At 44.2% G+C, this 143,226-nt stretch overlaps 8 protein-coding genes across 8 annotated transcripts; 3 read left to right on the forward strand and 5 right to left on the reverse strand.

Annotated features, from left to right (window-relative positions):
• The first annotated feature begins 701 nt into the window (after window positions 1–701).
• Window positions 702–31,135, forward strand: ablim3 (actin binding LIM protein family, member 3). The gene is made up of 22 exons (XM_076103803.1): window positions 702–861; window positions 11,176–11,359; window positions 14,695–14,810; window positions 17,519–17,645; window positions 17,834–17,927; window positions 20,696–20,783; window positions 20,910–20,968; window positions 21,062–21,133; window positions 22,638–22,799; window positions 23,745–23,774; window positions 23,923–24,049; window positions 25,032–25,127; window positions 25,414–25,464; window positions 27,814–27,948; window positions 28,157–28,227; window positions 28,469–28,637; window positions 29,725–29,754; window positions 30,120–30,175; window positions 30,376–30,442; window positions 30,549–30,559; window positions 30,680–30,760; window positions 31,022–31,135. The coding sequence occupies exons 1-22, from the start codon at window positions 702–704 to the stop codon at window positions 31,133–31,135; spliced, it is 2,100 nt and encodes a 699-aa protein (XP_075959918.1).
• A 15,237-nt stretch (window positions 31,136–46,372) lies between these two features.
• afap1l1a (actin filament associated protein 1-like 1a) lies at window positions 46,373–54,595 on the forward strand. The gene is made up of 18 exons (XM_076103476.1): window positions 46,373–46,496; window positions 46,673–46,756; window positions 46,867–46,943; window positions 47,368–47,506; window positions 47,667–47,762; window positions 47,873–48,087; window positions 48,192–48,371; window positions 48,553–48,636; window positions 49,267–49,342; window positions 49,564–49,683; window positions 49,801–50,012; window positions 50,210–50,355; window positions 50,494–50,566; window positions 51,109–51,223; window positions 52,641–52,808; window positions 53,557–53,732; window positions 53,831–53,953; window positions 54,569–54,595. The coding sequence occupies exons 1-18, from the start codon at window positions 46,373–46,375 to the stop codon at window positions 54,593–54,595; spliced, it is 2,235 nt and encodes a 744-aa protein (XP_075959591.1).
• A 1,400-nt stretch (window positions 54,596–55,995) lies between these two features.
• gabrp (gamma-aminobutyric acid type A receptor subunit pi) lies at window positions 55,996–59,137 on the reverse strand. Its single transcript, XM_076103352.1, has 9 exons — window positions 59,085–59,137; window positions 58,841–58,953; window positions 58,618–58,685; window positions 58,294–58,511; window positions 57,626–57,708; window positions 57,296–57,433; window positions 57,041–57,193; window positions 56,408–56,601; window positions 55,996–56,316 (listed from the first exon to the last, which is right to left on the reverse strand). The coding sequence occupies exons 1-9, from the start codon at window positions 59,135–59,137 to the stop codon at window positions 55,996–55,998; spliced, it is 1,341 nt and encodes a 446-aa protein (XP_075959467.1).
• An 18,239-nt stretch (window positions 59,138–77,376) lies between these two features.
• foxi3b (forkhead box I3b) lies at window positions 77,377–78,658 on the reverse strand. The gene is made up of 2 exons (XM_076103953.1): window positions 78,058–78,658; window positions 77,377–77,948 (listed from the first exon to the last, which is right to left on the reverse strand). The coding sequence occupies exons 1-2, from the start codon at window positions 78,656–78,658 to the stop codon at window positions 77,377–77,379; spliced, it is 1,173 nt and encodes a 390-aa protein (XP_075960068.1).
• Window positions 78,659–80,051: 1,393 nt separating this feature from the next.
• On the forward strand, window positions 80,052–80,547 carry syce3 (synaptonemal complex central element protein 3). Its single transcript, XM_076103126.1, has 2 exons — window positions 80,052–80,160; window positions 80,298–80,547. The coding sequence occupies exons 1-2, from the start codon at window positions 80,052–80,054 to the stop codon at window positions 80,444–80,446; spliced, it is 258 nt and encodes an 85-aa protein (XP_075959241.1). The 3' UTR covers window positions 80,447–80,547.
• A 7,543-nt stretch (window positions 80,548–88,090) lies between these two features.
• LOC142962784 (protein Wnt-8a-like) lies at window positions 88,091–89,799 on the reverse strand. Its single transcript, XM_076103430.1, has 6 exons — window positions 89,738–89,799; window positions 89,615–89,648; window positions 89,398–89,527; window positions 89,006–89,131; window positions 88,737–88,879; window positions 88,091–88,648 (listed from the first exon to the last, which is right to left on the reverse strand). The coding sequence occupies exons 1-6, from the start codon at window positions 89,797–89,799 to the stop codon at window positions 88,091–88,093; spliced, it is 1,053 nt and encodes a 350-aa protein (XP_075959545.1).
• A 581-nt stretch (window positions 89,800–90,380) lies between these two features.
• On the reverse strand, window positions 90,381–92,384 carry LOC142962755 (protein Wnt-8a-like). Its single transcript, XM_076103385.1, has 6 exons — window positions 92,314–92,384; window positions 92,182–92,215; window positions 91,917–92,055; window positions 91,414–91,539; window positions 91,156–91,298; window positions 90,381–90,947 (listed from the first exon to the last, which is right to left on the reverse strand). Exons 1-6 carry the CDS (start codon window positions 92,382–92,384, stop codon window positions 90,381–90,383), a joined length of 1,080 nt encoding a protein of 359 aa, XP_075959500.1.
• Window positions 92,385–95,862: 3,478 nt separating this feature from the next.
• tmsb2 (thymosin beta 2) lies at window positions 95,863–96,437 on the reverse strand. The gene is made up of 2 exons (XM_076103591.1): window positions 96,330–96,437; window positions 95,863–96,085 (listed from the first exon to the last, which is right to left on the reverse strand). The coding sequence occupies exons 1-2, from the start codon at window positions 96,427–96,429 to the stop codon at window positions 96,048–96,050; spliced, it is 138 nt and encodes a 45-aa protein (XP_075959706.1). The 5' UTR covers window positions 96,430–96,437; the 3' UTR covers window positions 95,863–96,047.
• Window positions 96,438–143,226: the final 46,789 nt, after the last annotated feature.

Genomic DNA, 143,226 nt, shown 5'->3' on the forward strand with positions numbered 1-143,226 from the left:
TAGTAAGCAATACTCCACGTATAGAGTTTGGATAGTGGGTTTTTTGTCGTCTTTTTTTTGTAAACTTTATACAAACCCCAAAAATACAAGAGCAAACGTGTAAGGAATGGATAAGAGTGTGTTTGTCTGCTCTAACGCAAGCTGCAAACGTTAGCATGTCCAGCTAACAAGCCTACTACCTACAGTAGTAACCCAGCATTAGCCTAGTAAATCAGCTGTATCTTGAATTATTGGATTAGCACACAAGCAATCCCAGCGAAACTCTTTATCTGAAATAGATTTACTCCAACAAACTTGGTTAGTCCTCATCCTAAAAGCCATGAAATATACAGACAGACCTTACATGTTCTCTTATCATACTTAAATACAAGAACAATACTGTTTATTTGCTGTTAGGGTGCTGACATTTTGACGGGGACAGGTTATCTTTAATGTTGATAAAGTCTTCCACCAACAGTTGGCAAATTTGACTGTTGCTGGTTAGAAATGGCAAGCTTGCTTTTGTCTACCACTGTCAGAAAGAGCCTATTGCTTTGAAAATGACTTTCGGATTTCATGCGGTAATCTACCAGCATTATCATTGTGAACTGTGCTTTGCAACAGGAGAAAGCTTGACAGGGCGTAGCACTATGGGCGGCTTGGCCAACAAGTCAATTCATCTTGCAAAAAAAGTTATGTCAAACACATAAATAGAATAATAAATGTGTGTTTTTTTGTCTTCTGCAGCTTATCACCAAGGCTCTGCGGCAAGTGAACGAAGTTCTGGACTAATCCGCTGCCAGCGATGTCGGGAGGTATGCAAAGGAGAGGTGGTACGAGTACAAGAAACCCACTTCCACGTGAAGTGTTTCACCTGCACCGGTAAGACATGGGAACCTGATCCAAAACAACACAACACAGCACGTGGTAGAGTAGACAAACAGCTGTAGTGATCACAGAAACCTTTGTTGTCTTACAAAGTCTCCAGGCGTGGGTGGTCCCGGTCATAAATGTTGTCAAAGTTAAATAAGAGGGGACTCAGGTACTGGTAGTACACTAGATTACATCTATCTTGTGTCACATCCTTACTTTCCACACACACACACCCACACACACACATTGACACATATACACTCACTCCTCATCCATCTCCTGGTGGGCATGCTGAGTGCGAGTAGTAGTAGTAGCCCATGGTGGGAATTGGATCAGATCGGAGGTGCCTTGCAGGGGACTTAGGCTCCTGCTAAGGAAGCTATTATTGCGCTGCCAACCTGGAGAGGATTTCCTTTATAGGAACACTTGTTTCTATTTTGTAATGTATTAAAACAAAATATATATATATATATGTTTAAATTAATAGTTTGATATTTTGGAAAATACACGCCCAGCCAAGAATTATTCAAATTATTGCTTTAAGAATGTAGGTAATATAGTAGAAATACTTTTTTAAATCCCTATTTTTTTTCACATGTTGTCGACTGTGCAGACAAAACATTTTGATGCTGCAAGCAGTTGGCATGACTGAAACTGACATTTAGGAAACTGTTGATCAGATAAATAGGGTGATTATTTTTCTTTGGCTCAGCAAGATTGCAAAAACCACTTCTCTGAGGGGGTTTATGACAGTCAAGTATTTTGTGCATGTGCAAATTTGAAATCAAAGAACCGAGGAATTGTATTTTGTCATGCTGCTGTACAGCCTGCAGCAAGTGTACTCAGTTGTATGTTAATAACATTTCTAAAGCAGTAAAGCCAGGCATGGTTACGTTCAGTCATTTGCAGATTGATTTAAAACAAACAAGCAGATAGATTATCATCTAATCTATCATTTCTGCATAGTCTGGCATAATTAACACCTGACACAAATACCTCCCCACTTTGTTCACCACCTTATGTTGACATTATCTCACACTGGCTTAGTTGAATAGGGCCGAAGCATTCTATTTCTCTGATTTACGATAAATAAGTATGTTGTGAGAAAGGCATCAGTATACGACTGGACCACTACTAAAAATAGACCAGATCTATATCTACGATTTATTTACTAAACTTCAATAACAAGCAGGCTTAAAATTTGGAATTCTAAAGCTTGAATCTTTTATTTTGATCGAATTGTCACTGACAATGGAAAATAATTGCAATACTTTACCTCAAGAGGCACCATTTCTAATGTATCTTGTCCTATTCCATATTCAGATAAATCTGTGTGAGAAATGTGTTTCTACAGATGTATTCCCTATTATTCCTGTCTGTACGGTAGATCTTTTGAGCATTTTCTGTGTCACCTTTTCAGAGACTTCCTTTTTATTTTTAGACTATTTTTACACATTTCATTCAAATCATTCAATCCCATTTTCATAGTTACAAAAGTGAAGTGAAATATGTCCACAAGACCGGCAGTTTTTCTGACTTTTCAGCTGTTGTTGAAGCAGCTGAGTAAGTTTGGTTTATTACTATATGAGCTGCACTATACTGTTGTTGCAGTAGATGAACTCACTGCAGGCTGTTCATTGGAGGGCTGTTGGTACATGTTCACTGTGTGTAGCCATCACACACACACACACACACACACACACACACACACACACGCACACAAAAAAACACATGAGTGGGAACTATACACCATACAGTGCACACATACACACTCAACAATACGTGTGCACATCCATACATGCACGCTCGCGATGGTTGTGAGGGGTTGCTGTGGTAACGGTGTGAAGGGGCACCCGGGCCCTGGTTGGTGGATATTCTCAGCATCTCTATGGTGCTATTAACCAATCAGAAGGCTCCACTCTGTGCCCCAGAGAACAAGGGGGGTGAACACAGGAAGCGAGCAGAAAAAAAAAAGAGAGAGAAAGAGGGGGGATGGGGGTGCTGTTTGTGTCACCTAAACATTACATCATCACTTGAGTGTAATACCAGTCTGATTCGCTTCTTCCTTTTCACTCCCCTCTCACTCGCAGCAGCGGTACAGTAATGGAAAACTGTCATTGATGAGCATCATGTTAAATGCACACACCAGAAGGCCCTCCCCTCTCATGTTCCAGAGAGCTCTCCACATCCCATGAGGCAATGGGGCACTATTGTGCGCCCAGACTCCGCCACATCCCCGTCTATAATATGCTCTCCTGTATGGGCCTCTGCGGAGCCAGCAGTTTTCTAAAGCTGTTGTTGTTCAGTGTCGGACCCCACTCACACGCAAACATGTTGCATTTTCTTTTGAACTTCATAAACTCAATCCATTCCCTATTGTTTGTGCTTCTGCTCTCTGCTTGCCATTAGTTCCGCCGTCTATTGTCCGAGGCCGAATGAGTGTGAATGCGGGATTTCTATATTTTCATCCATCTCTCAGTTGCCTTTTCTCTCAGTTTTTCTCCTTCTTGTTTCTTTCTCTTGCTTTCTCCCTGTCTTTCCTGATGACAGTCACCCAAGCATGAAATCAATTTCTCATCTTGGGATAGGATGACATTGGCATGCGGGGCATAGCGATTTGGAGGCTAATGGCTAAACTGTATTAGACCATTGTGCCGGAGTGACAATCCGATGTCAGCTGCCAATTGCCTGATCTGTCGGACGTGTTCATGAACTCTGTGACTGGGGTGTGTTTCAACGTTTGATTTCATTCTTTGCTGGGCATTTCTTCCCCCAGAGAAGATTGTGTACTTAGGTTATTGACCTTGACCGATGATATTGTATGTGCCTCAGTCCGTTCAGTTACACTGGAAAACCACTTTGTGAGCACACACATCCGTCCATCCCGTCTATCATTTTATCCCCCCCCCCCCCCACATGTCATCAAGCCACATTACCTTCCTTATGACACATCATCATGATTCCTCACTCATGCATTAGTCAGAAGAACAGATCACTAATCATGTGCGTTCATCCTCTCATATGAAGCCATTATACAGCAGTTGATTATAGGACGAAGAAGCAGCCATGCAATCAGCTCAAGAAAAAAAGTCTGTGGAAAATGCTGAAGACAGCTCACAGATTGATGCATCAACTCCAGACATCGAGAAGGCAGTTTGTGTGTGTGTGTGTGTGTGTGTGTGTGTGTGTGTGTGTGTGTGTGTGTGTGTGTGTGTCTGTGGCACTTCTCAGTGTAGCAGCGGGCTGTACAGTATGGATAATGTGGTGTTGCATTACAGGCAGACGGGCTGACTCGTGCATACTGGCCTAATGACATAGTGACCACATTTATCCTGCCTCTGAAGCATAATCGGCACTCTTGGATTCCAACAGTAACAACTGGGCCCGTCAGTGGCCACGGGCGCAAAGCTAACAGACACATAAATCACACAAGCAAAGGCAAGATGTGCGCCTGTTTTCCTGTGTGCAGCCAACTCACATGCTAACAGAAAACACAGAAGCACAGAAACAAATATACAACTACGGACAGAGACAGACGCAAACACAGACACATTCGCACATAAACCGCCGGGCTGCTCCCAGTAGTACTTTATTTTCAGAGACAAAACTGATTGTTCTCATAAAACAGCGCCAAAGGGAATAGCAGATTCACACAGACAGGTCAGATAAATGCTTGACTGTTTTGCTAATGCTCTTGTGAAATTGCAGCATCTTTGTCTTTTTTCTCTGCAGACCTTTTTTTTCCAGTCAGTTCGGCTTTGGATGCCATTAGCCCCCATCACTCAACCTGCGTGTTAATAACGTCGACCTACTGTACTCTACCTCTGTCCTGCTCTCTGAAGGCGAGGGACAGACTGAGATAGAGAGAAATACAGCGGAGGGCGAGGAGGGAGAGGAAAAGACAAATAGCAAAGAGAAATAGAAAGAGAGGTTATAGATAAAGAGACACACAGCACAGGGGGAAAAAAAGAAAAAAAGTGGGGGTTTACAGGGAAGGGGAGCTTCCTGTAGCTATAGCAACCGCTGGTACGCTGGTCCAATCACCACGCCAATGCCTGGTTGCTAGGCAGAGATTCCGGCGGAGAGAGTCGGGAGCGCGGCAGGCAGCGGCGCTTTTCCCGTACGACTCTCCAGGATCCGGAATAGATGACGTGGGATCATTCCTACGCTTGTCTCTCTCAAGCGTTACCGTCCTGAGGGGGTTTTAACACACAACGCCTATTGTCTTCAAGTGTCTGGCTCAGTGAAGGTGGGATTTCTGAAAGATAAAGAGGATCATTAAGCGACAAAACCCTGGTGTGTTGGACAAACACCCACATACACACACTAAACCAGTACATAGGTACACAGAGCTGGAGCTGTGGAGCATTTGTATTGCTTATCACAAGCCCCCATCCCTGTGCTTGTGTGTGTGTGTGTGAGAGATGTCATTCACGCCTATTTTCCCCTCCACTGAGTGTCTTATCAGCCCTCAGAGGGTTAAAAGCTGAAGGCCTCGGCAGCGGGGCTGGTCTGCTGGTATGAAGGGACTCCACTGGGCAACCATCTGTCTCCATCAACTATACCGCAGCCAATTGCTAGGAAAACCCTGTCACTCATGCACGATTTCTTTCTGCTTTAGCCTTAAGCTGCCTCTCCCTCTCTCTCCTCTCGCCCTCCTCTACGACCACATCTCCGTCTGTTTTCTGTTACCGGTTTTCTTTTTTATAGCCACGCTAGCGGCATGGCTCTAGGGATAGCAACGTCAGTCTGCCAGTCTGCCACTTTGGTCCAGCTTGAGATATCTCAGCAACTATTGGATGGATTGCCGTTACATTTTGTAGAGACACTCATGGTCCCTAGAGGATGACTCCCGCTGACTTTGGCGATAGCCTCACTTTTCCTCTAGCGCCATCATGAGCTTGACATTTTCGGTTATGAGTTAAATATCCTAAAAGTGAGGTGGGCTGCCATGAAATCTGGTCCAGACACTCAAGGTCCCCAGAGGATCCTTTCCTTTAGCGCCACAAGCAGCTATACGTTTTCACTTATTCAGTCAAATATAAACTTGATGGATTGACACATTCTTTTGTACAGACTTTCATTGTTCCCAGATGATGAATCCTAATGACTTTAGTGGTCCCTGACCTTTTTTCTAGTACCATCAGCAAGTTGACATTTGTCACGGAGTAAAATGTCTTAAAACAACTATTGGATGGCTTGTCATGAAATTTTGTACAGACATTCATGTGCCCCAGAGGATAAAATATAATAACTTTGGTCATCTGCTAGCATGCTAATATAAAATAGGGACATGGTAAACATACCTTCTAAACTTCAGGATGTTAACATCATCGTTGTGGGCATTGCGCTGAAAGCCCCACGCCAGAGCGCAGCCTCACAAAGCTGCTAGTGTGTTTGTAGACTTTTGTTTCCCTCCTCTTCCTGTCTGTCAGATCTCCTCCTCTCACACCCTGTGACTTGGCACGACTTGAGAAAAAACGCGTTATTTACTCTTGAAGTGTTTCCTCCTGTCAGAAGGGCTCAGATCCAGGGGACGGAGGGAGGGCAGTGGAGCCCGGGGCCCACGTTGTTTAGCACAGATGTGGGGGTGAATAGGTGAGTACCTCCCCTGCTGAAACGTGTCACTGCCCCCACTGCATACATGCCTCTCTGCTTCACTGTGGCTGGCCCTATTATTTTGAAGAAGAAAAAAAACAATTCGATTGTGCAGCGGGTCTACTTTGAAGTACTGTGCAAAGCATGTCCATTTACTTTAATAGCACATTATGAAGACCTATCAGTAGCATAATGAGCTCAGGGAAGAGTCGCAGTGAGATCATTTGGGGGGAGTGGGGAACAAAGGGAGACTCTGTGAAAGAAAGGGAAGGTTGCATGTAGGTGCAGTTCTGTAGCGAGGAAAGAGGGTGCAAATTGAGATAAAGTGGAGACCTTGTGCTCAGAGCCACAAAGCTTTGGAAGCAGTCTTTAAACAGAAAGACAGAGAAAGAGGAGGGGAGGAGGCAGGGCTGTCAGCACTATTTTGGGGTTCCGGCCCAGGCCGACTTTGAGAAGGGAATTTTAATTGCGTCTGTTGGCTGGAGATAAATACCCAATCACGTGGACCCCCTGTGGGTGCCTAATCAGCGCGGTTCTAATGACCACAGCTGCAGACACCGGCCTACATGCTAACCTCTAATCACTAGACTTATGATCTAGATGCTACCTTCCTGCCTTGCCAAAAAAGAGAAATATGGAGAGAAGCAGCGTCTTTTAGTTTTCCTCATTAGAGCGCCATTCGGGGAAAGATCATAAAATGGGCAACTAGATGAAATTAAGTCTTTGATGTCGTCTTGCAAAGCTGATTATGTTTGGGTTAGGAAGCTATTTGATGAGAGACCTGACTATTTCAAATAATAATACAACATTTCTCATATAAACAAATAGTTTTATTAACTTGGGAATTCTACTTGATGATGATTTTCCACTCAAACTGTGCGTGCTTTCCCACGAGCAGTACCAGTATAAATTACCAGACGGCCATTCGTAGGACGGTGAGACAGACCAGGGTGGTTCTGCGTCGGTTGTGTCGGGCTGTTGTTTTTATGGGTTGGTGTCCACACCATGTGGAGAGCTGGTTGTGCGGCTGTAACCAAAAGCCTTTCTTCTCGGAGCCAAGCTAAGCCACGTCTCTGCGGCAGCAGAGACAACCAAGCTGGCAACTACAACAAGTTTGAAACTTCTGCTTAATGGTTACGGATAAAATGAGAGAGCTTGAAAAGTAAAGGGACTGCCTGCAAGTGGGCCGTCAACATGGAGGCTCTAATCGGGAGGTTTGAAGAATTGTCCAAGTCTATAAGTCTATAAGTCTATGAATATCTTGTTGTACTTAAAGATGGTCTTATTATTTACGTATGGTGCCTTTAATCATTTAGTTTTTGTCAGTTTTAGGGGAAAACTTGTTTATAATGTGTCAATTAAATATTTTTCACCACCACGGGAGGTTTCAAACTGATTTAAGGGTTATCATCCCTGAAAACGTTTGGCATTCACAGCCACCAGGTCAACCCCATCAAAACAAAATGTGCCACCACCAGCACCGCATCATTCAGACTCAGGGACCTAGCTGTCTCTAGGGCAACTGTGGAAGGTTTACGTCTCCTATGGCAACTGAGGAAGGGGGACGTCCTTTGTAAGGCATCCAGCCAATCGTCCAGTCAGAAGACACCAATATGATTAGCCAGAACAGGTGAACCATCCAATCCAGTCGGAGCAGATCCCGTCTGCCGGCTCAGGCGTCCATATGCTAATGAAGTGCATTAGGCTAATTGAGCCAATTCCAGTCGTTTGAAAATCAATCCGGGTGCAGATTGAAAAGCAAATCATTCCGACAGAGTGCCAGAGGGAGAAAAAAAAAGAAAAGAGAAAATGGTGGCACTCAATATAACTACAATTTCGTTTTAGAAGATTAACATTTTTTTTATGAAATGAATGCAGTGGACCATTTCGAGACACAATGATATGTCTTCCATGATGAAGAGTTTAGTAGATGTGGAAATATTTTCTCCCCCCCATTCCCCCTTTTCCACGAAGGCATCAGATAGCCTGTGATTTGGGTTTCTGGTCAGAGCCTTAGCAAGTCTAGTTTAAAATGCAGCAGGGACACTTTTTCGAAGGCCTGTGCCATTGTTCAGTGGTTCTGGAAATGTGGTTTGCACATGCAAAACACACACACACACACACACACACACACACATACACATTTTTAGAAACTGGCTATTCTAAATCTTAGCTCTGGTCTGCCTCATGCATCCCCTTCATTCTTGGCTTCCCTCCCTTCCTCTGCACTTCTGCAGCCGCCTTGCCTTCATGCCAATGACCTGTCGCAATGATAAAGATCCATCATCATATCTCACCAATACACACTGTCCCATTTCATCATCCTATCACGGCATACGCACAGTGCCATCTCATCGGGGATGGATTTACGTGTTTCCATCCTCCTGTGGGAGCCGAGATTGTTTTGTTTTTAAGTGAGGGCCCATTGATCTTTTATTACACCATTAAGTCAATACGCTCCACTCATAAACAGCTTGAGATTAAATGAGCCCCTTTGAAGGGTTTATGTGCACGTGTGTGTGTGTCCGTCTGTGTCTGTGTGTCTGTGAATTCTCAGCCTGCCAGCACACACTGACAACTGGTGGCTATATGGAGCCCAGTTTAGCCTGTTGCAGCAACTCTAGTCTCTCTGGCATGGCTAGGATTAAGCCATTTATTAGCCGCATGTTGTTGGTATTCAAGGCGCTTCATTCCGCCACAAGCAGGGTGATGCTTTGTTGAGTTTACAACAACGGTAAGTGCTGTATTTTACTGCGGCACAGTCCACCTTCATTCACTGGCATTGTGGTGCAAGCAGTTTTTCAGCATCGTCTGCTGGTCCTAATATTGTGACATCATGATTTGCAGGTTTTCCACATGGATTCATTTTCCATTTTTTCATGCCGTGATAATGGTCAGTGGTTTGGCTTTTGTGTAGAAACAGTATATGACTTCATGGGTAATGAATGGGATTTCTTAAAAAATAAATAAAAAATAGCCCAGTACAGTCAGATAGAGTACACATTTCAGGAAATAATTTGATTAAAGCATTTGAGATATTTTTTGAAACGCATACAGTTTTGGTCAAATACAAAAAAGAACTCCTTCAGGTTCTTTATAGTTTTGGTGTTACAGTAAACGTGCTCCACTGCTGCCGGGTATACGAGGGTTTCCTGCAGTCGAGAGTGTGTTCAGGTTTCTTCGTCTCTCTCTCTGCTGTCTGGTTCTAATGTCTTGAGCGTCTTAGCTGGTGTTTTAAAGCCTCTGATCTTGTTTCCAAGTCATGACCCGACTCCCATGAGCTGCAGACTTATCAGGAGGACCTGAGGGTTTCTTCACTTAGAATTTGTTCTTTGTGTCTGCGAAAGTCCACTCATCTAGAAATCATTCAGGTGAGGTGTTTAGTACAGAGTATTGCATTTGACCTCCTTCTGGTGGGAATAAAGCTTTTTTTTTTTACCGTCCTGTCACAGATCTTCTGTTTTTTGGGGCTTCTTGCCTTTAATTAAAGTGTAGGACAGAGTGATAGACAGGAAAGGGGGAGAGAGGAGGGGCGGGACTCAGCCTTGGTGCATGGGGCGCCCAGATAGCTCACCAGCTAGAGCGGGCTGTAGCAGATCTTGACGCAGCAAGAGGTATTAAAGTTAAAGTTTTTGGATATATACGCTTACAGCAGTTAGATGAGATGACGCCGCTCTCACGTCACACCTGGTTGATTACCAGCTGACCCATAAGTTGTGTTACATTGTAACTGTAGTTGGATAATTATAGAGCAGGGGACTAATCATAGGTTCAAGGCAATAATGCACAAATAGAGTGTGAGGTTCAACAGTGGCGAAGGTTTACGTTCTCTTAATGCAAGTTTCAGGTAATTTTCACTAATACAATTTTTGAAAATGGTGATTTTTTAATATATATATCGTTTTATGTACATCACACATGGGGAAATCTGGATTTGTTTAACACAGCATATGACCTTGATCAGGACCATGTCTGTCAGGTCATAGTATTTTTTCCAGCTGAAGGTTACAATAACTGGCAACTCTTCCTGTTGGTGAACCGCACAGACTGGGAGAAACCAGAGACGAGCAACCACAGCCACTGATCCGTGAAAACGCCTCTTAGCTATATACTATTACACCCGCTGGAATTTACTCTCAGTTACATGGCAGCTTACATTGTCCGCTTAGGATGCACAATATAGAGACACACGTACACAAACTGAGCACTCACCTTGTGCACACACAGCAAATGGTTTTGATGCCTTCCCCATTGGAATTTAATGAGCCTGCAGTGGAGGTTCTGGTGATGCTCGGAACTTGCGGCCTGTTGTTTTGTCTCCGTCTTCACATTGTTTAGCACAAAATGACTTTTCCCCTGATTATATCATTATATTCCCATCAGAGCAAATTGGCTGACCACTGTCTGGAGCGGAATAACTTCCCGAGCAGTCATGTGTGAAGACAAACACACACACACACACACACACACACACACACACCACAAACGAGCACAGATGCTCACACAAACAGGTAGAAAGGAGGGCGCTCAGAGTAAAGAAATGCTCAATGTGTCAAGTCTAATGCAAGAAACACGGAAACACATAGACAAATAGCACTTGTAAATCTTTTGTTTGAAAGTTTGATGTCATTTGATGTTAGGAGCACACAACATCCACACGTTATGCTATAGTGTTTTGAGTGTGTTGATGATTTTTCCCCTTCCTGTCTCCTGTTCTCTCCACAGTGTGTAACTGTGATCTGGCACGATCCGGCTTCTTCCAGAAGAAGGGCGAGTACATCTGCACGGCGGACTATCAGCGTCTGTACGGTACACGCTGCGACCGCTGCGACAGCTTCATCACGGGAGAGGTGGTCTCCGCTCTGGGACGCACGTACCACCCCAAGTGCTTTGTCTGCAGTGTCTGCAGGTACATGCACATACACCCACGTGCTGTATATACACGGCTACAGTAGTACTTAGTGCAGCAACATTATTGCTTTGGAGTCGTGTTTCTGGCAAATGTAAGCCCAATATTCACTCTACTTTTAGCTTCGTTTTGGTCTCCACCAACAAAAGTATTTGTCTCTTTAGCAGCTGAATGTTCCACTATGTTTAGCAGCTATTTGTTAACTTAGTCTGTCTGCAGTTTGGCGCCTGGCAGTTAGCATAATCAGAAGTTTATGCTTAAAACATAGTGAGAGAGTGAGCCAAACAGTAAAATTACAGACCGTACATCCAAAATAATGAGCTGGAAAATGCTTTAAAAAAAACAAACTCCACTGAGCTGAGAGGAAGTGCAGTTGAGTGATAATTCTCCGTTTGTTTTGTTACGACAGGCAACATATTATACACAGTCATTTCATCCATCATTATTATATAATTATTCATTAGTGTAGCTTTAGGATGCAGGATTATAAAAACAAACATCTGGTTATTTCATCCATTAACAGACACAGTGATATTTTTCAAAAGAATGATTACATCACAATATGTATTGATATAACAATGTACACATTTACCCATGTTACTTAAGCATAACACTCTACATTGTATTGTATACTGTACACATTACTTACTCACATCTCTGATTCATTTGTGAAAGCAGCCGATAGAGGACAAAGAACAGCAGATCAATTATGGAGCTACTGAATAGGAAAATAGTCTTTTCTGCCTTATGACCATGCAATCCTTCCACAACTAATGCTACACAAGTTGCATCTTTCGCAGTACGAAATGACAAGGTGACTCATTTCTTTACAGGGGCTTTGATAATGCCACTCAGCTCATGATTCAGTCTTATCTTGGCTCCTGAATGTCAATAAATGTCTGATTGGAAAGCTCAAGCGGTCTGGCGTTTTGCTTAGTCGAGACACGATTCCAAAAAGAGAGCTGACCCGGTGTTTCATGCTGTTAGCTGAAGTAAAAGTAGGCCATCTCTCATCTGACCTCCATCAGTGGTTGTGTTAAGCTCCTCCAGAACAAAGTAACTTTCCTTTTTTTCACCATTTCACCATTTCACTCTCCTTGTCCCCCTCGCCTTCCTCTTGCTCTTTCATGCCCCATTCTTAAAAAAAGTCCCTTCTCATGGTTTGTTGTGGTCTATTTTGCTCTGTTACAAGGCTTACATAAGAGTGATCTTCCTTTACCTCCCTCCAGGAGAGTAGTGTTTGCCAGTTGTTTGTGTATCTGCTTGACATTGGCTGATAAACAAGCGGTCATAAAAGAAACTGAGCTGACACCAACTGGCCGGAGACAGTCAGTGGAGCAGTCCTGGCAGTGACGGGTGTGTGTGTGTGTGTGTGTGTGTGTGTGTGTGTGTGTGTGTGTGTGTGTGTGTGTGTGTGTGTGTGAGGAGTAAACTGGAAGAGACAGCGAGAAGCCAAAGGGCGAATCTCTTCTTTCCTGCTCCGTCTGCCCTCTGTCACATTGCTCACAATTCTTTCTTGTACCTTCTCTCCCGCCCCCCTCCCCACATCTTGTCGTCCTCCTCCACCCCCTCTTCTGTCTTCTCCTCATCCTCATCAATACCGTCGTCATCTTCCTGCTCTAAATCACCGTCCTTATCCCATCGTCTTCCTTTATGTCATCATCATCCCTCTCTTTTATCTTTGTCATCCCCCGGCCTCGGCTCTAACGAAAGCAGATTGCAAGATTCCCCGTTCCGGCGGTGATCAAAGCCAGAGGGCATATCGCTGAAGCCAGAAATAGCTTTACTTCTGTGGCCAGTTTAGGAAAAAAAAAAAAAAAAACATGCATTAAATATGTAAACAGAGTAAATTTTTAAAGCGCCGAGAAAGGCTGACAAGGCAAGAGTGTCTTGGGGGAGTGAGAGCAACACACAGGTAAAGACAAGGTCAACTGCAGAGTAACACACTCTTCTGCACAATCGCAGCATTTCTTTGACTATAGACTGGGATATCTGAGGGTGGGTGCTCGCACATGCACGATTCAGCCTGTCATGTTTAAAAGTGGATACAGACACAAACCTGGAAAACAGGCTTCCTGTGTAAAATACAGACTTCTCCGTTTAGCTCGAACAGATGGTTAACCTCGACATCAACTGGAGGGTGAAATTAAAATGAACCCTAAGTGAACTGTACCCTTCATCGGTTTTCATAGACTTGTATCCCTTTAAGTATTTACCAGGGCCTTTGTTGTGTAGTTCGGGGGATGAAACGTCTCTGCTGGCTCATCTGTTCTGCTCACGTGTCCGTCCTTTCTGTTTTATGTGTGGATGTTGGCCTGCTTTGAATAATATAAAAGCACAAAGGAGCAAACCTTGACTACTGTACGTGTCAGTCCCCCCCCCCCTCTCACACACACACACACACACAAACACATATTTAGACAGCCACAATTGTAAAATAGCTCCCTAGAAACACACTTTCTGGGGCAACTAGGCCTTTACACTTGCTTGCCTCTGGACATCTCTAAGTGCGTACATGGATGTACACTACGCTCGTGTGTGCAGACTTTGAGCTCCGCTGGAGACTCCAGCCTCCCTCTGGGTCCTGGCCCCGGCTCCCAGGCTTCGGCGGGGGAGTAAAAGGATTACTGCCGTCTATGTCTTTTAAACAGCCTTCCCTAAGCCTTTTAGCCCCCCCATTCATTCTCCACATCCTCCCCAGTCATAAAGAAATCAATCTGTCTCCACAAAAAAAAATGCCACAGAAGAGGAAAGAGAGACAAAACGGCGCATCACGATGCTGTAAATTAAATTTCACAGCCGCTTGTTTGCTCGTGCGTGTGTTCACTCTTCCTAATCTTCAGAAACTGTGGAGACTGTGACCTGGTGGAACCAGCTGTGTTGGGAGGGAGTGAGGGCAGAGCGAACTGGGCGGACAATTTGAGAGGGAAAGAGGCGGTTGAGATCAGTATGCACTCCGCACAGTCCCCCTAATAAGTTTTCATTCTCCCTGACGGAGCCAGTTTCCCCTTTTAGAAGCCCGTGGCAGCATCACATTATCGCCTCTTTAATCACAGAGCACCCAGGTGCTCACGCAACAATCAACGTCCTATTAACCCGTCGCCTCAACTGTTTGGAAATGTATTTTCAGGTTCATAGAGGATGTCGGACTGTATTTAGCTTGGTCTGTCACCCAATCATGTTTCTGCCAACACCCATTTGTTATTTCCCCTGCGTGCACTCGGGGTGTAATGTAAAACACACAGAATCACTTTTTTTTTTATCTCCTATTGTGTATGCTTGTTTTCTAATTCTCTCTCTCTCTCTCTCTCTTTCCATTATCTTGTCCTCTTCAGTAAACCCTTCCCCATCGGAGACAGAGTGACGTTCAGCGGAAAGGACTGCGTGTGCCAGCAGTGCTCCCGCACACTCGTCAAGCCAAATGAACCGATCAAGATCCACGGGCCCAGCCGTAAGTCCAGCGGCCGCCTCGCTCTGTCCTCTCTGTTTAGGGGCCACCAGGCGCTACAGCGAGCCGAGTCTAATGCGATGTGTCCACGAGGCCCATTTAGCTCATTTAGCTAATCGAGTGTCTGTCAAATCAGTGGTCCGACCTGTCGCGCTGATCCGCCAGCTGAGAATTATGCCACGCAAACAGACACATCATTCATTCATTACTGTCAACACTGAACATGCAGAGAATAGAGGATTTTATGTTGGTCACTGTACACCTGGCACACATTCCTACATAAGTACAGTATATGCGTATATAATGTGTGTTGTCAGACAGGTATATGTGGGAAGAGTGCCCGCCCCTAACCCTTTCAGAATAAAGCAGGTAAAGGATAAATTAGGATGCCACATCAGAGCAATAGTGATTGATAGTGAATCATTTGTTAAGTGTGGCACACAGACAGCAGGCTGCCGCTCACTGGCTGTGCAGCAATAACAGATGGCGGAGCGGCAGTGAATAACTGTCCTCCCCAGATCGCTCCATTCAGGAGAATGAAATCCAAACGGCTCCCCAGGTACGTGTTCATCACTCCGTCTTATGAGGAGGCAGTGTATGAGACGGGACACAGAGTGCAGACACTAAATGTAATGCACTGTCTTTTACAGCCTGTTCCTCTATCATCTAAGAATGCAAATATTTGCTCCGTGTGCAACCATTTAGCCAGGACAAAATGATTATTTTTAGGAGAAAAGGCTCAGAAAGCAATAACTGACCACACGATAAATCCGCAGCCTCTGAGAACTGCCGCGTCAGGGCACGGTGCTGTTATGCACGGCCGTTCACTGTGTTTAACGTCATTAAAAATCCTAAAAACGATTTCAGGCTGCTACAGTATAACCATACAGACCTCTACTCATGTCATACTGGTCGGTTATAACTCAATATTCTGCTTTTTTTGTGATGGAAACATTGGGTTACCAGGACTCATCATAGCCTCAGTTCCAACTGTACTTTTTAGCCTTTTTAACATTAATTACTTACCTATGTGACCATGTATAAAGTCAGACATATTAGATCATTATTGCTAAAATAGTGTTGATCAGAATCTTCCTGTAATAGTTTCACCAAATCAATGTCTTTATTTTCGGTAACTACCTGATGAAAAAGAAAACTCCACCCGTCTTTGTGTGCAGATTTGTGCCGACAGCTGTTTCAGAGCCATTAGACCAGTGATGTGACTGAGAGAGAGTACTTAGGTGTGCAGTATTTCAGTAGAGGGGAAAAGGGAGAGGAACATGCCACCCAAAATGCTTAATAGCTATTTACAGACTGTTTGAGCTAAAAGGCAGCAGAAGCCTAAATCTCCTTCACAATAATCGGGAAGGCAAACTCATTTAAATATAGTAGTAGTTGAGATCAGTGTATATGATGGAAGAGTGGCATTAAAATGGGCCAGAGTCCAAATTTAGACTTTTATAGCCAACATTCTTCTCAAAGAGGGTATGGACCCCCCTAGCTGGCTACTTTTTACTTCTGGCTCCTTATTCTCGTGGAAAGCCCTGATTACTGTACACAGCCTGTACTCGTTAGGAGACAGCTTAAGATAAAATCATAAAACATCTAAAAGATAAACACACTCATATCAAAACTAGTCATTACTGATTAACCAACTATCCAAAGCAGTCTGGAACCGGGCCTGGGCCACATGGAAAGTAAGAAATGTTGTTTTCTGATGAAAACAGAGGCAGAGGCAGTTTTCTTTTTTCTGTCACTTAGTGTGAATTTCTTCGTCTATAACAATTTCATGTCACAAGCTCTGGTACCCACATTTTTAGATGTTCGATACCACTTTAATTCGTTGGCTATAGAAAGGAAACTGTACCGTGACTCAGAGGAACATCAGCTGTGCGCGGCCACTGTCTGGGGCTGGAATCCCGGGCCCTGTATAGACTCAGCACTATCGCCCACCAAGTGACAGTTGAGATTTATTTGGACTGCAGAAACCCAACTCAATACACTGCAGTCTCTTTGACTGTGAAACGCAGTTTGCCTTGGCCGACAGGGCGGAGTGGAGCAGTCCCCTGTGACTCCAGGCGTCTCTCAGGGGGCAGTAGACCAGGTCAGAAAAGGTTAACCCTCGGCCAAACGTCTTCCAAATGGAAACAAATGGAGCTTTTTTTTTTTTAGCTTTTTGTCCCTCTGCAGCCATGCATCATTTATAGTCTCTGCGCTGTCCTGCTTCTCTCTTTCCCTGGTAGTAGTGGTCAATAACACTTGCTGTGGCGTCCTAACCGGAATTATTACAGTCTGCTTGTATACAGCGTGCTGGTTTTAGCGTGAGAGAGAGAAACAGGCAGAGTCTCATACATGTCTCATGTGAGAGGGGGGGTTTATGCACCTGTTTTGGCCCTGAGGCTATTTCAGTGATTCTTGCTTCCTGCCGGCTTTTAATCATGTTTAACAGTGCTTACAGTTGAGAGAACAAGCCTCACAGCTCTGCAATATCCCGCATTAGTACGGCTATTGATTAAGAAGGTGGCTGTGCCAAATGGGTAGAAAACTACACTCACGAGCACAGTGGGTGTTTAAAGATGCACAATTAAACCCTGACTCACTTTGTCTCTTCCTTTAATTCTCTCCTCTCTCCACTTCTTTTCTCCCATCCTTCCCTCTTCCTCCTTTCCCCTCCTCCTTTCTCTCCTCTCTCGCCGCTAACCTTTCCACAGACTGTGCTGGGTGTAGAGCCGAGATCAAGCAGGGTCAGTCCCTCCTGGCTTTGGAGAAGCAGTGGCACGTCAGCTGCTTCAGATGTCGGACCTGCAACATGGTCCTCACGGGAGAGTACATCAGCAAGTGAGTGTGTAGGAAGAAACCTCAACATTTCAGAGTATGTGATTCTCACGTCTCGCTCAGATGAGACGTACAAGTGGACACACTGGATTCTTTTTTATATCCAGTTGCTCCCCAGCTCTCGAGGCTACGCTGTGTGCATTTAACACGCTACAGCGTTTTCTTCCTTTTTTTATTCTCCCATGTTGCAGGGATGGAGTGCCATACTGTGAGGCAGATTACCACGCCCAGTACGGGGTGAAATGTGAGACCTGCAGCAGATACATCAGTGGAAGGGTTCTGGAGGTGAGAACGGGACCAGGTTTCAACGCAAGACGTCGCTAACAGAGATTTTCAGCCGGGCAGAATTCTGCAGCGACACAGAAATCCAAATTGGGAGTGCAATCGGCGTTATCGCAGTTGAGCAGTTGCGTTTTATCCTCGTCTCCGTTTAAGCCCCGCTGTGCTTTAGGGAGTGAGCGACTTAAGATTGGCGGCTGATAAAAATGTTGTGCTACTCTACTCAACCAAAACAATTTCAGCTGCAGTGCCCGGTCATACATTAGTGCACATCCACTTTCTCACATTTACTTTTGGAAGCCTATAACCTGCGCTAACAGGAGGCAAAAAGCTAGATTGAATCATAACTTCGTCTAAGGGGTTGAGAGAGAAAGGGAGTTATAAAAAGATCAGAGGGTAAAGAGCAAAGGGAAAAGAGGGAAGGAGGAAAGACCCAGACGGCAAATTCGGCAGTGACAGAAATGTGTGCTTTGCGTGCTCTTACGCTGAAGCACTTTTACAAAGAGATGGAGGAGTGGAGTCAACAGTGGCGAGAGGTGAGCAGAGGAGAAGGAGCTGAGGCGGACAGAGGAAGACAGAGGTGAAGGGGAAATAATGAAAGTGATCATGTGCACATGCTAATTAAATGTTTTGGAGTCTCTGGAGGGTGGCTCTTGTCTGTCGGGGCCTAAGGAAAGGGAACACAACTTTGTCGGACACATGCACAGACACAGACACACACACACACACGCACACGCACAGGGCCTTGTTGTCCCTGTGCTCATTTGCTTGTCAGTTTCGCTGGTGTAAAGTGTTTTGTTCCTGACTGTCAGCCTCTCTGGGCTATTTATAGGTATGGGGACATGTCAGCCTTTATCTATGAGTCTCTCTCTCTCTCTCTCTCTCTCTCTCTCTCTCTCTCTCTCTCTCTCTCTCTCTCGCTCTCTGATCATTTCTGTGTGCACATTTGTTTCTCTCTCCTGTCAAATTTTAAATTTCATAATGATTTGCATCTTTAAGGACTGATTTGACTACGGTTCCAAGAAATACCTCCCCAAACATACAGTTGTCATTTAGGATATGTATAACAGATGCTTTCCATCTGGGTGTTTGTCAATGTGGCCCCTGATTTAAATTTTGTTTTAGTTTTTGTAAAGAAATGTTAGTTAAATGACAAAGAAATGTCAACAAAAACTTAAAGGAAAATGAGGGTATATCAACCTGTTATAGTTCCAAAAAATGTGTCCATTGTGACTCTATTGGTCAAGCTAACTTTGCACTCACCACCTCAATTATAGAGATTCTGGGAAATGAGGACTCTTGCTAAACAAAGTATATCGGAGCAAGCTGTGCAAGCAACGTAACATGTTTTTTACATGACTTAAATCAAAAGCTTGTCTCTGAATCCAACTGACAGAAAAGCCAGAAAGTAGCACCATGGTTTCTGTTGTAAAACAAAAAGTCAACACATTTTAATTATAGTTAATTATAATAAATTATCTACTTACCTGTAAGTAAAATAGCATTTCATTTTGATGTTGGTGGAGTCTCCTTCATTGAAAACCCAGACTGATCTGTGTTTGTGGTCCACAGAGCCCCTCTTCAGTCCAACTTCCCAGAGCCAGTGGTTGTTAGTTTTAATGAATAGTTTAGAATGGATGGAGAAGGGGAGAAATAAAGACAGGAAGCGGAAGAAAGAGGAACATAAAGCCTCCTTTCTTTGGTTTCACTTCTCTCCGTTTCCTTCCTTCCTCTGTGTTTCAGCTCGCCAATAAATATAGTAGCCTATAAATGCCACCGGAGAGAATGGGGGCCTCATTAGAAATGGAAACAGCAGTTTCTGAACTGATACCGTACGACCAGAGACGGTAAGCGCCCCGTTGCTCGGAAAGCTCGGGGCCTAAATGCTGCATCGTCTCCTGGCTTTCCTTTCAGAGTAACCTGAGACAGACAAGGAGAGCAGGGATCGGTTCAAATGCCTCTTAGATACAATCAGTTTAATAAAAAGGGGGGAACGGTCAATGCAGCACAAAATGACATAATACCCCACCACACACACACACACACACACACACACACTCAAACACACAAGCTATAGGCGTGTTCGGATGAAACAGTTCAGGTCTCCTCGACACCGGCCACATGTCAGTGGTGCTTCTATAAATATAAATTCTCTTAATGGCGTGTCAGAGGGGACGGGACGGGGCCACACCTCAGCCGCCGGCCCACATGGAGACACATTTGGGGAACATCGGGGGACCGTGAACTGGACTGCATTAATGGACGGAGCCGGCACGGTGACATCGCACTGCATCATTTAATTTGTCCATTTCGCCTGTTCGGATGTTTCCCCCCGGGACGCTTTGTACGTCCAAGGACATGTATCCCACTCTTGTGTCCTTCACTTACATGGCCACCTACTTCCCTCTGTCTCTCTATCTCGTGCACACACACACACACACACACACACACACACACACACACACACACACACACTCCAACACTTCATGTGACTTACCTACAGGGATCTTTGCTCTAATTATGATATGGAGGATAATGGGTGGTGGATATCATGAGATATCTGTATGCTGATGATGAACTACAGGCCATGCAACAATGTCTCAGCACATTATGATGGTGGCATATTGGTGGTCAGGTGATGTACAGGAGAAAACATGGCGATAATGACCTGCTCATTTGTAGATTAGCCCCTCACTCTGAGACACTCTTTATGATCATTTATGTTCAGTCACACCTCTTCTGCTTCTTCCCTCCTCTTCCTCTCCTCCTCACAGGCGGGAGGGAAACACTACCATCCGACCTGCGCTCGATGCTCCCGCTGTAACACGATGTTCAAAGAGGGAGAGGAAATGTACCTGACAGGTGAAACTCGACACCGACACATTGCGCACACACACACACACACAGAGCACTTGCCCAGACGGTCGCGTGGAATGTGCGAGCACCCAGCGCCAATCTGTCTTCTCTTCTTCTCTCGCTCTTCTTCAGGATGTGAGGTGTGGCACCCATTATGCAAGCAGGCAGCGAGGGCAGAGAGGAGACTCAGGGTGAGAGATGAAAATGGAAATGGAAAGATAAAAGGAAAATTGTCATTTCCTCACCCTCTCCTTTTTTTTCCTTTGTCTGTTTGTACCTCACAGCATAGACGTCTGTCGGAGGCCTCCATCTCTCCACCGGGCTCCTCCATAGGCTCTCCCAGTAGGGTTATATGCGTAAGTAGCCTATAACTTTGAAGCTTTAAGTCATTTACAGCTGCCAAAGCCCCCGAGCTTACCCTAAAAGCACAATTTCCACACCAGAAACACAAGCACTATACCCACAGGCTTGAATGGTAAAGCGTCGACCTCACTCACTCGGCCTGTTCGCTTGTCTGTGTCCTAGTGATGTGGCAGGAGTTACAAAGTGAGGAAATTATCTTGGTAGTTTAAAACGAGGATGAATTTGGAAGCAAAACTAAAACATATTAGCCTTGTGGCTACGGGGATGGCCATGTTAGGCGATCCGCCGCTTTGGTCCAGAATCAAATTCTCAACAGCTATTTGATGGATGGCATAGAATGTTCCCCAGGCATTCATGGTCCCCAGAGGATGAACCCTTGAGTTTCCAATAAGCGCCACCAGCAGGTCAGAGTTATCAAACATCAACTTTCTATATATTAATTAGACAGATTGGGGCAATGTTTTATAAAGACATTCATGGGCCCAAGGTAATGTATCCTACCACCTTTCGTGATCCCCTGACTTTTCTGTAGAGCCTCCAGGAGGTTGACAGGTTTCATCTTGAGTGAAATGTCAAAAACATTATTCGATAAATGGCCATGAAACTTTACCTCACAGTACCGCTGTACCTACAGTACATACCTCACAGAGCCACTAGCATGCGTGTGAACTCTCTAGGTTACAAAGCAGGTATTCCCAAAAGTCAAGCCACATTACAGTGAGATTAAATTTGAAAGAAACTGTTAAATGTAACCGAGACATTTCAAAGAATTTCATATTTCAAGTAAATTCATCCCAGTTTCTTAACTAGACACCTAAACAGGTTTTAATGTGCGAGTCACCAAATCAGTCCTCTATATTGTATATAGAGAGAGAGGCGAGTTGGTGAACCTACCAGGTTTATGTGAAGGTTGTCACTTTGTGCTTTGCAGAGTTGGATCAGTTCCATTTGAAAACGAGCCTTCAGCCATATGGAACGGTGTCCAACTGTGCTGCTTGGCAGTCTGCTGAGTGCTGCTGCATGTCGGCAGTATTTGCTCGTCAAGGGATGTCTGCATGCAAGCAAGAGTCACCGCTCTCTGCTCAGCCCTGCCCCAAACTGCACTCGTCTCACAATCAATGACCTTTCTGTTTAAGGTGATGGATGAGGGAGTGGTGCAGTGTAAGCACGCTTGTCGTCCATACTGTCTCCTCTCTCTCTCTCTTTCTTACACATGCTGAGCACCCGAAGTTCAACACCTTACACTGCTGTCAGGTTCTGCAGTGTACATGTGTACTTTTGATGAGCACGCACACACATGTATGTGCATGCGCAAGCTTGCGTGTGCTTCATCAGCTGTTTTTCACCCCTCTCACCCCTGCATGATCGGCTCACCGGTGCGTCACTGGTGCAGTTTCCATTCTACTGTGTTACTGTGCATTGTCCATGTGGTTGATGTTGGGTCTTGTTGCTGTTGTCTCTGTCTTTGGTGGGTGTATGTGTGTGTCCTCTCTCCAGGCCAGAGTGAAGACTCAGTTCCTAGATTATAAGGACCTAGCTGCCCTGCCAAAGGTCAAGGCCATATACGAGGTCCAACAGCCAGACCTCATATCCTCCTCATACCAGCCGTACCACAGATACACCTCTGATGACAGGCTAGAAACTTACAGCTATGGGGAGGTACTACTGCCACACACTCCAGGCCAAACTTAGCTTTGGTCTCATCGTCGGTCTGTATTCAGGAGAAACACTTTGTTTGGTTTTTAAATTGAGTGTTACTGATAAGAAGTGTGTGTCTTCATTACAACTCATATATTATTTATAGGGATCATTATTTACTTCTGTTTTTTTTCAAAAAAAATTTAAATGGATTTTGTGTGATTCAGAAATTGGAAATTCGATTTTTTTTTTTTACTTACAAGAAGGATTTTTTTTTTTTTGACATAAAGATAAGAACTATTTTTGGACCAAACTTATTTTTAAAATCCTGGGAACTTTCAGTGAAACGTATTGGTTTATTTTACAACCTACAGTCGTATCAGTTTCTGGTAAATGTCTTTCCACAAAGGAATAGTTTGACATTTTGGGAAATACACTCAGTTAGATGAGAAAACAGGCAATTAGCTAAGATTAGCATAAAGCCTATAGAAACAGCTAGCCTGGCTCTGTCCAAAGTTTAATACATCTACCTAACAGCACCTCTAAAGCTCACAAACCAAGCCAAACCAAGAATTAGTTCAAACCAACCACAGCTTGACATTTTTACATCTCGGCTTTTGTATGAATAAAACAAGAGAGATATGAATAGTTAATTAGAGTGGTATCCATCTTCTCATCTAACTTCGCAGGAATACCAATATGCTCAGATCCTAAAAATGCCAAACTATTCCTTTAACTGACATTTAATTATATTAAACAAACACGATGTGGCTTATAGTCATCACTTTGTCCCGTGCAGAAAACCCCACCAGTCACCCATGTGGGATAAAGCAAAGCATACAGATTGAATTTGAAAAGACTGTCTGGTCTCTCCTTGTGGTCCTGTAAATACATGATATATTGTTTTGGTTTCAGCATGTTGCTACATTATAAATGCTCACTCTTCTCTCTCCACTGATTCTCCAGTCACTCGGGACACTCTCTCCCTATTCTCAGGTAAGCATTCTTCCTAGCAGAGCACATGAGACGAGTTTAAACAAGTGAACTGTTCTCACTTTGATCTGTCAGTAAGTTATTTGTCTCCTCGTTGCCCCCTTGCTCTTTTTTTTTTCACCTCGACCTCGTCTCCTCTCTCTCTCGTCAGGACTACGACAGCCTGGATATAAAGCAGAGGCGGTGCTCCAGTCCAGGTTATATTGACTCGCCGACGTACAGTCGTCAAGGCATGTCACCCATCATGCCTCGCTCTCCGCAGCACTATGCCTACCCTGGTGAGTCAGATGGTATTCACTCCCCAGTTGTCTGCTGATAATCTCAGAGTTTGATATCAGCATGCAGATTTTTTTGTCATGAAGTCAATCATGCAGAACTTAATGAACTTAGTTTTGGGAATGATTCTACTAAAGTTGACTCGTTTAAAGGAGTCGTTCAACATTTTTGGGGAGTATGCCTATTTGCTCTCTTGCTCATGTTGAGATATGAGGGTCGATACCGCTTATATGTGTCGGTTCAGTGTGCAGATACAGCCAACGGTCAGTTAGCTTAGCTTAGCTTTGCATAAAGAGTGGAGCTTCGGGGAGTTACTGCTTCATGGCCAATAATTCATCCCCCACCAAACACCTTGTAAAACGGCAAATTAACGTTTTTACTTACTTCGGTTTTTGAACGAATTGTGGAAAGGTTAGCTATTTCCCAGTTTCCAGTCTTTATGCTAAGTTAAGCTAACTGACTTCTGGTAAACTTCACATTCAGCGTACAGACATGAGAGTGTCTTCTCATCTAACTCTCAGCAAGGAAACAAATAAACGTTTTTTCCCCGAAAATGTTGAATTATTCCTTTAAGAGAGATCAAATTGCCTGTCATTCCCATTTGCATGTCATCACCACTCTTATATATTAACAAATAAGCCAACATGGAATTTCTGTGGTGACAAAAGATAAACAGATTCGCCGCCTTCGGGCAGAATCTCTTTCACTGCACTCCAAAATAGTTGTCTGACTATCTCATATGCTGCAGTTGCTCCTTGGCTGTCATTTCATTCGACTCTTACACCTGTGCATTGACACTGCAATTACTGTCACAGGAAGACAAGTCAACAACCTCTGTCACTACACAAGTGGAATAGTTATCCAGTGTCCCTTTGTAATTTGAATGAACGCTGTTTGGTTTTCATCTGCATGGATGAGACTTGCGTTGAGGCCTTCCTTCATTCTCATGTTTCCTTTGCTGTGATTGGCTGTGGCTGGCTGCAGGCTCTGAGAGTGGCAGGAGTTCACCTTGTTACGGCCAAGAGGGGCGGTCAAGCACACCCACCACAAACCAGCCCCCTAAACATTTTCATGTACCAGGTAGGATTCCCCATCTCCTCATCGCACTACTCACAATCTCATAGATGTTTTACCCCGTGGGGAAGATTTCATCAGCCGTCATTCCCTGGTGCAAATCCTTCATTTTAAGTTCGGGAACCAGAGTTTGTGGAAAATGTGACCAAGTCGTATTTTGAACTAATTTTAACCACCATCCCCCTCGTACCTCCACCTCGTCCCCCTTTCCGATCACCCCGACAGAAACTCACATCCTCGCCTCCTTCACTCCTCCACGTTTCACCTCTCCATCTCCTCTTTCTCTCCTCAGCCACAGGGGACCCCAACATCTACAAGAAGCCTCCCATCTATACGAGAACGGGTACAGTGCAGTTAGCCACACCTTAGACTGCCTGTCCTGCTGTCAGTTTAGTTATGCTGTGTTTGAGTACTCGGTGGAGATGTTTTTGCTGACCTATTGATGTTATTAATGAGTGATTAATATTGATGCTCCGGTCGTCGTCGAGAATGAAGCCACCAATAACCAAAAGATTGACTCTGCGCTTCAAAATGCACAAAGGAAATGGAGTTTGACTTGTATCGCTCTTTTCAAAATTGAAGATAAAGATCAATTAGACGCATTGCATTTATAATTGGCTGAATGCCTAAGAGCAACGCTTTAATGTGCATGCCACTAACACGTGCCTGCTCCTGCGTGCAGCTCCCCGCACGCAGCACGACAGGTTCTTGTCTGCAAATGGGGCTGGAAGAGACCCTGAATGAAGGGAAGGTTGCTCAGGCGTGACAAGTGTTGAGACTCTGAGGACACACAAGTCACCGGAATAGAACAGAACAGTGGAACAAAGCACAGTGGGGGGGGGGGGGGGGGGGGAAAGAAACGTATTATAACTGGAATTTATGTTTGTTTGGAGACTCAGTATCGCCTAGTTAACCAGTGGTCAGTGTGTGATTTAAGGAAGGGTTGCTGTAACTGTAACGGTTTGAATGCAGGGACAGCTGTTTTTTGGAGGAAAACACATGCGAGTATGTGAGAGGGAAGTCTTATTTCTTAATTGTGCAGATCTATGCTGTCAAGTAACACAGCAACGCGGTTAACTCAAGATGCTATCTTTTCGCCTTTATTACAAGTCATTAAACTGAAAAGCTCTTCCGCCATCCTTGACACATCGCGACCATCACAAGACTTAAGACCTCTTCTTGATAGTGGAGAGGTTATCTTCGTCGTCCTGCATGTTCTTCTGTACTGTATGTGGTGGTATTCGTGGGGTAAACTGTGTCGACCCGTGTATAGACACTTCCACCCCTCTATGTTTCCTCAGTTATAATTAGTACATCGCAGGCCATGATGTTCCCACAACACATGTTTGCCTATGAAGAAAAAAGAAAACGGCAATTTAAAATAATCTTTAAGCTTGTTAGAATACGGAAAATCTGCACACACTTCAGTCGCATTGATCCTTCTCATACTTTATGTCTTCCTTAACAGCTATTGATTCTTATTCTCTCTTGTTTCAGCACTTAACAGGATTGACATATATCCAGAGCCTCAACAGACACACGTGATGTTGCTGTGTGCATTGAAGGCCTGTTATGTACTACTCAGTTAACCAGTTTGCTACCTATATAAAAAAAAAAGATCAGATCCCTGTTTGTTGGCCTTTTCCCTGTTCTCCGTATTGCTAGCAAAGCTCTCACACTGTCACATCTCCGATGGGGACGCTCAAATAATGTGTCCCTTTTCCTTTCACCTCTTTTTTTTATTGCATCCAATCGCTTTTATTCACTTCCCTCCACCCTCTGCTTCACTTTCTCCGGTGACCTGGCCACTGTAAGTACCTCTCTCCTCTCCCTGTTTCACTCGCAGTCGGTAGATAGATATTGCATATGTCTGTCGTGTGTGCGTGGGTCTGTTTCTCTCTTTCTGTATTTGCCCTCCCATGTAGTACATGTTCCAAGTCAACAGCAGTTCCGTACAGCCATACTTCCTCTGACAGAAGGTCCAATCTGTGTGTGTGTGTGTGTGTGTGTGTGTGTGTGTGTGTGTGTGTGTGTGTGTGTGTGTGTGTGTGTGTGTGTGTGTGTGTGTGTGTCGTCGAGCTGAAACTGTGTGTGTCCCAAAGATGAGAATGTCTGCCATCGGTGTCATGCATCATGTGTATAGGAATTCAATGGATCATGGATCTGGGCCGGCATGGCTAATGGCAAACTGAGTGAAGAGCGATCTATCTGACATTGCACTGCATTGTCACATCCATTGACTCCCATTGACATTGGCATCAATATCATCGCCTCACGCCACTCATGGAACGGCTGTGTGCCGCAGGCTGAGCAGTAACTGAACTCTCTTGAATGCTGGTGATTTTTCATGCTGTTGGCTGAGATATGGATCTCCTCTGACAGGAAAGCAGGATATAATGACTGTGAATATGAAGCGTAAATGTACTCTGGCTGTAAATCGTTGTGATATTCATGTACACGTTTCCCTCCTTAAAGGGATGGTTTAACATTTTGGGAAATAGTTTATTCACATTCTCTCATGTCTGTATTCAGTTTGAAGCCGGACCCGGGAGCCGGTTGACTCAGCTGAGCTTAGCATTAAAAAGTCATAGACATATTTCCCGAAATGTCAAACTATTTCTTTGACATAATTACCACTTGCTGTGGTTCGGTCTGTTTTTTTTTCTCCCCTAACCTATCCATCTTTTCACAGACAATCATGTGGACGCAGCCACCAAAAGCAGGACCAGCGAGGACATCCTCAGATCCTCCAGAATGTCCACCTACTCTCCTGAGCCATACACCCAGTCAGAGTCTGACTACTACCCTTACACCAGCTCCCCCAGGGGTACGAAACAGGGTCATTTCACTGAGTTTAGACTGGCAAGCTGCGTAGTAAGCTGCATTGTTTTGATTTTCCGCTGGACTGAACACAGACATAGCAGTACAGTTCCTTTTGTAACTGTGTTGTCGTATTTATTCACTCACCCACCGCGTTCCACAATGAGCTCTATGGACACGTGAGGGGAATCTCTTTTATCTGTTTTGTCTCTCAGCCTACCGGGTGCCGAGAAGACGCTTCTCGACGGGAGGAGATGAAGAGACTTGGAGTCACAGTCTTCAAAGAGTAAGAGCTTCGTTATTTTCTTTCTCTCTTTCTTCAACATTTGGTTGAAGAAAAGTCACCTCCTTAAGAAACACCCATAAATAATGCACTTCTTATGGTATGGTGCCTGTTAACCGTCCTCCTTGCTTCTCTCTCCATCTTGCATCCACTGTACATTAAATTAGCAGTTTTCTCTTACGCCTCTTTCCTTTTTTTTTTTTTTTCTTCTCCCTCTTCTGACTCTTTCGTCGCTCCCCCTCAGATCGGGAGTGGCATCGGGAGGTTGATCCTAAAGGAGGAGATGAAAGCAAGATCTGGTTCCTATGACAACGACCCCTGGGGCAGTGCGAGGAATTCTCGTAGTGGGAGCAAGGAAACACTCAACACTACAGGCTACGGCACCACGGCGTACAACAACACTGTCAACGGGTGTAAGGATCCACCCCGCCACCCCCCTCCCTATGCATCCCCCTCTTTGTCTCTTCTTCTTTCTGTTCCTGCAAGTTCATGCCTGTGCTGCCATGTCTTTGTACCTCCCTGTGTGGTCATATGTGCTGCTGCCGCGACGGCTTTTTATAAGCCTCAATATCTGCTGTCATCGGGGTTTGGAGTGACGGCAGTGAGGTTGTGGCTGCAGGTCAGAGAGGGTCACGGCTGCTGCAGGCATTATAGAGATGGAAAGACAGCTGAACAGCTGCTGCTGCTGCTGCTGGCCTACCACAGGTTCAGCAGATGTGGCCTATCATTGTTGTGGGGACATCTGATCGCACTGAGTCTGAACATTTCAAGGAGAGAATAGTGTTCAACCAGGTGTGCCAGATGTGATGATCTGAAGCTACCAGAATAGTTAGTGTTTGGAAGGACCAAGCTTTACTGGTCGCGCAGCGTATTGGGACACTCAGACATCAGTCTGTCTCCATCACCATCCTAATAGATCCCCTCCTTCTTTTCAGTTCCTTGCTCTGTCTCTGCCTTGCTTATCTTGCCTCTCTCTCTCTCTCTCTCTATCATCAGGATAACTCTCCATCCCTCTGTCTATCCATCCACCTATCTGTGTGTCTATCTCACCCTCCCGCTCTCACAGCTGGTGTCCCATATCCTGGTTTATTTATGAGCAGTAAAATCTCTCATTAAAGCTGTTTCTCAGATGGGAGGGGACACAACTGAACGGGACTCTGTTGGCTCCGGTTGAAAGACAACAAAAGGCTTGTCACCATACAAGCTGTGTTTTGCGATTAGACGGTGGAGCGTGCAGTGTGTCTTTGTGCTCGTATGTTGTTTTTACATTTTTTGTTTACCCCTTCTTCAGTCCTGCCTGGCCTATTTCTGCCTTATTGCCCCTTTGATGTTTTGTGTTCCTTCCAAGGCTTGATGGGTACCCACCAACTTGCTCCTTTTTTCTTTTTTGATAAAGTATGATACACATTTAGAGCAGGGCGGATTACAATTGCTGCAGCATTTGTGTTTTTGTGCAATAAGTGAGATGTCATGTGACTATGTGATCTCTTTATTCCTCAGCTCCAAGATCTCAGTGCAGCGCTGATAGTGGTGAGTTTGCCCATAATATTTCATAATTGTTCCAACATGATGTCGGCTTCATGCAGACCACCTCAGTTCTGGGTTTTTAAAGGGGTATTTAAATAGTAGCTGTTTTTACGTGTAGATTTTGAATTAAGATTTGCATTGGATCATAAATGAGGTGCTTGCGCTGCATTCAGTGACCTTACATCAACAAAGCTCCAGTATTATGTGCACACATCTGGAACTTTAGGATTTATTTGGGTTAGTTGGGAGCGCCCTCTTCTGGCACTGACCTGGCACTGATTTCCAAAGTTCGAAATTACATGAAAATAACAGGAAATTTAAGAAACTGTTGGCTTGACTGACTGATTTTACTACTGCTTTCTTTTTAGATTTTGTTTGCAAGTCCGCCTCGCTGCCAGGATACGGACGCAACGGCATCCAGAGGGTGAGGCCACAGTAAACGAGACACAACACCGTGATTAGCTGTATTAATTGGCTTGATGGGTCTGACATCTTTAATACGGCAGCTGTATTGCTAGGGCTGTTGTTATTCCCTTATCTTATTGTATATGTTTACATATCTCAGGCTAAAACTATGCCAGTATGTCTATATGTTTAAGTCGCTGTTCCTCTCTACACCTGCAGCCTCAGAGTGCTGATTGCTACCAGTACCAGTATGACAGTGGCAGCGAGGTCAATTGGGGAAGCAGAGGTAATTTAACATGGATTTAAAACACCCACCACTTATTAGAGTGAAGCAATTAATTTAATGTGTTTTTTTCTACTGTACTGACTTCATTTTATTTCTTCCCTCCCAGCAGAATACAAGGTAAGGTTTTAAATGAATCACTTGAATAATTCATTCCATGTGGGTTGTTGAATATTCCCAGTGTTGTTGTAACTAAGTGTCCAACGTTTGACGACACACGCTGCCTCTTCCTCTCTGCAGATTTACCCCTATGAGGCGCTCATTGTCACCACTAGGGGCCGCAACAGGCTGCCCAAAGATGCAGACAGAGCCAGGCTGGAGGTGTGTTATGAATGGGCCCTCAGGCTAACTGTGCTGGGAATATGTTGCCGCTGGTCTAGTTAAAAACAAGCGGTGTAGCCAGGATTTTAGAAGAGACTCTGTAAAACCCAACCAAACTCTGTCAAATATTCTGAGGTTTTAAAACAATATATTCATTGAAATATTCACTTATTATTTACTTAATAGTACGTAGGAATGTGTTGTTTGGGTACAGGTATGAAGTGATAACTGTGTGTCGTCTCTATATCTTTGTGTTCTCAGCGTCACTTGTCCCCAGAGGAGTTCCTGCAAGTGTTTGGCATGACTGTGGAGGATTTTGACCGGCTGGCTCTGTGGAAGAGGAACGAGATGAAGAAACAGGCCCGACTGTTTTAACATGTTATGGACGTCCGTCGAACACTGCCATAACCAGAGCGAGAGACTTCGCGGACTGTCGGAGGTGAAGAAAGAGATATTAAGACTTCTGCTCAGTTTCACTGCCATCGCTGAGAACCTGTTCTAGATCTCCTCGTATGACCAACCAAACTCTGGTCCCGCCAGAGATACAGAGGGGAGGCCACAGAGACATCATGCACAGATGGACTGATAAACTGTTACATGGCTGTCAGTGCAACTGTGGCAGTTTGCTGGAGTGATGTGTAAGCAATAGAGAGTGTAGTACATTAGTGATGTGCTTTTATTAAGCCTGAAGGGACAGGGGGAAGGCATCACTGTGCCGCCGCTATAAGGCCACATGTGTGGGATGTCCGTGACCAGAGCCGCAGTACTAAAACATAAAGAGGAGAATTTCGGCTTTGCCTTATTTGTTATGCTCTCTTAGTTACGAGTGTGCAGCACCAGCAATCTTAATGAGTAGAATGTAGATACTGTATATCGTTTATGACACTTTATCAGTGAGAATGATTAGATGAGAAGAAGGAGTGAGTGATCATACAGCATCACTTTGCTTTGGTTTATAAGAATGCATTTTGTTTACCTGTTCTCTGTTTTGGCTCTGTCACCTGAAATACTGTGTCCCTCTGGTTTACACTCGTATAGAATGAAACATGTAACAATCGGAGGTGGGCAAAACCTTTGTTTTTTTTTTCAATTGTATGCGTGACCCGTGTTGATTTGTGTGCAAATTAAAACCAAAGTGAGAATGCAGATATACAGGTTAGCAGATCACTTCCATGTAATGTTCCGGTTAAATAGTTAAAGGTCACCAGTAGATGCAGTTCACTGTGCAGCTGTATCGTTACCTAAAATAATGTGCAATTCAGTAGATTGAATAGGTAAAGGAAACACAGATGCAGTCCTCCTGCTCCATGTTTTCCAGCTCATTGCAATAGAATGATGACTAAATGTTTTGGGATGAGCACTAGTCATCCGTACATTTACACTCACAATTATTGATACTCTTTTAGAATGATAATCCAATAATTTTGTAGCTACAGAGATTATATTCACTCACAATGAAACACTCTGCAAGGTATTTCACATACTGACAAAGAGCCAGGGTTGTTGAAGACTTTACTTCCTTTGAATACTGTTAATTTTGTCACTAAAAATTAAACTTGAAACTAATTCAGTCTCTTTCTTTTATTATTTGGAGTTAGGAACCATCCACTTGTAAATCTTTTTTAAAGGAATTGTTTGACATTTTTTTTTACGAATTACAAGACGTATTCGCTATGATGTATGTTTTTATGTTTGTATGCTATAAATTAAGCTATACATTAGTGAGCTTTATGAATGCTGCTAGGTGTATATTTCGTTTTGTTTGGACATAGCCTTGTCTCATTGTTTCCAGTATTTCTTTAAGCTAACCTGGCTACAGCTTGCTAATTTGCACATTTACTGTACAGACTTGTATTACGCTTCCCACCGACATTAAAGCGAATAAGCACACTCCTAATTAACTTAAGGAACCATTTCACCTGTTTAGCTCTGAGCTGTACAAGGCAGCTCATTGCATAGCGGGCGCTAGGACCCAGCGGAGAAACCACCTCTGGGTTCCCGACCAGCGGATCGGTAGAGTGCCGACTGTATCTGTCAGCGGTGGCTCCACACACACACACACACACACATTCACTCCCTCATGGGCCCGCATTCAAATTTCAACAACTCACTCTAACATGGACAGCGTCAAAAGAGGAATGGAAGCAAACGGCACCAAATGTAAGTCTACTTCCTCGAAGTGCTGAATACTTTTGAGTGAGTGTTTTGCGTTACTTTGTGCGGTTTTGCAAAGGTGCATTTCACACGTGCATGTTTGTGTTATGTCTTAATTGGTCATTTTTTTGCGGCTGTCAAAACGGTATGTTCGTCCTACACACCTACCACCTCTGTATGTCTCCTTCTTCCTCACACCTATGACTGCTGCACCCTCACTGAGGCTCCCTAACACTTGAGACATATGAGACAATTGCTGGAAAAATGTTCATCTAATCGTTACATTTGTATTTAAATATCTGCAACATTTGCACTGAATTTGTTGTCATAGTGCATTTCCATTCTTTCTGTGTGACTCTTAGAATCATCAATCAGATTGTCTGAGACGTTTCCTTTTCCCTGTGACCCCCCCCCCCCCCCCCCTCCTCCTGTTATACATCTAACACACAATGGTGGTGCACTTTAAACATATAAATAACGATGCTTTGTTCTGCTTGGAGAGGCAGAGAACCAAGTGCTCATCCAAAGTTTGATTGTTGATGTAGAGAGTGAAGCTCACTCATCCTGAGTCAAGTCAAATATCTGGCTGTGGAGATGAGAGACATTTGGAGATGAGGTGGTCATGGCTGTCATTGTTTGATATTGGACACCGCCAGCAGGGAATTCTCCATAGAAATCTCTGCTTTTGTGTTGAGTAGCAAGAAATACAACATGTGTTTCCACCCCATGTGTGTTTTTCTTCTTCTGGGAGGGGTGCAGTTGCCCCCCCCCCTGCACAGTACAACATTTTTCCACATTGTGACTAATAACAAATACACTTGCCCCCCTTGTGTTATGTTAGAAGTAACAGCATTACCAGGGCAGGGTGACCCAACCCAGCATTTCAAACATGAAGTTATGATTTCAGTTCATAGTTGCTTTAAGTTAGTTTGATGTGTTTTTACAATTCAGCTGATGTGGCCGTATCGTGTTACCGCTTTTAGAGCTGTAGAGGCTTGAGAGTGCTTTTCACAGACTTGTTGACAGCCGCCAGGCAGGTAAACATGTGAGAGTGATTATAACATCCAACTTAATGGAGGTGAAAGGAAATGGGACAAACCGCATACATGGTGCTTTATTATTTTTCTTTCCAGTACCTTTTAACAGCCGCTTTGCCTTCAAGAAAAACATTTTTTTTTATGTCACTTCTGCCTGCCCATGATTGACTAATTTGCCATCCGTCCTCACCTTGTCAGTGTATGTGGATGTTACCAGTGTGTTTGGTGTGTAGCGTGTGTGTGTGTGTGTGTGTGTGTGTGTGTGTGTGTGTGTGTGTGTGTGTGTGTGTGTGTGTGTGTGTGTGTGTGTGTGTGTGTGTGTGTGTGTGTGTGTGTGTGTGTGTGTGTGTGTGTGTACACACAGTATACAAACACACAGGAATTTTGCTCGACTGACTTCCTATCTGAGCTTTGTGTTTGTGTAAGCGCCACAGGAGAAAGCACGCGGTGACGGCTGGTGATCCCTGGGGTCCACACTGCTGTTTACATGAATCCCCTGACTGGCTGCTGCTAAATCACTTTTCCGTCAATTGTCCTGAATAAGGCTACAGGTGTTAAAACTCTCCCAATTGATTGATCAGTCTATAAATGCGTATAAATGAGTCATTTGACCCACTGTTGGTGTAAAAACATCGATTAGTGCAGCTTTTAATTCATCGGTTTTGTTTTAGTCCCTTTTTTTTTTTTTCAATCCTTCAAAGCCTGCTGTGCGGAGTTACATGAATTCAGAAATGAAGCTCGGTGAGATTGATGAGAGGCAGGTATGAGCTTGAATAGTTTGGAGCTTCTATCCCAGCCAGCTGGAGCAGCAGTGTAATAAAGGTTTTGTTTCCACGGCCGCCTCGGCGGAGCACCGGGTGGGTGTGAAGAGGGGAGAGGCCGTCCCCACAGAGATGCATTGCGGTGGCGGCGGGATCGTCTGTGATTTAGCCCGGCAGTCGTGATGAATCGTCTCTATTGTCGGGTTGTTTTCGGAGCATGTGGAAGAACTTGTGGACAGAACCGCGATCTGCTGTGGCCCCCGCAACGATGGATGTAAATGTAACACTGCTCATGCGAGCACAGGTCTTATGCATGTGCATGAAGTCCCTATACTCCATCCATGTCATTCCTCTAATGAGATGGTTTGCTACGCATATCCACATTCCACTCAGAAATCTATGAAAAGAGAACCAGTGTGTTGTGTCAATGTGCTTTCGCTCGTGTGTGTGTGTGTGTGTGTGTGTGTGTGTGTGCGTGCCAGTCAACAGAATTCACAAAAGCAACCAGCTCTGAGTAACAATTCCTTTTTTCATGATACAAATCTTAGTCCTCGAGCTCGTGGAGAATGCGTTTGAGAGTAAACAGGGATTTGAATTGTTACAAGTTGAATTAAAACATGGTGTCAGTGGTTCCAGGTTAGCAGGGTCAAAGGGCTACAACTTAAAATGCAGTCTGCTGTCGTCATCTAGCCGGGGGTCGGCGACCTCACTGTGTCTGCATTCGTGTTACTCATTACTGTGTGTATGCTGTGATCTGCGTTTTCACAGAGCGAGAGCAGAGTCTGTGGAAGTAACTTTACTCTGAAGTTTGTATCATTCTTAAAAGACTACGTCAGTGTTTTACAACCTGGGTCTTAACTGTGTTCTAGCGAATGTAACTAAACTAGAACGCTATCAAATGCTCCGTTGGAAACAGCTTTCTGATGGAGACCAAGCAAGCAGTAGCCTTCACAACAACAGAAGCTCAGCCTGTGGTCCAGTTTGATTGCATCGCTACTTTTAGTTAATCACAGATTGTTTGGGCATCGACTTTCAATCTTCAACTTCATTTAAATATCCAAAATGACATCTTTTGATTGGACTTTCCAATAGCTGTCTGTGGATTCCTTGGCCCCACTAGACTGTTGTAATGCTGTTTCCAGTGGAGCTCCTGTCTACTCTCCCTGCAGCGCTTGGTAAATGCTGTGTTATTCCATCCAATTGAAGCACCAGCTATAATAAGAAGGAGATATAAAGAGAGGGAATCTCCCTTTATGTTTTTAATTATACATGTAAGGTTCATAAGTTCCCCTGTTTTGTTTGCCCTATCAGACTTTATCAAGAGTTTTTAGCCGTACATTTAGTGTGCAGACATGTCGACGCTCATACATGCATTATATTGCATGGAGTATATGATATGCCCCATCATGCATGAGCTGTAAATCATGGATGATTTTGGACCAGCCCTATAAGAAGTGGAATTCCCCTCTTTCTCCCTTGGGTGATGAGGAGATCACGATGATTCATATGTCTGAGAGATGTGCAGGGTATATATGTGTGTGTGTGTGGGTGTGCACAAGTGCATTGTGCATAGGCAGTGGTCATTCTCTGCACAGCTGTTTGTATAGGGTTTCCATGGAGATATGCTGCACAACATTATAGCAGTGTGTGACACTGTGAAATATGGTGTTTCCTCTGCTGCACAGGGTGAAAAGTGACTCTGCATACAGGTACAAGCTAGATATACTCACAGGGAGAGACTTGGCAGAGAGAGTCTTAGTTAGCATAAAAGTTACCTTACCGGTTGTCAGTTAGGTTTACTAAATGTTACTTGACGTCAGCCATAATTTAGCACTGAAATATGATTGATAAACATGTATATAATTGTAAATTGTTTGGCCTTAGGGATGCATCCAGCTCAGCAGTTCTAACAGTACAGATAGCACTGAGAGTGAGGCGAAGGGACTCCGGGATGCGCTAGCTAGCTAATTCTTGTCTCGTGTTTAAACAATGACTTCCTCAAAGTCAGTGCCCTGTATCACTGTTTTCCAATGCTGCCATATTTTTCAGGACCCGCATGAGTGCGGTTTGCGTGGGAACACGGATGCCGGCGCTGCGTTGAAGCTTTTGTCAAACAGAAGTGAACGTGATTTCATCTACAGTGGGATGGAACATGATAAGACGCCCCCCTGTCGCCGGGGTTTGCCCTGGCTGAACTCAACTGAAGGTCCGTCTCCAGAAGTAAAAAAAATAAATAAAAAATACATCAAAACTTTTTTTTTCTGAATTCCAAGATAATAATCGCTTAAATTCCTAAATACAGGGCAAATGTTTTCTCAAGTGAATGCATTCAGTTTTTAAAATAAAATTCAGTCAAGAAAACACAGAGTGTGTCCTAGTTTTCTGGTGAACAACTGAAGGCAGCACTGCACTCCGGTCAAAATCCCATTAACACAAAAAATTCCAAATCTAGACAAAGCAGCTCCTTTTCCCCTTTTTGTGTAAGTGTGACTGCGATTCTGTGTCTGTGTGTGTGTGTGTGTGTTCTGTGTATATTACCCTTGTCTGTGCAGCATCAGTAAAGCAGTGCTTCCACTCGCCGAACAGCATCTTTCTCAGTGTGTGAATACTTTTGTCTGAGGCAGACATAGCAGTGTGGTGATCTCATAGGACTCGGGGCAGATCTGGGACCTGAATAATACTGACTGCACTGTGGGGCCTTTGTCTGGCAGCAGGCTGAGTCAAGCCCTCTGTGCCATCTCAGACCTGAATAAATCAGAGAGCACAAGATGGAAAGAGGGGGAAGGAGGTTGAGCAGACGGACATCCCCTACATCATGGTCAGCTCTGTGACCTTTGACCTGAGTCCATATTGAGAAACACCCATGATGCAACTGTTGCCACCTGGCCAGTGCTACTATTGTATGACTTCTAACCATCTGTCCACTTTCTATACCTGCATTTTTTTTCTGTTTATGGTCACCGGAGAGATTAGCCTATTCCATAATGCATTGGGAAAAAGACAAGGGAAATCCCCTTCTGTCTATAACCGTGCTAGAAAAGCACATTTGATGATGCAATAGACACTGTCACATGACGACTAACAATGTGTCCGGACATCATGAGCTGTAAAAGATTCCTCAACGCTTGTTTTTCTCCATGTCACAAAAAACGCAATGGAATTATTTCTGTGGTTCGCGATGCCCCACATCTGTCAGATTCATTGATCTGATCCCAGTTTAAAGCCTCACAGTGAATACACGTAGTGGATGCTGGATGGGAAAACGGGCAGTGTTGCTTCACTAACCTGACCTGTAACTCGGGGGGGCCTTGACTCTCTCGCTGCTCTCCCCATTGTGTGTCTGAACATCAAAAGCTTCTGTGCTCCACTGCTGCCCTTCAAAACCAAGTTAATGCTTAAACAGGTGAGTGGGAGTGCACAAACCCCATAATTCTCCCCCTCCATCACCATGGAGACGCCCCAGCCGCTTAAGAGGCCTAATGACTTTGAGGACATTTCTCTCTCTGTGCTCATTAGAGCGGCCTAATTAGAACGAGTGAGGATGCACGTTCAAGCTCGAAATGTGTTGTGGACATTGGATACGAACACACAGCCCCATTTAAATGATCACTGATTCACTTTAGGGAGACTTAAACAAGGTGTCAGGCTGGAAGTGATTGTGCTGTGGAATGCCTGCTCCAAATGCTTTAGGTCTTTGCCCAATTTAAGATTATGAAGTGTTGTTTTCAAGTAAGCAGTCAGCTTACTCGAGTCAGTCTGTAAGTCAATGTACCAGCCAATTCTTTCTGAAGTAAAACGAACAAACTAGGACAGACTACTGCCTAACGTGTCAACAAAGAAATTCAAAACGCCTCTTCCCCTAGACTGTTTCCATCTCTAGTGTATTTATTGTATTTGTGCGTACACTAGTGTATCGTGGGGTGTGGGATGGGATTCCTGCTGTGTTTTATGATAACCTGCAGCATCTTCCCGTGCGCCATAAAAACAGCGGGGAGAACATGTTTTCTCTCCCCGTAATTTGTACATCTTTACGACTCCTCCGAACCAAATAAGTTTTTCCACATGCTCGCCTTGACTTCAGCGGGTTCTGCATCGTGCGTTTGGTATGTTTGTCATTGTGTGTTTGCCTAAAATGTCCACCCACATGATAAATGTGCATGGCAAAGCCATGAGAAAGGAATTCTCCCATAGGGGGCTACCTGCAGCCGCTAAATAAAGGTTTGTAATAATGGCACATTCAAAAGGCTCCATTATATTGTCAACCCTTTGAAACTCAGTTGTAGAAGTTCAATTCTATCTGGCCTCGGATCTAGACGGTGCATTGAGAGTGGGGTCACCAGAGACGGTACAGTAAAAGTGGGAGCGGGTCAGCCGACGGGAAGAGGAAACAGAAGGCCGGAGGTGATAAGTGATGTCATCGGGGAAGGGAGGAAGTGCATCTCTATAGGGAGCATATGGGGCATCCCCATGCAGCTGGTCAGCCCATTAACTGACGTAGGACAGGAAGAGTGTTTTGTTGGCATCATGCGGAAGAAGATCCGAATCGCTCTCTAGGGGTCTTCGATAAAACTTGCCAGCAAACAGTCGCCTAGCTACACATCCAGCAGATCCAGAACAACGTTGGCATTTATTCGGAGCGGTCCACGTGACGATGGCGACTTCAAGAAATCTGCGCCATTCAGAAATATGAACTCAGATTTGAACCATGGCTGCGCTCATCCACCCCAAAATCCTCCTCGAAATGCCGAATGCAAAAAGACAGCCAGGTCACATCTTGCTGATTTCTTTTCCGATAAACCGATATCATCTCTGTTTACCTGTAGCGGGCTCCGGTGAGATCAGCTTGAAAATGCCCAGGCTTGTTTTGTTTGCGCTGGGGAGAGGAGAAGCGTCAGACTTTGGAAATGCCTGGAATCTGAGGTAGTAGTTGTGTGAGCAGATTTCTTCGTGATGGGGCACAGGCCCGCGAGAGACGACACTGTTGGCACAGCTCGTGATGTAATTAAAAACCTCAAGCACATCTGGGCATCTGGCTTACCTCATGTTAGCATGTGATGTCTACACACACCTCAGTGATTTATGTAGAGCTTATGATAAGACAGATGTGACATCCATTTTTTTTTTCATCTGTCTTAATGTTGTGCTTCGGATGCACGTCCCAGCTTTGATGAGTAGGATGGTGGTATTTAGATAACCCTCGCATGCCATGAAGATAGCATTCGAACCGTGCTGTCTCTTAACTTAAAAGCCTCTTTGACTCACTTAACATGAGATAAGATTCTGCTCTTTCTCACACACACACACACACACACACACACACACAAAAAAAAAGGTTTTCATTTCCTTGCAAAAGTTGCTGGGTCATATTGTTCTGCTTGCCTTAAGAAAGACTCCCACTGTGTGTGTGTGTGTGTGTGTGTGTGTGTGTGTGTGTGTGTGTGTGTGTGTGTGTGTGTGTGTGTGTGTGTGTGTGTGTGTGTGTGTGTGTGTGTGTGTGTGTGTGTGTGTGTGTGTGTGTGTGTGTGTGTGTGTGTGTGTGTGGACACCTCAAAGTCCTCAACCTGCAGGTCTCTTTCATGTCGGATTAGGTTGGGAGATGGCTGTATATCCAACATGTCCAAAGACAACAAGGAAGGGGAGACTTCCAAGAAGAGCCCAGCAGTTTTCATAAGATACTGATCTCTTGTGGAGTTGCAGATGATACAGTCGTTTTGAGTTCCTCACAGCAGCTTTGTCTAGCAGGCATTACCCCACTTTGTGCTTTTACCTATGTTTTGTGTTGTTGGACTTGATTAGCGCAACTCACTGTAAATCTGTAAAAAAAAAAGCATCTATTTTCGAGAGTAATAGTCCATCGTGTTTTAGCCGTTACCCGATACGTCTGTCCTGAACGCATCACACATGAGCGCGGTTGTACCCAGTCATCAGGTGAAGAAATAGGGATGTTTCTTACAACACGGTGTGCTTTCCCCAGTCCCTCCTCTGGCATCCGTGGTCTGCTAGTGTGAGTTCACAGCTTTACTAAAGAGGTCAGAGGTTGCATTTTAGTCACAGTGAGTTGGAGTTGTTTGTCAGGCCATAACCAAGTCGAGCACGGTGTGTCTGTGGCATTTGTCGCAGCAAGAGAGGATTTTGGGAAAAGTTGGGAAACACTAGAAATGCCTCAGGGAATGTGCATCAAGTTAGATGGTCGGGGGACTTCCTGTCTGCACTTTTAAGAAATTACTTCTCCATTTTTCTACACGGACATCCTTGGAATTTTGTTTTGAAATCCTCTGTATATGTGCAGCGTATGACTCGTTCATCAGTCATTGTCTACTGGTATTTCTGCAGTGTCCCTCGTCGAGATCACCGTTAACTCTATTGTTATCTTTTTTTATTTTTTATTTTATCACCGTCTTTTTTTCTACACATTTTTGAAGGTTTTGTGGCAGTGGGGTCTCTAACCTCAACAACTTTTTGCCAGTGAACAAAATGCATCTGTTGCATCAAGTATGGAACACTTTAAGTACCAAAAATGAATCTCATAGTCATATTTGTCGTCTTGTTTTCTTTTTCTTTGATCTGATTTCAATCAAAATCTTGCTAGTTGGACAATTTTTTAAGTTCTTCGCTTGTGTTCTGACAACATTTATCATTTGAGAATGTTTGCTTCTTGTGTCAAATTGGAGAAAAAAAATGAAAAAAAGGGGTTGTGGAAATACATGTTTATGTTTATCTATAAATAAGTACAGTAATTAGTATTAGTACGTCAGACAGTAGATTGATACCACTGTCTCGTGTGTTTGCTGAATATAAAGTCAGTTTAGCTTAGCATAACTAGCATTACCACGTCATATCCCTGCTTCCAGTCTTTGTGCTAAGCTAAGCTAACCATTTTCCTGTTGACCATAACTGATCTTCTCACCCAACGCTCGGCAAGAAAAGTGAACACGCATATTTCCCCAAATTCTGTTAACTAAAGAGTGTTCAATAGGCGAGAGCAAAAAGGGGTCCAACTGGGATTCAAAACAACGGGTGGTCTTATATTTTACATTTTCTGTATTCATCTGATGGTTGTGCACCAGGCAGCCCTGCAGCCAGCTGACACTGTTTTCATTCTACAGCTGACATACAGTGAAAGCCTGCACTCAGAGTCAGCAGTGTGTTTTGTCTGTGCGTGTGCGGTCCTGCGTTGCCGTGCGTATACGCTTGCGTACCTGTCTGAGTGCGCTCATGGGTTTGTTTGTGCAGCGTTGGTGCCCCGTGTGATCCAAAGGCAGCGTGTCGCATCATGTTGGGGCACATGAGTCCGCCTCGCGGCAACAAGTCATCCACGTGTAACTCCCAAAAGTCTCAACTTGCCTCACCTCCACGCCAAAGCCTTGACTCAATCTCTCCTGTGTTTTTCACTTTATATTTATATCTTTTTTTTTTTTTAAATGCATTTCAAATATAGAGCTTACCGCTTGCAGCATCGGCTCCACTGGGGACATTCTCCCGGTATCTTCATCAGAAAGCAACCCTGTTAAAGATGCTCTGATGTAAAGTAGAGGTACAATGCCTTGCTGTGTCTGGCATGTCGCTGGCATCATCTCGATGGCAGCCTTTATGTGCAACTAGTTAAAGGTTAATAATGTAGTGAGGGAAAGAATATGAAAGAGTAAAGAATGCAGGTTAGCCATTAGTCGGCATGTGTGTGTTTACACAGCCAGCCTTTTTCCCAGGTGCTACTCTATCCCCAGGATTACAGCGGAGGGGGCTTTACACACACACACACACACACACACACACACACACACACACACACACCACCACAGTCTGCCTACCCCCCCCCCCCCCCCAAAAAAAGTGGGAGGGAGGTTTAGGGAGATAACAGATCAGAGGGAGGAAGGGAGAGGTAAAAGAAGTGTGAATTCAGCAGTGGGCAGGCTACAGCTCACCTCCAACACAAAGACTTCCCAGGACCAAGCACATGGAGAGGCTCTGACTCTGGAATATCTCCGGCACTATCTGCTCGTGTATGAATGAGCCGGTTTGTCTCCTTCGTAACCTTGGAAGATGGTGGGACTCTCATCCACCGCTGTCGAGGGTAAGCGTTGAGGGGAAGCCTTTGTAGCTTGTCAGGATATTACAACAGCAGGTATCTTAGGCAAAAAAGAGGTGCGAGGATTTGCAAAGATATGTAAATATACGGACCGATGTGAAGACACATGCGCGTGTTGAAGGTGTTGTGAACATCAGACTGAACGCCACACATCAGGTGATGTTCGCTTCGTACCTGAAGCATCGTGCCAGCTTGCTGGAATTCCAAGAAAGGCAGCAATGTTGAAGTGTTGAGAAAGAGTCTGCCACCCAGACTCGATAGTGCAACTTTGCGTTTTTCTGAGCCACTTGAGACTCTTTGTGGGATGCAAATTCTTGCGCGATAAGCTGGAATGTCTGCCTGCAACAATATTGTGAAACAAAGTTACTGCCGAATGAGTAATTTTGTCTCTTTTTTTTTCGACATACTGTGAAGTTATTTGTGTGTGTGTGTGTGTGTGTGTGTGTGTGCGATGTGAGGCAAGATAAGTAGGCTCAGCGTGAAGAAAGCCTTTGGCATTAAAAGGAGGGAGGAGAACAAACCTGTGCACCCGATCGAGGTCACATCATTCTTTAAATCACGGTTTGTTGGACGTGTTAGCACAGGTGCTCAACTTGCTGACATTACTCACCCCAACCCCCTCCCCTTCTCCCTCTCTCTCTCTCTCTCAATCAGATTGTACAGAAGGTCTGCTAACGCAAGCCTCTTTTAAAGGTCTGAGTCTGCACTGGTAAACAAACTTCTGTCTCGGCCTCACTACTATTTGCAGACTGACACAAAGACATTTTTTTGCAGAGTCTTGCACTATTAACAAGGTGAGGAATGTGCTTGATGTTTAACGGCAATTGTCAGACGAGTGTGAGGAGGTAAATGTTTGAGCTTTGAATGGCCCGCCGCATTCCTGCATGGTGCACTAAATGCACCCATCTTCTGTTGAATTAAGTTTTCTCTGATGGATGTAAAAGTAAAGTAATCAGCACATTCTTGTAGCTGCAAATATTCCAATTCCAAAGCATAAACCCATTTTCATGCAGCGTTACTATCTTATTCAAGCTTGTGTGTAGTTTCCCTCAGGTGCTTGGCTCACAATCTGTTTTATCTGACTTCTAAAGACATCAAAGACACACATCCCACACACACACAGAGTTGCTGCGGAGATTTAAAGGGTCATGTGCTGTTTTAGATGTGCGAGAACTCTTTTGAGTAGTGTGGTGTCGATTACCGAGGCAAGGCCGAGGATTTAAGGGTGGTCTTACGGGCCTCACATCCCAAACACTCTGCAGTAATTCCTCTTTGCTCATTCTGGCACAAGCGGAATTACGCTGTAGTCGTCAAATTGGATAATAAGCTTTTTTTTAGAGCGCTAAATCCAAGTGAAACGGTGAAATGGCTTTATGAGCGTTGCGATCCGCTTCAACTCCTTGAAAGCAACACCTCGATTTCTGAGTTAGATTTGATTTAATGCTGACCGGTGTGAATTTCAGTTTTCTCCCTGCCGTCGATGAGTCATGCTGTGGATAAGGTTCTGTCTCCTACTAGGTCAGGGGAAGCCCAGCGGTGCGCTGCAGCCAGATTCTAAACAGCTGGAACCTCTGGCGGAGAGACAACACTCGCCGGGCCAAAACATCCCACTCATAAGTTTCCTCTCCGTCCCCGACGCCCACTTCCTCATTTCCCTTGGGTGAATCGGAGCTTAATGAGGAGACATTCCAGGTCCCTGTGCCAATTAATTCCTCATGCCCACTTCTCGGAGCGCGAGCGGGCTTTTTCTAACAATAGAAGGAAACCGCACTAGTGAAGCGGCGGTGGAGCGGACGCAGGCGAACACACACCGAGTGTAGCTCTATTTACTCTCGACTGTAACCTTGGCAGAGCATTGTGGAGCCCATAGGAAGACCCACCTCAGGAAAGTATGTCTGTCTTTAGGGATGGGAGCAGTCTGAAAATGTAGAACGAAACACCGGTTACAAACACATACATCTTCCAGATTATCAAGACCTCTGCCTGTCAGTGGTGATTACATACGAGCTCGCTGTGTCAGAGTGATGCATCTATAAGATTCCAACGTTCTGCCTCAACTCATCTGGGTGCTGCTCAAACTGGCACATTCACACAACGGGCTGGCTTGTTGTCAGGTGCACCAAAAGTTCACCTTTAACACGCCCCACTAAATGCACATCGTGTGTGTGTGTGTGTGTGTGTGTGTGTGTGTGTGTGTGTGTGTGTGTGTGTGTGTGTGTGTGTGTGTGTGTGTGTGTGTGTGTGTGTGTGTGTGTGTGTGTGTGTGTGTGTGTGTGTGTGTGTGTGTGTGTGTGTGTGTGTGTGTGTGTGTGTTTGTTTGTTTACTTGTTGCCATATGACCGCGCCCCGAACAAAAGACTTTTCTGGCTCAGCAGCTGTCCCGTTGATGACCCGAGCAAGATGCACGGTTCAGCAGGTCTAAAGCGGCTGGACCGTGAAAATGTGGCGGGGGGGGGGAGATGGAGGGGGATGGGAAGCGGGGGGAGAGGCAGACGAGTGTGACAGCAGTGACTCAGCCAGTCGTCAGTTTGTTTTGCTGGGGATTTTCAGGATTATAGAGGTGCATTAGGATAAGACAATGCAGAGGGAAAGAATAGAGAAGAAGCTATGAAAACGGTAGAAAGAAGGGAGAATCAATTTTGTCCGATAAAGGAGGAATCCAAATATATAGACACACACACACACATCAGCAGCAGGTTGCAGACCTGTTCCCAGGACATCCAGCAGCCGGGGGAGTGAGACGGTTTATTTAACTTCTGTTCTGAAAACAGGGAGTGGACCAGATCAACATGCGATGTGGAGGATCATATATTCCGATATGCCTGAGTCCTCAAAGTGTTACAGAACCTGGAGATCCCCGGGAAGAATGCGTATTGCAGGAGGTCTGCCTGCCTGAGCCAGCTTTTGGGCTTTTGTGAGGCCTGGACTTTAAATCTCTCCACTGTCAGATAAAGATCAGGTGCCTGTGAGACTCTGCCTGCTGGTACATTTGGCCTGCTCCGGGCTCTGTAAAGTGGTGCTTTGGTTATTCTGGTCAGAATCTCACATTTCTGCCAACATCTGTACGGTCTTGGCAGCACGCTTAATTTACCTTCTTAGCATTGAGAGCGACAGTTGATTGAAGTTTGGGCTCGTGCCAAATCGTGCCTGAGCCAGCAACATTTCAGAGCTGCTGCAGAAAGGCAACACTGGTTTTCTTTGCTCCTTGTGCGGGATATTGTTATTCTGTGTACGATTTGCTATTTTGGGAAGCTTCATTTCCGTTTTCTGGGTTAATGAGCAATTAGCAAACATGTTTCCTGTCACACCAGCCTATTGCTCTTGTTTAGTCTGGCTTGTAACTGAGCGAGGAGGAGAGGAGGGAGACTGAGGAGGGAGACTGTGTCGTAAGGTGGCAGATTGATATTGACAAACTGTGACAGAAAATGAAAGAAAGACACAGAGAAAGAGGCTCTAGTCTATGACATACACCCCTTTGGTTTATTTAGACTTGTCCGTCTGCCCTCTGCCCTCGACTGATAAACTGAAGCCGTGCACCCCCCACCCCCTGACCTTTGCCCCGCTCTGTGCAGCGATGGAGGTGTTGGTGAGTGAGCTGGGCGTCCTGCTGCAGATGCTGGACCAGGAGAGCCTCAGCTCCTCCACGCAGGAGAAGAAGACCTCCGTGTGGAACCTCCTGCAACAGATACAGCCATCAGGTCAGTGAGGAGGAGGAGGAGGAAAGATTGATGAAGTGACTGTCTGTCGGTGACTTTCTTTATTTTTCGTTCTCTTGTTTTGTCCGGGTTTTATGTAGACTCTCCGAGGGGTTATACACATAATAAAAATGTGCAAAGCACTCGACATCTGAAAATCTCTCTTTCCTTTCCTCCAGTTTCAGGAACAGACTACATCTACATGAACTCAGCAGTGTACAGAAATGGCACCAGCTTCGTAGAGTCCCTCTTCGAGACATTTGGTGAGTGTTGAGCTCCAACGCGTAGCTGTAAAATGTTCGCCGCTCCATATAAATGAGCTACAAATATCATGTTCTCTTTGTATGCAAGTCTCAGTTGTTGTCTCTTATAGACTGCGAGCTTGGAGACCTAAAGGATGTTACAGATGTGAAAGAAGACAAGAACACGCAGACGGACACTTCAAATCAGGCAAGTTGCCGAGATGTAGTCAGTTCCTAACTCACTCAGTTGCATTTGACACAGTGTGTGTGTGTGTGTGTGTGTGGGATGTATGCTGTTTGCTGTGCATCCTTTCAGCTCTCACCATCCAAATCCAACTTTGCACCAGACTAATACACATCCTAATGACTTGTGTCGAGAAAGCAAAGAGAAAACAGAGATCGTGTTCCATGTTGTGGGGGTTTCCCACGCACACATGCTCATCAGTCTGCAAGCTGTTGGAAGAGTTAAGATGCAGGGGCCCACCCAGAGACCATGTGTCTAATTTATGGATATCATTTCGAGGGTTTTACTCTGTCTCTCTTTGATGATGTAGTTCATAGGCTGTGGGAAAACAATTCTATTTCATGGTTATGAGGGAAATTTGAGAGCTGTGTTTGTGTGTTTCTCTTAGCAGAACTGTGCAGGCTCGCCAGCCCCGCGCTCCGCGAACTTTCCTCCCCCTCTGCCCACAACACCTCCTCCTGAGGAGTATTATGAGGAGGCAGTGCCCCTCAGTCCCGGCAAGTTGCCCGAGTACATCATCACACGAGGTCAGCATCTTCCCGCCCCTGCTGAACTCGGGGTCCTTAGTGTAACTTAGCTGTAAAAGAAAAAACTCCCAAGTCTGTAATTACGAAGCACAAGTTGCATTAAAGTGCACGATGGAACATAAGGAGTAATTCGGGATTTTTTTTTCTCTTTAATTTTCAGTCAGGCCTAGCCCTCCCAACTCTATAGAGGATGGGTATGAAGATGCTGAAAACAACTACCCCACTACCTGCATAAACACGCACCGCAAGAACTCTTGTGAGTTGAGAACAATGTCACCCCCTAAAATCAATAATATTACAGAATAAAACCTGCCTTTTATTTACAACAAATAACTCACTTTGTCTTCTCTGTCGTTGTCCTAGCAGACAACGACTCCGATGCTCTGAGCAGTTCCTACGAGTCCTACGAGGAGGACGAGGAAGAGAGGAGCCCCGGCGTCGGACTCACTCATCAGTGGCCCTCGGATGAGAGCTCCATGCCTCCTGCCAGGGACTGTCGCATCTGCGCCTTCCTGCTGCGGAAGAAACGTTTCGGCCAGTGGGCGAAACAGCTCACCGTCATACGGGAGAAAAGACTACAGGTGGGAGGCTGTACATTCGATTAAACCCTCGGGGAAAGCACGAATCATGCATTTCTTCTTCTCTTCTTTAACGTACAGTATCCTATGTGTCCTCCTTTCTGCAGTGCTATAAGAGCTCTAAGGACACAAACCCCTATGTGGACCTGCTCCTGCCCCAATGCACCGTGGTCTACGCACCCAAAGACAGCAAGAGGAAGCACCATGAACTCCGTTTCACCTTACCCAATGGAGATGCACTGGTGCTGGCTGTGCAAAGCAAGGAGCAGGCCCACAGATGGCTCAGGGTGAGCTTACACTTTGAAATGACATGTTTGCATGCAGGGACACAGACCGGCAACACAGCCATCAACCTTGTCGACAATCGCCGGAAGCAGTTTTCGACGATGTGGACACACACAAAAACCTCAAAAGAAAGTGTACTGTCTACCCCCCCCCCCCCCCACCCACCCCCACACACACACACAGGTTGTTAGAGAGGTGAGCGGTCAGAGCGCCGGGCCTGAGGAATCTGCGTCTCCCATCATTCCAAGAAAAACTGAACTTGACAAGGTAAGTGCAGGAGGAGAGGATGTTTGCGTTGGAACGCTCCTGTCGTTTTTTTTAATTTTTTTTATCCCCGAGACATAATTCATCTTTGCAGCCGAGGTGAGGAAAAGTCGGTGGCATGCAGCAATTGTGTTGTCACCATAAATTTCTCCTAAACAATTGCTTGGGCGAGACACAGTAAACAGTGATACCTGTGTTTGGCTTGCAGAACAAAGAGGACATATGCCGTGTAATTGGGTGTTAAGGCAGCAATGATAGGGGTGGTGGTGAGTCAGTGTTGGAGCAGGCACATCCTTTCTGTAAAGCTTACCAACCTGTCGGAACATAAAGTGCAAAAGGCCCTTACGTGAATGAAAGCACAGGAGGAAGAGAAAGGAGCCGTTATAGAGTTGTTAGGAGAAAAAGGCAAGAGGATAAGTCTGTTTGTCTAATTCCACCTTGATGTGAAAGAATGAAATAATCCAGAGGCAGATACATGTAAGCTTGATAACAAATTCTCTCTATTCTAGTCATTTAGCTTTTAATTAAGACATGTTTGCTGTGGTTTGATCCTGGCAGACAGACAGATCCTGTGTGGGGACTTAGATTCCACTGTTGAAAGTCTAAACCTGCGTTTGTGTGCTTCTTCCTCAGAGGCTGTCTGCAGACAGGAACACATCAGACTCGGACAGTGTGGGTGTGTCGACTGTTGAGAACTGCAGAGAGAATGGTGAGACAGGAAACAGGCTCAAATCAACACAGCAGCTTGTTAAAAAAAAGATATTCTGTAACTTTAGCTTTTTTTCCCCCCATTTGCTATCCATCTCAAGTCATCAGAAAATAAGTTTGTCCTGTTGTCATCACGTAACTTACTTACTAATTACAGTTTCCACATGCCAAAGATACATCGGGACAAAAAGCAACTGTTTAATCTTTTCATTTTTGATGCAGGCAAGGTGAAGCGGGGGGCTTTCGCTGCGGGCCGCAAAATCACTCGTATCATCAGCTTCTCCAAGAAGAAGCCCCCTCGGCCAGGAGATCCCCGGACCTCCTACACCGACCCTCGACGAGGTCAGACCCCAACTCACTGACACTCTTGAGATCTCCTTAGGTCCCTAGACCTCTTAAATCTCCAGGCGCGTCACTTTTCTTCATTCTTCGCTCATTATTTCCCTCCTCACCGTGCAGGCTATGTGGCGGTGCTGGTGAATCAGGTGTGGCGGGAGCAGTGGTGCTGTGTGTGCAGAGGCTCCCTGCACTTCTACAACGACAAAGGAGACGCTCGGACCTTCCTGCCTTCACTTCCTCTCCACGGCTGCGAGGTGGTCCCGGGGCTGGGACCCAAACATCCCTTTGCCTTCCGAATCCTACGGAACTGCGCGGAGGTGGCTGCTCTGGAGGTGAAATACCGAGCATTCGTTGCTTCGTTAAAGCCGCACTAATCATTGTTTTTATTTCGACAATAGGTCGAATGACTTGGGGGTCGCTTTTATTGACGAACCCACAGAGACTTACCACGGCACCCTGCAGTTTGTCTCAACTTTACAGAGAATTTTAGTGTGGAAACTCAAAGCTGACGTGTCCCTTCTCTTTTTAGGCGAGCAGCTCTGAGGAACTCGGGAGGTGGCTCGGCGTCCTCTTGGCAGAGACGGGCTCCGCGACAGATCCAGAGTCACTGCACTACGACTACGTTGACGTGGAAACCATCGCTAACATCCGCAACGCTGCGCGGCATTCCTTCCTGTGAGTGAGACAGAAGGGAGGGCGGGGGGGGGGGGGGGGAGTCAGAATACGTACATGAGGTCAAAGCAAGGCCTCTGACCAATGCCATGATGTTTAGTCCCCGTGCAGATTTCATTTCTCCTTCTTCTCTGGTCCTAGGTGGGCCACATCCTCCAGCAGCACCTACACAGACTCCAGAACATATGACGAGGTCCCTAATGAGGACATGCAGGTGGGACACATGTGCTCACACACGCTTTTTTTTAAAATTCAGTTAAACCTTATGACTTATGCCTTACGTTGATGCGACAAGATTAGAAGCTGCATGTCTGTGTGTGTGCAGCTGTTGGAGACTGTCGCTGTCTGAAAATGACACTCCGTCTCAGTCACCCGAACAGACAGACGGTGCTCTGTTACATGCCCATCAATGATGGCTTTTTGTAGGCCAGAGAAAAAGCAGTGTGTGGGCATGGGAGAGAGAAAAAAAGAGACTGATCAAACTGGTGACAGGAAGGCAAGAGGTCATGGCAGGTTTACAGCCCGTAAACTCCTTTCTTAACCCCACTGACATGCACTTAAACACATGCCTCTCACCACCTAGAGCCACAAACATCTCACACCTCAGACGTCTCAAACCAATACATTTGAAGATAAGTATATTGCTTAGCCTAATATACAAACTTTGCTTTCTTTTTTTCCCCTCCGTCGTCATCCTTCTCTTTGCATCCTCCCACATCTGTCATGTCCCCTCTAACCCCTCTCTACTCCACCCAGTCAGGGGAGGACCGCAGGCAGCAGTCTGGGAATCAAGGGAAACGGCGCTCAAGTTTCTCCAGCAGCGACTCTGACCGAACCAAGCCTTTGGTCTCCCTCAAACGAACGGGCTCCAGTAAGTATGTTTAGTCGGTCCACCAAAGTAGCATTGCCGTTCCTCCCGTGGTGCTGAGCCTATTCTCATGAAATATACTGATAGATTGATTGACATTTTTATTTATGCAGTGGAAACTGAGTGATGGAGACAGTGTTTCTCATTTCTATGGGTTAGAGATGCTGACTCAAGTGACGTCACTTGAGTCAGCAGTGGAACATATTTCTGGGTGCGGCGTTGGAAAGAAGTGAGCTCGCCAGAAATCTGCAGCCCGCTCCTCATCTCTGCTTGAGCATTACACACCCAAATCTCCAACAGTTACATTAACAGTCATGCCCAGGTTATTAGTATAGTTTGTGCAAAAGAGAACCAAAAAGTGATCCTTGTAGAACCCCTTTGATAATGGTGAGGAATGTTGATTGCGCACCGTCAGCCACAACACACTGAGCCAATAGCTGTGAGGCACTTCAATGACCCGGACTGTATCAAAGGCATTATGATGGATCCACAATCAGAGTTTCACATGTACATGTTTATCTTAAATATTCACAATATCATGCACAACCAACCAGACAGCTGAGATGTATGTGTATACAGTCGGGCCAAGTATCTTTTCAGCCTCCCACCCCTCTCTGCTTTCCATCTGTATCTCTCAATAAAAAGAAGGGGAGCAGCCTGCTGCCCTTCGAGGGAAATAAGAATAATACAGATGGCACCTCTTAATATAGTTGTGTGTCACACAGGAGTTAGATTGCAAAGCTGTACTCCTGCTGTAGCTTACACTCGTCATACAATCCTTTCAGTGGTGCACCAATTCACAGACACTCCTAAACTTTGAGCTTTTATCCGGCTCAATATTTCCCTTTTTTTTTCCTCTTCTCCCTTTCCGTCCATAATCTCTTCACTCGCTTCTCCCCCATTTGCTCCGTTGTGTCAGTTGGCCCAAAAAAAAAAAATGAGATGAGCGTCCTGAGTTTCGGAACGTGATATCGGCGTGGTCGGCTGTCTCAGTGCTGCTCTCTCGGTGCCGTTTCACGGGCCTTCGCTGTGACGTTCTGACACATCAAAGAGCCGGCGCTCTCCATGGCTGAAAGCTTCAGGATGTAACCTGAGATTTAGTGGACACTCGCATTAGATCTGCTTTTCTTGCCTCCTGACCTCTCCCTCAGCAGGAGGGTGTGTGTTTTATTTTCTATTCATGCATCGTATCTGTGTTTCCTCCCATAATTCTTTGTCTGAATTATGAAAGATAGGTTTGAAACTGTGTGCTACGCTTTCATGTAAGTGGTGGAAGTGGCGTCACGCCTCCTCAAGCGAGGAGCGTGACATTAATTAAGGACAGACTGAAAGACGGCTGTGAGATGTTTTGTCTCCTTCCCATAACCCCTGCACATTTGGCCCCTGCTCACCTTTGCTCCCTTCTGACATCTCTACCCAGACTCCAACCAATATGGAAGGTATGGGAAAACGCGAGCGGAAGAGGATGCCAAGCGCTACTTGCAGGAGAAAGAGGAGCTGGAAAGAGCGAGGGATGGGATACGGAATGCACTCGTGACCCTGCGGAAGGAGAAGAGAGAGCTGAAGGAGGAGCTGAAGACGGCCTCCGGTAAGGAGACACAAAGCCAAACAAAATAAACAGCATAGCTAGAACATACTACTGTATGTACCTTGGTTAACGATCATGTTGATTAACTTCCTAAGCAAAAGTATGAGTTAGAAAACCAGCTTGATGGTTGAGTATTTGTCTGCACCTTAATCAGAAGGCTTGAACATAAAGTGCACGTTCTGTATTCCTGCTCTGTGTCTGACCTCCATTATTAGAGGGCCGTGTGAGAAGACAACATCCCTGCAGGCATAAATAAAACATCTTAATTGCTTTTATTATTAAAAACCAAAAAACGTGGTTCTGAAAATTCCTTCTAAATAGGATTTATTTCCTTCAGTGTCACATAGTATGCTGCCAGAAGTGGTGGAAGAGTAAAAGTAGCATACCAGATTGTAAACACAAGTAAAAGTACAAAAGTAGAAGCAGAAAAATGAATCGCAAGTGCTCATTAGGCATCACAATGTAGCATGTAGCATATTATTGGATTATCTTTCACTACTTTCATGTAGTTTAATCTATAACAATACATCAGAATTTATAAACTCATCACAGGTTTGTTATGTTAAGTTTTTAATTTGAGTAAGTAGTATCTATAGCTGTAGGAGAGTAAAAAGTTGAAGAGTCTTTCTGAAGTAGTCAAGTCTTCATACCATCTAGAAAAATCTTCAAAACACAAAATCGACCTTTCAGTCCCTCGTGTGTCTCATTGTGTTGTGTGTGTGTGTGTCGCTGTGTTTCTGTGGAGCAGACAGGAGGACGTTCTCCCTGAACAAGCGCGTGTCCCAGCTGGAGGAGGCCTGTCGAGCTAAAGAGGCGGAGAGGGTGGACCAGGAGCTCCGGCTGTCTCATGTCCAAGAAAACCTCAAGAAGAGTCTGGCCGGCGGAGCTCTGGGCGCACCTGTTGAGGCTAAACCCCCAATTAAGGTGCGTTCGTTGCTCTATGCGTAAAGACGCAGTTCTTTATCTTTACATGCACACCTACTCTCATACACGTCGCTGTTTTACTTTTTATTTTTGGGTAGGCCTCCGGCAAAAAGACGCAGAATATCTACAGTGATTCTTTGCCAGTGAACTGCGCAGCGGAGATGCGTCGGAGACCTCTTTCTGTTTACGCTTCTTCAGGAACTGTCATGCGGAAGGCAAAGGTAACGCTCACAGACACTTCCTGAACAGTTCCTCAGCCCGTCATTACGGACAGCTTTCTCTCTCGGGCTTCCCAGGGAGTTGATAGGATCACAGCAGCATGTGTCATCATCTAACGGGGTTTTCACAGTTCACACGCAAATAGAGAGACGGTCTGCGTGTGTCCACACAGTCACTTTGGACATTCACAATTAAGTGCCTGGTACGTGTGAGCGTATGTTGGGTGATTATGATCAAACGGGATTCTGTCACGACACACGGATGTTTGGTATCACTTTCAGCCATGACCTAAATATTGTATAGTTTATTTCTGTTTTATTTTTTCTTAAAACAATTTATAAGAAACACATTGAATCACTGATCGCTGTATCGAAAATATTTGTCATTATTGCCATTTCTGTAAGTCTGATAAATATTAATATATAATGTTTGCGTGCACATTTCTTAATTACATTGCAGTGGCATAACTAACATTGTTTTATTCTGTACTATATGTTTGTTTTTTGTGCAGCTTATTACTCATCACTGCAATCATTTCCAATTAATTTCTTGGAATGATGACCTTATTTCCACCTTGTTACCTTTTAAATCACCTACATATGTTCCATCCTTCACAGGAATGGGAGTCAAAGAAAGAGACCTAAGAGCCGCATCATGAAGAGGACTGGAGGAAGAATAAATGGATTTCTTTGTGACATTCAGTCCTACCAAGGATAACGTCACATCCCAGAGCACAGAAAAACTGTAATGAAAGATATCAGCCACTAGGTGGAGGTACATCTCACTGAATATTTACTCTTCTGTCTTCCTAAAAGGACTTCTCCAAATGTGAGAAAAAGGACTTCTCACTGTCTGTGTAGCCAAGTACTTCCATTGCCTCTGCCGACGCTTATTCAAATGTGGCAAACAGGAAAGAAGCAAGTAAGACACAAGAAAGGTGTATTGAAAAGCACATTGCGTATTGTTGTAATGGAAAGGCCACAAGGGATTGCATTCTCATCCGGTGTTGCATGTACGGTGAAATGTTTAATTGTTAAGGTGCTATGTGAGAAATGTGATGTGTTGGTGAAATAAGTGGATGGAGGTAGTTTAAGCCACAATGTGCCTTTCATATAGTATGTTTGTTTTTTTCTGCCTGTACAGAGACTACTGTTACTATGTTTTATACTTTTATACGTTTGTTTCTCTTCATCGTCATTAGTCATACCTGTCAGAGGTTTTCATTTATGTGCCATGGAGTGTGTTATCATTTCTTTTTGACAGCACTTCTAAGCTTCTCCTCTCAGGTTGAAGCTGTGCTACACCGCAAAAAAAAAATCATCTGCTGCGTAATCCTACATCCACTTGACTGTTTTTGGCAAACCCCTCACCATATGTAATTTTATCAACTCTTCTGCCGAACCCGTGGTTGACTTGTGCACTTTACTGTTCTCCTACCTGGATAAGGGAATAATAAATGTGTCTTATTCTCACACAGGTGATCTTTAATCAATTGTTACAGCACAGACCTATACTTTGCATTCTCCGTCACTGACTTATTACTTCTAATTTCACATGATATGCTGTGAAGTAAATATACAGTATAATGGTTTCATACAAACAATGTATGACATCCAAAACAAGAAGAAGAAAGACGCACATCTACAGCAGTCGCTTAATAAAGGCAATTCAATGCAGTTCAGGCAGCCTATTGTTTACAACTAGATGACTCATCCTCATTTGTTCCGTGGAATTGTAATTAAATAGACGGATACAGGCTTTGTATCGTCACTTCTACATGTTAAAATGTTAGAAGCCACCCATTCATAGAATTATAGGTTTCAATACGGAGTGTGCTACAAAGAAGACTTTCTGGTTCCTAACTCAACTGCTTTTCATCACTTTGTCGCCCTGTCTGTGGGACAAAGAGGTTTTATTCATGTGACACAAAAAAAGCTTGTATGATCAGCTTAAATCCAGGCAGTGGCAACTGGTATTGGGGTCTCAAATGAGGAGGTATAGCAGCTTCAGGAAGTGAACAACGCAGCAGCTGGGAAATGAACGCTCAGAGAAAGAGATAGTAAAGCCAGTAGAGGATATTGACAAAGAGAAATGCCAGGGGGAAAACTTTGCGAGAGCGGCGGTCAATGTCGTGCGGATTTTCCACGACGAAGACGGACACCACCCGACACAACGCGTCCTTCGCCGAAGACGGGCCGCAGCCCTGTCCTGGCGCCTTCTCTTTGGCTCCAGCATTGTTCCTCGTGTCACTGTTGGCCGACTGCTCCGCGGTGGTGGCGATCACCATGGACTGGTTCGGTTGGGTGGACCTGACGATGGGGATGGAGCTGTTCCCGTTGGATTCATTAAACTCCCTCTGAAGCTCCTGATAGACGGACAGATCACAATGTTTTTTTTATTCTCTATTATTTATTATCTTTGAATGAGTTCCCTTCATATTTGAATGTTTTCCTCACCCTGTGTAGGTCCTCGATGGTGTGGTGCTTCATGGTGTAGAAGTGGGCGCAGGCGTACTCCACCAGTGCGCCAAAGATGAAGGTGAAGCAGATTCCCAGGTAAACGTCGATGGCCTTGATGAAGCAGTTGGCATTGGGCAGGGAAGTGCGGGCGCCCATCATCAGTGTGGTCATTGTCAGGACTGTTGTTACTCCTGGAAAATACATCATCACAGTGTTGTTTTCATAATGTACGGTGGTGGATGAACCTCTAATCCATGTATTGGTATCGTTATTGTTTTCTCCTTTGCTTTTGCTGTTGCTCTTTTATGTGAGGGTCAAATTGTGTTGAACTGGTTGCTGATGATGATATGTTGATATCTATATTCTCATAGATGCAGGACAGCTGACTCCTTCATTTAATAATCTGTAAACACAACACTGTTGAAGTTATTAGTTGAGTGATTAAGTTCAACGTCTTCATATTTAAATTTTGTATATTAAATTAAAATACCTGCTTTGTGCATATCTGCCTGACCATTATGGAGTCATACAGCAAATCAATACTTCATTTTCTCTACGATAATAATTCAAATGGATGCACTCAGATGTACCAACGTTATAACACTTTGCAGTGAGAGATCTGGTACTGACCGATGCAGGTCCTAGCTGGAACGGAGGACTGGCTGATCCAGAAAGAGACCCAGGAGAGAACCACCAGCAGGACGGAGGGAACGTACGTCTCCAAGATGAAGAACAGAACGTTTCTACGCAGTGCGAAATGCAACACCAGCTTGGGGTATTGTCCTGCGTGAAGACATGAGATTTTGAAGGTGATGTTTCAGATGTGTTCTCTTGTGCATAACCTCTGTGAGTCAGGGTGGATTCTGGGAGTTGCAAGTGTCCTACCTGTCTCGTACACGGCCTCTGACACCGATGTGTAGTAGCTCTCCACGCTGTACTGAGCCAGCCGCAGAATGTCAAGACCCTTCACTGAATCATTCCCTCGGGTCCAGTAGAACACCACATCCTGCAGGTTGTAGCCCCCTGACCACACACACACACATTAAGGCCTGCTGACCTGCTATTGTTAACATTGCCTCTTCAGTTTGATACTCACTACACTGTTGATGATGATGATGATGATGATGATGATGATGATGATGATGAAAATGGTGATGAGCAGGGTGACATGATGGTGATGAATGTCCACACTTGATGGCGCTCACAGGTACTCACAGCTCTCCAGCTGCAGGGTGCACACCTGTCTGTCCATGGGGTACTTGGTCAGGTCCATGTTGCAGGCAATCGTAGCCGTGATGCTGTTGTGTAATCACAGCAAGATCGAAAAAACAACAACACTGTTACTCCGTTCGTGTACGACCGGGCTGTTAATAACGAGTGAACTAGTCTCCCCACCGGGCAAATATCAGCAGATCAAAGACATGCATTAATTGCGTATATGATGCTGACTTGTTGCAATTCAATGAAAGTGGGGATATATTACTCACTGATGGATATCATAGTGTTCTAACCCAAAACCTGCTAAATACATTAGAAAACAAGTAACATAGCAGCTTTTTCATTGACAAACACGGACAACTTGGATCTATCGTAAAACCGAATTTCTATAATCGGCTTTATAAAATCAGACTGCACCTATGATTCAAAATAATTCCCTCAAGTTATATGACTGAGCGATGATACATAAATGCCTGTTTTTCTTTTTTTAGTAAACCCAAGGCGAATTCATGCTTTATTACCACGACAATCATAACAACAGCTTGGAATTTAAAGAAAAAGCTGAGTAGATTTTCCTTCCCCTCCTTCCTCCTTCCTCCCTTTTTTTCTGTTAGAGCATTTATCAAATATCAATAAATGGGAAATCAATATACGTCAACCTGTACCGTAGGGCATAGAGAACGGTTCCGTTGCTGAAAATGCGTATGAGGCGGTTTTCCACCGTGACGTCGTGCAGGAAGGAGCGCTTGGAGTCGGGGATGAAGGTGTCGGGGATCCACAGCAGTGACACGAGGCGGCCGTCCACGCTGACGCTCTCGTTTCCGGGGAACACGAGCCTCGAGTCCCGCCAGCGCTGACGGAGGAAGATGGTTGCGGTGTAGTCCTAAAAAGGTGATGAAAAGAAGATTTTTTATTTTTTATTTTTTTATTCATTAATTTCTTTCATCAGTCACCCACTGACACAAAACACAGTCAGAAGAGGGGTGTACCATATTGATTTCAGAGATGGCATCGATGCTGGCGATGTCGAGACTCATTCCAATTTCCACAGGGCCCTCTATCAAAGACAGAGACACAGGGAGGTTTGGAAAGGAGTCTGTTTTCAGTCAGGGACACACACACACACACACACACACACACACACACACACACACAACACATTTGCATTGACTCAAACTCAACGAAACACTCACTTAACAAGCTCATTCCTACCATTGAAATTAGGTCTGAGGTAGCGGTTGTATCCTTTCATCAGCTTCTGAATCGTTGGCTGCAGCTGAGAGTCGTTCCATTCTCCCCAGTGGTTGTTAGAATACGTACAACCACTGAGGAAGAACAAAGGGAGAGACAGAGAGGGAACCATAAAAGTTGGAGCAAAACACGAGCCGAGGAAGTGCATTTCAAATCGATGAAAATATCAATGTGTTTTCAACCCTTTTTTTTTTTTTTTTCTCACCCCTGTGTGACAGTCAGGCAGAGGGTCAGCAGCACGTGCAGCAGGACAGACATTGTGGATCGGCGGTGCAGAGGTCAGAGGTCAGCAGCTGTGCTCGGGGAGACGTGACAAACAGAAAAGGTAAAGAACCCGGGTAAAGAACCCGGGTAAAGAACCCGTCCCATCACAGGGCATGGCACCGTTTCACCGTGAGGTGGCAGCACCTCACCGAGCGTGATCCCAAACACTCGGGGGGGGGGAACGTAGCAGCACAGCAGACGTTCATTCTCACCCTTTAATGTTATCAAACTGTGCCTCCTCCCCCCCCGGCCCTCACACTTGCGGAAAATGCGCTACAAAAAAAACAAAGGTGTATCGATCTCCCCCTCCCCGTTATATGCATTCACTAGTAGCTGCTTAAGAATACAGAAAGAGATGGAGGCAGTCTCTAGATAAGACATGCGTGCGCCTACCTACCTGTTACCATGCTTGTTTGTGTGTGCGTCATGCACTCAAGTGTGTGTTCTAGTCTGTCACCTGCTGATTAATGTGGCTGCGACCTCATGATTTATTCACAAAGCCCTCCCTCCCCCCCCCCCCTCTTATAACTAATCCAGTCTCAACTCATCAAGGATTCCCCATTATCTAGTCGTTACTCCTCTTACAGATAAATCTCACTGTCAGCAATAGACTTTAGCCCTGATTACGTCTTACTTTCATTGGATAATCAAAATCTCTCATTCGTCTTCAGCCGTTCCCATTACATCCACACGTTCCCCAGAGCCTCAGCAGAGGATTTCCACTAAAGATGCAATGTTTTATTGTTTAACACAGAGCTGCCAGTATGAGTGATGCTGCGGCGCTTGCTTTTCGAACGGCCATAATGAAAGTTAAAGAGCCAGAATGTCATTAGTTGTTGATTAACCACATTTGTCCCTCATTTTCTTGTTTATCGCTTCGGACGATTATTTGTGTTGGTTTATGCCTGCCCTCTCCCTTCTCTCATCGCTCCTTTAGTCCACACTTCCCATCAACTCTTTCCCTTAAGCCGTGCATCAACTAACTAGGGAGTAATATATTGAGTCATAATATATTTCCTTTCTTTACCTTCGCAAAGAAATAGTTTGTCTTTTTATACAATACATTTTTGTTAATGATACCCACAATTTTCTCATTCCTAGGTTTGGTCTCTTTCTCCTACCTGTTTCCGGCTACTGGTTTCCTCGGGTCACTCCACTTCTCTTTCTTTCCTCCCCCACTCTTGTCTTCCGCTGCCCCAAATGTTGCGAGTGGCTGAGATTCCCTCCTCCTTCGGCTATCAGTGATTTAAATCCCGGCGTTTCTTCGATCTGAAAGACGAACCTCAGTTGCCTCAATCATTTGGTCCTGGTGTGTGTGTGCGTGTGTGTGTGTGTGTGTGTGTGTGTGTGTGTGCTAGTGCTGGTTGTTTTGTTGTTTGTACATCTGTCTCTCTGCACAGCTGTATTCATCCCCCCACATGAGCCTCTGTGCACCCTCTCTCTCTCTCTCCTCTCTCTCTCTCTCTCTCTCTCTCTCTCTCTCTCTCCATTTATGCCACTCACCCTCTCATATGTGCTGCATCTCTCTCCTCTTTTTTCACTGCCCCCCACCTCCACACACACATACACACACACACGTACTGTACGCACACACACTACCATCCAGAGTGATCTGCCATATCACTTATTTTTCTCTCCCTCATTTCTCCTCCTCCCACACATCTTGTTTTTATTCTTTTGGGCCCTTAATCCCTATCTACCTCCCTCCCCTCCAATTTACACTGACACCGCACCTCCTTCTGGGCTTCAAAGATCTCCTCTGTCTCATTCCCTCGTGCCCTCTCCCTCCTCACCTTCAACTCCGTTCCCTTGCATCAGTGTCATCATCCAAGTTAGTTTCCTCTCAGCTCCGTCTCCAAAATACCCATGTGGCTCCTGTGTGATATCAAGAGACTATTAAAGACTTTTCCCTATTTGCCTCTGATTAAACCTTATTTGAAATGGTATCCATGTCTTGTCTCACTCCTTAAACCCTCTTTACGATATCTGCTGCTGTGCACATCTTTTGATGTTTCTGAAAGTAACAACCAGGAGCAGAATGCCTTTGTGAATTTTGTGATTAGGGTGGTGATGGTGATGACTTATCCACACACACAGCAGTCGTCCACACGTACACCAAAACGCTTTTTTGTGCTAAACGGTCAATCTCTTTGATTGATCTGTATATGCCGTTCGTTCTCCAAGTTTCAACACTGATTATAACGCCTGACCTCGGAGGGCCCATAGGAGTTCCAGCATGTGTGAGAAAGCCTTGAGGGTATTCAGCCTAATAACGCCTAATAGGATTTCAGCCCACACCATCGACCCGCTGCAGCCTATTGCTTTCCCAGCCTGCGTTCCTCAGCACCGAGTGCTCATGTTAACTGGTTGCTAACAAGCTGATATGTTCCAGGCTATTTGAGTGCATCAGCGTCTCACTGCGGAAATCTCTGTTAATCTTAATGTCATGCTCTGGTGGCTGAAATCTTTTTTTTTTTTTTTTTTACATTTAATGATAATGGTGAGGAGTGCTGTGGAATGAACATAGCATAATCTGATTTACACACTGCGTGAGTACACACTCACAGTCCCTGACAGTGACGGAGACAAATGGAGACGTTTGAGAAGCACCTGGGGGGGGAGGATGTCAGATCTGTGTGTTAGGGGGCTAACGAATAATTATGGTCGGACCAGCGATGTCGCAGTGGCAGAACAACTCAGTGTTAGTCAGCATCCAGCTGACGGCGTCTGCCTACCTGCCTGCATTTTAACATCTGTCTGTGATATGTTTTATTTTTACTTCTCTCGCCGCTTAAATGCCTGTGAAATCCTACGTATCCGTCCACATTTCTCTAAATTCCTTTATTGGCTAGCTCACTTTGCACGCTCTGACTATTCACCTGCCAGCTTCCTGTTCCTTTACGGCTGCTCTAATTGGTTAATTCAACTTTAATGTCTTGTAAAAATCACAGACATATATAATACTAGACGTTTGGCAGCCGCTGCAGTTAAACCCAAATGCTCCGGCTTTAGAAAACGTGCCAAACGCTAACTAGGCCCGGTCGGTTGATCAGAATGCAATTGATTAAAATGTAGTGGTCTTATGAAAGACCCAATCCACAGCATTAGAATCATCATTTGAATAGGACGTGCATTTCTGCGTCTAATGCTGGGCTTGCATTAGGCGTGTGTTTATGTGTATAGAGCTACACCGCGAGCCTTCCAGTCTCTGCCTCACTCATTAAGGTCCACATATCAATAACTGGTCCCCTTTGATCACCCCCTTACTTCATTTTTCATCTGAAATGCAATCAGTTATCCAGGGCTAACGGCTCCCCGCTGAATGCATACGTGTACAGCAATTGGACTTCCCAGTTGTGTGTCACTCGTCTCCACTATTGCTCCTCTGATCTCACCTTTATAGCCTCCAGTTTGCTCTCCCATCCATCCGTTCATCGATTCATCCATCCATCCATCCGTTCATCGATTCATCCATCCATCCATTCATACATGCACACATCATCCTCCCCTCACATCTTCTGTCCAGTCAAGAACACTTAGTGCTGCACTTTGGTTTCTTTCCCGTCAATCCCCTGTTGCGTAACCGTCTTTCTCTGAATCTCTTTGGCTCGCTGTCTTCGACTCCGTTTCTATTTCTCTGTCCGTGCCTCTCGCTGCCGCTCTATCGTGAGGGAGGGGGGAAAAAGCATTTTGACGACACGATGTTTCAAGCAATGAAAGCCCATGCTTTGGCCTTTAGATTTGCTGTCATGTGACAAATGGAAATGTCATAGGACTGCTCATGAGACAGACGGTGATAAATCTCCCCTAAATGACTTGTGACGGCTGCCATGTCCAGGAGGAACACGTATAATTTAACGTGACGTAGTCTCCAGCTCGCCCGTGCGCTCTGAGCCAGCTGGCATGTCTCCAGCTGGCATGTCTCCCCATGACTGTTGGGTTTTCTGTTGTCTTTCTTCAGAAAAGAAATGGACATGAAGTTGTACTTTAACATTCCTCTCTCAACTCTTTGTTTCCCAGAAGGTCTACTTACTCAGGCTCTATGCCCTAGGCTTTATCTGAGGCAGAGCTTAAGGCACTTCTTCTTTTCCCTTTTGTCTTTTTACTCTTGTCGTTCCACTCGTTGATCCCAAAGTATCAACTGGTTTCAGTCCTGTCTCCTTTCTATCCAAGTTCCTGTCTGGCAGTCTTGTTACCATCCCCCTACATTTCCGCATAATTCCACTTTTCATCTCTTTGCAGTCAAAGTTTGGCGAAGTGTTTTTATGTGTGACATTAGCTGCCTGGTCCCCCAAGAACAGTATATTCACAAAAGTATAATTAAAATGCTTTGAAGGCAATGCTCATAGAGCATGGCACAGCATTCTGTTTGGGACTGGGAGCAGAAACCCACCTGCAGGATGACAAACCACAAATGCATTTGGTGCATCAGTGAAATAGCTTATTAAAAGTAAACACCCTCGGAGGATTAGAAACAACCAACCCGTCGCATACATCCGCTTGGTCGGGACTCCTTGGCGTCACTTTTTAGCGCACTGGGAAGCCTGCCCCTTGACTTTACTTAGGTTTCTGCAACAAATCTTCTTGGTTTGGTTGAGTGAAAGATTCTGGTTTAGGTTAAAATAAGTACTCTGTTTTGCAACTTCAGTTATGTAGTCTGCGTAGCAATGGGGGTTTTGAATGGGGTTTTGTTAAGATGCCTGAAATAGGGTCTGTGGTTAACACAAGTTTAAGAGATTTTAACGTATCGTTTTACGGTCTAAAATACATGAGTAAATACCCCCCACATGAATTTTTAAGCTTTAACGTGTCTTGAAAAAGGTGACAAGTGGCTAAATGAGACTGCTATACTTCATCACGTTGACTAGTCCGGCTTTACAGCCTCGTTTTGTTTATACTCTTGCTTATGCGGCCGTGTTCGTTCATAGCCTAGCTTTAAGCGTTAGCGTTTTACTTTTGCCGATTGCATTCACGCTTCGAAAATCATAAAAGTGGTGTCAATTGTGAAGATTATCTTGCTTGACAAAACGTGTCCTAAACATTTGTTTGCCACAAAACTTATGTTCTGCAATAATCCAAAATGCAGTAGAGAAATCCCATTGGCTTCTTTGTCGAGAGAACCAGTGAGACTCTAAATTATTGGGTTGGCCTACAAAAGTACGTCGTCCCTGCAGCACTCTTTTTCAGGAAAGTATTACAGGCCCCTGGCTGTTTGAATTGTTTAGTCTTGCATTTAAACTAGCCATTATATAAGCATTAGTCTGCAAATTTGCGCATCAGTTAATAAATAAATAAATAAAGATCACCGTCTTTACACTTCAGAAAAATGACAAATAATTATTGATAGGCCACCTGATGTTTTCTTTTCTTGTGCCTTGTATGAACAATTAATTATATACTGTATTATTAACAGCAGGATTTACACTGAAAAGTGACCTGTAGAGCCGAAGTGGATGAATAAAAAAAAAACGTTGCTGAAAAAAGCAACTGCTTCAACGCTCTCCCATGAGTAGCCTACATTGGGATTTGTACCGAAGCCCAGTGGAGGTGAAAAATAGAATAATCCTTTGAGAAATAAGCTGCTTACTCCCTCGATGTTAACATCGTATTTTCTGTCTTCAGCCGGCCGCCACTTGTAATGGCTTTAAACCCTTGTATCCCCCAAATTGTAAAACATCATGGCATCATGAGTACTGTGTGCAACAACGCAACAACCACGGCTAATTTAATGGACTGGTTTTGTAGCCAGTGATGTGAGATATTTACCTTCACAAAAGGCAAACTGACACCGTGACTCAAGGTGAAGTCGGGTACCCATACGTGCGTAAATCAGTAAGACACTGACTCTTTGACCCAAGATGCCGCTGGTAGGGCTGATCAAATTTGGATGATTTTAACAGACTTCTAATCTCAGATAATAACACCTAATTACGCACCTGCCTTCAATCCTATCTTTATCAAACTAACGTCTATCCCTTTATCCTCGGGGATAAACTCTGCACATTCTGTAATAGGCAAATTTTGTGTTGATACAAAAATAATATGGATTCTACACCGTAATACAGTGATTTTCAACCGCTGTGCCGTGAGAGATCGCCAGGTGTGCAAAATGTCCAATTTAATAACAAATACTTTGCCATTGTTGAGCGTCTGAGCTGCAATATAGTGGCTGGCTAAGTAATACATGCTCTTCCATGCCAGTGGGTGACAGTATACCTACTGCGCAGTAACGACCGTGTTCATTTAAGACAGTAGAATGAAATGACGCGCGGGAGAGGTTGCGGTGACAAGACGAACAGCGATGGAGAAATATTTGAAAAGTAAAAATGCAGACTGCGCTAAAGCTCCAGCTCCAGGGACGGGGACGTGTGACGACAGACATGTGTGATGCAGTAAAAGTCTCCACCGCTGTGTTCCCGACTGCGCATTTTGCTGATAAACTGGGCGCACTTGGCACAGAGTTCACTCTGCGATTTACCGACTTTGCTGCTCAGAAATTTAAATTTGAACTGCTCAGCAATCCGTTTGCAGTTGACGTGGAAAGAGCACCTGTGGAGCTGATAGACCTCCAGTGTAATGACACACTCAAGGCAAAGTATGACTCTGAGGGCGCTGCACAGTTTCCAAGCTTCACCCCCGAAACGATGCCTTAACTCCGCCTACATGCTGCCCAAATGCTCTGCATGTTTGGAAGCACATGCCTGTGTGAGCAGCTTTTCTCTGTGATGAAGATGAACAAAAACCCACACAGGAGTCGTCTCACTGATGCACACCTTCACTCCATCTTGAGGGTTTCCACAGAACCTAACCCCAGATATTAATGAACTGGCAGCCAAGAAAAGATGCCAAACATCTGGCTCTGGTACGTATGCATAAAATAATGTCGTCTACCTAAACATGTATTCTTTTTGCACTTTGTCCAATATCCTTTCTATCCTGTTTATTACATGGTGACTCTATTTGGCCCTCAATGTAGTCACAATTGTTTAGTTTTGGCCCTCTCTGTGATTGAGTTTGACACCTCTGGCATATATGCTGTATTATGCTCAAAGGTGTCATTTTGTAACGTTGTTGGTTGTTGGTGTGCCGCGGGATATTTTTAATGTAAAAAATGTGCCGCGGCTCAAAAGGTTGAAAAACACTGCCGTAATATATGAATTCATACTGCACATCTTTTTTTTGGCAAGGTACATGTTTAACAGTAAAAACCAATAAGAGACACATTCTCCATGCCTGCTCTGCCCTCAGGTCCACTCAGGCTCTTATTAGAGCTGTCAGCAGCAGAGAAGACTGAAAGCTCCTCTCTATGAACAGGACTTACGGAGACCTACCAGGAAGGAAAGTCCACCTATCATATCTGAAATCAGACTCTAACCTATATCACACTAGCCAACCACTTGGGAATCTGAGCATTCCAGCGCCAATCAGGCTGCAGTTTTCAATCTTTCATTCGATCCATAAATCTCGTCTGTCAGCAAGGCATAATAACGGAACGGAAATGTCAAAGCAGGGGTCTACGTTTGCAGGGAAATGCTTTTAAATCCGCGTGCGAAGGTTAAACTACAAGGCGCCGGTGGGACTAGTTTACAGAAGGTGGATGTAGTGTGGAGAAAAAGGTAAAAGCTGAGATAGTGTGAGGATAATCTCCAAGGAATGGAGCGCCAAGGTGGTAGAGCTTTCTGTACACACGTTGGTGCTTCAGGAAAAAACAGTTCCGTCCTTATTAGCCGTGCTGGGGAGTCTTGGTCATTACCAACTCTTTGACTTCCTGTCACTGTCTCTATCCTGGCTCTATTGTTCTTCCTGTTTCCACTCGTTCCCTGCCTCTTCTCTGTGCGATCCAGCGACACTCTTTTTTTTCTGTATGGTAACTATGAAGCTGTCGCTAGCTAGCTGGTTAGCTTAGCATAAATAGACTATTGGAAAAGGGGGAAAACGGCTATCCTGGTTGTGCACAAAGGTTATATAATTCACCTTTCAGCACCTCTAACACTCACTAATTCACACTTTATGTCTAGCTTGTTTAATTTGTACAGATCCAAAGTGTGTTACGTATAATTCTATGTCCTGCTGTGAATGTTTGTGTAAATCTTCCTTTCTCACTCCATCTCTAGCTGTCTCTCCTCCGCTCAGTTGTCTCCTTCCAGCTATCAGTCGGTCCTCCTTTTGACAGTCAAGGGAAAGGTTATGTCCCTTCCTCTGAGTGCTCCGGTGTGTATTTATCGAGTAACTGAAGTGTGAATCCATCAACCTGCCTGGTGGATCCCTCGAGTTCTCACACAGATTCAGGTCATCTAATCAGCCATAACCCAGGCAACAACCAGGGGGAATAAGGACAGGTCAAGGGTGTAAACGCCCCCAGTTTGTGCTTTAAATGAGAATGTTGTGGGGAGTGTGGTTATTTCTGCTCATTGTAAACCCTGCACTGTAATGTCAATAACATTATGACTCATTTGCTCTCCACCAATTCCCTTTTCTTCAGACCCGCATCTGTGTATTCACGGCGTCGGTTCTAAAATGTAATTTCGTGGCTGTATTTAGTTTATCGCGGCACTTCTTACCTTTATCAAATCAGTCTACTGACCCATGGTCTCTCCTTCCAGAATAACCCGTTCTCCCCGAAGCGAGTCCTGTCCCTTTTGCCTTCACTTGAAATTCAGATGAGTGGAGTGTCGGGAGTGGTTATCATCTGGACCTGGGGTGACATCTCATTTAATCCCACGGGAGGGAGAGGTGAACAGGGAATTCGTTCCCTTGTCACCTTCATCCTACCAGCTCTGATGGGTCGCGGGGGCTGAGAAAAAAAGAAATAATGCCATGAGGGCCTCACCTTATTCTGTCTTTATGTTGTGTACGTGTGGAAAGTCTACTTTTGTGATTTATTGTCATTTTTAAATTCCTGTAAAACTGCTAATTGATTTAATTTCAACCATATGCTTTATAAATTGTAAGCCGGATTGTTGTTTAATTGTGACGATTCCACCATCAAGATCTGATATTTTTTTAGTTAACAGGTGGTTAGCTTAGCATAGAGACTGAAAACGGGGGGAACAGCTAGCCTCGTTGAATGACAAACACGGCTGATGACGGTTTGTAGGGTAACGCTCAGTTCTGTGACCGCTGACTCACTCTGTGATCACTTCACTTGACTTTCAATACAGCCACTCACACGATACAGATTATGGCACTGATGATAGCTTGAATCACAGGTGGCACCTCCATCCAGAGGTTAATGATAACTTCTGGGTTGCTGCATGCAATGAATATTTGAATAATTTTTCACACCTGCGTAATGCTATTTGCTTCAAACATTATACAGGCGATGAAAGAGAGTTGGAAGCCACTAAAAGTTGGTTTCTGAGAAATGCCGACAAGCACAGCTTCTTCACCATCGACGGTGACTGATTGATAAAACATTTCCTGGCCAAACTACTGTGCGAAACTGTCATTTTCAAAAGCACCCTTACTGGGGATTATTTGAGAAAAGTGTTTTATTGAAACACATCCGCATTAGAAGGAACATGGTATTCACCTCCTTGAAGTGCGTCTCTGTGTGCATAGTACTGATGTGAGCTGTCAAACAAAGGATCATCTGCATGATCCAGCAGAGACTTCTCCACCCACCCACACACCCACCCACACACTTACACACATGCATGCATGCATGCATGCACACCCATAGTGGTCCTCCTTTTGCCACAGGGATAAAGACACACCAATTAGCATGCACCAGTTGATTTACTCAGGAACTGGAGAAAAGCCCAGCGGGGGAGATGAAGGTTCAGGAGGCCGAGGCGGTGCACCTGGCCTGGGCAAACATTAGAGTGGCACCAGCAGTAAGAATAATCAGCCACACAGTTGTTTCTTGGATGCGTAATGCCTTTTGAGGGAACTTCAGCCACATAGCCCATTACTGGGTGTCAGCCATTAAAACCCACACAGACAGCTGCAGTGGCTCTCGTCCTCTTTGTGGCCACAAACTCTTCTCCATGGAGATGAATGGGTGCAGATATAAAGACGTGAGCAAATACATTTTCCGTTGCCGGTTCTCCCCCATCAACGTGCTGAATATGTAAATTCCATGTCATACGCATCCTCAACACATGAACAATGTGTACGATTGTCAGGGATTAACCTATAGACAGTCTTACTTTCTCACAAACAGCTGTTCATGTATGTGGTTTGATTGGGGTTTTTCCAAAGGTTGTTAGGCAAATACAACTGCTTTCACTCTCAATTTATTGTCACAAGGTTGTTGTTTTTTTATTAGGAAACAATTTTCTCTCTGCAAATGAGATCCGACTAACAAACGAAGGACACGGGTGAATGTGCAGACACCTTCTAGGCTGCATTAATTCTGACAGATGTAGGACTTTCTGTTTGCAGTGCGGCTGGCTGGTCTGCGCCGGACTTCTTGGTATAAAATATATTCTGTTTTAATGATTGCTCTGGGAGCTTCTCGTGCTCCTTGGTGTTTTGTGAGCGTGGACACATTCCAGTAGCTTTGGTTTCGATACAGATTCTCCTGTATTGCATCTTGCTTTTTCTTTTTCTTTTCTGTTGCCCCCCCATTCCACATTTCTTCCTCCAATGCGCCTTATCGAACGTTCGTAAGTAATTCGCTATCCTGCGCCCACATTCGTTATTCCTCCAGCCTGTTGTTGCTCTTGCCCTCTCCGTTAGTACCTAACTTCCATTCTGTGCCTTATCTATATGGAAATGAGTCGGTGTGAAGAGTGTGGGAATGCTGATAGCAGTGCAGGTTACAGTATATGTAACGCAGACATGTGCAGTGTGTATGTGATGCTCATTGAGGCCCACCATCCAGTCACAGGCTCTGGCTGATGGAACAATTAACTTTGACGTCGATGAGTTCACGCTCAAAGTCAAATCCTGCGTCTCCGCTCCAAATTGCCGCGATCAATTATTCAATCTTGCATCAATGAAGCACAAAACTGCCAAAAGATTGTGCTGTATGAATCATATTCTCTTCATCGCACTCAGTACACCATTAATACAATAAAAATCATGCTTGCATTTGTTTATAGACCCGCTAAGTGGCCACCATACAAGAGGTCCAGTCTTCCAGTGGATTGATTATCTTCCCAGTTCAGTCATGTGCGAAAACCACACTTCACCAAGACAAAGCAGCCGATTCATTCACCATTGATTTTCACTTTGACCTCCAGAGATCTGCAAAGTAATGAAAATGCAATTAAACTTCAATAAAAATAAAAAAAAGAGTTTGGTGGCTTTTGTGTCTTCATTATGGTAATACAAATAGAATGGTGAACACACACACCCACATGCACCACTGCATATATACGCTGAGATAGCTTTAAATGCTGTATGTGTAAACTGTAACGGTTCAATGACCACTAAGCAGACTCTTTCCTTTTAAGATACCTGTTCCTACATGTTACTCCAGGGCAGGTTGCTCCACACTCGAGGAAAGACGAGTAGTTTGGATTTGCTGTATCCTGACTGTCTGGTACTGTTGTGCAACACCCACATGGCTTACTGAGCTTAAGCAAACCTATGGAAGTGCACCATATACGTTCTTAGAAACCAGGATTACAAAAAAACGTTTTTTAGCTGATCTGCTGAGCACTCCTTCCTTCTGTTGGTAATAAAAGCTCCTTGACAACTCTTTAGTCTAACAGTCATATCAAGAGATTTGTTTTTGCACCTAAATGATCTGAGACTTGAAATAAAACAAGAAAGCCATATAGTTTCCCGCAGTCATAAAATTGGGTGTTATTAAATAATCCAAGAAGGATGGTTATTGAGGGGCACGCTGAAGACTTTCTTAACACTACCTAACTAACTTTATTGTCGTAAATCTGCCTTGCAGCCACATAATCTAGATAACACTCATTTGTACATAATAAATACACAAAACATAACAAAATACGTCAAACCAACAAGCTCCCATAAAGCGATCCGTGACAACATGAACATTCATGGCTCAAGGGGACAAAGAATCCCTCACCCTGTTAGGCCTCACATGGGCTGATATATTGCGTGTCTGTGTCAAACTCATTCAAAAAAAAGCTGTTTCTTTCACCAACTGAGCCAAACTGCTGTCAGATGTTAAATACATGACTTGCATTATCTCTCATTGTATCAAACAAGATTTTTTATCCGGCTAGCCAACTTATCGACAGAGTTTCAGAACATCAAAGACAGACCTAATTTGAACGTTTTAATAAAAGACACAACATATAGGGAAATCCCTATCGGTACCCATCTAACCAGTGGAGTCAGGATCCTTGTTTTTATCACTGAAGTCACAGCGGTGTGTCACAACACACAGCTTATGAGGGTTTGGAAGACGTTACCACGTCTGATGTCTCCGAGCGTGACGGGACCGACGGTTTCATCCAGACGTTTACTGTTGGTGTGACATCTAATCCGTCAGAGGTGACCTCCAGGCCCCCACAGCATGGCTTCAGACTGAAAGCTTTACGTGATGCCTCCTGCGCTGAGATGTATTGTCTCTGACACCTGCTCACATTTGTGCATGTTTGCCCGTGAAATCTGAATATATGGCAGAGGCTTTGAGTCCCCTATGGTTTGATATTCACATGTTGCATACAAAAAAAAGGTGATTACAAATTGTAAGAGCTTATAGGCAACTTCTCGTGTGCTGGATGTGCAGCCAAAACAAAGTGCAGAAGGCTGCTGGAAGCCTCCAGGGGAGAAGATTCTGTTGACACTTACATATGCTGCAGCTTATCTGCTTGTTTACAACATAGAGTGTGAGTAGTTCCAAGAAGACCCATTGTGCTCTACGCACTTTGGTGAGTCTTTCAAAATTGTGTGTGTGTGTGTGTGTGTGTGTGTGTGTGTGTGTGTGTGTGTGTGTGTGTGTGTGTGTGTTGCAGCACCAGCTTGCACCAATGAATGTGCAGCACTCGTGAAGTGCAATATTAAGAACTGGATTAGTTTCAACTTTAATAAATCTGTTAAAGCCTTTAACCATGTATGACTAAAACCTGTGATTGTCGTAAATATCAATAAATCCTGGTTAGATGTATCTCATGCATTACTGAATATTTTACGCTAAATGCTTGAACAAACTGAGGAGGAAGCTGTTTGTTTTTTTAACACCACAAGCATCATGCCTAAAAACTGAAACAAACAAATAAAAGAAACCACATGTAAAAAAAAAAAAAAAAAACAGCGAGGTTTGGGTTACATCGCCTTCCAGGTCTGAACCAAATCAGCTACAATAAGCACGAGCATGGAAAATTCTTCCTCCGACATCTGCCTGAGGCTAAATTGCAGTCGGAGTCCATGTCTGAAGGTTAATGGCCACATTTGGAAACTGAGCCAACTATTGTTTGTTTTTCTTTCTCTTTTTTGGTTTGGTTTTCTGTTGAGCAATTCATCTTCTAAATGGACACAGTTTGAATCTCGCTCATGCTGTCTGGTCCGGTTTCAGAGCTGGTTTAATGGAAATAAATGTGAGTGCATTAGTGCACATGCTGCCTGCTGAACAGATACTGTCCTCACCCTGCATGCTGAAACGCAGCCTCGTAAAAAAGTCTGTGTGATTCAGATGGTATGAAGAGGACTTGCTATGCAACGGGGCCGGTGCTTCATTCTCAGAAAGTGATTTTAATTATTTTTTTCCCATCCAGAAGGATTAACGTTAGATAAAGCTTCCTGAGAAGAATACAAAGGCCACTTGTTGCATTACATTTCCTCTTTTATCAGGACAGCCAGGTCTACCATCAGAGGCAATAACTAAAGTGCCTAAATAAAAGAACGGCTCTTATCATTTTCCAAGCATGTTCCTTCATGTTTAACCTTTTATAATACAAAGCATCCGACAGTTGCTGAGACATTCCAGTCATGACCAAAGTGCAGGCTGAAACCCCCCCCCCCCCCCCCCACCCCCCCCCACCCCCCCCACCATGTCCAGTCCATGCCTCCCACCAGGTAAACTGTGACAAAGTTCAATCCTCAGTCAATACGATGCATCCTTCTTTTTCCCTCCCTCACCTCCAAGCCCTGTTCATATCACCACGTTTGCTGCATGTTGACATGGAAAATATTTTAGGGTGCAATAGCGATGATTCATATATACACACAGTCTCAAAGCGCTCTGTGTTTGTCTTTAAACTTCTCTTTTCCCCAAATTGTGTATATAAGCCATGTTTAGGAAGGGGAATCTCATTCCCTGGAGCCTGAGACGCCTGGATGCACTGTTTTACACAGAAGGAGCTGCTGTTATTTGATACGTTTTTATGGAGAACTTTAATGGGATTTTGGCAAACTGGGACTTTTCCTTCTTTATCTAAACTGGGACTAAGATTGGTGATGGCAAGGTGCCGACTGTCTGAGAACTCAGACGTCATCAAAGCATTTCCTGTGTTTCAAACTTCTGCCGACCGCGCTTCAAGACAAGCGTGTAAGACACTCTGCTACAGTAAGGAAACTAGGGATTCTAACGTTTTTCCTATTGACCTCTAAAGGAGCACAAAGCCAGGAAAAAAAGGTTGTTCAATGACTTCCAGATAAAAGGCAAGGTGTTTCACCCCTTTCATCACCTGTATGCGTGTGTCTGGAGTGTGTGTGGATGTTTACACATAACAGCGAGCTGGTAATGCAGAGCTGAAGCACTGGGCATGGCGACATGTCTCCAGGCTTTGACGTTCTCTGATACCGTTTACTAAACAGCCTCGATAGGACATGACTGTTTTAGTAAATACAGAAGGTGTGTGTGTGTTTTGGGTTGATCCTGTACCAGGACAGTTAGCTTCATGTTCAGGGTTAGCTGTTATCCAAAGTGAAGTAGTGCATCTCCTCACTTTCAGATGGGATCAACTTGAGCAGATTGACGAGCTGCAGGACAGCGAGATGTGAAATGTGTTTGACACCGCAATAATCAGGACACTTCTTACACACACACACACACACACACACACACACACACACACACACACACACACACAAATCTCTCGTTACATATCAGTTCGTTCTCTGTCTGAGTTTACAATATAAACACCACCCACTTGTGTGCCCTGCAGTGCACAAACTCGCACACACACACACACACATATAGACGGTGTGTGTGTGCGTGTGTGTGTGTGTGTGTGTGAGGGGGGCGTACATTCCGTTAGCTCGACAGGTGTGTGGAAGACTGCCACGAGCCGGGCAGCAGGTGGAGGTGAGGATAGATTTTAATCGCATCACTCTGTTGAGCAATAATTCTACTGCCAGAGGCAAAGACGGTCCATAGCTACAGTAGCGTCTGATTGATGGATGCTGTCTCGGGTATCCCTGAATCATTGAGAAACTAGCGTGCCCTACAATACGTGTGTGCTGCGATGTACGACAGCTTCATTTTGTAACCGAATGCACGATGAGGTTATCAAACGGGTGAGAGTTTTGATGAAGGTTTAAAGTGGTTTTGTCTACTGGGAAAGAAGAAGTAAAAAAAAAAAAGAGGAGACGAGAAGAAATACCGTACAATAATTGGATGTTAGATTAAGTTTGAAAGGGTTGTGATCTGTATATGAGGTCTGTCCAAATAAAGATTATACAAGCAACAGACCAGGGGAGTTCCAATATATCTGAGAATGTATTGTGTTGTGTGTTTCAATAAAAAGCTGATTGACTTTGGTTTTCAGGGAGCTGGGGGAGGTAAATCCCTCAGGTTTTTAACCGTTTCTTATCTGGAGAGCTCCATCTGGAGCACTGCACTCTCCCTCTGACCTTGTCATCCTCGCGCACGGCGTGATTAACGGCTGAGAATTTGCATCAATTTGAAACTGTCTGAAGAAGACGGCAGAAGGAGACGTGTGCTGTTCATGAAGTCGCGGAGGCAACAGCAGCCTCGTAAAGTTCCGGTTGGCACGATCAAATAGGACAAGGCCAGAAGGCCACCCCTGCTCTTGATGCCACGTCTTGCACCTGCCAGCAGCACAGTCTGAACGAGATAAGGAGAAAAAAACATTTGGCTGCACCAGGGCGATATGGGAAGCTAAGTGCGACATGTTGGGACAGTGATATTCTGATATTTACCCTGCTTTTCTCTGTTGTCTCCCCCTCCTCTCTGCTTATCTCCCGCTCCTTTCGCTGCTGTCTTTTTTTAAAAAGCTCATGATCCTCTCTGTGTGGGAAGAGATCATCTATTTGCATACAAACCTGGCACAGCCAGGACTCCCTGAATTCACAGAGGTTTAAGGTGTATAGGCATTTCACACATTTGAATCAGATAGTGTGCTCCCACATAAAGCGGGACTTTATGATCCATCCAAGTGCAACCTTATTACTTGTTTTGAAATCAGTTATGCACATTTTGAGAGGGTTGACCCTTCATACTTCAACCACTGAAGCACTTTGCCAATTGCACCAGGATGTTAAACTCCACTTGTTCTGGGTTGTTCTCCGATGTGTTCTTTTTCTTTTTTCTTTTTGTGTTTAGTGTAAATGACATATTCAGGGTAAATACAGGCCTCAGGCTGACACCTATCAAAGGATTTATATTGATATAGATAACACACTCTCTGTGCAGGATAACTAAAGGAAATAATAAAACGAAGTAATATGATTGTTATCATGATTTGTGGCAGTTGAAAGTTACGTTCAACTTTGGTTTATTCAATTTAGAAAATGGTTATTACTAATTGAAATAGTTTAAAGTCCAAATTTACAATTGGACAGGGGAATCATGGACTCATGTGTCGTAGATGTTGGAAAATAAAATGTATTCAACAATATTATATTACTCTATGAATAACAAATGCTGTATCAAGACACATAACAGACAGTAAAATAGTCCATCTGAATTATTGCACATTTACACGACTGTTCCACATCTGACTGTACATTGCAGTCGTTGGTATTATGGTCTCTTTATTTTCGTAACTGTTCTTATCTTACACTATGATTGTTTCTTCTGCTGCATATTACTGTTTTTATTCTCTTCATGTTACCTTTTTAGGAATAGCAGTTTAATGAAGAAAGACACCGATGAATTTCTTTGTACAGCACAAACCTGTTTCTCTTTGGCAATAAAGTTTTAAAATTTGATTTAATATAAACCTACTGCGTGTACAGAACGTTCTTGGTTTGTCTTTCATGGTCTCAACTATCTATGATGTTGAAAAACTCTGAATAATATTGGTGAATTTCACCCTAGTTGAGCGACTGTGTTTAATTCACGCTTCAGCATCTTTACAGCTTTTTATTTCCGGGTTGATCCGCCTCTCCCCAAATGACGGTTCTTGCATCCACTCAGCAGTGTGTGAACAGATTGTGTGACGGACAGGGACTTCAGTGTTCAGGGACATGGGAACGTTTAGGAGAATCAGTTAACTATCCATCACACAAAGATCGTGTTACACCGACATGCAGGTTCTACTCTGCTGGTCATCAGTTTTCTGACAGGACTGTTTTCTGTCGGCTGGTAGCTTATTGCCTTGCTTACTTTCTTTCTTCTTTTCGTTTCTGAGACTATAGGTGTTTGAGAGAAATCTGAGTCATAATTATTCTTCATGAAAATAAATTGAGAAATTGAGAAAAAGTGTGGAACTCTAAAACCTTTTATTCATATCAAAAACACAACGCATATAGCATGTACCATTCATTAGGAATCAATTTTATACAATAACTGTTGTACCAATAAACCAACAATATAAATGCATAACAATACACAACACATTGACATATTTACAAAGCACAATAACCACTAACAGACATCAGATTATTTAAGCTTTAGTACTACAAAAAAAACAACATCTACCTGTTAGCTTATGTTAATTCCGACACATTCCCATACGTAGACAATGGGGTAATTAACTACTCCTCTAAATGTGCTGTATGAGCGTTGTTTGTATGGTTGATACCATCAAAGAATCACCGATAGTAGTGTGAAATGACCTGGTGTCAGCAGATCAGATCCAGGATCTGCTAATAATGAGTCAGATCTGATAGGTGCCGGCTTTAGATTGAGTAAAAGCTGACTGAGGATCTGATAGCGGGGCTGACTGCGGTTTCAGGGAGTGACACCCGTAGTAGCTGACTCAGCTGTTACTGTGGGAGTCTAACCCCTTTTTACTCAGCTGTCACACGCTATAGTGATCTCAACTGTCTCAGTCAGCGCAATCTGTGTGTGTTTGTGTGTGTGTGTGTTGTCTTTCACAACCGAATCCCTCTCTCTCTGACAAAAGTGACCAGACAGGTGACATTTCCCATCAAGAGTCTTTCTTAATGTCTCATTAAACCTCTGTGCCCTCGCGATGGTAGATGATTCCTGTCGAGCCCAGCGTAGGGTAGAAATGCCCACTGGACCCAGTGTACTGGCTGAGGATGGGGCTGGCATAGCCTAGGGAGGCGTGGGTGGGTGAAGAGGAGAGCACGGGGGGAGCCAGTCCTTGCGGCGCCCACTCTGGCCCACCTGAGTTGGGGGAGTAGCTGCCATAGCTTCCAGGTTGCGTGGGTCTATGAGGCCCATCTAAAGGCAGGTTGATCTGCAGCGGCCTGCTCAGCGCGTCGCCTCCCACCTCGCCGGCTGCTCCGGCCGTCACGCCGGACATCTCGGACAGGAAGCTGCTGAGGCAAGGTGCGGGGCCTGACGATGAAGGGGAGGGGATCCTGTCAGGCGTGGGAGAGATGTTCATGCTGGCCGAGTGTTTGGGGCTTCCCCTCTCGCTGTCACCTGACTCCGGAGCCCCTGAGCCGCCGTCGGCGCCGGAGAGGGAATCGGACTTCCTCTTCCTTTTGCGGCGGAAGTTTCCGTTGTCAAACATCTTCTCACAGTTTGGGTCAAGCGTCCAGTAGTTGCCCTTGCCTGTGGCGTGAGAATGTAGAGTTAGTGAGGCTCAATTTAAATTTGAAAATGAGAAAATGTCTTCAAACACACCAATGAAACACTACAGCACATAAAACACAAATATTACCTGGATCGTCCTCGTCTCTTGGCACTTTCTTGAAGCAGTCGTTGAGTGACAGGTTGTGTCTGATGGAGTTCTGCCAGCCTGCTTTGCTCTTGTTGTAGAAAGGGAAGTTGTCGGCCACATACTGATAGATCTGACTCAATGTCAGTCTCCGGTCTGGTGCTCCGTGGATGGCCATGGCGATGAGAGCGGAGTAGGAGTAAGGCGGCCTCACCAACTTCATCAGGTCTTCTTGCGAGGGGAGAGAGAACCAGCTCAGCTCCCCTCCCGGACCCCCGACTCCGGCGGGACCCAGGTAAGGCCTCTGCATGCCGTAGTGCTGAGGGACGAAGGGGGGGCCGGGGTTACCGGGCGGGCCGGCAGTAGCCAGGTACGGCGGCGTGTTGATCCCGGAGCCGTTGAACCAGAGGTAAGGGTTCGGGGAGGAGGTGGTGTAGTCGCTCAGGTCGTAGGAGGTCGGAGTGGTGCGCTGAGGACTTGGCAGCGAGGGAGGAGGGTAGTAGCAGTCGCTGTACATGCTGAGCTCAGGGGGCTCCTGGCCGAGGCTGGGGAACTGTGGGCCACACCGAGGAGGAGACTGTCCCTGGGCCTCAAACGCAGACATCGTAAAAAAAATCTCTTCTTACCGCTCTGCTCGAAATGTCCTTCTCCTTGTTCAGACTTTTGCAGGTATTTGAATGTGAGCTGGTCCAAATGATGGTCTCGGCACTTCCAAGTTGTAAGCTACTCTTCTCCTCCCCCTTTCTGGTCTGTTTGCCCTTGCTTTATGTCAAGATGTCACCTGCCATACCTGCTTTATCTGTTCCTCTGGAAACGCCCCCTGCCTCGTTTCATTGGTTGTTTTCTCAGGTGAGGAGCCCGTTCCTGCTTTCTCTCGGTTTTTTTCCTGTTGTCAGCTGGTTCACTTCCTTCAGGGCTTTTGTTCACTTTCAATTAAATAATTTTCCACTCAAGCTGTTCAGTCTTTTTTTGATGATTATGATGTAAATTGACACACAATGAAATAATTTAGATATAGATTATACATTTAATCATAATTTTTTCTGCTTGCTAATCCTGGCCAGTTTAGTCATTATGAAGATGAACCTTCTCCCACAGAACAGAGACCATTTTGTGATATTAAATTGCAGCCATATTTTCTATAAAGCTTTACCACACTTAAAGAGTGAGGATTATGATGAACAAAACAAAAGCAACTGTAATGGCCTCTTAGCTGTAGCGATATCAAAGGAATGTCATAAAAGTAGCTTCAGGCTACCACAGTAGTAGGAATAATGGGTTAATAACAGCATTACAGTGACAGTAGTTTATACAGTATCATTTAAATACAATAGTATTTTGATATTAATGAGCAAATTCAAATGGCAACTGTAGGCAGCGTAGCATTTCCTTTCATATACGTTAGCTAATCGCCCCACAGATATTTCCAAGTTATACAGGCAACATTACCTTAAATTATCTTTTTTTATAATGTTCCGAATTATTAATATTTATACAGTCAGTGACAGTTGTTTACACAATAATTGTACGTAATAAGGGTTTTGTGTGGTCGAAGGAAGTTACATCATCACGTTATAAAATGAGAACGTGCATTGCGTCGTTTTTTTATTTTGAAGTTAGCGCGAGAGCTTTTTATTTCAAACTAACTTACCGAAGAAAGACGCTCTACCGTAAGTTTTGCACTATTTAAAATTAGATAATACACATTTAACCCCATAAACTAATTATTTGAATTCCAGCTATTGTTTGTAGATGCTGTTGTTCCCCTTGACTGATGAAAGTCCGTCAGAATCGTATTTTTAATCGTATTTCTATCACGCTAACTCGACCGTTGCTAACATAATACCACAGCGCCGCGAGCTAGCTAACTAACGTTTACCTGTAGCCGCCATGACGAGCTAACGTTAGCTGAAGATAGCTAACGTTAGTGTTGTCGGAGAAGTGTCTGTGTGACGGGACAGCTGATTAAAAAGCCAACCGCCGGTTTGTAATTTAAGATGGCTGACTCATCGCTGCTCCCCGAGCTATCGCAGGACAGCGTGGACGACGTGTTGGAGCTGAACAAGGACTTGGAGAGAATTATAGAAGCCGTTGAAAACATATCAGGTGTGTAACTTTTGTCTCGTTGTAACACCGCGTTAGACGGGCTTCTTTTAATATGGCTGCAATTCGGGAATCAGATGTCACATACCCGTGCATGTCTGGTAATAACCACCGTTGTCTTCCTGTGTGTCCACCTGTAGTGCAGCTGACTTGGATGGGCTATGACATGGTGGCCCTGCGGACCAGTCCCGAGCTGGGGACCTCCATGCTAGAGCTGAAAGAAGCCTATCATACGTGCCGCAGTATTATCTGCGGAGACCGAGACCAGGAGCCAGAGATGGACATATAAACTGATCCTCCTGCCTCAACATCTATTCAGATGCTCTCTGACTCATAACGATGTTACATTCAGTAATGTACAGACTTAGTTGATGTTACCAAGGCCTTCAGTTTGTGTTAGATCTGTGGTTATAAAGTATTGTGATGGCTTTAGCTTGTTAAATTCAATAATAAAAACACATAAAGTGAGAATGTCTTCTGGTGTGTGTTTTTTTTTTTTATATAGACATAGACTTACTTGTCTGTCACCTACTTTTGGAATGTATTAAAGTGTAACTCTGCCCTCAGGATTTACCAATGATCTCATGTCCAAATGGTGGAATCTGTGAGAATTGTCCTTTAACCTTCGGGGCTGATTTAAAACAGTTTTGAGCCATTTTCAACCTTCAAAACCCAGACCTTTATAAATGATGTCAATATTAACACCCGCATTAATGTCTTTCATCACACTACAGTCATATCGTTCACTTTACAGCTCAATAAATCACATTTCAATCTGCAGTACCTCCTCTTTTTTAATGTCCTTTCATGTTGTCGTTACTTGGGATATTACACCAGCATTCCGAATTTTGCACGTTCAAGTCTGTAAGATGTTGTGTGGTCTAATTACAGTTGACATGGTCTGCTTTGTTCTTATGCACTTACTTTTCAGATGGAGAAGGCAGAGCAAGCTGCATCAACCGCCTGCATTGATCTGGAAAAGATTCTGAAAGGGCTGGACTCCTTATCGCACTGCATGGATCAACTGGCATGTATGTTTGACTGTTTCCTCTCCAATAAATGTCAGTAACAATCAAATTGTGCCAGTAAGAAGACCTTGATGATCGATATGCAAATATGCGTGTAATGTAACTGTTATCCGAGATGTGAAACGGGATAACCAAATCCCAGAGGACAGTCAAAATAGTTGTCAGTCAACCTGTTGTTTTTAGAGAGCTGTTGCCAGCTTTCGGATTTGTAAAAAAAAAAGAAAACGATTTTCTCAAAAGACCAAGTGTTCGTGTCATTTTAGATTTTCTGTGCCCCAAATTGTTTTAATTGTTCCATCTGTTTTCATAGCAGAACAATTTTGTTCAGCAACACCTCCCTCAAAAACGTGTGCACACTGACTCTTTATTTATCCTGTTTTACAGAGTTAATACACAACTTTTTCAAAGCCTGGTTAGAATTCATGCGTCAAGTACATTTGGGAATAAATATACATTTGTCATTGATCTGAAACACAGTGTACTTATGTTTGAGTAGCACATCTTAGTGAATACCAGGACCTCTTTATAATAACAGGATGAAATAGAGAGGCATGTATCACATTCATGTTATCTCCTCTTAACTTAAGAACTATCCTTGGTGTGGAACCTTCTATATTTTGAAACGTGACTTTAGGACATGTGTGGACCAGAGGCGCTTGTGAAACCAGGTTTTCTGGATTTGTTTTCTGCCTGCAGTGCGAACCCAGCTGAGGCAATGTGATCTGATCGTTTGTGTTGGCCACCCTGACAAGTTGGCGTTGAAGCAGCAGCCCCCCAGCTGGACCTGAAACCGAGGCATGAAGAACAGAGGTAAGGCTGAGTGAACGTAGTTTAGTAAAATATACAAAAAAATAAATTAATTTTCTCTCATTCTGTTCACTAAAAATACAAATGACATTAGAATAAAAAGAGGAATTACACAACAATAACCTTTTGCAAAAACTGTGACCTTTTATAAGGCTTGAACAGGCCACTGGTGCACACAAATTAGCATAGAGAGTCGGATGCAAACACCCACGTTAAGCTCGGTGCCGGTCAGAGCCCCGCAGGGTGCAGCAGACAGCAGTGGCTCTGCTCTTCAGCGCTCTGGTCTGTGGCGTCGATGAGCCACAGTGGGGTGTCCGTGTGATAGGTAATCATCTCCTTCACCCCGGGGAAACTCTACAACACACACACACAGAGGAAAAAGATGACAGGGACCTAATGACGCAGCGCGGCACAAGTCAGCATCAACCACTGCCCGAGGCGAGCCACAAGATGTGTGAACTTTTCAGTTTATTTGAAGTGAACACAGACCGGCTTTCGCCTTCTTTATTTGAACACTGTTATTTAATGGCGTCAGCGTTTCCAGGGTACCTGGGTCTTTCTCAAGCCGGTGCCGAGGGAGTAGGAGTCACCTTGGTTGCGGATCTTGATGTTGTAAACCCTGCCTTGTTTCAGCAGCATCAGGGTGTAGGGGTGCTCGGCCCCGGCGTGCGAGCTGTCCCTCACCACAAATGCCCCGTCCTAAAAACACAAAATATGTGGACAAATCCACACACATTCAGCCAGTTTAACACAATATTGCAAATAACATCCTGGTAAAGCTGCATGTTTTGTGTGTGTATACGTGTGTCTGTGCTCCAGAGAGAGGAGGGCGAGACTGTGAGAGGCGGCGACCTGACCTTGTTCACCTCTCTGAGGGCGACTTCAGCTTGGTGTCTGGTCACCTTTCCTCCGTACCAGCTGAGATCCAAACCCTGGATGCAACATGACAACACAGTTGTAGTAAAGACTACACAAACCGGATCTTCCTTCTCATTTCTCATGTGACAGAAATGTGTTTTTACATTATTGTCATTGTGAAAGAAATGGAACAGATATTCCTCAGTTAACCCAGTCTAGTGAATAAAATACAAAATCTCTTGAGTTCAGAGCAGATGTAAGGGTCCCACCATTGTGTTCTTTTCTTTACAACAGCGCCATCTGCTGCTTCCCTTCTGAAATGACTCAAAGTGTGCACAGAACAGCTCCCCCTTAATATCATTGGTGCTCCCTACCTAGCACAGTTTATACAGAAGTCATGGCTCATCTGTGATTCCACATTTGCTTCTCACCTTACTTTGTCCCGGTGTTGAGCTGTTAACCTTAGCAGGCTGTGTTGACACGGGAGGAACTGGAATGACTTTACCTGCTCTGGGAGTGGAGAGAGGAAATGGAGCATCATTGAAAAAAAAAAAATACTCAAATAATCGCTTTACCTGGAGTGACAGGCGAGCTAGCCTCATAAACTGTTACGGTTGGCCTACCTGTTGGACACATCTGTGGGTTTGGGGACTCTGGGTTTAGGGATAGTGTACCTGGATGAGCCAGGAGCCTTGACAGCGCCGCCCTCTTGTGGACAAAACAGAAATGTGAACAGCAATACTGTGATGAGATAGCAACATTTTTGGTGTTCAACCGGTACAATCGCCCCAAACGAAACGTAATAAACAGCACGTACTTGATTTTGTAAGGTCTGTCTGGGATGGGCCAGACTGTCCGGGCTTCCTGCTCCTGTCGATATGCAGGTTGGGTTGGCTGGCTGGTGTTTGAACACGTTTTACAGAAGGATTAGTTCATCATCATCATCAATAGCTCAGGTGGTCGTGGAGTCAGTACATGTGCCGTCACCTGGTGCTTTGAAAGGTCTCTGAGGCATGTGGTTCACTCTGGGTGGACAAAGCAGTCGAGGTTTAGAGGTCCTTTCAGCAGTGGTCGGCTTATGAACAGGATCTGCTCTCTCACACACACACACACACACACACGTGTTTTAACTTAGGCCTGCAGGAAATGGGATCGCCAATTCTGCTTACCAAGCACATAAAACGAAAGGCAGGAGATATGCTGATATGTTTTTACACGTTTCTGTCACCTCTGCAGTGACTGTCCTGAAGTTTATCCACTCTGGGATGTCGAGGAGGCTTCGTTGTGTCTGCAGAGGAAGGGCTCTCGCTGGTCTCTTCATAGGTCTCCTCACCGTCTTGCTGCTCAGCTGTCTGTGGCTCAGCTGTCTGTGGCTCAGCTGTCTGTGGCTCAGTCAAAGTATCGATGTAGTCGTCTTCCTCTGGACCTTCATAGTTGTTATCATTTTCACTGTCCTGCCACACACACACACACACACACACAGCCCAGACATGTGATCTATTCCTTGTGTTATGTGTCACTTAATTTAATTAGTTTGCTTTGACGCTGACGTTTATTTTTCTTCATTTAAAGATGTGTTTTACTCACAAGCTCATCAGAGTCCCAGTTTTCTTCCTCCTGTACAAGTACTGTTGGAAAATAAGCCGTAAAATGAATGTTATCATCAGGCCTGAGGAAGGATGGCTTTATGATATCGGTGGCCTAGTCGAACACAAGTGTCCTTTACCTTGTTTTGGGTACTGTGGTGCTTTTGATCTGCGATCCCCCTTGATGATCTCACTTTGAATCTTAGTAACTAATCTATGAAGATACAAAACCGTTTTTTTTTTTAAACAATGTTTTTGGTTAAGAATACTGTTCGTTGTCAATTGAAATAAATATGTTTTCAGTCGGACTCACGGGACATAGAGGCTGGGGAACACTTGAAGGTTGCACGTCGTCATTTCCTGGATGACATAGATTTGAATATTAAAGATAAATCAATTGTATTTCAGAATAGTAAATGCGTGCACAGGCCTGCAGAGACGTAGGACGTACTTACCATGAACTGTGCTCCACTTATGCTGTCCTTCATCACCAGTTTGTCGCAGCCGGATAGCTTTAGCTGAGAGGACGTCACAGACTTTTACTTTAATGTCTCGGGAGTTATACAATTGCCTTGAAATATCCTAGTAGCTCAGTCTATTCTAACAGAGTAAACCTTGAACTGCAGCTTACATTACTCAAGCGATTTATTTGCATATGTTTACTTCGTTTCATACGTATTGTACAGCCCCCGGCCTTTTTTTAAGAGATTTGTCACATGTCAAGTTTTGATTTAACTTGGCAGGTAAAGGAACTACAATACTTGACTTGTTACAGAAGATATGAAAACAAGCGTCTCTTTCGACACTCACCGTCCTCATGTAGTCGGCCAGACTTTGTGGACTCCATCCCAGCACCTCCGCTTTAGAGGGAACATTGTTCCAACTCATGCTCGTCTCCTGTAAGTGTCACAAAATGAAGGGTTCAGTCGACAACAGGATGAGCTTTTTTGCAGTGGTCTCACAAAACTGTTGCTCTTGAAGTCTTCAATGCACTCGACCTGTAAAAATGAAAGTTAAATATGACCTCGCTGCCCTTTTTAAATAGGCATATTTGTGTCCTCGTCTGTTGCGTAAAAGGCTGAAGTAGCAACGTTTCTGTGGTTTTAAAGCACTTGTGATATAAAATGATATATCTGTATTTCCTTCTCTAAACATGGAGCCTGCTGATTTCCTGTCACACACCTACATACGCCACCACATGCTTGTAGCTGCATACGGGGGTTATTTTAGTTTGCGCTAACTTTTGTGTCTGATTGTTGACTGAGCAGCTGGACCTTAATGTGAGATGCAGATTTAAGTATGGTTAGCTCTAAATAGACTGTAGCTCACGTCTACTGTGGATTTAAAGTTGACACGCTCTTCTAAATGGTTGTATTCATATGCATTGGTTAATGTTTACTGCTCAGAGATATAGGTCATGTTGTGGTCTCATACATTCTAATTCATAACACGGCTTTTGTTGAAGGCCGCGTCAGGTCTGGAGTCTCAGCCTGCGTCAGGCCTCTTGGTATCTCACACCCAGGTGAGAGAGGAGGGCAGCAGAGAGGAGGGATGATCAATCACGCTCAGATCCCCCCCTACACCCCCGGGCATGTCTGGGTGAATACATGAGTCCTCCTGGGGGGTCTCCGTGGGAGATCGACCCTTCCACCCCCTCCCCGGTGTTCCTCCTCTGTCCTGATTGGGAAACATGCCCCTCCAATGAAAGACATGATACTGCCACACATGAAATGGAGTATAATTATACAGCAAGGTGTTGAATCAATGTGAGATGATATTCAGTTACTGTGGGTATTTCTCAAAACAGGTAAAAGAGGGTTAATCTGCGAGCTTGTGACGCGAAGCCACAAGCAACAGCATCATATGGACCAATATGGAAGCAATGATGCACTCAGTGGAGAGCAGAGGGAAGGGGCGGAGCAGGGGGGGGGGGGCGAAACCTTCATTAACGCACAGCAGGGCAGCATGGGAAATACAGGACATCCCCACAAGCAAACAGACAAATGGGGAGCAAGGGAGGTAGTGTTTTGGTCTGTGAGAGTGTTACTTGTTCCTTCTACAATTAAGGTTTCTTTTTACTCAGCGTGTAGTAGTTTCTCAGCTTTTTAAGTGTTTCTAGCTATTCGTGTGATTTCTTTTTTCAGTGACTCTGAGCTAAAATGCTAATTTTCAGTTTGTCAGAATCGGCTTCATTGACCAGATATGAGGACACATACCAGCAATTTGACTGTTTTTTGTTTCTCTCAATGTACATGAACAGAAATAGAAATGCAGCTGTAACAAGGACCGCTAGGTGTGTATATGTATGTATTATATACACAATACAATAATGAAAAACAACATACAATGTCTATAAGTAAGACCGTTTGTATTGACTGAAACAATACAGCAGTACAATGGTGGAATAAATATTGAATAACCGATGTAACAGGTTGACGTAGGTGGATACAGTATGTCAGTTAGCTGTATATTCAGTATACACAGCTGCTTAGATTTCTATTTGGCAGTGACATGTAGCTACATGTTACAAAAAACTGTGTGCATATGAATGAATAATATATATAATTTGACTGAAGTTTCACAGACGACGAGCAGTGTGGACTCCATTGACTTCAATGCTGCCATCTAAAGTGACACCAGTCGGTCAACTGATAAAGATAATCCATGCTGTAATTCCTCATTTATCTCCTTCTTTACTGCGTCCAACATGGTCTTTAAGTTTAGTGGAACAGCTTTGTCCCACCCCCTCTCCCCCAGGCATGGACCCCCTCACGAAGGTAATATCCATGCCATCACTCATTTAGCTGAGGCAGTGGCAGATTTATGACGCGTCCAGCTGAGAGGAAGATTTTTGGAGATACAGGGGGTATGAGGAGAGAAGGAGGCAAATGAAAGGCTCCTTAGACACAGAGAGGCCGGTGGGCGGAGACCAGGCTTCTCTCGGGCCTAATTACTTGCAAATTATAAGATTAGAAATTAACTTGCTTTCATGGTGGAATCTTGACTCATTCAGATCTGTTGCCTCACTTACAATGCGGTGTCTGGATTTCAATGTGAGTGACCCACTTTGCTGAGAAACGGTAGAGTTTGGTTACAATCTGTTTGCCCTCTTGATGCATTGTGGTACACTTGCATTGCCTGTGGTATGCAAAGACTAGTGTATAGGCTGATGTGGTGTCATGGATTATCAGGCCAAATAGCAACTTGTAGCGGTGGAAATGCTTCCCTGTTTAGTCTTTCAAAGCCTTGCTGCTCTTTGAATGGCATCAATACACGTTAAACATCAAAGTGATAGCGGATCAATGGAGGATCAACACCTTGGCTAGGTGCGAACTGCACCATGTTATCCATGTAATCCTCTGTTAAGTGTATTCGCTCCATTCTCATTCTAATAGACGCTTGTGCGCCCTGTCATAAAAAGCCATTGACCCCGGGATTTACAAGGTAAAGACTTGACTGAAATGAAACGTGACATTCAGAGGGCTTTATAACTTTTATTTGAACTAAACAAAACACATTCTTCATAAATAGAAACTCAAGTATTTATACAACGAGACGTGAAAAGTGCAAACAGACATTTAGCATCGTGGGCCATTATTGAACAGACTCTACTGTGATGTAGACAGGTAATAGATCCATAAATATATATTTTTTTCACTTGGGTCCACGGAGTCTCCGTCTAAAGCCGTTCCCATCGGCCCCTTCCCTCCTCGCGCACACGTGTTTGAGGATGACCTGAGAGCAGTCCTCGCAGTTCACCGTGCAGCACCAGTGGAACTTGCAGTTGCAGCTGCTCACGACGTCCGTGCGCCTCTCCTCCACCCGCAGGCCGCATTCGTGACACAACCGGCGGCAGCTGCGCCTCTCCCACGCGGTTAACCCCTCCCCGTGCTGCACGCACTCCCGGCCCTCGGTGCCGTACAGCCCTATGCTGGTGTTCCTCCGGCAGTAGTCCGGGGAGTCCTCCAGGTAGATGAGCTCCGTCTGCGTGACGCCGCCGAACGCGTCCACGACGGCGCCCCGGTTGTCCGCGCTGTTGCCAGCACGCATGCGCTTTTTGTCGATGTCCAGCTTCTGGGCCTGGCCGTGCTTGATCTTCAGGTAGTTGCCGATTTCTCTGAAATCGGACAGCTGTGTCCAGCAGGTTTGGACACTGCAGCTCTCCGACATACCGTGACATCTGCAGATGCGCTTCATTGTTGCCTTCACAGCCTGTTGGAAACCTGGGAAAGTTAACAACTCCTAACAACTTAAAATGGTGTAATGTGAGATCAATGCTTGTGGCGTGAACATAATTTACCAGCCGCCCAGCCGCGTTGTTGTGCAGGTTGACAGCAGCTCTGGAGTCCTGCCCCGTCTCCTGCGCATCCACGTACTGTTTGGAAATCCTCTCTCCGAAATCCACGTTGTCACTACAGCCACCCCACAGCCAGCCACGACCGCCTGTACAAAAACAATATACAACTTAAATCAGGTCACCAAATGGAGCTCTGAAGTTTGGAAATAATATAAATTGTATGTGCACAGCATGCCGTATACGCATACAATTATAATCTGGGTAATGCTCACCAATTTTCCCGTTCTTGGAGACATCGCAGCCGCAGTTGTCGAGGTCTCCCAGACTGCAGTTCCTGGTCAGAGTGTACATGACCCCCGCGGAACTGATGGCGTGGACGAACGAAGACTCTCTGGTGGCTGTTAATGAGAAAAAAAGTGCAATCACGTTTTATACAAGCGAATATAAAACTATAAAACATACAGCAACTGTTCCTTTTTGTTGTTAAACAAATCAAATGTTCCTCTGTATAGGCAGCACGTAACATTATAATGGTAATATATCTCTATGATGTCCTTTGTTATTCTTGACACATTTTACGCATGCACATTACGCATGACATTTTTCTTCTCCAGTTTAGGACCTGCGTTCAATGAAGGAATTGTTATTTACAATCTCAACCTACCGCGTTTTAGTCCTTTGAGCTGAGTGGCGGAGTCGGGACAGTTCCATCTGTCCCACGCGAACTGGTGTTTGCACTCCTCGATCCCAGTCAGTGCGCCCCCCTGCACGCTACTTGCATAGGTGAGATAGGCCTGCAGGAGAGACAATGTCATGTTGTTCGCCCGATTCACATTTCGAAACGTTGTCCTAAACTTGTCAGGGTAATCTAATCTATTTACCTTGGGTCCCGTCATGAGAAAGTTACTTGCCACCCTGAGAGGAAGATATATGAGGAGAATGAGACCAATGTTGACACAAACACTTATAGAGAAGATACCGGCAAACAGTATATAGTCTCTTACCAAGCATGTCCCGGACACGTTTTGTATAAAAGAGGCAGGAGCCAAAAAAATGCATGCACCATTGTCACCTTCACAGTTGTCCCTCAAAGTAGAGCTCTATTTGGCCCTGTGTGCTGCAACTTTCTCTTTTATTTGAATGAAGAACAAATGGAACTCTTGTTCTTTGTCCCCCGAAGTCCGAGACAGCTGATTGGTTGACGAGTTTAGGAAACGCCTATGTGCACATCAAAGGATGGCATTAGGCAACAGCTTATTTTCTTCCCCGAGGCTGTATGAAACCAGGACAACAATAAACAAAATGCTGCCCCTGACAAATCAGTTGGAGTCATGCGTATTGTAGAAAAATATTTATTAGGTGACCCTTTCAATTAATAAAAATACATATAAAACATTAGACAATTTTGAGACTTCATAGAAGACAGACGCAACAAATCCCCAAAACGAGTGAGCATGCGTGAAGAGTTTGGTCCTCAAAAAAACATGGCGTGATTTACAGGATCAAATCAATAAGACCAAGTGCATTAAACAGGCTTCAGGTGATGTGATGGAAATAGTATTCTTATAATACAGAATAATGCTTATTGATCTCCACAAGGCTGTTAGAAATAAAAGAAAGTGATGAAGTCTATGCACCAAATGGCAGTCAGTGCCCGCGCGCACGGTGCCTGCGCTTTGTTTTATTCTGCGGTTTTCTCCCACCTTCTTTACGCGCACAGAAATATTTGGTAACAATCCGCGCGCATTTGTCGCACCTCACTGTGCAACACCAGTGGAACTTGCAGTTGCAGCTGCTGACTACCTCGATGCGCTTCTCCACCACTCTGATGCCGCATTCGTAGCACAGCCTGCGGCAGCTCTTTCGCTCCCAAAGGGACATGTTCATGTTGCCCTTCAGACACTCCCGCCCCTCGGTGCCCGGAAATCCCCGGCTCCGGTTCTTAACGCAGTAATCCGGGGAGTCCTCCAGGTAAATGAGCTCTGTGCGAGCGATGCTCCGAAAGGCGTGCGCTATGGCCCCTCGGTTGTCCGCGCTGTTCCCGGCCTTTGCCGGCTTCTTGTCCATCTCCAGCTTCTTCGCGTGTTCGTGCTTCACCTTCAGGTAGTTGCCCACCTCTCTGAAGTCGGCCAGCTGCATCCAGCAGGTTTGGATGCTGCAGCTCCCGGACACTCCGTGACACTTACACGCTCTCCTCATGGTCGCTTTGATGGCCTGCCAAGAGAGCGAGCGTGTTAGCAATGAAAATTCTTTGATCAAACGTGCGGGACTTTCTCCTTCTTGGATTTGAACCCGTGCGTAAAAGCCACTGACAAAAGACATCGATTTTCCTCTCCCAATACACTTGTTTACTTTTGAGAACACAGCCCATCAAAAGCAATAACAAACTCCAGTTACTAATAATAGTACACTCATATCTTACCAGTCTGCCTGCCTCGTTGTTATGCAGGTTGACCGCTGCGCGCGAGTCGTGCCCACCTTCCAGCGCGTCCACAAACTGTTTGGAGATCTTCTCTCCAAACGCCACGTTATCACTGCAGCCTCCCCAAATCCACCCTCGGCCACCTGGTGATTCAAAAATGCACATTCAGTTCTCAGAACGAAAAGTCTCACGTAATACAAGTTTAACTGTAAAATAGACCAGACATGCCTATTAGTGTGCAAATCATATAAAATGTACCTGTCTGTCTAATTCTGGAGTCATCACAGCCGCAGTTGTCAAAGTCTCCCATACTGCAGTTCTTGGTGAGCGTGTACATCACTCCTGCCGCGCTGATGGCATGGACAAAAGACGTCTCCCTTGTGGCTACAATAAGTGACAAAGAAAGCGAATCACAACGTTTTAGTTTGCCATCCAAATTGGGGCCATATATGCGCAAAGGCTGCGCTCATATACTGTGCGTAAAAGGCGCGTAAACCGTGCGTAAAGGCAGTACAGGAATTGAATAGGGTACTGTTGGGCATGTTTGGTGTTTTATAAATGCGGTTCCAGCAAGTAACTGAAGTTAATGTGTGTGTTCCCTCCGTTGAGGTCACAGCGCACAGTCGGTCACAACCCCCTCTCTGTGTTGGAGGATTGACTTTGTGCAAAATAGCGACATTTGCTGGAATTAAACTCATCCAGCACTCCACCCCACTGCAAGTCAAGCATATGATACAGACATATGGATGTTAATATCTTACCACTTCGAAGGCCGTTGTGTGTGGACAACTGGAGCGTGTTTTCTGGGCAGTTCCACCTCTCCAACGCGAACTGGTGTTTACACTCATGTATTCCACCCTGTGCGCCCACTTGCACACTACCGGCATAGGTGAGAAAAGCCTTGGGAGAAGAAAACCAAATAGAAACGTTAGTCATTACTGCATTTAACCAATATTTATTTTCATAACAAAGTCATTTGAAATATTTGAATTTACAGAAGAGATTTCACGCCCAGAATGTATTTACCTTAGGTCCAGTCATGAGGAAATTATTCACCGTCCTTTAGAAAGAAAACAGCACAGCCACGTTAATCCAAGGTCACTGACAAACACGCATCACACTGTTGCAAATAAATTCATCCAAAAGTTAGCGACATACCAGGCTAGTGCAAACTGAACATGACAGCACATGGACAGAACCACGGTTGGAAGGAGATTCAAAGGTCCCATAACAGCTGTAATCCAAACCGGAGGACTGTTTGTATCCCAGACGTGAGAGCCAAGAGAGAGAGAGAGAGAGAGCGAGAGAGGAGGGCAACTGAAGTTGTAGCCAGACTCCTCGCTGATGATATTTATATGCTCCTGCCCCTTTGATTGACAGATTTGTCCCGCAGGTAGCGTTTCACTGTGAAAATGCGTCGAGGACGACATTGATCGCCGCGTCCTACAGACAAATGGGAGCCGTTGGTGCATAAGTGCACTTCAAAGAAGTGATGCAGACACTTAAACAGCCCCTCATTCATTCACCTGCAGTTCCCAGGCTCCGATCCTTACACGCTTTTTCCAACGAATTGAAGGATATGCAGTATATCATCCTGAGCGTTACAAATAGGACACATAAACCCCATATTAATCATATATTTTAATTTCAGGTGTATCATGACACATCACTGTAAAACACTGTGTATCATATTGCTATAGGTCTATTGCAATGATTTATTGTTAAGGGGTTTGAAGAGTGGTTGAGGCCACAACAAAGCTCAGACATTAAGGCATTAAATATAGCTCTTCCTCATCACATTGCAATCAGAAATACAGAACTGAGGGGCAGCTTTGGGGACTTCATGTGTAGTTGGAAACGTTTGGGAAATGGCACCAGTGCCCCAGGGGGAACGACTGACTGCCATAAAGTCTTTCAGGAGCTGATGGTATATAGTCATGTAAATACTGCCTCACACATCGGCGACATTGGCATCGTCTTGATAATAGGATAATAGATGTTTCCCTGGGAAACTACTCGGTGTGAAAACAGTCTGGAATTTACAAGAGTGTAAACAAATAAGAGCTTTTTTGCTTTACACATTTTTTTTTATATTGTACGGTCAATAATTTGTGTTTCATAGGTGGTTTTGATTCGTAGATTTAAATAAAAAAAACAGATTAATGTTGATCAATTCAGTGTATAGAGATCTGGGATTAATTGTGATTATCCTTAATTTAGCCTCTATGATCACATGCGTTCATCAACAGTCATCACCATGCCGGTTTCTGCCATTACATACTCGTACCGTGATTTGATTGGAGAGTTATTGGTTAACATTACAGTTTTTTCTTTTTTTTTTAAATCGAATCGCTTACACATGTCAAATCCACTTTAAGCCACTCAAAATCCCCTAAACCAACAATTCACTCCGCGCGGTGGACAATAGACGGGCGGCTGGGCGAGGTCCCCCACACAATAGTGGAGAGGTGGAGGTGAGGATAATCCCCACTAATTAGATATCGCCCGCATTCACGACTGAAACCTGGAGCCCCTCAACACCTTGTTGGGAAGTAATACAGAGCGATTAGAAATCAATCTGCGATGCTTTATAATTTGTCCTCAACCCAAGGCTCCTTTATCGCATTTAATGGGTTAATAACCTGCAAACAATAGTAGTCAATGCAGCTGGGCGTGTTTCAGCATGGGCCCTATTTGTCTCACCGAAACTATCAGGGACAAATCACGTGGGTTACGTCATTTAGATACATTAATTCAATTTCATTATTATTATTATTAAATGACAAAATGGTCAAAGGTATATTTGATAAATAGTGTATATATATTTATCATATGTTAATGTGATTATTTCCATATATTAGTAATATAGACTAAACGTAAAGTTTATCATAATAATAACAATTTAAGAGCTCCGATGGAATTTTATTTTCCATGTAAATTATGTGTATTCCAGCTCGACCACTTCCAAGAGAGGACACGTCAGGGTATAGGGGGACCCCCTTTGAAACACACTGAGCTTAAAACAACATGAAGTCCAAATGCGCGCTAATTAAATTGTTCTAACAGACATGTCGGACACATTACAGACATGTCGGACACATTAGGCCGTCCGGGTGAGCGTTGACGAGTGATTCATGAGCCAGGCGAGGTGGGAGAAATGGAGCAATAAAGGCTCGGGAGGTGACGGGCTTGACAGGCCGGGGATGGGTGGTAGGACTGCTGACGCCAGCCAGCGACATCCCATGTGGGGCTGTAAATGACCATAGAAAAAGGCTGCTGTTATAGAATTAAAAAAATAACTGTAATATAAAGAAATGATAGGCCACATAAAGAAGCATCCAATTGTTAATGCAGGAAAGGTCGGTAAAAAGTTAAATAATTCAACTCAAATGATTGTTTTGAAATGTTATTACGTTATTCTTAGTTGTATGGCACACGATTTTTATTCGAAATGCCCAACGGTCTGTTTTTATTCCGCGGTGGTATATTGTTACAGTGCTGCTTTTGCTTAATATTTTGTCAATCTCAATATGTTGTCACCAAGCCCCGCCCCTCCCTTCGCCTTTCAGCCAACCACTTTCCTCCAGCCTCCAGCATCCTCGGCTACTGCCAGCTAGCCAGCTAGCTCCTGCTAGCTTCACAGCACTGTCTTTGCTGGCACTGTGGCCACTGCTGTGATGCTGCTGTTAATCTTCACTGAATGAAATCAAGTAGGGCTCGTTTAGTTGATAACGTGCCAGAAAATAGTGGGGGGGGGGGGGAATACCCGTAATAATTCCCCAGAGCCCAGGGTGAGGTCTTCAAATAGCTGTTTTATCCAGATTAAAATTCTAAAACTTAATTATCATAAAAGATAGCAAATACTCACATTTGAGAAGCTAGAATCATTGAAACCCTTGACTTTTTTCGATTATTATTATTTATTTTCTGTCCATTTATCAAGTAATGGTTTAAGCTCTAATGCCAAGCAAAAGCTCACAATCTAAGCTAGCTTTAAAAATGAGCAGACTAGCTGCCTTGTTGAGCCAATCTAAAGGAGAGGATCAAACAAGTTCTCATAATAAGAAGTTGACTTTTGTCATAAATTTATTAATATGTTGGTATGACGATTTGTGTAATATTAGCCACTTGGAGTACATTACCATTATAATTAAGGTATAAAAAAGTGTGTTGCCAGCCCGTGTTCTTAAATGTTTCTTTCGGTAAACTACACAGGAACATGGCCCCTGTTTGTGCATTGAACTATGGCTATAAATATGCACTCATGAGGTGTGAATTACATAATTGTACTCTGCAATACTTTTATACTGTACAGGCCAATTGCAAGCAGTCTATACAAATCCTTTTTATTGTAATGTGTGTTTATTCCATGGCCGTGCACGATGAGTCCATGCCTCATGAGTGTCTAAGAATCTGCACATGGACACAAAAGAGACAGCAACATGCACAGAGGGTTGACTGGTTCCATGTCTTCATATTTATTTCATAAAGAAAAGTAAAAAGTTAAGAAAACATCCCACATGATTAGACTCTGAGTGCTCCCATGACTGTAGTCCCCCCCCCCCCCCCCCCCCCCCCCCCCCCCCCCCATAGCCTGGATGCCTGTCTATCTCTCTGGGCTACATCACTGCACCACTCCCCAGTTTGGCAATATTGGAGACATGTTAGCTATAGGCTAACAGTGCGAGACAGGCACCCAGGCTAACGTTTTTTAAAGTGGTAAGAGAGCATTCCCATGTGATGATGCCACATACCCCTATACGGCAACCCCAGGGAGCTCAAGAGCACCCTCGTCCGAAGACAAAGTAAGAGATTGAAATACTGTGATAATCAAAAGAAAGTGCTTTTTTTGCTGCGGCATCTCAGCGTCTTTTTCTTCATGTGCTCAGGAGTCAAGGTGTGGCATCGCCTTTCCTCTCTTGCTCGATGGCTGAGGAAGAGAAGAGGAAGATGGTTTAGGTCAGCAGGCTTGTGTTTGGTGCAGAGGATTTAATGTATAGCAATGATGTGCTGATGTTGCAGCATTTTAGTTTTTTCTGCTAGCTGAGCATGTAGCCGTTTGTCAGCAGTGGAGGTGATGGGTAGCTGCTGACAGGACAATTGTTGCAGGGGGTATGGAGGCTTCAGCGCCGCCTAGAAACACACACAGAGACACAGATGCAAGGGCCACTCACTCTCTTTGGTGGGCAGAGGGTTTTTCTCTTTTGTCTCCGTCTTCTTCAGCTTTGTCTTGTCGAAACGGGCGATCTCGGTCAGGTCAGGCTTGTCGGACATTTTGGCTGTGAAAGAAGATGAGAAGAACACCTCAGCACACACAAGTTGGACCTTTCCCGTCAGCCATCGCGCTGATAATGCGGCATTACATGATGGACACGAAATCTATTGCATTGGACATATTCCGTAGTGTAGGACCAATGTTTTCACCTGCCTTAAATCTTGACGGCTTGGTCTGCCATCGAAGGTAATCTTTGTAACCGACAGCACATAAAGGGAGTGGCTACGACATGTCCACATGGATGCCCGTGCGTGGTCGCTGCCTCACACATGCTCCGTCTTGATATTCCCCTCTCCAAAAATGCCCACTAACATGTGCCTATTTTTAACATCGCTCCCTGTTCCTCCCTTTGTCTTTGCCTTTCCCTCTCCGAGGCTGAGGTCTTTGTTCTCTTCCTACGCATCCTCTCTCTCTCTCTCTCTCTCTCTCTCTCCTCTCTCTGCCTCTGCATCCACCCCTGCAGCCTCGTGGATCCAGGCACTGCAGTCATATTCCTTCGACCTACCCGCAGGTCTGACTAATCCGTCCCGCGCAGTCCGGCCCAGTCACGCCTGTTTGGACCACCGCTCTGTCAGAGACTGCTGTGGAAATGTGACAAGCCCACTATAGCCCGCAGTCTAGTCATTTTGCAAAGCAAGCCACTGTAAAATCATCCTCACTAGTCTGATTTTGAATGGGGCCTAATAGAATGGGTTTGACATAACAAGTAGACATGCTGGGCACATGGCCAGAATTTGAAATATTTCACTTTCTTGAAACGAGGCTCACCGAATCATTTCTCGATTACCCTCTAGCTGCAAATGTTGTCTGTATCCAGCACTGCCGAGTCTTGATATCAACAGCAGCAGTCGTAACCTCACCTTTTTTCCAACTTGTCAGTAAACACAATTATTCAAACATTTGCTCTATTGTTCCCTTATCAGCACCATCGTCATCCTCCTCAACATCCCTCTTCCACCTCATTTCACAGCTGCCATCAGCAGTCAGCCTCCGCTCACCCAGCCACACCCCAAATCCTTTGTTTGGCTCCAGTAAAACAGAGCCAGAACAGAGACACACAAACACAGAGACACTGAGAAACACACTGACGGCGAGATGGGTTCGTTCTTACCGGTGTTCAACACAGCAGTGCGCAAAAATCCACCGGCGGAGAGAGAGCAGGGAGGGATAGAGACACAGAGATGGAGAAGGGAGAGCGATGCGGAAGCTGAGTGAATCTGCCGGTGTGTGCACGCCTGCCTGCATCTAGGGTGTGGGTATAAGAGGGAGGGAGGGGTAGAGAGAGTGGGAGAGAGAGAGAGAGAGCTTGGTCAGCCTTCCTCCATGACATCAATATTAATGTTCTCGAGGGAAAAGACTAGAGGAAACCAAGCCCTTATAGGAAGCAGATGTGCTGTTCATGTTCATCTGAGATGGATTATGATACATCAGTTAGGTATTACATAGTGTTTATTATAGGTCGATTATACAGCGTTTTGTTTTTTTGCTGAGTAGGTCAGAGACGCACTGCATGAGATGGTGGAAAGAGGATGTTGTCTACTTCTAGCCAGTCATGATGAGCTGTATGAATAGTAATCGGTCTTGCATTTACCGACCACTCTACGGGCTTTACAATACATTTTCACACACACATTGATACGCTAATGGCAGGGGTGACCATAAAAGGTGGTCAAAGTGCTAATCTAATGCTCATTCAAACACCGATGGATGGCACAGCCTTCAGGAGCAATTTGGGGTTCAGTATCTTGCCCAAGGACACTTGGACATGTGGACTGGAGGAGCCGGGGATCAAACCGCCAATCTTCCCTATTAGTGTTTGACTAATAAGAACTTACAAGTACTTTGATTGTGCTCCTTTACTTTTATAGTATCCATTACATATTGAGAATGTGTCAGAGATGTGAGTATTTAAGATTGCAAGTCATGTAATGAGTTTCTTTTTATAGGGACATATTTTCATATTACAGATCTTTCATGTAGGGTTTATTTTTAGAGGGACAAGTATATGGCATGGACCAGTGCCACATACCACAGCATTTATAGTCCAACATAATTTGCAATAATCATCCTTAGAAGGACACAAAGTGCAATAAGAAAAAATGTACAAAACACACACGATACCTTAAAATTCCCCTAAAACTCATCTGGCTAATAGCATGGCTCCATGGGAACTGATATGTGACTGTTTCTTTATACCTGAAATTGTGTGTATTTCGATAATTTCAGTTAACAGTTCATTCCACTCCTTGCATTGGTCAAAGCAATGTAGAAAGCCCTATTTATATATGTAATGTTTATATTTATACGGGCACGTATATAGCATGGACCAGTGCCACGTACCACATCATTTATAGCCCGAGCTAGTTTTCAATGACCATCCTTAGTAGGGCCTTTATGGAAATACACAAAGCTCAACATGAAAATATATATAAAACCACACAAAACTCAAAAAATGTAGGTGAGAATATATAAAACGCACACATAATACAATACATTTAACAATGCAATACATTTACAGTAAACCTCAATGACAAGCATTGATTGTGACTGAGTCACCGATCACACATTCAGAGATGAAACTGGCAGTCGATACTTGATTAGTCGATCAACAGAAAATGAATCAACTACAGTATTTTCATAATCAATCAAGTCATTTTTAAAGTCACTTCTCAAATGAAAATATTTGCTGGTTTTCTTCGTGCTAAACCTACATGTAATCATATGCAGTTCTTTTTTTTATATACACTGTCGTTTACCTTTTCTCACTATACCAATTTAACACTTATTTTACACTATGTTTTAGCTGTTTATTGTCTGCATCTGAGCCGTTTATTTTCAACATCGTCATATCTTTTAAAGAGCCTGATGTGATCAAGCAGCTCTTGATCACATCAGGGCTCAAATACAGCCATGACGTGCAGGGCTCGTAATGAAACCTGCTGAGTCTTTTACTCTTTAACATTGCCAGAGGGTTACAGTTAAGGCCCGCCGATGCAGAGCAGACGGCTCATCTCAGAATAGCACAGCAGCGATGAGTCAACGCGATCTCAACCTTGGAAATGACACAATGAGCCAAGCGAGCGGGTGCTGGTAAGCGCCCTGTTAACGTGTGACATCATATTACTGGATCACAACGAGGTCACACACACACACACACACACACACACACACACACCGCACAGGCCTCTGAGTGCTCTGTAAGAAGGCTGCACCACCACCTGCTGGCCGAAATGTGGAACTGCTTCCTTTAACAAGAGCCGGTGTGCATGTGGACTTCACACATTCAAACACAATTAATAACAACACGCAGCCTTGTTACACTGTCACTCCACATGAAGTATGTGTGTTGCTGAATGCAACACACACACACACACACACACACCCTCACCTCATAACCCAGACTCACCTTTGTGATAGCCCAGTGCAGCTCATTATGAGTCGGTGCTCTTCAAACCACGCACCGATTCAGCCTTTCAGATGCCTTTCTACTGAGTTGTTTGTTTCTTTGGGATGCTGTGTGTGTGTGTGGTGGGGGGGGGGGAAATCTCTGACCTTTTCTACATTTGCCTGAGCCCTCCTATTAACCTTTCTGTTTCAAATGTTATCATATTTGAAGCTTGGAGACAAGATGCACACGGACAAAGGTCAAATATAGCAACCGAATGACCAATCAGAATCAGTCAGACAGGCCGCTGGTTGCTGGTGGACGGTAATAGACCCGTAAACCTTTTCTGCCATCAAGTCCGTCTCCGCGCTGTTTGTCAACGTCTAGAAGGCATCACGGTGTCTGTCGGTGATCAACACACTTTGAGATGAAGTGTAGTATCAGCCAGGAGATGGCAGCCCGGTGCATTTGAAGATGTTTCTCACGATGGATAAATGTTATAACTGCAGTATCTATCTATATTACTGTACTTTATTTAGCAATATTTAAAAGATATAGGGAGACTTTGTTAGTGCGCACTGAACAGCCATGCTCACATATGGTGTAAACACAGGATGGCAGCACAGGACTATTAAAGAAAGTATTCAGGAGTCCATGAGCGCCCACCAGGGTGCACTCATCCCTCAGCACTAAGTAACAGCTTGTAGCAGCTTGAGTCCTAATGTCACTAATGTGATTAAAAAAAAAAGATGTCTTCACGCTTTTCCAAACACAGTTTCTTCCACACTTGTGTGCTAATAGCGAGTACATCTTCAAGCCAGATAGTTCAGTGGCTTAGCATGACACCGAGAGAGAACAGGAGACGATTCAAACGAGTGGAAAGAGAGAAAAATATTTTTCAATTCAGCAGCGAAGCTTCAAGTGAAGCAACATTAACTTTCATGAATATGGAAAAGGAGCATGCAGTGTGCATCATCTACTGCAGCTCTGTGATCGATTTGTTTGAATGTTAATTTGTTTTTGTTTAGTTGTGGATTTGTTGTGTTGGTCCCAAAGAAGACGCACTAAAGTTTAATAGTAAATGCGTCTAAACATGATGCTAAAGTTTCAGCGTGCCAGTGGTCGCAAGTTAACGATTCACCCTCAACTTCCTACCATCACACTCTGGTTCTCGTGTTAGCCAGCCGCAGCGGCGCTCTCAGACGCATTCAATGTCAACACTTGCACACAGGGGAAGTTGTTTTACATCATCCAAGTTGATGGAAGGTGAGATCACGAACCACATTCACGCACGTTTAAAGCCGCCAGTTCGAAGAACGAAGGAACTCTGACTCCATCTTTTTTACTTTGTCACTCATTGTAATAGTGCTGCATCATCGATCAAACAAATCTGCTTACTCCACGGTCAAAGAGGAATCAACAAAAATGTACACCAGACTGGAGTGTATTTCGGGAGAGTTGTGGGATGTGGAGGACAGTTTAGAACAGTCCGGCCCCAGATAAGAGCTCCCGATCGCCTCGACTAATGATGCAGCGTTTGATTGGTGACCCGCGTTCCATCACCCGGCCGATGAGCTGAGAGTATCTCGGCGTGGAGGAGTTATCTCACCTAGCCAGCTGGAGGCCGGTGACAGAGATGAAGAGAGGAGAAGGAAAACAGCAGAGAGGGGAGAGGAGATGGATGCCGAGAGGAGGGATGAGGAACCGAGAGAGAGGAAAGCGATAGATGGAAGATTAGACAGCTGCTATAAAAACCAAACACGTTTGTAATGCACCTTATCAGGTATCTCTACATTTAATGCCCATAATAGTCAGTGTGTGTGTGTGTGTGTTACATCAGTCTTCCTGAAATATCTATAGGGTGAGCTTAAGCTTTGTTTGCAGAGCTTAACACTTCAAAGTAAATGTCCTCCATGCATCGTCACCCTTTCAACATACATCCCTCATCTCCTGTTTTAGTGTTTTCCTCTACTTTCACTCAGGGATAAATGCAATATATTAAGCGTGCACACACCTGAAGGATTGAATGGATCGTGCGAGCGATTAAATCCACGTAAATGAAATGAACAAATGAGTGGCGACACAAAGAAATGAACTAATTTGGAGGGAGGGTATTGAAAGAATGATCTCCTGCCTTAAGGAATACAACATTGACTGTGTTGCAGAGTTGTTTATCTCTGGCAATTAGAATGACAATGAGTTACTAAATGTTGTTGCAGTAACGCAGCTTTCCAACCACTTTATCAGAGGGATTTCATTCCCCTTCTTTCTTAATAGAAATTATAAACCTGCTCGGCAAGAATGCCGTTAGAGGCAACACACAAAATGAAGCAAGAATAACGATGCTTACAGGTACACTTTGGTAAATCAAGACCATTATCCGTCACTGTCAGTTGTTTTTGATATCATTGAGCAGGTTACATATTACTGTGCAGCTAAACACGCTGCATGTCCAATCAATATCTGTTGTTTAACCGAGGTGACGCCTTCAAATGTCTCGTTTTGTTCGACCGACAGTCCAAAACATTAAGATATTCAGAAAACATTAGCAAATCCTCACATTTAGCAAAGCAAGAACAATGACCTTTGGCATTTTTGACTCAACAATGATTCAATTATCAAACTATTTGTTGGCTACTTCGTTGATTGATCGACTAAACCTTTCAGCTCGAAGTTCTACTCCGTTTTCGGAACATTTTGTACCTCAATTTCAGTCTGCACAGTGACTGCTTCCCCCCGTGGCTGTCTTGGATTTCTGTGTCCGTCTGAATATGAGCAGACCGGTCGCTCGGTGTAATAGTTCGAGATGTATCTCTGCTTTTGATCTCATACGGAGAAAATATGTTCGGCCAGCTTGTACTCAGAATTCAGGAGCAGATAACAGTCATGTCTGCGTTGAATCTGTGTTTGATGTGTTTTCCAGATAAGAATCATAATCGTGTTTGTTGAGTGATGTTGTTTGAGTCCAGCTAGAAGCAGCGCTAGAGCGATTTTTATATCATGAATCTCATTACCAGCTGACGCGAGAGGCTTTTACGGGGGTCATGCTTTAGATTTGGAGTCTTGTATGTTTGCAGATTTTAGGAATTCTTCTTTGAAAATACATGTTTTTTTAAAATATCTGATCTGAAATTTGTTGATTTTTAAAAAATGTATTCCTCCACAACTTTCTACACCGGCCCTCCCATAGGATGCTTGTCCCGTTTGGTCATGTTGCCAGTGTCTATATATCCAGCACTCTGGCATCGAATGCATAATAAATCCAGAAGCGCAGGGACACGCAAATGAACAGAAGAGGGAGCTGAGATTACACATATTCAGCACAAAAACACCGGCAACAGAGAGGTCTGACGTGTGAGCTGTGGACATCTGCATTGTAAAGTGATAAACAAGTTGATGGGAAAGAGTGGAAGTCATTCCCCAGCAGCTCACGGCCGTGCCGGGACAGCCACCCTTTCAGCTGTCAGACAACTAGTCCACTTCAAAAACGCTTTTTAAATCACGGTTTTGTCTCCTTGTCTCACCTCTTTGGTTAGCGGTAGAGATAAAGTGGCATGCTTTCCAGTCGCCATGGTGGTTTCTAAATTCTAAATACAGAGGGCACAAAATGTAAATACATTGTAAAATGTTCTGTTTTCTAGCGTGTGGCAACAAAAGGCAAAACTAAAATTCACGTTACTTTAATCTTTCATCATTTTTGCAAAATTATGATTTTACGAGAACAGAACATCTCCCTTTATTTTAACAGCGCTGGAAGCATTTCATTTTCCCTTTCTCCAAAACCAAATAGAAGACGCACTCATGCTTTCCTCAGTCAACAGCCAACGATGGTGTAGTCCTTTGTGATCCCATACAGTAAGAGGGCTATTGGTGTTTACTGTAACATTCAAATAAAAGCTGTGTGGGCGGAGTGAATCATAGCGGCTTTCTAGCATCTAGTTATTCATACCGTACGGTCTGAACGACCGATGGTGACCAAGAAACTGTAACATGTCCCAGTCTGGCACAGCCATGGGGGCCTTTAATGGACAGAAATAGAGCAAGGCTGCAGACTAATTGGATACCCAACACTACTATCTATATAGAGGAAATATCAACAGCCTTACATATACAACACTGCAGCACTGATATCTTTGACGAGTTGAAAATACCAGTACAGTATTAAACTTCCCTATTTGCAGGTATATATTGTTTTGTCATGGGACGGCAGAAAAAGAAAAAAGTCTTATTTAAAGCCCTTTTTAACAAGTGCCTTCAATCATTCCAGCACAGTCTGAAGTGTATTTGATTTGGCCGTGATGAATTGTAATGGCTTTTGTCAGCGGTGTCAGCCTGCGTTTCTGAGCCTTCGGAATGAGGAATCAATGCAGAGGTTGGCTTGGCACCGGATGTGAAGTGGTGAGGTCAGCACGTTAGGCGTGGTGTCAAGCTAAGACAGCTGCAGAAGAGATGAACAAAAAAACAGAAACTTAAAAATAAATTAAAGCTGCGAGCAGCGATGAACGGGCCGTCGCATCCTCCAGCGCGTCGGGGGTGCTGGAGGGACTCCGGCCTGCGCGTCCGAGATCGTCCGCGGCCGTCGGATAGTGCGTCCGCGAGTGAGACGTTTTTAATCCCGCGTGGACCGCCTGATGCTGGAAATGATGCTTTGCAAATAGTCCGATGCTTCCTGTATCCGCTGCCTAGCGCTACAGAACACGTACATTATGTAGCTCTATATCAAGTGTAAACCACATTGTGTAAAAGTCACATAAATCGGATGGTGTTTGTCAAAAAACGCAGATTTCCTTTCGCCAGCAGGTGGCGCTGTGAGTATTAGGGAAAATTAGCTTGTAGACATCATCAGGCCATGAGTGTTATCAAGCATGTGACGTTTGGGACCGTTTGGAACAAGTCCAGCTGAGTTACATCAGACATTTCCTTTAGCCAGTAGGCTTTGCGGGTTTACTGTAGCGCCCCCTAGTGGTCGAATGCAAAACAATTCTCAGGGTATGTTACTGGATGCGATGTGCACATATGCTGAATATTTTGGGAATTTACAACAAATGGTTGAGAAGTTATGTGTATTGATATTATGCCACGCCCCTAAGAAGTGTATTGATCCATATCTTGTAAACGCAAAGAGATATCAAAAAGCTTTTGATAATTTTTGATGATCTAGATCCAATTATGTTATATATCTAGGTAAAACGTACTGCGAGGGCTGCATCGTCGAAATATTGTATACATTCATACAAAATTGAAAATGACCAACTTCCGGTAGGGTTTAGAGCATGGTCCCATAGGATACATGTGCCTACCAAGTTTCATACATGTAGCCAAAACGTAGCGCTGGGGCTGCTCTTTTGAAATATTGTAGGGGGCGCTATAGAGGCAATTTAAAACGGCCAATAAAAAACATCATATAAACTATTTCTTCCAATGACCTGTGACACATGTACAAAGTTCCATGAGTTTTTGAGCATCCCAACCCACTAAACCATCAGCTTCCTTTTTCATGGCGAACGATGCGTCGCCACGGCAACAGCGTTCAACAAAAACTCACAAAATTCATGATGATGCATCATCAATGTCTTAAGGCTATCCTTACCAAATTTTAGACTCATCAGGTCACCTGGCTAGGAGGAATAATTAAAAGTATAAAATATGACATTTCCTTTAGCCAGTAGGCGGCGCTATGAATTATTGATTTTTTTTTAAATTGAAGTATGTTCAAGCTTGAAGTAGGATCATGCATAAGAAGTTTTGTACAGATTGGATAATGTACCTTGGAGTTATAACAACTTCTTTTTTCATGCCGAATGACGCAAAATGGCCGCCATGCCACGTCAAGGTTCTTCGACGAAAACTCTCGATTTTGATAAATTTTAATCACAAAGGTCTTAAGAGCATCCTGACCAAAGTAGAAGTTGATCGCATAAAATCTGTAGGAGGAGTTCGTTAAAGTGCGAAGGCTGAAAAATGCAAAAAGTGACAAAAAACACAACTTCGCGGGTTTACTGTAGCACCCCCTGGTGGTCGAATGCAAACAAATTCTCAGATTTTATTACGGGATGCGATATGCACATATGCTGAAAGTTTTGGGAATTTAGGACAAATGGTTGAGAAGTTATGTGTATTGATATTATGCTGGAGAACAGAGAGATGGAGCCTTTTTTAATTGTGCACCTTCCAGCAGCAACGGCAACAAAACAAAACCGGTTTTGTTTTGTTGCCGCAGCTTCACACTGGGTGGATACGAGTTGACATCTGTTCAGGAATCCCTGCTCATACACCTGAAAGGCTTCGGCGCGCTTCTTCTGAAATAGAGAGATTAATAAATGTCCCGATGACTGCTTTAGGATTAAAACACACACACACACACACACACACACACACACACACACACACACACACACACACACATGTGCGGGTGCATCATCGTCGGCACAATATGTTGCACGTTATCTCCGCACAGCCACCTGTTTATATGAAGGGAGTCAACAAACATCATATGAATTCCAATAAGGCTCACCCTCGAAGTACACACACTTCATCGTCATGAAGCTGGCTCTGTTCACTGTAATCTAAATCCCTTATTTGAAAGCTGTGTGTGTGTGTGTGTGTGTGCGTGTGTGTGTGTGTGTGTGTGCGTGTGCGTGTGCGTGTGTGTGTGTGTGTGTAAGAGAGACAGGAGGGATGGCGGCGGGGAGGGAGATTAAAACTGTCAGTTTTTTAGTGGTGTTATAGGGGCAGTGTGCAGAGAGGGGTTAAGATAATGGGTCTTTGGTGTCAACATGTGATTGATCGCAGGATTAATTAGCGAGAGCGGCGCTCATCGTGAAACTGACAGGTAAACCAGGACGTGCGTGTGGGGAAAACACACTGAAAGGAGTCTCTGATTTGAGTCCCAGATGTGTGGTCATCTCCACCACAGCTCGACTTTTCTTTTCGATGCTTAAATCAAAGACACGTCATCATGGCCGTAGACCGAAATTTATAGAACAAGGAGGAAAACTCGTCTGCCGTAACTCTTGAACTCGTTGAATATTCCCCTCACTTGCTGCTCCCATTTTCAGCAGGGAAATAAGACTTTTTAAACTGGAAACGTGTTGAGAATTAAAGCTGCTAATCCCGTGGATTAATACAATTGAGTTTGCAGGATTTGGGTAATGCCCTGTTTCCTAAGATTTGCCCATTAGGCACCTGCTGCTGTCACACTCCAACGGCCTCACAGGAAATTGCCTGGTTTTTAGGAGGGCGAGAGTATGCCAGGGCGTTTGAACTGCGACGCAGAAAACCACTGGCACACTACACAAAGGCAGGGGGTGAGATTTTGCTGTTCTTGTCCTTTGGCTTTATGAGCCCAATTACCAGCTTCAGTGTGTGTTTGTGTGTGTGAACACGTCGGCGCATGTACGCAGTGCGTCAGCAGAGCCTGACAGATTTCATGCACCACAGGCCGTGCCACAAACAGACGTACTCTGTCTTGGAGTGGAAGAGATGATTGACCCGTGGCTCCCCCAGGACGCATACACAAAGGGATGATTTCGAGAGCCGATTACCACGCCTCCTCACCTCGCCTCTCCGTATCGACTTGAAACAAAGCTACGGAGGCTGCACCGCGTGTCACTTCAGATCCTGTTACCAAATGTCGTAGATGGAGGAACTGCTCGTTAAAAGTTTCAGCATCTACGCATCATTTGGATGGATGACGTTGCTCTTTCTACAACTATAGTTAGGTATTTTTGCCGTGGTAGTAAATACCCTTCAAATAGCCATGTAGCCTAATGCTGCGTTCACACATTTTAGCATCAGAGAGGAGGAGTGGCTTATCTTCATGGAAGCCGTTAACAACTAAGCCTTTGTTTTCCGCCATCAAACATGGAAGAAATAACCACTTTTTCTGCTTAGTACTTGTTGTGGATGTCCCAGATATCCCGGGAAACTAAACGCCGTCTTGTTCATATCATCCTCCGGAGGCGCTCCGTGGATTTCAGCGAGGTGTATCGACTGTGTCTAGCAAGCCACACGTCGGCTGGTTTACTACAGCTGAAACAAAAATAAACAGAATTTGCTGCCACTAAATTGCAATAAACGGACAAAAAGGGATGCCGAAATAACTACATAATGATGCCGATTTGTAAAACGTCTGAATTAATGTTTTGTTAGTTCTCGCTGCCAGATGACAAGCAAATAACTTTTAAAAATACTTGTTTTCTCAATGGAGCTCCGATCGATCGATGCTAGGCTATGCTACCGTTGTAGCAGCTAAAGTTCTGCATCACATCGTGGCCGAAAAAAGTAACAACAGCAGCAGCAGTAGTTTGAAACTGCAGCTGTCCAGATGTTGACGATCTAAAGGCATGTAAAGGTATAGCAGCTACACTTTTTGACATGTGTGATCATTTAAAGGCATTATATATGTGCAAGTTTAGAAGGAAAATTTGCAATAATTTGTTATAGATTCTTCAAAACCTAATATTTTGTGTTTGACAGCTATACACAGAAAAACAGCGGCAGAAGTGCTACATACCTGTCGGTGGTGGCATTGACATGTCTGTATAGAGCTGGATTTATACTTGACAAAAAGGAGTAACGGGAGGTTTTTCTTTATAATTTAGCGTGTGACAGTGGGATTTTGGGAAAGGTTCTTAGGAACTCTTAGGAACTCCTAGCCCAAAACCCATTAATGCACAACTATAAATCTGCCTGTGCTGCACTGGGTCAAGAAATGCGGTGATGTAAAAGTAAAAACAAATCAGGGGCTCTTCACGGATAGGGCAAGTAATTGAATAAGAATACAAAAACAACTGCCCAGCTCACTTTTAATGGAAGTCTATGGTATTGGTTGGCGCTCTGAAAAGCATCTGAGGTACACTATAAATGTGCCGCTATTGTTACTTCCCCTTCTTGCAGGTGTAGGTTGGCATGTGTCGAACCGGTCTGACAGACAATGAACACCTTGGTGAAAATCTGCATGCTGCTTTATGTGAAGTATAGAGCGAGTTGCAACCTTTGCAACCCAGTTCCATTAGGCGTAAAAAACAAAGAAGTTACTTCTGCGGTTAGTAAACCTCTTAGCTGTGTGCCTCAAAAAAAAAACTGACCTCGGCCCTTTTTGATCAACCTTGTAGAAAGTCACCTACTCTGTTAGCACGATGCTTGATTCAAACCTCTCTGAACCCATTCATCCCTTTGGCATCCTGTTTTGATCCATCTATAAATCACACACACCGGGCGTCTGATGTATTAAGCACCAGCGAGAGCAATGCATCACCCGACCACACATACAAATGTATCACAGCCGCGCCGAGGCCGATGGAGAAACAAACAACAGACGAAGCGCTCCGTCCGCCAGGTAAACAAGTGTGCCGCGGAGGAGCTGATACAGGATGCCGTGTACTCGGTCGCTTTCACACTTTGCCCTTTGCTCATCCCTTTCGCTCTCAAACCCAGGCGCTGCGTATAAATAGGCCCGGCGCATGTCGTTATCTCCCGTTTTGTTTTCCTCCGCGACTCCCTCCCATGTTGCTCTGCGGGCGAGGAAATTACCAGTCACTTCCACAGCGATGCCTCTACTGACCCCGTTCTCATTTCTCCACCCCACCCCACCACCCCACCCTACCCGACAGCATCTCTGCGTACGACCGCTCCTCAGGGAGGAAAACTAGTCATTAGTATGCTGATACATGAGCCAGTGGTGTTGCCGTAACTAGTTAAGCAGCTATTTCCACCTCTCACTGCGTCGCCAAGCACCGAAGATGCCTCTGATGTGACTGTGTGTGTGTGTGTGTGTGTGTGTCTCATAATGAGGCTGAAGTGACACGGCGGTACATACTGTTCTTGTCACAGTGAAAGGTATATACCGTTGATGACAGATGCTCTCACTATGTGGTCTAGCACTGACTCACTCCCATCTATCTGTCTGTCTGTCTCGGTGTGCGTGTGCGTGGGGCTGTGGAGTTACATAAGAATCCACACGGATTCTTGGGATCTGCGCTCTGTTCGCTTGTGCAAGCGAACGAGGCAAGGGAGCGTTACCATGACGATGGCATTAGAAACCAACCTTACATCAAACCGTGTGTGTGTGTGTGTGTGTGTGTGTTTGTGTCTTCCTGTTGGCTTTTATTTGTGTCTGTGCGTGCGTGTTTCTGCATTTGAGATGGTTTCCATTAGAGCCAAACCGGAGAAATATGGGCCTCTGTGCATTGAAAGGGAAGAGGAAGAAGAGAGAGGGGGGGGGGGGGGAGGATGGAGAAGAGATGGAGAGCAGAGGAGATATTTTTTGGTGGAAAGATGGAAGACGGAAAAGGGGAAAGGATGGAGATGAAAACTGAGGATGCAGGGGAATTAATTACAGTAGAGGGAGGGAGATGCTGATTGTGGACCCAGATGTTTACAAATTATCTGTTGATACCCCCCCCTTCCACCCACCCACCCACACACACACACACACACTCTCGCCTAACTCTCCCTCTCTTTCACGCCTTTGAATATGTCATTTTGCCAATGCTGTGAGCAGCCATGTGCACTTTTGCCAAAGCTATGTGTAAGCTGTGTGTGGGCTTATGTGTGTGTGTGTGTGTGTGTGTGTGTGTTTGCATGCGACAGTTGGAGTGTGCACTTTACCGTGCCTGTGCTTGAGAATGTGCACATATCTTTGACCTGATCAGATTAGCTGTGTTGTCTCTAGCCAGTGCTGAGAGGTGTGACACCATGCTTGACCCACAGCATGGGTCACTGTCATTCCTCTCAGGTCTCCTGCTTAGGTTTCATAATCAAGTTTTTGCGTATTTTCTTTTTTCTTATTTGGTATTACAATAATAATTTGAGGTAGATCGTGAGACAAGGGAGACCTTATATATTTTTCATACTAAGACCATGCTTAGGCTGACAAAAAAAATGCCTTACCTTGTACTAACTACATATTCAAAATAGTTTCTTTGTCAATGTCATACAATTTATTGCTTCCAGTTACATTCAGTCACAGCAGGCTGCATTCCCATAAGATCCACATATGAGATACACAGACTAGTATTCGGTCCCTGAGTTGAGGTGTCGGAATTGGTTTTGGTTCAGTACATCCCTAAAAGTGAGTTGTAAAATCGAATCTCATAGTGTCACAAACTGCTGTGCGGTGTTTTGGCATCCGATAAGCCTTTAAAGTTATTGATGTATTACTCACACTGGACTTCTTGGATTATCATCTTCTTACCAGTAGCTTTAGCAACACGCCGACACAGAGTAGCTTCTGGGTAAAAGGCGTATATTGCTTCGATCAAGACGCGATGTCAGCTCCATTGACTGCTGGGTGTTCTTTTCAGCTACGTGGGTGATTTGCACCTCGATAATGGAGGTCACATGGGACTCATGTAACGGAGTCGTCACATTCACATGAATGGATGGATGTGTGAATTGTTTTGAAACCACCGGAGTAAAGTCGAGCGTCGTCGGCTCGTGGATTTCCCAAAGCTGTGATAATGTCGGGGTGATCGTGGTGACTTGACAGAAGTCATTCGATCACTCTTTCTTCTTGTTTGGACTTTTATTTGACTTCTACGGATTTCTGTCCTGATTTCATCAACCAGCTGCTGTTTGCTTCTTTTTTCTACATCTGGGAGCCAAATGTTTATTTTCTAACTCAGTCTACTTTCAGTGTTGAAACAAACATTTGCTGTTGACCCCGTTGAAGTGCATCATGGGGTATAATTAAACAAAATGTCTGTAGTCTTGCTGGTATATGCAATCTCACACCTTATTTTCTCTCTAATCCGAACAATTTGCATCCAAACAGAGCATACTATAAAGTGGATTTGATTTTTTTAATATAGCACGTAGCCTATGACTCGTTTCATTAAGCGTTTACATCATTTTATTTTATATACCACCCAAGTAATACAACAGTAAGGATAGTTACACGTATCCTGCGTAATGATCAATACTATCATGGAACTACACACAAGTGCATGATTTGAAATTCCTCCAGAGACTCGCGTCCCTTTAACCCAATTTAAACTCTACACTGATAACACGTACGAGACCCGGCTATCTCCTCTCTGCTATTCTTCAGCTATCTCTCGCACAAGTCTATCAACTGGGTCTTTTCTTAACTCTGAACACGGCTTCCTTCTATTTCGCTGAGCCCCTCAGAGACCGAGGGACAATCTCACACCCTTGCTGTCCTGCAAAAAAAAAAAAAAAAAAAAAAAAGTTAAATAGTTTAGAGAAAACTTCAATGTTCCTATTGGCGTTTGCGTTTTTCTCATTGCTTAGGATATTATCAAATTATTTGCATGTGAGGAGAAAATACCAGCTGTTGGTTATGAATATGGCAGAAATCTGCTGACAAATGTTGTCACAGGGTGACATCTGTGCATTGAAAGGGTCAAAGGTGACCCAGCTGAGCCCAGAGATAGAGAGAGAAAAGAGGGTCACAGCTAGATAAATAGATGGAGAGACAGAGAGAGGCTAAACAGTGTTGGAAAGTGTGTGTGTGTGTGTGTGTGTGTGTGTGTGTGTGTGTGTGTGTGTGTGTGTGTGTGTGTGTGTGTGTGTGTGTGTGTGTGTGTGTGTGTGCGCGTGCGCTTGCGCGTGCATGAGTGGTCTCAGAGTGCTCAACCTGTCATTCAAGCTTTGGGGGTTTATCTTTTGGAGCGAGGGCACCTGGCTTAGCCGCCTGTGCGGTGGGGATGGCAGATATCCGTGTGTGTGTGCGTGTGTGTGTGTGTGTGCGTGTGTATGTGTGTGTGTAAGCTCTCTGAAGATGTGACAGCAAGTATCCACTAGGGGGATGGGATATGACACCGTGTCATTATGTGCAACACATAAAACATTCACGGCAATGAGCTCTCCCTTTCACATTCGCCTCCGTTTTGTTCTTGTCGAACATGCAAACACAACACACACGCGCACACACACGCACACACTCGTAGATACTGGTGGAGCAGTGGGCTGGAAGAGTAGATAGAATAGAGCAGGGATACGTATGTTCGCCCCGGCCAGTTATCTTCCCCCAGTCAATGCGCCACACGATGACTCCCGGAGAGGCTTGAAATTACAATCATGGACATGTGAAGTGAAAATATGCTGCTCTTGTGCGCTGACATCCACTTACAGGCACACTTTGTGCACTTAACTGCATGCACACATACATGAAAAACTAAACAACACATGACACACGCACACACAATTCCACATGTGTGCAGCTGGCTGGATGAATCCTTTTGACAGCTGAACACGGATGACAAGTCCCTGAGCTGTCTCCCTGGAAGACGGCAGGAAGTCCCATGAGGGGTGACATTAGGAGGTGACTGTGGGAGAGAGGAGCAAACAAAAAGTCTAACTCTGACAAACACACACAAAACATGATAAATCTGCTGCATTTAATACGTCAATCACGATCAAGTAAAGCACATGAAGAATTTACGAATCGCCTTCCTACATGGATAACTGCTCGTCGTGGACCAGGTGTTAATCAATGCTGTGAATGAATGCATCTTGAGAACAAGGTGAAAGGCATTGATTTAACCGCTGGCCCTGAGACACTGGGCGTACAGTAGAAACGCATCATACGTCCTCGTGCTCCTCCGTTTCACCACCACAGGAGTCGCTTCTTCGTGAGGAGCCCCACTTACCACTCTACGTGCCTCCTCCAAACATCCAAAGACCTCCGTCACGCTGAACTACCTTTAACCCACAGCTCTCAAATAAACAGGCCTGTGGATGCGTCGCTGTGGATCCCAAAACTGTATTAAATGAACATCATAATTGCAATACAGCTATGTTATGATAGCCAAGAGTTACTAGTCAAGAAACACTAATATATTAAATACAGCTGAATGTCAACATTTGTCTCTCGTTTCTTTTATTCTATGGTTGAAACTTATTGAATGTACGCGTCACACATGCAAAATATCATCAGTAAGGTCAATTAAATGCACATATTATTGTCATGTTTTATAGTAGTTAGCTAGCAAAATATGACTGCGATATACTGATGGCATCAATGGTGAAATGTGTAAGGTCTGGCCCAAATTTTGTGACGAGGTTACAGTGCCGACGTTACGCCTATGTGTCGCGCTGCACATACCGGAATGAGCATGCTAGCCAGCTAGCACCGGGCCCGTCCTGTCCTGTAATAGGACTTGATCCTCGAGAGACAATAGTGAGTCACTGTAGCACCCAGTCTGCTCTCACGAGAGGACGAAGAAGTAAGGCAAGGCAAGGCAAGTTTATTTGTAGAGCACATTTCAACAACAAGGCAATTCAAAGTGCTTCACATGAAACCATTAAAAGCATCAAAACAGAAGGCAAAAGAAAAGGAGATTTAAAAACAATTAAGAACATTCATTAAAACACTAAAAAACAGTGTAAGAAATAAAATACAGTAGTAAAATGCAGAAATGCAGGAAATTGATTAATATCCTTGAATCTGGTTCAATTAATTAAAGGCGGCGAACAGAAAAGTCTTCAGTCTTGATTTAAAGGAGCTGAGGGTCTCAGCAGACCTGCAGCTTTCTGGGACTTTGTTCCAGATGTGTGGAGCAGAACAACTGAACGCTGCTTCTCCATGTTTAGTTCTGACTCTGGGAACAGAAAGCAGACCGGTCCCAGACGACCTAAGGGGTCGGGATGGTTCATAAGGTAGCAGCAGATCAGAGATGTAGTTTGGCCCTAAACCATTCAGTGCTTTATAAACCAACAGGTCTGAATCCATAACTACACCTAGAATCCTGTCTTGGTTTGTGTTTTTTTAACATCAGTGATTGAAGCTGAGCGCTGACTTTCAATCGTTCGTCCTTGGTACCAAAAACAATTAATTCTGTTTTATCTTTGTTTAATTGAAGAAAATTCTGCCACATCCAGTTGTTGATTTGTTTAATGCATTTACCCGGCTCTTGTATGGGATTTTAGTCCCCTGGTGACATAGTTATGTAGATTTGTGTGTCGTCTGCATAATTATGATAACACACTTTGTTGTTTTCCATAATCTGAGCTAGTGGAAGCATGTAGATGTGGAGAAGTAGAGCTGCTCCGAGGGCTCGTCGACCACGTTGAAGGCACAGGGCACGTGTACGTTTTGATAGTTTGTCTATTGGAAGGACTGAATCTCTTCCGCCCGCCCTCCTCGCAGTTAAGTAGCCTCCTGGTGGCAGGGAGGACGAAACAAAAATAAACGAAGTTTTCAAATTTTTGCCACTTTGGATTTATTCTAGTAAACAAACTATCAAAACTCACGCGGACCGTACAGCCCCCGGTGAGTGGCACAGTAAACATATCTTACACATTCCACCTATTAATAACAAAATAAAAGTGTAAATATTTATAGCATCGTGGTGTAGCATTATGAGATGCATAGTCCTATATGTATACAGGGACAATCCAGACATAAATACATTTCATTTCACTTAAAAGCACATTTGATATTTGTGAGACGCTGCACTGAGACACTGAATTTACTGATTTACTGACTTAGTTATTTGGGTATTTCAAATACTTATTGTCCACTTTTCAATCATTTTTACTGAAACATTTTATAAGTTACTGTTACTTTCTTCTGCTCACCCCCAGACTCTCCCCCAATTTCACTCCCACACTTCACTCAAACCATACTAATTGCTATTGTTTCGTTCAATGCGAGTATCAAATGTTAAATTGTGCAACACTCACCAACTTACAGCAGGCTGTAAGAGTTAATTGACTGAGACAAATAATTCATCTGTTCATTATTGTTTCACAATAATGAACATCTCATCAGAGAAATGGGCCAAATTAACTTTAAAGACTCAAATAGCTTACATTTTAGTTACAGAAATCTGTCTCCGAAATAAGCCACAGGGGGGATGGGGGGGGTGGGGGGGGAATGGTGGCACTTGTTATCATCATAATCCTGTCAGTATCCTGTGAGCATTACACTGAGGAAATGCAGCGATAAGGCCGTCTCATATCTTCTTGTAAGGCTAACACAGCTAAGGCCAAAGGCTGGCTGGGAGATGTATTCGCCAGAGCACATCTCCCGCTTCACAAATGTAATTTCTTCTCTTGATGCCGGAACAGTGGTAACAGAGAAGGAGTGAGACGCGGCATACGACACAATGCGGTGTGTTTGTAGGACACGCACACTTATTCAAAATATGATTTGCTTCATGCCTGATCTTTGTCTCTCTTTATTTTCTGCTGCCACCTCACGCACAAATGAGTATTTGCCCATTTCGGTCGAAACCAGAGAGGATTTGCATTTTATTCGAACGGAACAAATAAGCAAGCAAAAAAAAAAGGAATCTCTCATCAGCATTCAGTAAGAGGACACGCGGTCACTGGAATTTTATTGGCCAGCAGGACACAATTGTCAAATCCTCCAGTTGCAAATGGTAGCCAGTAGGCGTGTTGACAAGGAAGGGGACTGGTTCTCTCTGGAACAGCGAGGTGCTGACCTTCTCACAGCAGGGTGAAGAGCAGCAAGGCCCCGGCAACATGTGTACTCTGACAATCTGACCGCATGGAACCTCTGTGGCACTCGATGGGGACCGGCTCGTTCTACGGTGAGCACAAAAACACCATCCGTGAACTAGTCAGTAATGTAATCGGTAGAAAGTAAAAGTTAGGGAAATAACTCTGCAGTGGTGGATCACATATCGTGCAACAGGTAAGTGTTTTTTTTTTACACACATACACATACATGCACAAGCTATGCGTGGGCGGGGCCTAACTTTCCCCGTCTTTCTATCGAGAACCATTGGAATCTGCCATCTGCTCTCGCGTCTTCTTCCCCCTCACTCCTCAGACCTCTTCAGCTGTGCCCTTTCCTCTTGGCCCATTACATTTCATCATCTCCGCGATCCCTTCTGTCATAAGTGGCCATCGGCTTTTAACAAGACGCAGGAGGACAGTGAAGCAAGCATGGTTAAACGCTCTCTGCCCCTCCATTTCCCCCACTTGAGCACACTGGTGATGGAGTCTCATGTCTGGAAGCCTTATTTCCCCTGCGGGCACTCCAGCATATTGTGGGTCATTTGTAGCGCTAAGATGGCTGAGTTAGTGAACAGATCGCAGCCTAAGCTCCTCCGCAGAGTGCCTCAGACGGGATCGCAATGCATGATCGCTTCCCTGCCACAGTGAAGGAGCTGTGTGGAGGCCGCCGTCGCCGAGAGGATGTAGTGTCCAACGCCATGAAATATTCCGCGTATTATCATGTGAACCATGCATATCTGCCTTATGGCGGGTGCTTGTGGCAGTAAAGCACTCTGTCCTGAAAGCTTAATGAGAAATGTTTTAACGACTAAAAGACGATCCGATTCGTCAAAACCAAAAGACTGCTTAGCTCTGCTGTCCTTGATTGCTGTTACAACCCCTGTCAAGCTGTACGTTCTCATTTCGCACATATTCAGTTTACAATGATAATGATGTCAGATTTAACATTTGAAATGAGTCATTTTTGTAACTATAGGTCTTTTATTTCAGACAATGCCAGTAGGCTTCTGAATTCTGGACAGAAATCTTCTCCGGTTAGCGAATCAAGCTAACGTTAGCTTCAATAGTTGGTTGAAAATTCAGTCTCCGGGTAACTTTTCAGTGTTTCAAGCTGATTTATTTTTCGGAATCTCCTAAAGTGGGCTTAAATATGCACTTGATGGCTACATGTAGTACATGCATACAATTGTGCTAAAAGGCTGAGGCTAAAGCGACATGTCTCGGGCAAAACATCTCATTCTCCGCCAGTTAATGATCCATCTAGAAGACATAGGAATAAAGCATTGAATGTTGAAGTGAACGGTCAGTTTCATGTTCCACAGCCGTTTTTGTTGACAGTTCAAACACTGTAACTGCAGTCATCAGTCAAACAAACAACCACTGTGCAAACTGCATCCGTTGACGCTTCCAAATGGCTGTTCAAACACAGACATGGGCGAGATAAAAAACAATTATGAACCAAACAGGAGATTAATCCACAGCATGAAAACAATTTACTGATAACATTTAAAAATTCTGAGAAGGTTAATGGAGCTCAATCGCCGCCGTCAAACGTGCGATAACGTGTGATATGTGAAATGTGTGTTTGGAGCCGAGACGAAAGCCCATTTGTTGATGTGAGCGGAGAGGTAAACAGAACGAGAGGGGCGGAGAGAAAAGTGCCATCTCTGTGGCGCCAGAGTTGTTGTTTTTTCTGAAAGAAAAGATAAACCGCGCAAGAAGACAGTCCTCGCAGGATATGTCAGGAAGCATCAGCCTCATTATGACGTTGAGCCCGGCTCTGTGCGTTAATGTCAGATGGAGTTCTCTTTGCTTTTTCTTCTCCCTCGAACTACTATATTGTTTCACGTGCAGGCGCAACACTGCGTTCTTTGGTCCGTGTGCGTGTGTGGGCAGAGATATGCATCAGTGGGCATAGATATATGCATATACAGTATGCACATCTTTTGTGTAACAGTACAGCATACTTTTACGTGCTCTGCTGCCGTCCTGGCTGGGATGCAGAGAATGGTGCGGTTTGTGTTGGAGGCACACCTGCTCTTTGAGGCCGTTAGCTTCAGCCCGTCCTCAGTGATTTTCAGCCGTGCTCATTATACGGCCCAGAGCTGCCTCCACACTGATTCCGCCAAAAAAAAAAAAAACGCCTAATGGAGGATAATGAGCAACACAGATTCCCCGCTTCCTACCCGACATCGAGCAGCGATTCGGTAACCACAGACTCACAGTTCCGCAATCCCAGACAATCCATCAATACAGAAGAAAAAAAGATGGGCTGATGTGAATAGTGTTTTATCATTCGTGAATTGCTTGTTCATGATGTCTCTGCTTCAGTGCGCCTGACGTAAACCTCAGTTGTGTGCCTGCATCCACCTCCAAAAAAAATTGCAGCAGTAAATAACCGAAAAAAAAAAAACCCCAACCCATTTATTGGCCGTTACATCTCAAAACATCCAAGCAGAAAGAAAACAGACAGGTCTCATCGAGCTGCTGGAGGCCAAATTGGAACAAGTAATACCAAAGTGAGGCCCATCGCCTTCTGTTCTCCGTTCAGATCCAACATCAGTCGGAGGATTTTGGACCTGCAGGTTTCCTTTGGATCGAGGCATCTGATCTGAAAGACCGAATTTGGCCGCCGATTAATGCAACAACATTGCATAATGTAGGCTATAGGCAGCTTGAAGTGTGAAGGGGAGTTTGGAGAGTTTCAGGTGGAACCCGAGTGCAGAGGGGGACGGGCAGAAACTGAGTTCAGAACAGCAAAATGTCAAATAAATTCCTGGCATATTTGCATTTGGTCCACAGTGGCTGCTTCAAAGACCTCCTTATCCACAGACTCTATGGGGCCTGTCTCCACTGGAAATTGGAATATAATTCACACTTTCCCTGAATGGCCTTCTGAAAAAAACGGCACAACACATAAAAAGATGGTCATTGACAGTAACCTTCGTGTAAAAAAACTAAAAACAAAACAAGGACAATGGATATTGACATGATTTCCTGTCCCGCGATAACCGCACATCCCCGCATTCTGATTTTTGTCTCTTTGCAGCTCGTGCTATTATTTAGGCTGCGACACATTTTAAACCTCAAAGCAGGCAGCCGGCTCCCCTATCAGTCAAAGTCATTCTCTACGTGTCGCGTCGTTTTCTAAGTGAATGAGAGATAATTAGAAGCCGCATCCTTTTATGCCGGGAATCACTATAGAGACCCAACAAGTGGCGGCATACACTTGCTGCTCTCAAACGGAATTGCCTCACTCACTTTCTCGTACTACTGCCGTAGGCTGAGACGGTCTGTACGTGTGTGTGTGTGTGTGTGTGTGTGTGTGTGTGTGTATGTGTGTGTGTGAGAGTGTTGTGCTGTGAAGAGGTTATTTGTGGCAGACTACTGTGGGGCCTTTGTTTCCCTCGTCTCTTTGCTTCTGACAGGAGGAGGAAAGAACTCTAGCGCACTGTTGCTTTGATCACACACTGGAACAGCTTCACACAGATGGAGGGAGGGAGGGAGGGGAGTGAGACGATGGAAAAGTGAAACGGAGTTAGAGAGCAGAGGTGGAACAGACGGAGAGACTGGTGATGGGGCAGAAGGAGCGAGAGAGCAGAAAAATGAACATCTGCGGCTAATGAAAGCTCTGAGTTTTTAAAATGCATCCTAAATCAGCGAATGGCGAAAAAGTGTTTTTTTGACGACAGCACACTTCCTGCATGTGGCGTGGACACAGGCCTTCTCCACAAAAAAAAAAGCTTTTTGGCTAGATTGTCATTTGGTCATTCGTGTCTCTGCATCCTCGACACTGAGGTAATGCTGACACAGCGCCATGGCCATCATTCTGGAGTGTCATGTCAGCTTTTGAGTGGCATGTCAATCTAAAAGTAACATGCCGCGATAGGCTGTATTGGCATACAGCCTATCTGACGTAGAAAACCATTTTCAAAAGATGTTTAAAGAAAACAGGGAGTCAGTAGTTTTCGACATTACATTATATGCAGTTATGAGTTTTTATGTCAAGGTTGCTTTCCTTAAGGCTGTTATGCTTTATAACAATGGTTCCCAACATGAACTGTCTGAAGAACCCTCTGCAAGCCATGTGATATAAACTCAAGTACCCCTTTATTGTCACCACCCACCACGTTCCAAATATGTTCATTTTAATTTATTTTCAACTGGATGACATTCCATAACATGTATTATATGAAAGTGGATATTATTGCAGTATTTTTTCATGGTATTGCTCTGTCAATGTTTCGGTCAAGTTTGCATTTGCACAACCGCCACCTGAAGTGACAGGAGCTGGATGTTTCAACCATTTAACCGTTACTTAGCTATTTATTTTAAGCTAACTGTGTTCACAGTAAAGCCATTACTTTTTGGCTTTTCGCCATTTATCCACTACATTTAGCAAACTATTTCAACCATCAATCTGTTACTTTTGGCTAACTGTTCAACAGCTTATCCAATACAGTAGCTAACTGCTTAGACCTCTCTGGTCGCTTGCTAACTAGCTTTCAAGCGCTCTCAATGGCAACACGTGGTGTTCAGGTGTTACAGCTAAGTATTCCATTTTATTTTGAATGACTTACTCTTCAGTCTTTTTTATATACACTCTGATACCTGCGGATATATCCCTCGGAGTAAAAGTACCTCTAGTTTGGAGTTACTGCTTATAACAATGAAAACATAAATCTTTATTTTTGGTCGTTCACCATTGGACCCTATCAACTTTCTTTGGTCAAAAAAAGTCTTTATTGCATGACTGATTCAACAGAACATTTCAAAAGCAACTGCACCACGTTCAATCACGGAATTAAACTGAACAAAGAGCTCTTGGAACTTTTTTGCAACAAACAAACCAAGCCAAAGAGAATTTTTAATAGACATAAAACAAAATGAAGCAGGCTGGCTTCCTTTTTTTCAGTGAAAGCTCTATTGTTTGAATTAATTGACGCCGGGTTCAGAGAAAGCTAATTTTTGCACGTAGCCCTCCTTAATTGCTGCACAACGGTCTGAGTAACACACATGACAGGGGGGGGGGGGGGGGGGAAATGAGAGCAGAGGGAGGACACAATAAGTATTAATGAATTACATCCGCTCTGTCAGCAACATCCTGAAAGCAACTTTTCTCTTCCTTCATTCTCTGGCCATCACCGCTGACTCCTGTGCCTGCATGTAGCTGTGGGGTTATGCAAACACAGCCAGCTACTAATGAAATATGGTGATAGGTGTCAAACCTTTTGGTCCAGATGCCTCTGCATGCCTCTCGTTTTCGGCAAAGAAAACACCTTATGTCAACACATTCACCCGCAGAGAGCTTTCGTCTGGACGTTCGTTTTAGCTATATTTTTTATGTTTGTTATATTCTGTGTGTGTAGGGTGGGTTGATTGGCACACTGTACGTGTTGGTGTAATTTATACTAGATACACGTGCATTTGAAAAAAAAGTGAAAGATTTTCAGTTTAGAGTTACATCTACCTGCACAAATATCAGCACTGAGTCCTCCGCACATTTCTCTCCAAGGCAAATTTCAGAAACAAGGTGTGGGAATGAATTGATTTGAGTTTCCCTTAAAATTCCCCAAAAAGCCGTGGGTGGGAAAGAGACACAATCAGGCTGAAAGAGCCGGGGGTTGTTTGAGCTGCTCTGTGAGCGACAGCTGCCCTCGTTTTCAGCTTAAAAGATGATTGATGAAGTCGTCTTGCTCTGTATTTGCAAAGTTTCGTGACATGTCATAGTCGCAACTGGATCGTCATCTGATCTTGCACGTTTTTTGTGTCATTTTATGCTGATGCTTTTGTATACCCACTTCTAAAACAGTATGCTAAGATGATCAGTTTGTGGTACACACTGTATTAATCAGTAGTGGATTTTTTTGTAGTTCCAACAACGCCAATAGAGTGATTTGAGGTTGCGTCACGTCAATTTTGCATCTCATTCTCCCAGTTAAGATTGCACTTCAGCTTTTGGATCAAGCTTGTAAAATAATATGTGCACAATGTAGTTATTTCAATGTGTAAGATACATTATTAATCAACATTTTGGTAAATGTAAGTATTGGGTGTTTTGGGGGGATTTATTTGGGCTTTTAAGAAAATAAAAGTATTGTTGAGGGGATTTAGATTGGAGCCCAAGAAAATAGAGACATCCCTAGAATCGACTTTTGTAAAGCCACATAGGGTTATGATGTCCTCCAGTCCGGTACAGTTTTACTGACTTTTACTGTCTCCTGAGGCCGAGGACCAGAATGTAACTCCTTGTCAGGCATTGGTTTGGTTTCTGCCCGTGGGAGGAGGGGGGGGGAGGCCTGGTCCTGCTGTCTGGATCTCTGTTATGCTGTGGGGAGATAAAGAGTTGGTGCAATCAGTTGGTTTCGTGTTAGGAAGGTGTCGCCTGTCTCTGGCCCGTGCTGTCAGATAAGGGCATAACAAGCTGCTGCTCAGATTGCCTCAGCAGCTCTTAGCTGCCAGAGCGCCCGGGAAAAGGCAACACTTCTTGTTACATAAGGAACACGAGCGGGAGACTGTTACATCTGCAGTTGTCAGTCAGGGTATGACTAATTGGAGGCGAGATTTTGAGGGTATGTATTCGCTAAGCACGTTCCACACCTTGGTGAAAACCTAACGAGCTATGGTATCACTCCAATTCTCATTTGCCTTGGCCCAGTTAACACTCTTCTTCTGTCTTCTTTTGCAGGAAATTTGTGATTTAGTTTTCTTGTTTCTGATTCAACTAATTAGTTGATTCTCTCTCAGAAACTGCTTACGGTTTCCTAATGTTTCCCGTCGGGAAACAAACACCTTCTTCTTTAACGCCGTGCAAACTCCTGCCGCATCTTAAAAGCCAGAGGGCAGAGGTCGAAACTACCGGCGTGTGAAACCCATTTGTGCCGAGATGTTTGGAATCAAATTGCCGATGAGCTAACACTGTAGATGTAGGAGGCGGGGGAAGAGACTTGAAACTTCTCTCTGATCACTCGCTTTTACTGCCAGATCAGACAATGCTCAACTCGGATCACTCCCACTGTGGCTTCAGCGATGACAGGAAGCGCAGAGTAATGACAACCGCTTTTGAATATAACGAGCTTTTGTCCTATTTAGGATAGGATGAAAGCACACGGGATAGCGGTGTGTACAAATGATTAAGAAACAGACAGTGGATTTGATGAAAAATACAAAAAAAAGAGGATTAATACTGGAGTCTTTTGAACTTCAGTACATGTGAGAATGTTATTTTCTGTGCACGTTAGCGGGGAAACGGTTAAAGCATTATGTTGTTTTTCTAACCTTGTTATTGCTCAGGGAGCCCACAGGCACCACACAGGGAGGATTTATTCCACTAATATTGATTACACTAATTACACATTACTGATTATGTGCCAAAACCAGTGAATGGCCATGCATCTTTCTCGGTCAAAACAATGGATCGCAATTATGTTCAATGAAACACATCCTCGATATCATCAAATTAAACATGATGGAAATTAGACACACTTTTGCTTCCAGTCGGAAAGAAAAACTGCCACTAATTTTCAAAAACAAAATACGTCTCCTCCCATTCTTGCTGTTATCTTACGTCGGATGTAATTTAATAACACAAAATATGATTGACTCCGTGCATTCGACTGCCTGTATGCTTTTGAAACGACAAAACGGATGAAAGTCTAAATCTGTTTGTGACAATATGTCCGGAGGAATGTGGACTAATTGCTGATCCTGTCCCTAGTTTGCCTCCAAGGAACCACAGCGCTCATCCGCTCTACAAGCGGCCTAAATGTATTATTTAACAACCTGATACAGAATGTCAATGACTGCAATTGATTCGGCATTATAGACATTAGCGTCAGCCAAGAAGGTGATTTTTATTGAAAACATGACACTTAAAGGGCAACGTTTGAACCAGGGATCAATATCACAGAGATGCCTCTGATGTTAAGCAGATTCACGTCCATGTGATGAAGTGAACTTAAACAGGGTTGAGCCTATAATGCTTAAGGACCCACTAGAACACACTCTGAGCTTGACCCGACGGTCTTTAAAGATCTGTTTGACTTCCTGGTTCGATAAGTTCATTTTCTAAACTATCTCATGCAGTTGTCAAGGCCATGACTACATCGTCTTGTACTTGAACGTCGAGGGGTGAGGAAACATTTCCATGTCTGTGACAGATTCCAGTTCAACAAAGGTTTTTCCATTTGCTGCTCTACACATCATTGGGTAAAAAAAATCCTTAAGCACACAGGAAGCCTTGCATTTCACCTTTTATAGAAGCAGCAGTAGCGTTTTGCAAATGGAAAGAGAATGTGGTCCTTTCAACAGTGACTAAGAGCACAACAAATAAATACCTAAATGATTAAGTCATGCCTTCATCAGCTGTCCACTGGACCAATGTACTTCCTGCTCTCTGGCATCTGCAAAAAAACCTCCTCTTTATAGGTAATTATAAACTCAGCCAACAGGGTTTTAACTGGAACAAAGATTAAAGATCATATTTCAAAGCATCTGGCATCCCTGTGCTGGCTCCATGTTGCTTTTTTCCAATTGATAAAATCTAACTGATCACCTTTTAAGCCCTGAGGGGCCACAAGTCTTATTTCTGACCTTCTTTCATTGCCTTATGTTCCCTCTCCCTTTCATTGCCCTATGTTCCCTCTCCCTTTCATTGCCCTATGTTCCCTCTCCCCCCCTGCGATCCTCAGATGATTTCTCTTCTTGTTTTTCCAAGATCCAGACTCAAAGGTCACATGGCCTTTTCAGATAGGACTTTGGATTGACTTGCCTCAGAAGATCAGGGCAGCAAACTCTGTCGTCTTTTGAATCACTTTTAGAAACCCACTTTTTTTTTTTTTTTTTAAAGGTATGCACCAATCCAATACTGATGTTGGGCCAATACTGACTCAAGCAGCTGGATCAGGTATCGGTGACATGGGGCCGATCTATTCAATCGACTTTAATTCTATATTGAAGACTGATTATACGTGCAGTTCAGCATTCAGTAAATTTATAGCTAGGAATTTATTTGTTACATTTTGTATTATCGGAAAGCAATGTTTAAGTCGAGCCTGATGTTGCCTTACACATGAAAGAATGATCCCAGTTACTTCCCCCACAGCGAGGCTTACAGCTTACTTAAACACTGGTATCAGATCGGTTCTCTGTCATGCTCCGAACAATGATATAGGTAGATACGGGACAAAGTAAGAAGTCACTGTATTTAGCTTTAAAGCATACATAGTCTGCTTTCTGTTATTGACTGTAAGCAGCTGTCATAGAATATGTCCAAATACATGCTTTCAATATTCATATAATACTGGTGTGTCCATGCATATGTTCGATTTGTATTCCCCACGTCGCATTCTTTCTTCACAAGGTTTCTTTTGACATGTTCTGAGTGTGTATATTTTAACACCTGTAATTAGCAAACTCTAGCCAAGCCGTTACTGTAAGACACTAAGGTCGGTACCGAGCCCGGGGGTCCGGGTTTGTACATTTGAAGAATCACTGTAGGATGAAAGTTCTCTCAAAATTTGGGGGGGTGGGGGGGATGAACAGACCAAATGCTAATTCAGGTTTTGTATTATGAAAACGTAGGAAAAATGTTTTTCCCACCATCAAAGGATTATATGAAGGAGATCAGCCAATTACTTGTTCACACCTTGGAGGAAATCAGAGAGTGAGAGTGAAGAAGGGAGAGAGAACAAAAGAGAGATAGAGTTGGAGAAAGGAACGCTGATAAAATTGACAAAAACAGTGCTTGTAGACTGGGGGGGGGGAGTTAGATTAAGCAGGAAGTAGACCGTTTCATTGCCACCACCAGCAACAAATCCCCAAATAATAACTGCACCCAATTCCAGTGTTGCAAAATAAAGAAATAAAGGAACGCGGCTTAGACATCAAAGCGTGAAAAATCCCTCTGTGTTTGAGAGCTGGATGCATGTGGTCTCCCTCCTGGTATTATGGCAGATCTTATCAATGGGTGGGGATGGAGGGGTGGGGGTGGGGGGGCATTTTATTGGCAGGATTACCCGGGCTTTGTGAGAGGGGATATTCATTAACTCCTGTTGACATCGCACAGAGTGATCATAATCCCACTGAGGAGCAGAGAACGGAGCCTGTGAACCGGAACAGAGGCTTTCTGCTGCTCGGCGGCGCCGAGACGTAGCCGTCCTTGTACGTCGACGAGAAACGCCAAAGGTTCACTTACGGAAGAGTGCTTTGCCCGGCAAAATACAAGGCCGCTTAAGAGGCAAATTACATTAGATCGTGAGCGAAAAAGTGTAGACCGTGGAAAAGCCGGCTTCCGATGCCACCCACTTCAGGTTTCTGAGGAGACTTTTAAAGCTTGGTTGTGTGCTCACTGCTTGGCGCCATCGAAGTCAAGCGAGCGAGTCACAACCTGACTGAGTGTGATTGCCTGTGTGGACACGCCTCTTAGGGCCTCGGTATTAAACCGACAATCAAACAAGCATGCCCCCCTTCAAGCATGCAGCTGACCAGGTGTATAGAGGGGAGAAAGTGAGGATGCTTACTTTGTTTGTGTTTTTTCAATTCTTCCCAAAACTGAGGAGAACTGCATCTACAGGTAATGAAAAAAGGCCACCCGGTAACTCCAAGGTTGTCTGTTTTTAGCTCGGCCGCTAACGTTAGCTACGGATGAGCCTACATTCAGGAATTCACCTGGTTTAGTTGTAGGAAATTTGGGTTTAGAAGTGTTTTAAGAAATCATAATAGAAGTGTTTAATGATTCATAATTAAGAAATCATAATTAGAAGTGTTTTGGAATACATAATTAGAAGATTCATAATTGTAGAAGTGATTTGTAGTTAGAAGTGTATCTTAGTAGCACCTTTATATCTGTTTGTGAAACTTGTGAAGTTTTTGCCAAAAGTTGCAAATCCATTTATATAGAATGTTTATCATAGAAGTGTTAAGCCATAAAAGACAGTCATTGAATGTATTAAACTGTGAAGAATAGCCAAGGGAAAGTCAGACTTCTAGACAGACATTTGCAGGTTGTGCCCACGCGAGGGTTTTCGGAAGCCTGACGCCAGGAGGAGGCAACCGAAATTAGCCAATAGGAATTAAGATGGACAAAAGGGAGGGGATTTCAAACTGTAAGGGGAAGTGCTGGAAAGGAATTCACTCTCTTTCTTCTCGGCTCTCAGCCTGGAAACATCTGTGTTTCCAGGCTGAGTCGCGAGTGAATAGCTTTTCCGCGCGGATCATATATTATATATTCTGTTAGTAGTGTACTTCATTCTGTAATTGTATAAGCTTCAGTAGGATTAAATACATTTTAATTGTAAACCAGTTTAGGGTAGATTTATTAAGAAGCAACTCTACTGTAAAACAGTGGAGCGTGCTCTCCGGCCTTCTCTCGGTGGGGAAGATTTCAGCCTCCACATCGTTCAGAGTTGGAGGGTGTGTCAGTGACGCCACGGTCTGCCTCAGTAACGAATGTGAGCTGGAGTTAGAGAAAACTCATCCACGGATATCTTAAATGCGTGTGAGATTACCGGAGTAGAGGAGAGAAACATATATGAGGCCTCGCGGTACTGTCCACCTCTCCCCCCTCCGTCCTCTCTCAGCAGGCTCTGCGGTGTCCACAACACCTTGATGAAATACGCATCAGCCGTCTCCACTCGCCTGGTTCTCTGTCTTCCCCCTTCCACCCATGGCCGAGCAGAAAACTTCACCGAAGCCGGGTGAAGTTGTCAGTCCAGACAGACAGCCGTGCGATGTTCGAAGCACCAGGGAGCTCTTACCTCACTGAGGTGTGCCTTTCCCAAATCATTATTCACAGTGTTGGCAAGTGACAGAATAACAGACTGTGGTGGAAACAGAGGTGGATGAGCATACAAAAAATCTCCAGTGACCTGCTTAAACTTTTTTGACTGAAAGAACCTGGTTACCCCAACATTGACATTGATGTATTATAGTGTATCCTCTTTAATAATGTATTTATTTTCAGGGTTATCCGAGACATTTTATGGATAATATTAACTGTGGTTGATCAATACATTTTTACAAAGGTGTTAGCTAAATGTCATTGCCTTCCATTATAAGACATTAAGTAAATCATTAAACGTCATTCAGATAACAAGCAAAAGACCACATTTCAACAATTTGGTAAGCGTGTATTACTTTTTTTTACTTACATATGGTATTGTACCGATCATAACAAGTGTATTACCACAGATACTGGTGGTGGGTCACTGTAATGAGTAAGGCAGGTTAATGGTGATACGTCAGCATTAATGTACGAGTCAACAAAGATCATTAAGTAGCAAACTATGACAGGTAAAGAGAGAGAGGGAGTGGGAGAGCTTTTCCCATTCATTCGTTTTTTTTCTCACATACGGACACTCTTATAATAACACGAAGGTACATGACAGCTTAATAAAACTAACACTTTCAAACAGCTTTGGACCAAACTAGCTTTGGCATGTTTTTTTTAGCTATTAGACGGGGAATCTAATCGAACAGCACACCTTTAGGATAAACAAAAGCCTGTCAATCATCTTTAAAAGTTCCCACGTATGAAATATGAAGTCACATCAGTGTCTCTTCTTTACACAAATCTGTTTAATTGATTCGCTGTTCGTCTCCCGCCTCAGTGATTAGGCCCATTAAAGCTCTTTTAATGGGACAATCTCATTCAAGTGATTGAAATTTGGGGAGAGGAAAGCACAGCTCCTTAGGGGCTGGGCTATACTGGAGTTTGCGACAAAAAAAACTTGCAATAAATTAAGAAATGTCTCAGCTAGACTTGGTCAGAGCGAGAGGAGAAAAAGGGGCCATTAGTGAAGCCAATTATGAATTGAAAAAATCAATACTTTGGAAAGCAATTAAGAAATTTGCTAAAGTAATTACTTGGTTGAAAGATGTCTACTGTACTGTATATTCTGGGCGGTGTTTTAAAAGAAAACAAAATGTGTTGTTCATGCCTTTTGTTACTTTTAATTCTGACTAAATGTGCTCTGATCCCTTTTCACTGGATCATATACACGGCTATCATTTTTTTAGTGCGTAGGTAAATATGGTTTTCCCACTTTAGTAGCTTGGAAAGTGGAGGTAGCCTCAGTATGATCAGTGTGTTGAAATGTCGAAAACAGCTCCAGGCTATAGATTCAGTCTGCCTCACTCTGGCTCTCATGCCTGTAGGTAAGGCCCCTGGCGTCTCCATTGGAGTGCTCCTCAAAGGTACTCGGTGTGTGTATGAGTGCATGTTCATGCAGCCACGTGTTTGCGACAATCAAAGCCATTACTCATTTGTTGGGTGTATCCACACTGCACGGCTATCTGCAGCCATTTGTTGTTGTTTTTTTGGGTAAAATTCTTTGCCACCGTCATCTATCACGAATGATCTCAGTAGATTAGCTGCTGGAGCGCAAACAATTTGTATGCCACACGCAGCGAGTTAGATCAGGGCACATTTATTTTTAACTATGGTGTTTATTTGTCCTAGTTTCTGCCCTCTAAACTGCGACCAAGAAGTTCAGCAAAGTTCAAGCCCTCTGCCGTGCTGCAGACAGGAAAAGTACAGGATTGTAATAAGAGGAAATCATTCAGACTAGGCTCGTTCGAGATGAGCCAGTCCTGCGCAGAATCGATCACCGGCGATCGCCACACAATGCATGCCGGTTAGATTTGTGTCCGACTTGGTCTGACGTCATGAACACGTGGTCAACGATAACCTCACGAGAACGAGGCAGCCGAGGTTTTAAAGCCAGGCGCCGCAGTTGCTTTACACCGACTGCATGACCCAAAGCATGATGGGAAACACCTTGGCTCTTAGATTTGACAACAAACACCACGTTTTGTAGAAAATCCTAATTTTCTGTGTAATTGTAATATTTAATGCTCGATTGTTGGCAATTAGTCTCATGTTGTGCAACACAGGTTTAATCTAAAAACATATCTTGTGTGGTTGATAATAATGAAGCTTATTTATACAATACATATCAAAGCGAGAAGCAAAGTGTTTCACAGGCAGACATAAGAAGAACAAAGGATTGCATACAATGTGAGATGCAGGCACATTCCCACATACATATATATTTACAAACACTTGAAAAAATCCGAACAAGCTCAGCAAACTACAAGTAGCCTACTGACCGGCGCAAACAGGAAGTAACTGTTTCTTTGACACCCTGTTTGTTCTTTGAAGGCGGCTGAAAACTGTCCGACTTGACAGCAGTTTCTTTTTTTCAACGCCCCCTGCTGCTGCCGCCTGCTCTCGTCCACTTTCCAGGCGAGGTGCAGTTTCTCGAACAAGCCTATTAATTGTACAAAGTAGTAATAAGTAATGTAATTGTCTTTGGCAGCCATTCATCTTCCCATGAATCAAAAGAAGCAGAAGCCGCTACAGTTAATTTATCCTAGCAGCTAATAGTTCATCAAACGTGACGACCAGTATCAATGGCAATCCATCCGGCAGTCGTTGAGATATTTCAGGCTGGAGCAAAGCGGAGGGCCGACCGAGCGTAGCTAAAAAATGTGTTCCTGCTGTGTCGCAGCCATTACACCAGCAATAGAGTAATGCGACGCCTTGAATTCTCAACGCCCGCGAGAGATCAAATTAACTCCAATCTGGTGTAGAAAAGCACCTGAGGACGGAGGTGTCACACTGCATTACAGAATCTTTCCATGCTACCTCGTAAAAAGGTGGGACCACTGGAATGAAAGGTAGTACCAGATGGTGATAGTGATGCAGTTACATATAAGGAAAGAAGGAGATCTCCAACCGTGTTTGTGTGGTAGGCTGCTTTCAGAAAACGACCTTAAAACGCAGAGTGGGGCTGGAAGACTTGGTACATGTAAATGGTGTTTTCAGATTTACCACCATTAGTGTGGGCATAGCCTTAGCTTCTCCCCAGGAGGATACACAAATTGCATAGAGTGAGGGAGAGACGGGAATAGTGGGGGGAGAGAGAGGGTGTCATGTACTTGAGTAGGTGGATTAAGGAGGAGAGTAAAGAGAAGCCCTCTGATGATTCCTCATGTATATTTCACGACACGATTCTCCGGTAAATAATCTCTCCTCCAGTATTTACCACCACAAACATGCCGCCCATGCGGCCTGGTGTTTTCTGCTCCAAAGATCTCATAATGTTTTATCTGTACGTCCCTGACCTCTTAAGGTAGGCTAAAAGCTCTCCCAGGGATTGGATATCAATCGCTCTCTGGCTTGTTTCTACTTGTGTATATTTCCGATATCCGTCTTCATCTCCTCTCTCTCTTATTCCTACCTCCGGTCTAGATTTCTTCTCATCGATTTCTTCCTCCTTGTTCGTCCAGCCCTCTCACTCTTGAGCGTTTTTTCTCTCTGTGGCTCATCGAGCCCCCTCTCGTCTTGCCCTTGGTTCGTTATGTAAGCGCCACTCTCCTCCTTTTATCTCCCATGCGCTCATTGTTTTCTATCGCCATGGCAATCTGCTACAGACATCACGGCAATGAGTTTCACATCTCCCAACAATACAATTAATCTCGGGGATTGATCCACTTGCTCGCAAATAGTGCAATTTACACTGATTGCTGACATATACATATATCAGGATGTTTTATCTTCATTCCTGTACGCTGCATTGCGCTCAGCTGCTCGCCGCTTTCTGCATAATTTTTACATTTCGTATTGCCATGAGCGCTTTAAGAGGACGGGCTTGTGTTAGTGCTTTGATGTCAACTGTTTGGTTGGATCTTTGCCTAAAAAAAAAAAAACTTTATATATCCCCACTGCTCTTATACTTTTCCGCTCCCTCCGACATCAATGCCGGTCACAGAGCTGCGTGCGGAGTGAGCTTTAGGGTTTTGCTCTGAGCTAATCTCCCTCTGTGTTCAAAAGCTGAAGGCCCACTGACTCCATCCTGCTGACTCTCACTCCGCTGTCTCCCGGCAGCCTGTTGCCATGGTTACCTCAGCTCAGCGGCAGGCCGATGCGGCAGCAGCCTAATGTACGATACGACCTCCTTCACTAAACACTAGTGCTTTTGTTGTCGCTGGCATAAGCCACCTCCCTGATGCCCTCTGCTCGCCCCTCCGACTGCCACCGCGCTTTGCGGGCCGGCCTCCGAGGCCCAGGTCCTCTCAGGTGACCGGCACAGCGAAGATGTGATTTGGTCTGTGAACACACGCAGGTGTGTGCGAACATGCAATGTTGTGAAAGAGGCACATGCTTGGGGCCACGACAGAGAAACAGCCAGGAAGTTTAGTTCCACTTGACTTCATCAAACTCGGCCAAATAAGAGTGCATACGGGGCGTTTTGTGTTCGCGAGCGCTCTGGATGTGCTTCGAATTTATGCCAGCAGGAAGAAGATAATGACCTGGTGGAAGTGTCCTTGGAAGGATGAATCGAGAAACTGAGGGGTAAAGGGAGGACGGTGGCGGAGATGGGGGAGATGATTGCGGGAGATGGAACAGCAAGGAGAGAGAGAGAGGTGGTATGAAAGTAAAAAATGCTGAATGTCCTATAAGTGGGAGAGGGTGCAGAGGATAAAAACACAGGAAGGCATTTGTAAATGCAACAGTTGGATGCCGTATTGTTGGATGCCTCGCCATTGAGACCATTTGGCAGAGTGCTAGTGGTAAAAGTATTAGTTCCTGTTTGCACTGTAATCATGAATGCACAGACAACTATGATTGAATCGCTTTGATACATGAGGAAACGTAATGATTCTCAGGCTCAAGTTCTGGATTTGTACTGTAAGTAGCATCTTTTTCTATGATTTCTAAGTGGATTTACATTGTTTAGTAAAGGACATCAGAAGTAATGATATCCTTGGGGAGTCACACTGAATCTATAAATATGTATATCATTTTTGTTATGACTCCGAGAAGAGGATGGTTTGTGATGCAAATTTAAGCAATGGGATATTCAGCTGATTGCAATGGAAAAGCACATCGCTGGATGCCATAAAATCCGACACATTCTCCCTTTAAATGGTTGTATTTATTTTGAAATACTTACTTTTCTGTTCAAAAAACGAGTTTCACCGCTGTATGGTGACGGGACAAACTAAACTTGGTACCTACCACCCCAAACTTCATTGTACCTCATGTCCCACCTCGGCAAATGCATTGCTGTTTGAAAAAGTGGGTGATGTGAGGATTAGCATTTTACTAAAGACATTAGCTGCTTGTTTTGGTTTTTCAGTAAGTGGGAGGACACAGTTATTTTGGTCAGGTAGTTTGCTTTTAAAAGGGAAGGGGGGGTCAGAGGGACAAGGTTTAAGAGGCACGGTTCGCTATTTAACGTAATGGTTGGAAAAGGTCAGCCTGTGCTTTTTATTTTCCTCCAATACAATCTACCTTCCTTGTGAATACAATATAATATGGTTATTTATGGTGGTGGGTCATGTATTTACGCACAGTTGCTCTGGGAGATGTATTTGTAGCTCCGAGACGGGTCAAGACAAAAACAAAAAAAAGTAGGAAACACTGTACATTTCGTAGGAACACTATGAACAGAAAAGTCTACTCTGCAATTGTCTCTCTACAATAATCTGTGTGTTGTTACGACAGGATACAAAATAAGTACACCAAAATCAAATTAATTATATGCTGCTCTGTGCTTTCCCATATTTGGATAATGAGGCCATGAGTTATTTAAAGGCAAAGTGGGATGGATGCAGGGGCAAAACGAGGAAGAAGAAAAAAGGGTGAAGCTTGCAGAGAGAGAAAAAATAAATCCCAATGTCTCCCTCTTGCCCCAGGCTCATTGTCCTCCCTAACAGATTCATGTAATATTAACGTGTCAGAGCAGAGGAGCAGAGCCTATCACGCCGACTGCAATAATCGCTGTCGGTTAGGCCTACTTCCCAGCACAGGGAGGAGAGGAACATGAGAATGTCCCTCCTTCTCACCCAGTGGCCTAAATTCACAGCCAGGTAGACCTCGGGCCTCCCCAACGCCTCCCCCGGGGCTTTGTCTGATTTGGTTTGTGTCACAAACGCAACCGCTCTACTTTTTCTGTCATCCTAGAGCTCCACGCTGAGTTATCATTGCCCTGGTGATACGATAATAACATCTAATATCAGAGAGCGTAGAGACAGACTACCATCGGTGTAATTTGAGTTTATAAATTAGCAAATGGATGCAGTATTTGTGTGCAGGATTGATTTCACAAACTCATCAGGTTTGTCCTTTTTGTTGTAGAGAACGTTTGTCATTTCATTCTGAGCTCCATTTGTAGGCGAGAAAAAAGACGCATAATATCCACCCACCGTCTATAGCAACACAACAGAACAGCGTTGTTCATTTCCCAGCTCGGCAAGTCACACGGTCGTCTGCAGTGTGCTTTCAAATGAATTTGTCCACATCCGTTGGACAAGGCTTTCTCCGTTTCTATGCGACAAAACACAAAGAAGAAACCCGAATAAATTAGAAAGAGCACATGTTCAGTGGGAAAAGGTATAATGGATAAAGGCAAAGTGAGGCCTCTCAGCTGTGATTAAAAGAAACTATTGTCTATGGAGCGATTACAGGTGAGCCATTAAAAAGGTGACGGATATACAGGGAAATTATCTTGGCTCAGTGAACCCAAAACAGCAACTTTCAGCCGTGGCCAGAACCAGAGCGGGCACATTGTCGTGTCCTCTCGGGGAGCACGTTGCACAGGCAGCTGAGATCAAAGACGGAACAATCTCGTCATTATCTCGGCTATTCAGCTCCACCAGGTGGGAGCTGACCTCTGGGTAATTTTCCTACTTAATTACACCGCACGCCGCCATCTATGAAGCCTAATGACGTAATCTACCTCGGCTCTTTGCTGTTGAGACATGAAGGCAAACTCGTATCGATCAGTGAGATGCTTGAAAAAAAAAAGAAGTTATTAGGATTAGGTCTTCTCAGCCTTTAGAAATAAAAAGGGTGCCCGGTTTTTTAAATGTCAAAGAACATACGAAGCAAATTGAAAGCCTCTTGTACTTCACCCTGCTCAGTGAAGTAAGACTTTCTATTTGCTTTCAGAGTTTTTATTCTTGATTAAAGGATTTCATCTTTTACTCTATTAAACAATAATCACAGCATAAAACCCTCGCAGGTGTAAGCGCTCTAACACCTGCAAGTGCTTCTACCAATCAATAGTCTCACTAATGCTGAGGTATGAGAAAGATGAATCTGTAGACAGAAATCAGAACTTGCAGGGTTTTTTTCAAGAAGTAATAAAACCTCATTTAAAATCACATCGACATTTGTATCAAAGTAATGCAAATCCCAAAAACAATCCAGAACATAATGTTAGCCAACAATATGCCACGAGGTGCACTCCATACATCTAGATAAAGATATTAAAAGAAAACTATTATTATTTATTTAAAGTGATGGGCCTTTAATAAGCACCACTTTCTCAATACTGTGACATCAGTACAAAAGTAATTAGAAAAGCATTAGTAGAAGAGAGGGTATATTTGAAGAAACCAAGTTATGAGAACATTCGAGGTTTCACAGAATAGTCAAAAACCACTAGTCGACACTATGCATCGTTGTAGACTAATCGTTGATCTGTGATTATAGAACGGTGCAGTATTAATGGGTTTTAGTGACTTAATGTTTTCGTTTTACATCCCCTAACTTCACTGTTTTGGTTCGCTCTCATTGTTGTCAGCATCAGTAAGCAGCTGTTCTCCTTGAAACAAGTTCAGAAAAAGCCCCTTTACGTTAGCTGCACAAACACAAAAGAGCAGGCAAAATTGGAACCTATTTAGCAGTTAAAAAGCCAGATATGTCCCTCAAGATTTGGTGGAGACCAAAGCAGAGCTCAAAGTACTGTGAACTTTGAACTTACACTCACCAGTTGGCCAGAGACACAAGTCCAAATGACTGCCAATGTTTCTCTGTATTTGCTGAATATGTAAATTAGCAAGTGCTTGCCGAATGAGAGATTGCGTTGACTTCCAAAAGCTAGTGGAACGGAGGTCAGCCTGAAAATGAGGGCAAGACTTTAGGTCTCCATTACGACACTTTTTGTACCACTCAAACCTGACTTCAACGGAATAGAGAAACTCAGTGATCATGCAGTGAGTGTCCACTGCTGTTCTCTCTGATAATGCCTTCACAGGAATCCTGACCAAACCCATTACCCTATTTCTTGCACTCAGACATGCATTAGTGGAAACCAAAGCGATGCATTACTTAATCTTGAAGTGACGTTATCGTGAACGGCTTCTCAGACATTCTGTATGGAGAAAAAAAAAGAAAGGTGAAGAACGTTGACGCTGTGTCCCGGGAAATTCTCATACCCGAAGGCTAAAGCACTCTAAATTAATTACTTGGGTAAATATCCAATGAATATAATGATTAGCCAAATTAGCTTGCCTGGATTCCACAGAGCAAACAGAGATAGCTGTCGTATAGCGCAGCGTCGCTGTGAAGACAGCTATATCTTTGTGCTGTTAGATGAGGTGATGTTGTGTGTAAAATAATAATCTGATGAGTGCAGTTTGTCCCAGAGCTGTGAAAAGATAAATCACAGCCGTTTGATACATGAGTGCCTTTAGAGTCTCTATAGCTATTTCTCTCTCTCTGTCTCTCTCTCTCTCTCTCTCCGTGTCTTTTGGCCAGTATTCAGAAGCATAGAGGGCGCCATGACAACAGCTTTATTAATCACATCAATCATCGGTAACACCATGGCGACCAAAGGGAGCTCTAATCGCTTCTCACCGAGCTGACAATTTCTTTTCTGAGGGGCTCATAGCAGTCTGCATTAACTTGACGTGTGTGTGTGTGTGTGTGTGGGAGGGAGGAAATCTGATTACCTGTCAGTCTTTTGTCTGTATGATCTGAGGGCATCGGGGAAAAGGAGTCCTTGAACTTTTTCTAACATTTGCCCTCAAAGCTTTATTAGTAAAAGTAAAACGTTTCTGATTCATTAATATCTTTTATACAACACGACATACCTGTACTCTCTTGAAGAATTTCCTGCCTCTCGCTATATGGATATTTGTGTTTGGATACAATTTCATTTTTCTGCTAGCAGTTTTTTTTGTCAGTCTGTCAATTACCCATTTGGTGCAGTCCAAAGTTAAGGTCACTTTTCAGCCTGCGTTTTATTACAGCTCGGGTTTTATCTTTTGATTCTCAGGCCATCGACTCCTACCAACACTTTGCACTCAACCAAAGGGATTGCTGAGATCTCAAAATGCAGCAACATCACTAAAGAAAATAGCTCCAATGGAGCAACAAACATAAGTTTGAAAAACAAATGTCCAGGTTAGTCAGACTTCTTTTGAGGAGAAAAACACATCCTTGACCTACTTGTTGTAGTTTTCCTGTGCAATTACAGTTGTTTTAGCAGTATTATGAGTGCGCTTCCTTACTTTCGTGGTCTCTAATTTGGCTTAACTGTATTGCTTGCAAACCTGTATGCCTCACTATTTTTTTCCCCCCCTCATTTGAACTATTATTGACAAGAATGGAAAGAAGCCAGCACAACTAGGTCCAACTGGGCAACAAACATGATCGGTTAGAGAGTCTAACAGTTTTGACAGATTAGCTATCGGGTCCGAGATCTAATCAATTACTTGCAACTACAAAGTTATCATAGAACCACTAGACGGAACTAGAAAAAGACCAGTTTGCTTATAATAGTTTTCCTTTAGCAATACAAATCAGTACACATAATATTTTGATTGACTTGTTTACTGCACTCGCCAGTTTCCATTCTAGACAGTATTTCTGGTTTTCTTGGTGGAGAATCAGCCGCCTCTAGCAGGTCTCTGCTTGATCTTTTTTGTTGCTGCATTGCTGTGCCATTCACTGTCATCCTTTATCGGTGTCATCAATCAAACTGTTTTTTCCATGAAGTACCTCCACATAACACCCTTCTCCGCTTTTTTTTTTTGAACATCATCTCCTCTCTGCGCCTGAACGCTTCGACTTGAATATGAGCCAGTCCGAGCACACCTGGCGTTCACAACAGTCCTGAAGTTCCCATTTCACAGAAACAACCAGTATTTGCATGATATTATCCGTTTGTGGCAGCGTGATTCCCCCGCAACACGCGTACAATGCCTCATTAATTAAGCATAACATGAAAGGCATCCCTCACATCGTGCACGGTTTCAGCTGAGCAGGCAGATGGTTCATGATTTCTTAATGGAGAGAAATACTCGCCGCTTTGACAGAAATATGTTAGCGAGGAGGTGAAATTCAGTCTATTGCTCTGCGTGTGCATCGCTTTCCAAATGGGGGCTGTTTGTCAGAATGCCACACCACTTGCATGGCGTGCATATTAACAAGTAAAGGCCTCACACGAGACTTGTTCAAAGTCGAGAGAGTTCGCTTCCCGGGAATAATAACAAAACATATTGCTTTGTCAGAGTTAAAGCCCAAAGGAATCTAGCTTCGTGACGGGAGAATTGGGACTGAAAAGATACATTGTTGTACCAGTAATCGGTGGATCTCTGCTCAAAGACTCAGAGTTCTGCCGGCTGGCAGAAAGGCTGAGGGCAAGCCAACGCTGTGGGCAAAGCTCCATCAGATAGTAGCTAGTGTTGGCCGGATGACTGGCACAGTCTCAACACGTGTTTCTTTGACTCTCATGGAGGTTTTCTGGAGCCCCATGTGCATTACACGCACAGACGCCCCGATATTTGTTCGGCTTTCATTCACGGTCATGTACTTGGACTCAAACTCGCGCGCACAGAATCGGAAGATCTCGGAACGTATGCTGCTCCTGCATGTGCGCTGGTGATCCATTAGTCTGTGCGCTTTTAGAGCTATCGCGCTTTCTTGTTCGCTGACGCTTTGAGTGTTGTGACAATTAGTTGCGAAAAGGGTTGGACTCTTGAATCCAGGCTTTTCAAGTAGTGTGGATGTGCATGAGCCAATATCAACAGCCCCCGCTCACGGGAAAAAAAGCCCACAAAATTACCAAAAAATATCAGAGGACATTCAGATGCCTAATGAATCAATTATTTCCAAGTGCAAATGATGACAAAAAACATCAACGTTTCATCATAGGAACTGTTATTCCAGTATAAGTGGCCAAAAGAAGTCGAAATTGATGTCAGATATTCACAGTTACAGTGGAGTCGGCTGCAGGTTGGGAAAAGTGGATGCGACAAATGGTAATCGCTCCACCGTATAATGATGGGATTATACGGTAACCCATTTACGCCTGGCATTAACACGTGCGTGATTGTGTGTGACTGGATAACTATCAGATCTAGCTTACCCACAGGTGTTTATGCACCTAGTGCACCAAACAAGGATATTAATGCAGTGGCTCAAATTACTTCTAAGGGTGGCTTCAAATGCAAAGGATCCATACGTCCCTGTCTTTTATACAGTGTGTGATTTCATGCATGTCGAATACGTCAACGTAGCTGCAGTTCCTCTAACTGGGACTGTGTGTTTCCTCACTCACTCTATGGTGCATAGAGTGAGTGAGGAAAATCCCAATTTCTGTCTTGAAATGAGCTGCTGAGGCTGGTATGTTTTGGTGGTGATGTTCATGCTTACTGAGCATTGCTTGATAGACAGGATACTGATAATTCCACCACATATTTGCCTCCATTTGGATTCTATGGCTCCATTAACTCCGAAGATGGCAAACCCAAACTAAAGCTTTCAAGCAGTAGCCGTAGCATATGGAGGACATCACAGATGCTACTGTTATTTTCACAGCCCAGTGATTCACTGCTAATCTGGCCATCTTGCATGTAGTTCATGCATAGAGTATAGAATGCTGCAGATATAAAGAATCAAACCACAAAAAAACATAAAGCATCACAAACACTGAAGCACTGCTGATTAATAGTACACTGATTAGTGAAATAAAGCCGATTGGCCGTGACATTGTTTTTAGCCGTGCTAGCGCTGTTACCAGAGATGGCCATGTGAGCGTGTCGCTTTGGGGCAATCGACACACTGATGGTGACTATGGCTAACGCTCTCCCGGCTAAACATGGGCATTTTAGCATTGTCATTGTGAGAATGTTAGCACGTGAACCTTAGCATTTAGCTCATAGGACCCCTGGGCCTGTAGCCTCACAGAGCAGTTAGCATAGCTTTAGACTCTGTAAAATGATACTGCGAGAGAGAATCACCTGATTTCTGTGGTTTACTTCTATTCTGCTCTATGGCTTCACCTGCTTGACTCACTAAAGGGTTCACTGCTTGTGGATCTAATGAAGTCTGATCTCTACCCACACCTCATTGCTTCGGGGGAGTCTCCAGGGTCGCAGTACACACACTCCCTCTCTCTCTCTCTCTCTGTCACACACACACACACACACACACACACACCTTTCCTTTTATCACAGCCACGTTTGATAGTACACAGAGTGAAAGCTGTTCTCTCATTTCTGTCTTTTGTATACATCATGACACCATGAATGACTATGTAAAACCATTTCTCTGGTGCTTAAATGGTCTGACACACAACAAAAAACAGTTTTATTGTTTCCCTAACTATTATAGCTGCCGATGAGGCAAATGGTAGACATGTCACAGTCACATTTTCTTTGTTTGGAAATGCACGTTTTCCTGCATTGGTGTTTAAACTTCCTCCCTTTCTCTCTTTTTCTATTTTTGATTCTAATAACAGTCTTATCTCCCTCCCTTGAGGCGACACATCACCGTCCCTTCCTCCCCCCCATGCATGGGCAAACATGCACTATCACACGGCACACTGCAGCACACACAGCCTGCCGAGACACGTTAATGGAGGTCAGCGGGCCACTCCACACTCGCGGCCGCTTCCACTGGGCCCTCACCCACCTGATACCCTCTCTGCTCCCCCTCAGCCCTCCTTGAAGGCTGGGCGACGACTCCCCACTTCACATTATCCTATCGGGTTAATTTGAGCCGCCGCCACAGAGGAAGTCCTCGACTTGATGCTAATAAGTGAAGACACGAGAACCTTTTTTTTCGGCTTTCACTTTCCTTTTCTTGCGGGTGGAAATGTTGAGAGCAGATCCGCAGTGCAACCCCAGAGTTGGACTATAAAATAAATATTCTTAAGTGGATTTTCTTTTTTTATGATTGATTTAAAAATGGAGGGACATTTAAAATTGGGAGATGCAGCCTTCTGTACATGGCTCTGACAGTAAAAATACTTAATAAGTCGAAGCAAAAGTGCACTGTTGATTTATTGAAATATTTGAGATAAAATATTGCTTTAAAAACATACTTGGTGGTAGCTCCCTTTTCTTAGCAGAGTTTTATTATTAGATTGTACACCATCTTTCCGACAGTGATTAGATTCTCATAGCGTATAGCTTTTACTAACTCTTAGTAATCATTTCATAGGAACCCTGACGGCATACATTTCCACACGCTTCAGTGTAATCAGATGATCTTAATTCATTTGTAGTGGTTTGGATGTGGCAGAATGGCTTTGTTCCCCTAATTAGTATAACGCCGATGCAAACGGAGATTCGGGTAGTAATGAGTTCTCATTCCATTAGTAGTGTGTCACTACTACTAAATTGTTATTTGAGGATTATCTCTTTCAGTGGGTGACGTCCACTGTATTTTTCCTATTCTGACCTGATAGAATTTTAAAAAGAGCTCACAGAAGAAATCCTGCTCGACGGTATTTCTCTCAAGGTTCTGAGACAGAGATTTGAAAGCTATTAGCACACACACGCTCAACCTTTTCCTCACATCGCATCACCTCGCGGGGAGACAGGGTCGGATGGGGTGTGTTTTGATTCAGCTGCGGAGACAGCACTGGGTTCACGTACTCTTTTAGGATTTTATAAAAGACAACAGAAAGTCTCGGAAAGCTTGTTTTTTCTCCAGAGCAAACACCACTAGATGTTGTTGTTTTTTCTTTTCCGTTGCTGGGAAATTCCACCAAGAGCAAAACATCAGGCTGCACCCTGGTTTTTAATTTTCGCCGGTGTCGCTGTGGGACAGGTTTTCGTCGCTCCATGTGGAGAACGAGGCCAGCACGCGGCGGCGTCTGGAGATTGGGAAAGATGAGAAGAGAGAAAGAAATATATTAGCTGAACAAATCAATAGTGCGTTGTAGTCTCCAGGAGGCATCCTAAAGAAGAGTAATACTCAGAGGCTGTAAGCATAGAGTCCCCAGCCAACTCTAAACCACTTGCGTAGACACGCGTGGATGCACACACACACACACACACACACACACACACACACACACAGCCAGACATTCATCCGTTGATGGTCCCACGGTAGCCGACTGTGGAAGCTACTGGCACGGTAAATCGGATGAAGTGTGTGCGTATGTGAAACGGGGGCGATCTGTTATTCCAGCGATGTGGGGAATTTTATTACAGGAGCAATAACAGGATGAGGAGACGACTGCTGTGCACCAGTTCAGTTTCCACTGAACTCCTCTCAGTACGGTGATGAGAAACAGTCGGTCTGCGTGCAAAGTAAAAACAGCCATGAAGCCTCCCTGATTGCTAATCAGATTTGATTGATGGTCTATGATTACTGTTGTGTCTCAGAGAGTTATGATTCTGACTTTGCTGCTGTGTTATCATCTTCTTTTTTGACTGCTGCACGGAGTTCTTATCACTCCAGTATTTCTTTCTATCAAACTGATAAATGATCAAACTTGGGATCAGATGAGCAATTTGGACTGTTTCATCACGACTTCACTCTTTGTGCGTTTACATGTAATAATAACCAGTTGTGGATTGAGACTCCGTGCAGACTGCATGCTGCTGGTGCGGTTCGCTTCAATAGCTGTGCCGGCTGCCTCAGAAAACTTTGGTTATGGCCAGGGAAAGGTTATGGTTGCAGTTAGGGTAGTGAAACACTTGCTTAAAGTTAGGGAAAGATAACGGTCAGGGTTTAAGGTGAATGTCTGTGACAGGACGCTGGCTCCTGCATGACAGTGGTTCATGGTGTGTCGCCCACTCCAACTTTAAAGGCACAATTGCTACTTCCTGGTGCTGAACTTTGGCATTCGACTAATTGTTTCCTGTGGTTTCTGAGCTGGAGAGTCTACTTATTGTATTGTTCCTTGTTTCTCTTGCCACAGAGACT

The sequence above is a fragment of the Anarhichas minor genome, unplaced genomic scaffold, assembly GCF_050575085.1.
Source record: "Anarhichas minor isolate MPS153535 unplaced genomic scaffold, ASM5057508v1 ptg000028l, whole genome shotgun sequence".
Classification (NCBI taxonomy): Eukaryota; Metazoa; Chordata; class Actinopteri; order Perciformes; family Anarhichadidae; genus Anarhichas; species Anarhichas minor.

Bases quoted from the DNA above. Each gene is read 5' to 3' on its own strand.
- ablim3 (XM_076103803.1), top strand. From the start codon at position 702: ATGTGTGTTTTTTTGTCTTCTGCAGCTTATCACCAAGGCTCTGCGGCA. The intron at 20,969-21,061 runs GTGAGAGATGAA...TGTACCTCACAG, and splicing joins GGGCAGAGAGGAGACTCAGG to CATAGACGTCTGTCGGAGGC. The intron at 28,638-29,724 runs GTAAGGATCCAC...TTTATTCCTCAG, and splicing joins CAACAACACTGTCAACGGGT to CTCCAAGATCTCAGTGCAGC.
- afap1l1a (XM_076103476.1), top strand. From the start codon at position 46,373: ATGGAGGTGTTGGTGAGTGAGCTGGGCGTCCTGCTGCAGATGCTGGAC. The intron at 49,684-49,800 runs GTCAGACCCCAA...CTCACCGTGCAG, and splicing joins CTACACCGACCCTCGACGAG to GCTATGTGGCGGTGCTGGTG. The intron at 51,224-52,640 runs GTAAGTATGTTT...ATCTCTACCCAG, and splicing joins CCTCAAACGAACGGGCTCCA to ACTCCAACCAATATGGAAGG.
- gabrp (XM_076103352.1), bottom strand. From the start codon at position 59,137: ATGTCTGTCCTGCTGCACGTGCTGCTGACCCTCTGCCTGACTGTCACA. The intron at 57,194-57,295 runs GTAGGACACTTG...GTCTTCACGCAG, and splicing joins AGAGGCCGTGTACGAGACAG to GACAATACCCCAAGCTGGTG. The intron at 56,317-56,407 runs GTGAGGAAAACA...TCCGTCTATCAG, and splicing joins CCATCGAGGACCTACACAGG to GAGCTTCAGAGGGAGTTTAA.
- foxi3b (XM_076103953.1), bottom strand. From the start codon at position 78,658: ATGTCTGCGTTTGAGGCCCAGGGACAGTCTCCTCCTCGGTGTGGCCCA. The intron at 77,949-78,057 runs GTAATATTTGTG...CTCACGCCACAG, and splicing joins AAGAGACGAGGACGATCCAG to GCAAGGGCAACTACTGGACG.
- syce3 (XM_076103126.1), top strand. From the start codon at position 80,052: ATGGCTGACTCATCGCTGCTCCCCGAGCTATCGCAGGACAGCGTGGAC. The intron at 80,161-80,297 runs GTGTGTAACTTT...GTCCACCTGTAG, and splicing joins AGCCGTTGAAAACATATCAG to TGCAGCTGACTTGGATGGGC.
- LOC142962784 (XM_076103430.1), bottom strand. From the start codon at position 89,799: ATGGTGCATGCATTTTTTTGGCTCCTGCCTCTTTTATACAAAACGTGT. The intron at 89,649-89,737 runs GTAAGAGACTAT...TCTTCCTCTCAG, and splicing joins ACGTGTCCGGGACATGCTTG to GGTGGCAAGTAACTTTCTCA. The intron at 88,880-89,005 runs GTGAGCATTACC...GTTTTTGTACAG, and splicing joins CTCCAAGAACGGGAAAATTG to GCGGTCGTGGCTGGCTGTGG.
- LOC142962755 (XM_076103385.1), bottom strand. From the start codon at position 92,384: ATGGGACCTTTGAATCTCCTTCCAACCGTGGTTCTGTCCATGTGCTGT. The intron at 92,216-92,313 runs GTATGTCGCTAA...TTCTTTCTAAAG, and splicing joins GTTCAGTTTGCACTAGCCTG to GACGGTGAATAATTTCCTCA. The intron at 91,299-91,413 runs GTACATTTTATA...TTGAATCACCAG, and splicing joins CTCCAGAATTAGACAGACAG to GTGGCCGAGGGTGGATTTGG.
- tmsb2 (XM_076103591.1), bottom strand. From the start codon at position 96,429: ATGTCCGACAAGCCTGACCTGACCGAGATCGCCCGTTTCGACAAGACA. The intron at 96,086-96,329 runs GTGAGTGGCCCT...TCTCTTCCTCAG, and splicing joins CCCTCTGCCCACCAAAGAGA to CCATCGAGCAAGAGAGGAAA.